The 141,430-nt window shown below is 37.8% G+C and overlaps 11 protein-coding genes across 20 annotated transcripts; 4 read left to right on the top strand and 7 right to left on the bottom strand.

Moving 5' to 3' along the window:
* Positions 1-2,289: 2,289 nt before the first annotated feature.
* On the bottom strand, positions 2,290-12,932 carry LOC129365345 (circadian-associated transcriptional repressor). Of its 2 annotated transcripts, none has more exons than XM_055038512.1 (6): positions 12,763-12,932; positions 10,004-10,409; positions 9,608-9,683; positions 8,461-8,539; positions 5,853-5,979; positions 2,290-3,960 (listed from the first exon to the last, which is right to left on the bottom strand). In XM_055038512.1, the coding sequence occupies exons 2-6, from the start codon at positions 10,367-10,369 to the stop codon at positions 3,568-3,570; spliced, it is 1,041 nt and encodes a 346-aa protein (XP_054894487.1). In that variant the 5' UTR covers positions 10,370-10,409; positions 12,763-12,932; the 3' UTR covers positions 2,290-3,567. The 2 variants fall into 2 exon arrangements, with proteins under 2 accessions (XP_054894487.1, XP_054894493.1); XM_055038518.1 differs by having other exon boundaries at positions 10,004-10,404.
* Positions 12,933-39,228: 26,296 nt separating this feature from the next.
* On the bottom strand, positions 39,229-44,554 carry fbxl22 (F-box and leucine-rich repeat protein 22). The gene is made up of 2 exons (XM_055034411.1): positions 44,120-44,554; positions 39,229-40,072 (listed from the first exon to the last, which is right to left on the bottom strand). Exons 1-2 carry the CDS (start codon positions 44,476-44,478, stop codon positions 39,727-39,729), a joined length of 705 nt encoding a protein of 234 aa, XP_054890386.1. The 5' UTR covers positions 44,479-44,554; the 3' UTR covers positions 39,229-39,726.
* Positions 44,555-47,619: 3,065 nt separating this feature from the next.
* Positions 47,620-55,015, bottom strand: usp3 (ubiquitin specific peptidase 3). Its single transcript, XM_055040121.1, has 15 exons — positions 54,591-55,015; positions 54,270-54,330; positions 53,247-53,384; positions 52,994-53,077; positions 52,719-52,800; positions 52,557-52,636; positions 51,921-52,034; positions 51,551-51,664; positions 51,289-51,438; positions 50,979-51,085; positions 50,708-50,788; positions 50,493-50,611; positions 50,273-50,386; positions 49,225-49,292; positions 47,620-48,726 (listed from the first exon to the last, which is right to left on the bottom strand). Exons 1-15 carry the CDS (start codon positions 54,679-54,681, stop codon positions 48,306-48,308), a joined length of 1,824 nt encoding a protein of 607 aa, XP_054896096.1. The 5' UTR covers positions 54,682-55,015; the 3' UTR covers positions 47,620-48,305.
* A 1,449-nt stretch (positions 55,016-56,464) lies between these two features.
* On the bottom strand, positions 56,465-60,482 carry si:dkeyp-73b11.8 (BPTI/Kunitz domain-containing protein). The gene is made up of 6 exons (XM_055033402.1): positions 60,380-60,482; positions 59,220-59,411; positions 58,584-58,760; positions 58,433-58,477; positions 58,199-58,277; positions 56,465-57,300 (listed from the first exon to the last, which is right to left on the bottom strand). The coding sequence occupies exons 1-6, from the start codon at positions 60,444-60,446 to the stop codon at positions 57,222-57,224; spliced, it is 639 nt and encodes a 212-aa protein (XP_054889377.1). The 5' UTR covers positions 60,447-60,482; the 3' UTR covers positions 56,465-57,221.
* Positions 60,483-64,096: 3,614 nt separating this feature from the next.
* On the top strand, positions 64,097-81,898 carry ca12 (carbonic anhydrase XII). 5 transcript variants are annotated; one of them, XM_055042289.1, is made up of 12 exons: positions 64,097-64,347; positions 64,557-64,577; positions 68,711-68,890; positions 69,835-69,977; positions 72,132-72,227; positions 72,309-72,372; positions 73,245-73,402; positions 73,519-73,645; positions 76,560-76,583; positions 76,845-76,932; positions 78,961-79,009; positions 80,708-80,790. In XM_055042289.1, the coding sequence occupies exons 1-11, from the start codon at positions 64,284-64,286 to the stop codon at positions 78,980-78,982; spliced, it is 987 nt and encodes a 328-aa protein (XP_054898264.1). In that variant the 5' UTR covers positions 64,097-64,283; the 3' UTR covers positions 78,983-79,009; positions 80,708-80,790. The 5 variants fall into 5 exon arrangements, with proteins under 5 accessions (XP_054898264.1, XP_054898255.1, XP_054898248.1 ...); XM_055042280.1 differs by lacking the exon at positions 78,961-79,009 and having other exon boundaries at positions 80,708-81,898; XM_055042273.1 differs by lacking the exons at positions 76,560-76,583; positions 76,845-76,932; positions 78,961-79,009; positions 80,708-80,790 and adding an exon at positions 74,980-76,117.
* Positions 81,899-82,199: 301 nt separating this feature from the next.
* On the top strand, positions 82,200-90,516 carry man2c1 (mannosidase, alpha, class 2C, member 1). The gene is given in 27 exon segments (XM_055021378.1): positions 82,200-82,233; positions 82,236-82,371; positions 83,114-83,239; positions 83,338-83,461; positions 83,545-83,615; positions 83,701-83,878; positions 83,963-84,152; positions 84,567-84,673; positions 84,759-84,869; positions 85,077-85,169; positions 85,276-85,392; positions 85,474-85,569; positions 85,672-85,817; positions 86,125-86,248; positions 87,134-87,255; positions 87,343-87,428; positions 87,507-87,653; positions 87,725-87,804; positions 87,881-87,975; positions 88,050-88,154; positions 88,245-88,401; positions 88,486-88,629; positions 88,708-88,817; positions 88,902-88,981; positions 89,051-89,193; positions 89,891-89,994; positions 90,079-90,516. Coding segments are annotated over 27 exon segments (3,138 nt in total). The 3' UTR covers positions 90,191-90,516.
* neil1 (nei-like DNA glycosylase 1) lies at positions 90,324-94,971 on the bottom strand. Of its 2 annotated transcripts, XM_055021495.1 has the most exons (9): positions 94,490-94,971; positions 94,288-94,407; positions 93,234-93,342; positions 93,063-93,156; positions 92,854-92,979; positions 92,745-92,768; positions 90,780-90,847; positions 90,511-90,709; positions 90,324-90,424 (listed from the first exon to the last, which is right to left on the bottom strand). In XM_055021495.1, the coding sequence occupies exons 1-9, from the start codon at positions 94,945-94,947 to the stop codon at positions 90,378-90,380; spliced, it is 1,245 nt and encodes a 414-aa protein (XP_054877470.1). In that variant the 5' UTR covers positions 94,948-94,971; the 3' UTR covers positions 90,324-90,377. The 2 variants fall into 2 exon arrangements, with proteins under 2 accessions (XP_054877470.1, XP_054877547.1); XM_055021572.1 differs by lacking the exon at positions 90,511-90,709 and having other exon boundaries at positions 90,369-90,424.
* A 1,576-nt stretch (positions 94,972-96,547) lies between these two features.
* Positions 96,548-98,625, bottom strand: commd4 (COMM domain containing 4). 2 transcript variants are annotated; one of them, XM_055021190.1, is made up of 8 exons: positions 98,531-98,625; positions 98,189-98,260; positions 98,044-98,109; positions 97,914-97,953; positions 97,616-97,735; positions 97,352-97,432; positions 97,049-97,225; positions 96,548-96,950 (listed from the first exon to the last, which is right to left on the bottom strand). In XM_055021190.1, the coding sequence occupies exons 1-8, from the start codon at positions 98,531-98,533 to the stop codon at positions 96,910-96,912; spliced, it is 600 nt and encodes a 199-aa protein (XP_054877165.1). In that variant the 5' UTR covers positions 98,534-98,625; the 3' UTR covers positions 96,548-96,909. The 2 variants fall into 2 exon arrangements, with proteins under 2 accessions (XP_054877165.1, XP_054877247.1); XM_055021272.1 differs by lacking the exon at positions 96,548-96,950 and having other exon boundaries at positions 97,176-97,278.
* Positions 98,626-101,647: 3,022 nt separating this feature from the next.
* Positions 101,648-114,402, top strand: sema7a (semaphorin 7A). The gene is made up of 14 exons (XM_055021070.1): positions 101,648-101,892; positions 102,081-102,220; positions 103,727-103,768; positions 103,858-103,953; positions 104,165-104,258; positions 104,437-104,547; positions 105,584-105,726; positions 107,881-108,059; positions 108,312-108,420; positions 108,979-109,174; positions 109,311-109,423; positions 109,952-110,097; positions 110,588-110,652; positions 110,734-114,402. The coding sequence occupies exons 1-14, from the start codon at positions 101,781-101,783 to the stop codon at positions 111,138-111,140; spliced, it is 1,953 nt and encodes a 650-aa protein (XP_054877045.1). The 5' UTR covers positions 101,648-101,780; the 3' UTR covers positions 111,141-114,402.
* A 3,260-nt stretch (positions 114,403-117,662) lies between these two features.
* Positions 117,663-121,894, top strand: islr2 (immunoglobulin superfamily containing leucine-rich repeat 2). The gene is made up of 2 exons (XM_055030859.1): positions 117,663-117,963; positions 118,495-121,894. Exon 2 carries the CDS (start codon positions 118,503-118,505, stop codon positions 120,672-120,674), a length of 2,172 nt encoding a protein of 723 aa, XP_054886834.1. The 5' UTR covers positions 117,663-117,963; positions 118,495-118,502; the 3' UTR covers positions 120,675-121,894.
* Positions 121,895-122,178: 284 nt separating this feature from the next.
* stra6 (signaling receptor and transporter of retinol STRA6) lies at positions 122,179-141,105 on the bottom strand. Of its 3 annotated transcripts, none has more exons than XM_055030831.1 (18): positions 140,947-141,105; positions 136,204-136,617; positions 135,208-135,274; positions 134,485-134,567; positions 132,605-132,738; positions 132,053-132,219; positions 131,185-131,310; positions 129,733-129,803; positions 129,580-129,659; positions 129,427-129,491; positions 128,954-129,116; positions 128,779-128,854; positions 128,265-128,398; positions 128,035-128,152; positions 127,625-127,726; positions 127,371-127,534; positions 126,204-126,341; positions 122,179-124,034 (listed from the first exon to the last, which is right to left on the bottom strand). In XM_055030831.1, exons 2-18 carry the CDS (start codon positions 136,272-136,274, stop codon positions 123,787-123,789), a joined length of 2,007 nt encoding a protein of 668 aa, XP_054886806.1. In that variant the 5' UTR covers positions 136,275-136,617; positions 140,947-141,105; the 3' UTR covers positions 122,179-123,786. The 3 variants fall into 3 exon arrangements, with proteins under 3 accessions (XP_054886806.1, XP_054886822.1, XP_054886813.1); XM_055030847.1 differs by having other exon boundaries at positions 129,427-129,488; XM_055030838.1 differs by lacking the exon at positions 140,947-141,105 and adding an exon at positions 140,517-140,733.
* Positions 141,106-141,430: the final 325 nt, after the last annotated feature.

Here is a 141,430-nt window from a genome sequence, read left to right as displayed (position 1 = left end):
ATTCCATCTACCCTTTTGCACCTGGAACCTTGAACCAGTCCTCATACCCTTTTTTTTTCTCTCTCTCTCTCTCTCCCACTCTCCTTTTGAATGCTTTAAACAAAAGGCTCTCACTTGCACTGCTCTAGTAATGATCAGTCTTTGTAGTTCTGCCCATAAAATGTGGCCTGGACAAAAGAAACTCAGACATCAATTGGTTTTCTGAAGGGAAAATAACATGCTGCAGCTTTACAATGGAAAGCAATACAATTTTTCATCCTGGATGAGACTATTACATATTAAAATCTTTGCAGTATACACAAGAAGATTGAAATATACACTACATTCTGTATAACATCTAAAGCTGTGTCCCTTCATATTTCTTATGTTTTATTTCTGGAAGGCATCGCAAGATGTCTGTTGGCATTCCCCCTTTTCTGCCACACAGTTAGAAAGGTGCCCTTTCTGTTGATGCAGCGCCTCTGGTTATTAATTAAATACTTCAGTTTTTCCAGACAGTCCTTGCCCACTGTGGTTGGCCATGGACACTATCAGGTCATCTATGCACGTGAGCCTGGACCATTAGCCTTGCCCTGGTTGATGGGATCTGGGACAGTGTCGCTGAAAACAATGCAGTGTGGTTAATCGATCCAATCACCCCCATTTCAGTGTAGAAAAAGTGGCACGTGACTCTGCGGAGCTCAAAGGGATGTGAGTGCAGTACTTGTATAAAAAAAAAAAAAAAACGTTTTGAAACTTTGTAAATACACCATGTTTTTATGTGATTAAGCCGAGGTGAGAATAAGCAGATGTAGCACAAAGTGCCAAGGTTGGAGGACTCAGCTGAATTTCTATCTGTTTTTCAAGAGATTAGAAATGTTATTCAGATTTACAATCATTGCTTTCTTTTTTTATTTTTGTCTTTGTAATAATCATTGCTAATATTTAGCATTCCTTTCTTTATAGTCAGGTACAGTCTGTAGTCTAGTTCAAGTCTGAAAACAAACACACGCACACACACACACACCATTTCTTCCTTCAGATATTGTTATAAGATTGAGGCTTTTGGTGGAAGCTTCCCTAAAAAATAATCAGTGAACTGGATACTGTTTTATATGAAAATGTGTACTTGTATAACATAGAGTCTTGCAAAAGCATTAATATCCCTTAACTTTTTCACATTCTCATGATACAACCTGTTTTAAACTTCTCCACAACATTATCCCTGACATACCTGTGGTGTCCTTGGTCTTCGTCATGCTGGGTGGTCACTTCTGTTTTCCATAGCAAATCGCTGAAGTCATCATGGAGCAGTTGCATTTATTATCTATTATATACTGATAATAAATTACACACCAGTTCATTTTCTAATCAAGTGATGTCTGACGGCTGTGCACTAAGGCTTGATTTTATCTGATTGAATTTAAAAAAGATCCACATTTACATCATTTTTAAGACGTAAGTAGAGTTTTTTGAAATGAATTAAATATCTGAAAGCGATTTAAAAGGCCATACTTCTTTAACATAGCCAAAAGTAATTAAAAATTGAATAGTGTATGGTTTTTTTTTTATTATAATTTAGCTCGGTAATTTAAAACATGAAATAACTTTATGACATTGTTTCATCTCTGTCTTATCAAATACAATTGGAGACATGCATTCTTACATGTATTGCTAAAAGTGGGTACATATCTCATTAATTAGATGAGATATGTAAAATTAATTGTTTAGTAATCCAACAACTCGAATTGCAGTTAGGATGCTCGAACCTTAGGTATCATGTCGTTCCCGTCAACTCAAATGTAAACAAGTCGTTTACCCAATAAGTAATGTGCTACTAGCTAAATTAAACTTTCTCACTTTGAGCAACCAATTTTTTGTAAAATCAAGATGAGTAATATTCCATATGATGTTAAACACGCAGCATTGGATTTTGATATCTGACTTTCTTTCTTTCTCAGTAAAAGTGTTATCGTCAGACATTATGTTGTCCATCTTTCATTGCAGAATTTCAGTGAAACTATACATATTTTTTAATTTTAAAATTAGTTGTTTAGTAATCCATAATGTGAGTTATGTTTTCCCATCCCCTCTTTGGTATCTTCCCTATTAAGAGATTATTCATATTGAACCAGTTTCAGGTGGATGAAACCCACAACTCAACCCTGTTGTGTCAAACCAGCCCACTGGGTCCATCCATAACTCTGGAACTGAGTAAGTGGATTTAAGGTAATTTAGGCCAAAGCAGGAGGCTTTGTTTTAAAATCTGAGACAAGTATTTAAGGACAACTGAACAAAACGAAAAAAGTGAAAAATTGTAAAGCTTCTTCAATTAAATCAAACAGTAAAAATCCAACAATGTATTCACAGGGGAAATTAATCTCAAACAGTTTGCATCAAACAAATATAACCACATTTATTTAGAAAGTATAAAATTTCACACTATAAAGGCCACTTTTCAGGGTAAATCGACAACCTTCGCAGTAAGATTTACACAGACACATCCCTTGTCCCTCTTAGGTGATCTAACACACCATCTAGTTCTGTGGCAAAACAAAATGATAGTTGTTCTACTCCACCACAGCTAGTAGTTGGCAATAATTTACTCGTACAGGAAAATGGCAGGAGAGTGACAATTCCTGATTCCATACATCCCACAGAGGTGCAGGTAATATAAACGCTTCTCTTTTTTTTTTCTTTTTCTTTTTTAGTCAAACCAGCCCACAGGCACAGCTTGACTTTGCAGGCACTGTCTGCCTTCTTCTGGGAGACTCATAAAAAACAACTCTTCAGTTGACATTCTTTACAATGGCACCAGTCAGGCAACAGGGAGAGAAAGAGCGAGAGAGAGCATCCTCTGTTTGTACTGCACAGCCTCGCCATCGGAGGCCGTTTGGCTCACCGCAGATCTGATCGGGGGTCCAGACTCTGAGCAAAGTGGTCACATCCCAACTCACTAACCGTGACGTGGTGCTCGATGAGGTAGAACAGTTGTACCAAAAAGGATTTATCGATGAAGAGTAGAAATGAGTAACAGTCACATCAATAAACCTAAGAGTGGAGTCACTGGGAAGGGAGGCGGGGGGCTAAGAGGGGTCTCTACCATCACATTTCAGCCACATTTTCAGCACAACAATATGTAGACCATGTATGAATATCTGAAAATCCTTCCTACCAGCTAAAACATATCTTCCCTTCCAAGCAAAACAGCAGATTGGTGTAAACCTGTATCAGTGAACCTGGGAGCCAACAGGAAGACTCCAGTGCTGACAATACTTGCTTCGGTTATCAGCGCACTTGTCAAGTAGCCTTTGGACGCTCACACACACACGCAACTCGAGAATGCAAGCTAGAGAAACGAGGATAAGTCAACAGAAAACGGGAAATGAAGGCGGACGCTCGTCATGTCAGAGACAGCAGCGTGTTCGTCGACATCCCCTCCGTGCTGAAGAGGAATCCGCGACGTCCATCTTTTGTTTTTTGAACGCGATCCTGAAGGCTGGAATGAGCGAAGCTGGCTGACTGGCTCTGAGCAGGATGGGGCAAGGCGAGGCTGGGTCGAACACCCCAGCCCCCCTTATGTTTGGACTAGGACCAGCTGCTGCCCATCAAACCCCCAGTCTCCTTGCGTGTGATGATGCTGTCTGTGGATTTAAGGAGCCGCTCCAGGCAGGGCGCGTTGATTTTGCCTGGCGGTGGACCTTGGGGCACAAAGTCTGTCTTAGCGTGGCCGTCTGTGCTGGAGGAAACAGCACTGTCTTGCGTAAGGTCTTTGTCTCTGGGCAACAGCGGGTGCCTGGGACCAGCCTGGGCCTCCTCGGCTGTGGGGGAGCAGATAGGCGACGTGTGGAGCCACTTCAGGTTGTTGGCGGAGTAGGCTTCGGGCGGAGTCAGGTCTGTGACCCTCAGAGCTTTGGTGCTGGTTGGAGGGTCGCCGCGAAAGACGGAGCTCCCGGCTGCAGACGTTGTCATTGGAGATAACTGTAAGGGAACATGGAGACCTTCAGTTCTTCAACTACATAATCAAAGACCATTCAAATTAATACAAATGTCTTTTAATAGTTTATATTATCGTTTGTTTGCTGTATTTTAAAAAAAGGGAGATTAACATTTTAAGTAAAGTTGTTCTACAAATTGTTACTTTATTCCTCTAAAAGTAAGATGTGTAAAAACTCCAATAAAAATAATTTTTTAAAATAAACTATAATTATTGCATGGCTTTAACAGCTGTGCCAATAAATCCGGCAGGTAGTCTAACTGGAAATACAAATCACCTGACACAACTTCTGAAGAAACTTGTTTGATACAAGTTAGCTGGCATCAGTTGCCGAGAATGAGATTTAAGCTTTTTTTTGCAAACAGGTAACATAGGGAAGGTTTCTTCTGTTTCTGCGGATGACACTCAGAAACTGCATGTGAGATGCAGCGGTCGGTAATTATACGATGCTGTAAAAGAGAGCTTTGCCCAAACATGGGAAAAATTAGAATTGGTTTTCAGATCGCATCTTTAAAAATGAAAGAGAAATATGACAGGGAATGTTTCTTTCCTGACATTTGAATGTTAAGGCAGCAAAATATATTATTTTGTATCTGTGTACCAAAAAACAACATATGAGTTATTTTTCTAACTAGGCAAGTATTTCAAGGAATAATGTTCTCAAATCTCATGTGTAATCTAGTTTAACCGTTTTGTTACTTTCAGAAGGTTTTCTATTGTACAACATTTCCTCTGACTGTGGGTTTTGAATCCTGTTTAGGCCAGTTAGCTCTTATGAAACAGGACACAATACAATCTGAGATCAAAGAAAATAACTCTAATTGGTCTCCTGTTGGAAACATGTAAATTATGGACAATTAGAAGATAAAAGATGATCAGATGATTACAGTCTAGTTCAGTCTTATCATTTGTGGGACGGTTTGATATTAATAGCAACACCTTTAGGGAAGGAATGATCGGGAAAGGGGCGAACACATTTATCACTGGGGCATTTTGGTAATAACACTATCTCGGCCAGCCTGTGGTGATAAATGACAGTAGATTTAAATTAATGCAGGACATTTTGCAAAATACATATAAACCTCTGTGGCTTGTGCTACTTTGACCTTGTAAACAGGTCATTACCTATAATTATGTAAATTAAAAAAAAAATCATCCATTTACAAATGAGTCACTCAACTTTCCATAATTACATGCTTCATGGTTTTACTTTTGAAGGTAGGATTAGCACTTTATTGCCTGATGAAAAAGAAAAACAAATTAAAGGACAGGCTCGGCCACACGCTTTAAGGTTCAAACCAGAAGTGTGCAGGATCCACATGTACCAGATCAGTACTGCATTATTGTGACCGTACTGTGACTGTACTATCTATATGCTGGAAGGTGAATCTCTGTTCCAGTTAGAAGATTCTCTTCTTCTTTTTTCAATGTTGTTTCAGTAGTAACTGAAACAACAACGCTGACAGCTTGTGAAGAGAACTTATAATAACATGTCATCTTTACAATGACAAAAAAAGAAACCCTTCAACATAATACCTCCTTATTTTGGGGGGGAGGATTAGATTAACGTCAATGGCTTTTACAAACACTTAAATGCAAAGGAATCTTCCAGGTACATTCAGACCTTTCTAAGCCCGAGAGGGCAACTCCTCCGGTTTTATCTTTGTTCTTGTGTCATTGTTCTAAGTGAACCTGAAACTCAGTACAAAAAAAAAATAGCTTTAAATCCTTCTTTTCTTGTCACAGAGCTGTGATTAAATAACAATGGGTATTTTTGTCTCCCCCATCGCAACGCTGTCACTTTTGGCAGCGGCTCATGTTGTCTTGAGGAGCTCTTACACAACAAGGTTGCTTGTTTTTTTTTTTTAACCTTTACCTTAAGTCTTTTACTGGGCACAAGTCCCTCTGTCTGTGTGGTGGCGAGTTGTTCTTGGAGTTTCACATGAGGGAACCAACTCTTTAGCATCGCCTCCATTTTCAGAATGATATCAACATATTTCTCTCTGGGGAAAAAAGGAAGAGAACGGAAGCAGAAGTGAAGGAGAGAAAACAGAGAAAGAAACACAGTGTTTACTTTTGCTAGCGTGCATGAATCTTGATCTACAAACAATCTTGCCAACTTCTTCGGTGAACTGTTATCTCCCAATCAGACGTACCTAGGAAATATGCAGCCTTGAAGAGTTAGCGTGCACGTGTGTGTGAGTGTGTGCTTGTGCGGGGAATAGTCTTGAGTACATTTCTCACATGTTTGGAGCTCACACGTGGCTTGACGTGTAATAGCTCTGCTTGTGTCTAAATATAAACACCAAAGCCACAACGGTGTCCAACAGCGTCATTGTGGAAATAAACTAGATGATGTCGTGGGAGGAGGAAGGAGGGCAGCGCGCTCAGAAGAGTCCTGACAAAAACAAATGGTAGGCAGGGGATTAACCGCCGTCACACGATCAGAACCTTCTTGTTATATTCATTCTCGAAACATGTAAAATTCATGTGGAAGATTATCCGCTAGCGAAACAAAAAAAAAACTTGAAAAAAAAAAGTCACTTTGATCCTATCTGCTTTTGTGGAGCTGGAGGGGCCACCAGCTGGTAGCACAGAGCAGAAAGCAGGGGTGGACAAACTGAAGGAAAGTGGGAGGGGCTAAGCCCACCTTCTAGGCTGAGCCCTGGCTGTCTGAGGGAGGCGGCCACACCCACTCTTTGTCTCAAATATGAAGGCAGCAGCTGCTGGGAGGTCTCTTCAATTAGTCTGTGCCAGACTCAGCAGCATACCTTGATACACCCAATAGAAACTGTGCTTAAATATCACGGGTGCATTTATTATTAATCCACTTTTGTTTTCAGTGAACAGCCAGAAAAAAATAGGTCGCTTTTAAAACTGAGAGCGCAAAAAAAAAATTATATTTTTATTTTTATCAACAACAAAGCTTCAGTTTCATTAGATGAAAGATGATCATATTACAAGGACTCAGACTTTCTCTTTTCTACAGAGGAGATGGGGGTAATATCATACTCCATTACACTGTATGGTCGATGGAGAGCTAATCAAGCAGACACAAGCGTCCCTCTCCCACCGAGGAGCATGATACATTTTTAACGAGATGGCCGGCTAAAGAGCGACTCAGCCGTCTCTGCAGTAAATTTATCCTGAATGCGTGTGGGGGTAGCAGCGACCTGCTGTGAGCCATGTGTCACAGACATAATGGAGACCACTTAGAAAGCAAACAGTATTTCCATGCAGCCGGATGTGCTTCACTTCAGATCCTCCAACAGATTTAAGCTACAGCGAAAAAACACATTTAGGCAGTGCAGATTTCCAGGCTGCAGTGTGTAAAAAAAAAAAAAGATAAAATGCAGGAGGGTACATACAGTGCTCTGTAAAAGTATTCATACAGCCAAGAGCATTTAAAATTACAACATGCTGAAAGCAACAAAGTCCATTGTGTTACATTGGGGTTTTATTTGATTTGTTGTAAAGTGGTGCAAGACTTATGGGTTTATTCATTTATTTGTAAATCTTTTAAAGAGTATTTCTACAGTTATCACAGTTGCAAATAATTTGGTCTACGTCTCTAACCGCTCTGAACATCTAGAAAGAGAAAAGTTGACAAGTTTCTGTTTCACAAAATACTGCAGCTCAGTTTCAGATGGTTTGGTTGGTTAGCGTCTGTACAAAGCAACTTTGAATTTAGAATTTGAATTTGGATTTAGGTCTGGACTTTTGACTGGGCAATTTGAAAACAATCCATTGTAGCTCTGGCTGTATGTTCAGGGTTGCTGCCCTGCTGTAAGAGGAATCTCTGCCCAAGTCTTAAGTTTTTGAGAGTTTCTAAAAGGTTCTCATCCAGATTGTCATTATTTTTAGCTCCATCCATCTTCCCATCATCTCTGACCAGCTTTTCAGCCCCCAGCTGATGATAGCCATCTCCACAGCATGTTTTAATGTAGGGATGGTGTGTTCAGGGTGTTATGCGGCGCAAGTTTAACACTAGACTCTGTCTTTGATCTCATCTGAGCAGAGGCTAGTGACAAAGTTTAAACAAGCCATTCTTTTAGACATTTTTAAAAGAACGGCTAGCATTTCTTTTAAAAATATCTAACCTTCCCACTCTCCCATCAAAGCCAGATTTGATGGGTGTTGGATAATATCATCCAACACCACATGCCGACTAAGATGTAGATCTCTGTGGGCGTGGGGGTGGGTTATTTTAAGCTAAAGATTTATTGTTTGTAATGATTGGTATCAGAGTAAGGGAGGTTGAATACCACCGGTTAGTTTCAGGGGTTGCTTTTACAATCCCTGAAAATGACCATTTCTCTTCTACTTCACAACTAAGTGTTCTGTTGTGTCGACGCAGAACACAAAATCAAAACACAAAGTAATGTGACAAAATCTGAAGCAGTCAAGAGGTTTCCATACTTTTCAAGGCACTTTAAACAACATTTAGAGGAAAACAAATATAGAGGTATGTAGGTCAAACTCACCCCATGAAGGGGTTCTGCAGAACACCCATGATCCTTTGAATCCTGTCCATAGCCACACTCTCCTGGAAACTGCTGAGCCCTGGAAAAGAACGAAAAGCTGCAGCGTGAAGCACGTCAACAGAAGGCCCCAAGTCTGTCCAGCAGATGGGCTCAGTGAAATGTTTGGACAAGGGAACAGTCTCCCCTGCTTCTGTGAGCAGCAGGCACTGGGTCACATAAGGTTCGGGTCTGACCAAGATCCCAAAATCTAAGCTTGTCTGGACACGGCCATTATCTGCAGTAAAGCACATGTAATGCTGCTAGGACCAAACACAAACAGCAGCTGCTTCTCTGGTAAAGCTATGGTACAATATGTTCCCACTCACTTCTGCCAAGTTTGCAAAGAAGTGTAGAAAGTTTCTTACTGTTGGTAGGCTAAATAATATCACTGAGTGCTTTCTTTATCTGTTGAAATAGCATAGTCCCAAAGCGAGCCTTCACCCGAAATGGTCTGCGTTACATAACACACGGAGATGGGTTCATGAATATTTGTGGTTATTGGATAGTCCAATAACAATACATGTTTCAGGCATCACACTCTCAGATCTCAGGGACACGTTTTTTCCACAAAGGTCTGCGTGTTGTCTGTTCCCTCCATTGTTTTTCTGGGAGAAATGTTGACAGACCCAAATGCTCCTTTTCACCAGCAGTCAGTTAGTTTCCACAAAAACAAACCCTGCTTCAATTTTCTGCTGAGACCATAGAAAACGCAGAGTTTTGAGATTATAGATGTACCAACCACATGGCAGCTTTTTTCCTTTATCAGCACTGATTGGTGATTGGTAGGTCTATACTGAAAAAACACTGAAAAACCACTTGTATTAATTATAAAAGTCATTAAAAGTCAAACTTATTAATGCATCAATAAGTTTTCATCCTCACTGATGCATCCCCTTGGTGACACTTTCAAGTCATTGATAATTGCCTCATTGTACTGTATTCATTTGTCACTGTTCTCAGAATAAAACAATAAAAATAACAGGACCTGTCATAGTCAGCTTAAACCAGGAAAAGCCTGACTGGTGCATCTCCAGTTGCAACATCAGAGGTCGTCTTATTCAAGTTAATTACACAAACATGTTGAGGACAAATGCGCAGGCTGACTTACTTTCTTTGTATCTCCCTGAACGAAGGCCATTCAAGATTGACGACAGCGGATGGATGTAGCATTGTAGCTCCATGCACTGGAAATGATAACAGATTGATTTACAGTCAGGTGATTAAACATGAGCTAAAACCTCTGAAATACAAGTCAAATAACTCACTCACAGTGTTTGCTTTCTTATCAAATGACACAGTTCTCTGAGACCAAAATGACAAACTCTATTTATGCAGTTACAGAGGAGGGACACCCTTACTGGAAACATCAGCAAAAGCAGCAGTGGGGGGTGAGGGGGGTGTTTGTGTGGGGATGGATCTGGGTGATAGAGCATGTCCTCGTTTTGTTGACGCTGTCAACCACCTCCAGTGAGAAACAAATCACAACAGTTGCAGAGGTACTCACCTTGTTGATAAAAACTTGATCTTTCTCCAATGCGTTGGATATTAGCTGCCGTTCCTTGCACTGCTCTCCTGTGGAACAATGAGGTCTTTTCACCGGTTGAGTGTTCTTGCCGTTCGCCTTTTCTCCGCGCTGTGATTTACACAGTCCATTCCCGGATTCTCTGTCCGATCTCGCAGTGCCGCCGGGAGATTCCCTGCTACCAGAGACCCCGCACCAGTTGTCCTCGCTCGGCTCGCTGCTGCTCTCAGACGGAGGAGGCTCTCTCTGGCTGCGCTTGGCGGTGCAGTCCGGCTCTTGCTCGCTCTCAGTTTCTTCTGTGTCGCTGGCCAGCCAGTCGATGGAGTTGTCCGAATCTGTAGCAGACATCCTCAACTGCAGGCTCTAACCAGCACTGACCATCACTGACCTCGAGTGAGACAGAGATTTATGAAACAAACGCATTAAGGACAGCCATGGGTGGAGATGAAACACATGACCAAAATATCAACAAATCAAGGCTGGAGTCTAAATAACTACTGAGGCGTCCTTGTCTGAGAACCGAGGATTTGGTGGAATAATAACAGTAATAAACGGTCTTCTAAAAACACAGCATCTCCAAGTAAGTAGACATGAGTAAGGACAAAGCGGCGCCAGAGCAGACGGTGGCAGTGAGACCACAATGACCTGTTTGTTTTGCAGATGCAACACCTGAGCTGGTAAACACAGACCAAGCACCATCAAACACGAAAACACCCCTCCAGGCCTCAGATCTACACGTGTCCAAACTCTTGTCACTGTAAACCCTGACAGAAGTAAGTTTTCACACATGCCAGGCTGTGCACAGATTAGTCATGGGCCAGGTACCAGTTTTGTCAAATTGTTCCTACGGCTGAAAATCTTATTTTTATGTACTCCCTGAGAAAGCGAGACTGATCTGTTGCATAGATGATCAAGCTATTTACCCACATTTCCCACCAGTTAGCTGAGAAAAGGCTTAAGGGCTAACACTTTTCCCTCTCTGTTTGGTAATACTTCAGGTCTCAAAAACGCATAAGGTCATTGTGTTAAAAACGAAGAAGCATCCCTCAATCTCTCTTATAGAGATAAAACTGTTTTAAAAAGTTGGCAGTCTGTAAAGCAGCAGACTGCCTACTGGTCACAAGACAGACAGCCCAACTAATGACCTGCTAACATTAGCATGTCACATCCGTGTGTCTCTAGACAGAGGCAAGCAGTATAAAGGCAAAACATTCAGAGCAATAAACATACTCATTTCTGCTATCCTAAAATTAAAAATATACTGCTGGCTTTAAATTTCCTTTAAATAAGATTGATTATATAACATCATCACTTTTTGTTTAATTATCCTCATAATTTTATGATATTGTGTAAAATCTGATTATGGCCCCCAACCGTTGCTACATTCATCCATGGACATTGTTAGCTTCCTTCAAAAAGTGGGACCAGGGCCGGGACTGGAGGGTTGACGTCTTGAAGAAGCAATAAAAGACGTAGTGAAACATCAGCTCTATGCTGGTTCGCTATTGAAAAATGTGTCGTGGACAAAAAAACTCAAAACGCCTAATTGCTCGCAGGGGCTTCAGTGCCTTTCCTTGGCGATAAAAGGAAGTGAGAACAGCGCAGGGTTATCTTTAGTGGTTGGATTGTTAACGCCTGGCATGTCTCGGGTTTCCTGTGAAATTTGAGGGTTAGAAGGAGCAAAGGCTCACTCGTTCTTTGTTTTAGGATTCTGGTCTGATAGTCATAGAGCGAGGGTGGAGCAGAGGGGGTTCACCCATTCACACAACCCGAAACAGGCCAAGAAGAAATGCTGCATGCATCTGTTTTACGGATTGAAATAGGAGCATCAAAGATCACAGGAACCAGACTATTTATAAAATTATAATAGCAAGCAATTGACATATAGTAACCCATAAGGCAGTTCAAACAGATTAGTATGCATCTTTTATCTAATCTTTTTACAGTCCGTTATAAAAATCCTCTGTTTTATAACATGGGATGACTAAGAGATCCCATACTCCCTGTGATATGAAGTCTCATCAGGCAATTACACTTTACTTTCATAAAACAAATGACTTGAGCATTTGATACACCTAAAAAAAAAAAAGAAAAAAAAACCTAGCATCAAGCTGGACTTGCTTAACCTTGATTTACTTGATTTACTTATGTAATGAAACAACATGCAGGGCTTTTAACGAAGATCGATTAACCCAGGGCCTTTGAAAACACTTCAACACAACCCAGGCCTGTAATTCCTTTATTTTGATTAAGAAACGATATAATGTGTACGGTAATTTGTCAAAGATGCAGACGGCCATTTAGGTGCACACCTGGGCAGGTAGGGGCCCCTACATGTGCAGACAGTGCTCATCAGTTACAGTCGCATTATGTAAGAATATCACCCGAGAGGAGATAAAACATTGTAATCATTGACCATAAGGGGAGAAAAATCAGATAAAGTGAATGATCAGGGCTGTCCGCCTGTCAGAGCAGGAGACACAATAGACTTCCTCATCGATCATAGTAAATTTGGCAGCTCCCAGTTAAATTACATAAAGGCATAATCAGAAAAGAACATTAGAAACCTATTAACAAAAATCCACTTTCAGCTCGAATAAGTGGATCTCTTTTTTTTTTCTTGTGATTATATCAGTTAAATTCCTCCAGACGGTCGTTTTAAAATAGGAAACAGGAGCGATCCGCCGGCTCACATGGAGATAGTCTGACCGCTGAGGCGTGAGATGTGTTGGTCTCCCTACCTTCCTTTCCCGGGATGCGGCGGCCGGTCGTGTCCTCTCCTCCTTTGTTCAGCTGTGAATCCCGTCGGCAGGAGCGTCGGGCGGAGAGGAGCAGCTGATGTGAGGGACGTGTGCGGCGTGTGAGCGGTGAGGCAGCAGCCACAGCCAGTGATCAACCCCGTGTTGCTTCTGCCGAAGCAACGTGTCTGAGAGGGCGGGACCGGCGCGCCGCGGCTCTCCCATTCGCTGCTGCGCCTGGCCCCTGCCGACGAATCGCCTCGTCCATTCGGTGCAGCCGCGGAGCAATAGGCGAGGCCAGTTTACATATGCAAATTGCATGGAAATGACACAAACACGTGGACACGCGGATCGGTTTCCATTTCAGCAGCTGTGCGAAAAGTCAAGCCGGGGCTGGGCTCTGGTCACTACACGCTTCACAGGCATTCGGCGTCATGATCGTCTGGATGATGATGATGATGATGAGGATGATGATGATGATGATGATGCATGGCTCGAAGCATGTCGGTAAGTTGAGGGGACATGGCTATGAAAAGCCCGCGGTTTCAGGAAGCAGCTGGACTGAGCAAATCTTTTCCCCACATCTTCAAAATTTGTTCTCATGGTGTGAAAATAAATAAATAAACTAATTTGAGTAGCTTTTTAAACTCAACTCGACATGTGCCAATCCATTACTCTCTGTAAGGGCAGCACAAAGTCGCACACCGCAACCATGCACTTCCCAAAACTATGCCTAAGGGCGAGTTAGTTAACCTAAGAGTTATATTTCTGGGCAGTGGGTGGAAGCCAGAGTACCCAGAGAGAACCCACCCACACACACACACACACACACACACACCCCCCACCCACACACACACGCACACACACACACACACACACAAGAAGAAACAACCTCCATGCAGAGGGACCAGGATTCAAACACAGGCCCATCCTTGCTGCAATGTTCTCTTCCAAATTAAAAAGTAATAATAGCAAGGTCCCTTAAAGTGGGAAAGTTAGTTGCGCCTCACCAACCTAAACTTTCAAATCCCAGTTGGAAATCTTGCTTCTACTTAGCCGCTGGAAATTCAGCTGGATTTACCGAGTCGAAACAGAAACATGGTTAAGTTGGTTTTGAAGTTATTCCCTGATGTATTATCAGATTTTATAGAATAATTAAAAAAAGTATGCTTAACTATCATTCCTTGTTTACTTTCACAAGCATGACAATTTTGTTAGATTTCTGTACATCGAAAGCCCTGTGAGTGTCATTTCATTTGCTGTTGTAAGTCATTTAAACCGGTTAATGTAATAGTTTAAGGTGTTTTCTGGTGGCATCTGCTGAACTCTGAACAAAAGTCTGTTGAAATCCTGAGTTATAAGTCATCATACCAGAAAACTCTTTTATTGTAACAACACTGGTACGATCTGAGTTTCATTAGGTGGATGATAAAGTGAAATTAAAACCTTTTTAACTCAGATCTCTGACGATATTTTAGAGCACAAAGTTAATACCTAAATCTAACAAGTCATTGTTTTGATACACAGGCACTTTTAAAATTGTTTAAGGCATATTTGTGATATTCATGACTCATGGGACCTGTTTGGCTGAGAGGGTGGGATAAGGAGGAGCGATCTCCGTTGGAAGCCAGTCAAGTGTCGATGCCAGTGAGTCACGAACCCTCTCACTGCAAACGGGATCACGTTTGCTTTGAGAACACCCACTCCAGCAGCAAAAGAACCAGCCTCCTTTTTTCCTGTCCTTCTCGATTGACAGTGAAGATGAGTGGGATTTAAAACGACGTCGCCCTTTTCACTCCACCTCCAGTGTAATGAGTGCGATGTAAAAAAAGCTCTGTTAGATGATTAGCAAGCCAAGGACGCCGCTGCCCAGATGGTTGCAACAACCGGCTGCAGAATTGCCTGACTTAAAATGCGTAGAATGACCTCTTGCTTGTCTTCAGTGCTTTGCACAAGCAGATTGTGCCACAGTAGTTAAATTCAGAGAGTCATTTGTGGCCAAGTGATCACAGGGGAGCCTAGCCTTTGTGAATACTTCAAGTTTTATGAGCTTCTGTCACAATGAGGAACACCCAGCAGCCCTGGAACCAGACAGAGAGGTTGCTCTGCACTGCTGTGCCTTCAATCACATCCTGCTGTGAAGAATACACTCCACACACACACGCCCACGTGCGCACATACACACCAGAGTACACATAAAGCAGGTCGGGATGACACAGCTGCCAGATTCTGATTGCCCTGCAATCTTTTAAAGACCCTATAAAAAAAAAAATAAATAAAAAAGGTCTCCAGTCGTGCTCCCCAGACTCAGATCCTCCACTGACCCCAGACTTTGTGACGACAGAGAGCTTCCTGCAGTTTTCCCAGCTCACTGTTATTTCCCTTTGTTGTCTTCAAGCCATCCATGTCACAGTGGAGTATATCACATTCCCTTCAAAGCACAGGAACTGTGTGTTTAAGGATCAAAGAGGTATTCTAAATTATACACATGGCATTAAACATACAGTAATCCAGATACTTAATCTTTCATGCTTGAAAGTGTTTTTTATGCATTAACCGCATATTGTCCTGAATGCTTAAGCAAATCGTCTGTGTGATCTCCTTGAATCTTTAAGCATTAACATTAATCCAGCTCCATTCAGCCGTCTGACAATTTCACCAATTTGTCATCTCCATAAGAAACAACAGCAAATAATTTGCAGTCTCCTTGCTAAGGAGGCAGCTCTTTTGTCCGCGCGTTTTCTTCTCCTATCAGGATCCGAGATGAGTCACGCGACATGAGCAGTGTGTACCCCGCAGAGACAGGATGTCTCCTGCTCTCATTCATGGAAAAAAAGAAAAATTGAAATCTCAATCAGACTCACACCCACTTTATTACAGGTCAGGCTCTGCACATCTGTCCTCATCTAAACTTTTCCTTAGAAGAAAAAAGAAAAAGCAGCACGTGTCATTGAAGAACTCACAGTGCCACACTTTACAACATATGGACAGAGAAACAACTTTTAAAAGGCCTTTTTTTATTCCATTAGGTTGGGGGCAATTCACACTAGCCTTCTGATTTTTGTCTCCAAAGTTTGCTGTTCATGACATTCTCCCAGACATAGACCTTTGTGTGATGACCTCAGTCAACCTCTGTTTTTCCTCCATGTCATGTGAAGAGTGCTTTTAGGATTAAGTGCAAAAGGATGCAGGGGAGTGTTTGGGTGCAGCTTGAAGTGGAGCATGTTTATGTGTGTCTTATCTTATGAGCAGCTGTCCTCTGCTGTGAGACGTGCATATGACTTGGCTTCGGGCCATCTGCTCCTCCGCTTACGGACTCGAAATACTTTTTGGTTAAAATGTATTTGGTCAAGATGTGACCAGGTTTGCTGTTTCTGTCGACTGCATGACCCAGGGGCACATTTGTGAGCAATTTCCGTTTGGATCCGTTTCTTGGCTGACTAAAATTATTGGTTCAAATTATTCTGTCCTGGCAGCAATTCATATCCAGGCAATAACAGGATTACACAATTTTGTTTGGCAAGTTTCTTTTCTGACCAGCTGCTTCAAGGCACCTTTAATTGTTTGACTAACTAAAACCTATGAAGGGCATTAATCTGTGGGTGAAATAAAGTGTTGACACTTGCATGCAAAATAATCCTTTCAACTTAGTCACATTTGAATATATTTAAATTAAATTGTTATGAACCAACAAAAAGTGGTACATTATTGTACAATGAAAGTAAAATTCTCCCTTTGTCATGATGTTTCACAAATTAAAAAATCTAAATGTTTTTTTAGTCTTCATTTCTCTGATGCCCCGAAGTAGAAACCAATGCAAGAAACTGCTATAAGAAGTCACCTCATTAGTGAATCGGAGTCGATCTGGGTGTATCTTGATCTCACCACATCTGTTCTATCAAGACCTCGAAGATTTGTTAGAGCATGTTTAACACACTGGCCCACTGTGAAACATGGTAGTGGCAGCACCATGCTGTGGGAATGTGTTCCCTCTGGAGGGATAGTCAAAACATCAGAGCTGATGTGATTGAACCTATATGAAATTAAATGCAAGGAAATCCTAACAGAAAGTTTGTTAGAGACTGCAAAAGGCATGAGACTGATTTAGAGATTCACCCTTAAAGATGCAGCCACAGCTAATATGGAATGGCTTAGAGAAAATCATTATATTTTGGAATGGCCCAGTCCAGATCTAAATCCAATTAACAAATTTGTAGCAGGGCTTAAAAGAAATTATTTTACCCGAAGCCGTCAAATAAATCAGATTGAGTCTGAACTGCGTTGCAAAGAAGAAGAGGCAAAAATATTTTAATTAATAATGAATCATTTACAAGAATACAGCTTTATTCTTACATTTATGTAGTGCTTCATGTTTGTCCTAAGCAAAAAATCTTGGTAAAATACATTGAAATCTGCAGCTGCAAAATGTAAAACATTCCAGGGATTCAACTATCTTCACAAGCCACTCTTCATATTTAAAATGTTTAAATCATTCACTGCAGTTGTTTTTGTTTTCTTAATCATATCCTCAGATGTTGCTCATGAAAAATACCTGACATAGCTCTGGACCGGCTCATGCTTCAGGCGAAGCTTCACATCTGGAATCCCTTATACTTTTTAAGCCTGGCTTCCCCCATCTCACCAGCTTACTCCTCCTGATTTGTCATCCCGATGAAGTAAATGCTAGCTCTGCAACTTAACCCCACCTACACAGATATGTGACCACATGTAGTGTAGGCACAGTGCCGCAGCAATGTGTATATGTGCCCCCAGTCAATTGCACTTGGATTTAGCATTAATATTCAAACTTTTGCAGTCAGAGGAGAAGCATTACTGGGGGTTTGTGCCTCCAGCGTCCTGCTGTGCGTCCTCCCTCTCCTTTGTCCCTTCCTGGTCCGGCTTCACTCAGTCACATGTTCTTCATCCAGAGAGAAAAGCTTCCAGACCATTTTTTTTTTCCAGACTCTTCACATGCAAGCTGTGGAGAATATCTGGCAGCTAATCACTGTCAAGTCTCCGAGTCTGCGAGTGTGTGTTTGCGTTCATATTCTTTCTAATATCTGAATGGCAGCCAGAGCAGCTCAAGCGACAGTGGGATATCTGTCTGCAGGGCTGAATCTTACATGTGACCGGGATATATTTTAACTAGATTATGTAAGCGCTCCAGCCTGCGCTCTCCATGCACAGATGAGGAGGACTACGCATGATGCAGAGGGCTGGGAGCTTACCACAAGCATTGCCTTCGCAGCACATTGAATAATTCCTGCACTCGGCTGGAATTTGAGCCAGCACACACACACACAGGAACACGCACACACATGCAGGCACACAGAGTTCACAGGAACTGGCTTCTTAAAAGTTGTCTTCCACTTCAAAAAGACATTTAATGACAGTCTAAGATGAGCCAGAGCTACCACAGCTTATCTTTCCCATCAGCTAATGTGCTCCTATTGATTCCAGATGATGTAACGCTTTGAGTTAGCAGCTCCACTGCAATATAATCTTAATGTGAAGGTTAGAGGGGCTACATAACAGGATTTATGAAAGGTGGAAAAACGGCACTGACAGCTCTTTTTATGGCTGTTAGGAGGAGATTCATCTCCCAGCATGTGGCTGGAAATAAGCAGGTAATTGTGAAGTTATCGCGTGACACGGGACATTTCGACAGGTCGACCGGCCTTCATGTGAGGTTCCCCACCGAGAGCTGATGAGATGGTTGACGACAGGATAGCAGCCAAATTTGTGTCCAATGAAGAGCAGCCCACGCTCCCTCTGCTACCACTTTTTATGGGTTCGTCACGTGGGCGGTTCAGTGTGAGATTCTATCTAAAAGTGATGTAATAGAGCCTGATAATTTCTCCGTAGGCAAACGTCCAGCCACTTTGGAGAGGAACTGTGGACCACGGCTCTTTTATGCTGTCCTGTAGCAACAAGTTCACTCCGGGCCTTTACTTACATCAGTTGCAGTGTGCACAGCCCAGCTGAGACACAAGATTTCTTACAGGGTAAAGAAAAAAAAAAAGATAAATTATTTACACACTTTATCCATCTCACATATAGGCTGTGCAATTCAACTGAAAAGAAAATAAACTTGTTAATAGTGATAAAAACCAAAATGAAAAAGTTGTAAAAACGTGGTTAATGTTTTCATGCTAACACATCAACTAACAAATGCGATGAAGTTTGATTCCAGCATTCAGTTTTATATTTCTGTTAAATATTTGATCATTCTGTATTGTAATAGTTTTTATACATAACATTTTTCTGCATTTTGACATATACATTCCCAAACTGGAATTTTCTCTGTTGTTTTGTTGTTTTAGATGTGAACTTTTTTTTTTTTTTTTTTTTTTTTACTTTTTGCAGAGCAACACAAATACACTGAACCACATAAAATGTGATCAAATAAAACAGCTGAGCATGGTTGCTTGCCATCAGTTATTAGCACTCATGGCTCTGGCATGTGCTCTGGGCTCTGGCTTTCTCCCACAATACAAAATCATGCATAATAACTTAATTGGTCTCTCTAAATTGTCCTGAAGTATGGGTGTGTGCGTGTGTGTAGTTGTTTGTCCTGTATGTCTTGATATTAGGTCATGATGGAGTGTGTCTCACCCACCCATCTCTTAAGGTGATCATACACACCTACTTTGTCATGTAGAGACAGACTGGTGTAGACGGTGCATGGAAGGTTTATTAATATATGAATAAATACATTTCTAAGGAGAATTTTTTTTATCAATAATAAGATTATTTCTCAAGATATTCCTTAAAAACCAGAAATGAAGCATTTTTTTTGACTGATGTGAAAGGTTGAACAGGTTTTTCCTCTATTCAGCACCTTCATGTTCACGCAACTACTACGACAAAATAACTATAAAACAGATTTAAAACATTGAGCACAGTGTCCACAAATCTCATGCTTAGTCAGGTTCTTGTTGCTAATATTACCCAATAACCAGTTAGCTTCACTGATAATCAATTGATTTATGTTTTTATCTTCTTGTGCAAACTCCCTGTGCTCATGACGGAAAAAGAGGTAACTTTTCTTGTCCAGTGAGTGTTCAGGCAGTCTGTTTGTATTGTCTGAAGAAAGAACATCCTTGCTTATTTCACTTTAAGAGTTAATCTTCAGTTTAAGTCTGATATCTCTTGGATTCCAAAGTCTACCTGGAGTTGCTTCCCAGAGGTAGTTGTATTTTTCCAGGCAAACCTTGGTAAACGAAAGCATTTTAGGGAACTGGAAGCTTTAAACAACATCTTGACATGCTGAAGTAGTTCCCACCAAAAGTGAACTATTTCCAAGAAATGTATCTTTTTAGCAAAACAAATTCACCCAAAAGGTTTTGGAAGAGTTTAGCAAGGACATGTAGAACTTGTGAGGCTTTTTTAGCACTGTTGTTTCTATTTTATCTTTTCATTAATTTGATAAAACATCCAGTTTCTATTATGTAGGATTTTTCTAATATTTTCTTTTGTTGTCATTTACTTTTTACTGCAGCATCGAATACGTATTGGCTCCTGACTGATCCTTTCGTTTTATTAAATCATTTTGATTCTCTGTAACCTCTCTCCATTAGATTTAACTTCATTTCTGTTCATTTCTATGAATCACTGGAATCCAGAACGTTTGGTTAGTAACCAAGAGGATTGAATGTTAAAACTGAATTATAATGTAGTTTAATGTGATATTAGTTCGTTTTCACACATATGCGAACAAATTGATGCATATTTTTACATTTTACTGTATTTTCCCTTAAGATGCTATTGTTCTTTAGTTTATTTTCCTCATTTCAATCTCTTAAAAAATCCAGAAACCTGGCTTCTTAAAAAGCATGGTGGCACATTTAAGATCAACAATACCAAGTTCTCTCTACATTTTATACGATATTATAAAATTTGTTAGGATCCATCTGTTTTTATTTATGTTCAGTTTCCTTCAAGACAAACTCTACAATCTGACCAGTGAAAACTAAAGTGTTTTCTTATACAGCTCACTGCAGCACAGTTCAGCCCTGTGGACGGCATAATTTCAGGTTTCTAGAAACCGCAGGATACATATTATCTAAATGTTTTTCATTCTAAAAAAAAAACGTTGTCCGTCGCACCTCAGAGTTCTATTTTTGCAAATAAAAAAACAAAAGTATCTGAAAGAGTGTCAGAAACTCTATGTATTGATTTTAATACTGCAGATGTTTACCAGAGAATAAGCATGTTGTTCATCAATACATACCTTGTTTTTGATTGTAGCTATTATTTGGTGTTATAGAGAAGCTTTTTTATCATGTTTAATCAAAAGCAAAGCGTTAACCTGTTGGTATGTTTCAGAAACTTACGATGTTCTCTCCATCTCATTCTAATCAGTTGTGATGTCTTAAGCCTTGGATGAGCAAGAATGGGAGATTAATTGGAAACAGTAGGGAACATAGCAACATAATGTAGAATACAGATAAAGGAGAGGCTGTACCTCAACCGAAAGTTCAAAATTAAACAGTTGTTGAACAGTAGGGCAAAACATTTATTTCTCAATGTGCTGTCCTTGAAGAAAGTCTGTGGTCTTGCTCACACTGAGAGAACTTTTGCAAGACAAACTTTTCCTGTTTCATTTGCACCTTTAATCCTAATGCAAATAGTTTTTCTGAGGAAAAGAGATGTGACTTTCAAAATGTTTGAATGCGCCGAAAACACTTTACTAGACTAAAATATTAAATACATGTCCAATAGTAAGTGCATTTTCACTTTGTAACGTAATCCAGCAAATCACAACTTGTCACTTAAGCCAATTCCTCATCATTAGCAAACATGTGGCGATAGTGGAGTGTATGAAGTCAGTTTAATCATCAAAAACAACCAGCAGAACCAGGTTCCGTATGACTGACTGCCTGTTCTGTCCTTGGACTCCAGATTCCTGTCAAAAAGTAGATTTGTTTTGATGCTGCTTGACTGTAATGGAGATATACTTAAACAAAGTGAAGCGCTGACCATTGCAATTTATTTCACAAAGCTTATTAAGTGCAAACAGTTTAGCAAGTTCTGCAAAAAGCATGACTGATGAATATTTGGCTAATTAATTGCTGTGCAGAAATTAAACAGCTACTTTAGATTTTAAGAAGTCAATAGAAGTAAATGAAAAAGCCGAGTTAAATAAGACGCAGCACTGGGGTCACTTTGAAGAAAACACATTGTTTATTTTACAATTGAAAAACTAAAAGAATAGATCAAATTAAAAATAGTATGCCAACAATTTCAATGCTGAAAATCACATTTCATCATCTGATATTAAACCGAACCAACACTCAGGTGAAGAAATGCCCCAGCAACACCGTGTGAGAGAGCTCATAACCTAATATGTTAGAACAGGACAACAGGAAATTCTTTCTCTTTAGGATATGAACATCCTGTGGTTGTACGCTCTTAGTCAGCATGTTTGGTATGCGTTGGGATAGTCTGTGTGCAGTTTCAGTGTTGCACCTTTTCTTCAAGATATCATCTTCACTTCTTTCGCAATATTTTGACTTTAGTGTGAAATGGTAAAACAAGAAAAATTTAACGAGGTCCTCCATCTTCTTCTTTCCTGTAGCGAACCTTATGCTTCTCCGCAGTTACAAGTTGTTTATTATATATGGCAGCTGCACTGGTTCGATAAGACCTGTGTGTCTGTTTAGCAACAGTGCACATATTTTACACTACCTGTCATTATGAAATTCATGACTGTGTACACAAACTAAATTCATGAGTGGGCTGACTTATCAAATAGCAAATGGATCATCTGCCATTCACAGGTTGTTTTTTTTTTCAACCTGCAGAAGATGTTATGTTTGAGCACTTTAAAAGCTGAAGCAGAATTACACTGCCTTAAAACAGGTGGCAGAATGTCATCATCCATTCTTCACTGCCTTTAATGGTCACCTTTGCAGCAGACAAGCATTAGTCGCCCATTTAGTGTTACTTTACAGTGCGGTCATGGAGTCTGACCTCAGAAATTTCCAAACAGAACAAATCTTTAATAACAGGGTTGTTTGTGGCCAACACGTGTCCTTGGCCCTGCCCCAGCTGTGAGGTTTCAGCTTACTTCTCCATAGGAAAAGTAAAACATCAACGTGGGCTATCTCTATTTCTTCTTTTATATTATATATATATATATATATATATATATATATATATATATATATATATATATATATATATATATATATATATATATATATATATATATATATATATATATATATATATATAATTTGAGCTTTATTGCAGCTGAACTTTTGCGTAATATTCTAAGGGCCATGTTTGGATTCCAGCTCTTTTGCTTGAATGTCATTTCAACCTTTAAAGTGAAAAAAAAAGCACCTGGCTTCCTACCAATACCGTTTTTTTTCCCTGTAAGGGGAGGAGAATCAGTGTGAGTCAGACGGTTTGGGGGAGCAGACATCTTTTGTCCTCCATCACCTGCTTCGACTCAGAAACAGCAGGATGGCACATTAGGAGACATGGGGGTGAACCTCCTAAGTAGCTTTAGGGTGCCTGCTGGACTTGCCTGAGTAGATATAATCCTGCGAGTAATGGCTGTCAGATGTTGATGCACATTTACAGTTGAGTTGGTCTCTATTAGCAGCATGTGTACTGAGGAGATAAAAATCATTCAAAACAAGCTGATATGAGGGAAAATATGTATTGCATCATGAACACTCTTTGGAAGAATAAGGTTTGTGGCAGAGGGGAGTGATTAAAGGAAAACCTGAAAGAGGGTGGAGTTAGATATCAGGTGTTAAAGTGTTGTTGCTACAAAACGTACATGTGGAAGGAGCATGAGGGACTGAGGGGTCTGACTTATTGCTGCTGCTGCTGCTGCTCTGTCCAGAGATTTCCCTGCTGCAGCTCTGAGCTTATTCTGGCATACACGTGACACTCTCCCACTCCCCTCTGCCGGATCTCTCTCTCTCTCTTTTTGGCTCACACATACCTCCCATCACTGCATACAGTACACTAATCCTGGTTCTGCCCCCTCACTGCCCTGTCTCACATTTTACACCCCCCCATTTCTAATTCCTTCAGACATTTGACAGTAAGCTTTTATTTTTATTTTTTTGTCAAACGCTGTGTCTGTCTTGTGTCATCACGACAAGCCCACAAGAAAACACACATTTTCTGTAGAATTTCTCTCCCACGTGAACTTTAACGTGATGACTTTATATATATATATATATATATATATATATATATATATATATATATATATATATATATATATATATATATATATATATATATATATATATATATATATATATATATATATATATAGGTTGTTGGTTTTGCAGTTTTTCAGCCATCTTGTCCCATACATGAGCTGTTTAATAATAACACACTGAAGAGGGTGAATTTTCTATTCCACTTTTACACCGATGGGAACATATTATTTTTGCGGCAAAGTTTCCCAGTGATATATGTTTTTTTTTTTTTTACTGTCAGTACAAGATGTGCCCGAGAAAGCACTTCCAGTAATGGAGAAAAAAGAGACTGAACGCTTCAGCAAGTTTAAAGCCTCTTTCTGACTTTCTGTGAACTAAACTTCTCCAAAAATGGTTCAAATTGATCTCTTAACCCCAGGACTTCTATGTGACGGTGCCCCTGCAAGCTCTCCCACATGTTCCAACCACAAATATCATTGCATTTTGAATTTGGTAAATTAAACTAAGTCCAAGATTATTCATCTTGTCGATACAGGATTAAAGTCATCTTTAAATTATTCTGGCAAGTTTCTTGTGACTGAAAGTAATACTATTTTTTTCCAGGTGGTCCAGCAACAGACTTTAACCTGTGGCCTACATCAGAAAATACTTTAGCTAATATGTTGTTGGAAATTGTTGCTGAGATAACATTTGATGAGTCAAAATGTATTTTCTTATAACATACTGCTACCATTGTTTATATTCTTGTTCTAAATGCTGTGATTGTTTATTTTGTGTTTTAATTCTTGCTTAAAATTGGAGCTTTTGTGCCAGTAAAAGTATGCATCTTTTTGCCCAAGGTACAAATATTGATTACACGTTAAGAGTGATTGCGGAAAATAACAGTTCCAGCCTGTGGAGGTTGGGCAACAACACTGACGCTTCCTTCCTTGTTGTCTGTTAGGTTTTATCTAACAGAAAACACGCCACACCTATTTTTGGATCCAATGAGGCCTGGAAAATGGCTGTGTTTGTTTCCATTATCTATAAAGGATAATCTCACATGCACACAGCTTCATGAATGTGACAAAAGTATTGTTGTATGCATGTGCCATTGGATAAATGAAAGGTTCATAAATGTAGCAAGAAGCCTTTTAAAAATGTACATTTAAAAAAATCATTGTGTTTGTCCTAATTTCAAAGACACAACGCAGGAATGAGGGATTACACATGTTACACAAACACAGAAAATGTATCTCATAGTTTTATTTGTTGAATCATTTTTCTTTACTTTGTCACTCATATCTCTACAAGTCTGAATATAAACAGATCTTAAAATTTTAACAAAGATTACATGATGCAACTGAACTAAAGAAGAGAGTCAGTTGTCCACCTGAGGCTCGCCTGAGTAGAAGAAAGGATGCTGAAATATTTTCTATCATTGCACAATAGTACTTGTCCAACAATAACATGCTTAAAAATATACTTCTGCAGCAGTATGAGTGGTTGGTCTATTAATGGCTAAGACATATCAATATCTTTTTAGTTTGAACATTTTGTTCTTTTTTTTTTATTTACACTAGACATTTTTGTAAATTAATTTGGATCTAGAATATCATAAAATGGCACATCTGAATAAAAAGATGCCACTTAGCAGTTTTATTCCAGTTCAAGACCTGCTAAAACAACCTTTCACATCTGTTACACTTTGCAATTATCACCTTTGATAGCATCAGTTGAGGTGCGTATCTCACAGTTGAAGTCACACATCTATTCAAACAAGGTTGTGCTGTGGGGGCTGCAAAAAGTGATCTGAGTTCTCTTTCCTTAATGTGAGCCTCCATAGTTTTTATTTTTATAGTTCAAAACTAAAAATAAGAACTTACAGAGACAAATGTATTCAGTTTATCCTGTTGACAATAGACGTCACACTTTTCATAATGACCATGCAGTGCAAGTCAAAAAGGAACCACTTTAACAATATTATGAAATTTCATTAGCAAACTCAAATAATTTAAATCTACTTACATTTTATACAAAATAACCTGCAGACACAAAGAAATATCAGTCAGTTATTTTTGTCACAATCAGTATTTCTTAATTTATTCAAATGTCAAAGAATTCAGACATAAATTCATTGTCTTATAACAAAATAAACTTCTTTTAAAAATCTTTCACACCATGTCACACTTTATCACCAAACTAGTTACTTCAAAAAACAGCTCACTACACACCAAATGAAATTACTGTTCTTCACATCTTCTGTCATAATCAGTCTGACTGCAATACAGTCAGGAATAAGACAGAAGCTTCAGTATTACAGAATTGTAATATTCTGTGGAATAACATGTTGAAAATCAATGTCTGAAAAACAATAGGTTTAACTTGAATTTAAATGTAACAGACAACATTATTAGAAAAATGGTGATTTTGTTAGTAGCAGCAGAAATTTTAGTTTATGTAATAAATAAACATTAGACTATTTTAATTACTTTTGTCTACATTTTTAGTTTCACAATCATAAAACCATGGTTTTTCCTCTTAACTTTTTCATATAAGTTGTGAGACTCCTATGCTATCTCATACTCAATCCTCAGCTTTGGATTTATCACATCTTTTTTCTTACCTATTCTAACCTATTTGTACCCCATATTTATGTTTAACACCCAAACTTTGATCTTTATAGTCAGCAATTTATAGTCAGCACTGTGGAGACATGAATATTGTTCCAAGTCACATCAGGATTTCTTTCTAAAATGAAAATTAAAGTCATATATCAGCCATTTACAATTGGAAAAGCAATCAAAAAGTCTGATTAAATGATATATATATATAATATATATATATATATATATATATATATATATATATATATATATATATATATATATTATATATTATATATATATATATATATATATATATGCACAACACTCAATAATTAGCAGCAACCTTTCAACAAAGTTAGATATGATGACAGTGTGTGCTGTCAAGTTAAGTCTTGGGATCCTCTTCATACAGAGAGGGTTACATTTCCAACACATTCCTCTTTCCTCTTCTTTTGAGAACTGGGTGTGTGTCTGTAAAGTACGGAAAATTCCAGGTTTTCCTCAGAGGGGCAGTTGTGTGCATGTTTACTCCTGGATATCGCCGGAGACGTTTGCTGGGTCAAGCTGAAATGAATGTGCCAACAGCAAAAGGAGTACTGCTGACATGGTGGGAGGGGATTGTTGCTGGTGGATGCCTTATTCTGCGGACACTGTACACAAATCTCATGGCCAGGATTAAATGCGGTCATGTAATTTTACTCCCAGCCTTTTTACCCCTGTGGCCCATCGACTTCTGAAGCAGGTCTGAAGTCATGCTGTATTGTCTGAAGCTCGGCTCAGCAAGAGACAAGATTAACAGCTTAATGACCATTCAGCTAATTATGGATATAACCACAACCGAATCCAGTCCTGTTATATCCATTTACCCAGTAATAAATCTTATTCCCTATCATAGGAATTTTAAATTATATGCCTTGCGTTCCCTCAGAGCATTAAAATTTTTTATGCCATACTTAATGTTCTTCTGCTTAGGACGTCATGCCAGATTTCAGCCTATCCTCTCTTTGGTATTTTCATTTGATCAATAAAACGTGACCAAGCAGTGAGAGTGGCTTATGTTTTCCAGAGACACCTACTGTACATTCTCTGTGATAAACATCTTTTCCTTCACATATGGTTGTGGTTTTCTCTTGTAAATTCAAAAGGCTGTAAAACATGAAAATGTATTTTTAACTGTACAAAAAAACATATTTAAACTGTTCAATTTTAGCAAGACCAGCCCAGGGTTTGAACACAATGTTCTAACACAGAGGCAGGAGACAGAAGGAAGTAAGTAATTATGTATGAGGGAATTATGATGTCATGGAAACTCCCGCGTATGTAAGGTTTTTGCTTATCCCTACACACACTTGCATGGTGGTAAAGGAGAGGAAGTTGCTTCAGAAAACGGGTGGGAACAACTGCTGCTCGGGTAAAGTCTCCATTAAACATTTTAGCTTAATTTACTGAACCTGAAGGTCGGGAGGTTCAGAGTGTTACAGGTGGCTGGGCCCGACAATGAGTCGTACTCTTTAGCAAAGAGAAACAGGCAGAGGAAGATGGGCTCTGAGCAGGTCAGTGGGTTTGTATACTTTTCCATCTACTAACAAATGTATGGAAAACCACATGGTCTACTGGGTTTATATTTCTATCCACACTTTCTGTGTCTCTTTTGCATAGAGCCACCGGTTTAACCAGTCTGCACTGTAAAGGGAAGAAAGTTAAATTTGAAACTGCCTCTTTTAATCACACCAATTCCCACATATTTAAATTTATTACATTGTTATGCCTTACAGCATCTACTTTGATGAACCTTGCTTGTAAATATGCCTTCACCTGAACGGCATATTCCATATTTTTTCCAAATATGGAAACACTTGGAAAGAAAGTGACTCAATGCACTCTGCATGCAGTGACCTTTGACTGTCTCTGGTCTCAGTGGGGCCCTTCTATTCATCCTTTATGAAAATATTTATCTTGATCCAAGCAAACATGAAGTACTTCACTTATCCTGCGACTGAACTCACCATTTGTGACTCCATAAAGATTAATATATTACAATTACAGATAAATAACAAAAATAATACCAAAATATTAACTGTGATGTGACTAATATTCTGTTCATTAGATTCAAGAAGCACAGATTCACAACAAATGTCATCTCTGCATGCTTTAGAAAAAACAGACCTAAATTATATACTGCTCTATAATTCAATTTGAAGTCAGCTATATATATAAACGTGCAAGTGTGTGTGTGTGTGTGTGTGTGGGTGTGTGTGTGTGTGTGCGTGTGTGTGTGTGTGTGTGTGGGGGGGGGGGGTGTGTGTGTGTGTGCGTGTGTGTGGGGGTGTGTGTGTTGGTGTGTGTGCGTGTGTGTGTGTGTGTGTGTGTGTGTGGATATGTGTGTGTGGGTGTGTGTGTGTGAGTGTGTGTGTGTATATGTTCCTATTTGATCTAAGTAATTAAATAAATCTGTTAAACTCAGCACACTCTTTGGTTCTTCACTTTTCTAGCAGATAATAAATGCATTGAGTCATTTGTACAGAACTCAGATTCTGTATTTGTGAATAATTGTGAAGGAAAAATGTTGAATGATTTTCTTATATATAGAAGAGATTTAGTTTGAAGGTTTGTGAACTTTTAAATATTTCTGTATTTCCCTTCAGTTTTAAGCTGAGAATGATTAAATAATTCTGATTTAGTTTTTAAACATACAGTATATAAGTTAAATGGATATCAGTAGAAAACTATTCTGCTGTTTTTTTTGTTTTTGTTTTTTATATTAAATGGATTATTGACCACATTCAGATTCACATGTATTCAAACACATTTGGCAGATTTCTCCACCAAAAATATAGTGTGAAAGTAAAAACAGAAAACAATAAAATGTAATTTATGTACACAGTGGAACACAATAAAAACAGAATGACATAAATCTAGAACCACAAAACTATTTAAATAATGGTGTTCATTGCAATTGGACTGAATGAGTCTCCTGTTACTTCTGCGACTGATCATTCTTCTCTTTAATGGCCTTGGAGATCGGCTTGTTGTGTCTGTTGGCGCTTCATCTCTGTCACCACCTGCCTGATAACCTCATAATGCTGTCTACCTCCAAATCTCCAGAAGTTTATTTTGTAAAAAAGTGAAGTGGAAGAATAACAGAACAGCAAACTAGCCAGGACCCCACTCCTCCTGCTGACCCTGACAGACGGTGCCACAGGCAGACATGCTGTGTCTTTCCAGTCAGGTGATCAACAATTCAGGACACAAGACGTGTCTCCAGCAGCTTTAATGTGAAGGTGATTCTTGGATTCATGCGAAGCTGATCTGGTGTTTTGAATGTACCAGATAAGGTAAGATTACATGGCCCACACACTGATTTCCACCTGGTCCTGGTGAGCGTAGATGTGATTGAATCGGAACATTTATTTTCGTCTCCCTGTCTGTATTCATCCAAGCTACAATGACCTCAGCAACTGCTTAGATAAATGATCTAAATATTCACACCAAAATAATTCATCTTGACTCATTCAATGAACTGGTGGATGGCTTGGTGTGTAAAGTTTTTTTTTAATTATTAACTGGGACAATTTGTCCAGAACATTAAAAAAGTCTCACCTAAGCAATGAGTCAACAAGTTGGTGTTTTAGTAAGAAACTCTTTGCTTTTGACTTGAGCCACAAAAGGGCGTATAGTAGTAGGAAGGAGATTTTGCCCTGCAACTCCTCTGCTGATAATCATGAAAGAAATGAAAGTTAATCTAATTCTTTTATTGGATTTGTTCTATCCTATCTGTATTTAATAGTTTTTTGAGTCTGTAGAAAGAAAGCAAATAAGAAGAACCTTATTCCCTTCCCACATGTGAGAATGATTGTTAACTTTAGAAACAAATGTGAAAAGAACTGTTGTGAAACTGGATGTATTGTCTGACGGGAACTTCCAAAGACATGCCATTAACCAGGAAACTTGTGCAATTAGGTGAAAGGTCAGAAAGTACACTCTGCTAAATATCTGATAATACTATCGTGCAATAATAAAAAACAGTCAGCATAAGACTAATTAGTAATAATGTTGGAAGAACAGAAAAAAAGTTCAGCTTCAAATGATAACTATTTTTAAAACATGGTCCATAAAACAAAACATTGTTTCTGCAATGCAGCCTAATGGATAATAGAAGGACATAATCCTAAAGTTAAAAAGATAATTTTGGTAAAAGGCAACGTTAATAAAATTCAATAGATAAGAAAGTTTTCTCATTTTTGAAAGGATGGTGAAGTGCCAAGGGAAAATCTGAGCATGCACACAGAGACTGAGATTAGTAAGTGGCAGTGAGTGTTTAGTTAATGATAATATATTTGTTCTTTCTTCCATGTATTGTGAGTTGTTGGAAACTTAAAGGGTGGATAACCAGATGAGTAATAGTCGATTGTCGGAGAAAGATCCTTGGAGTGCAAACCAGGGGAGCAGTCAGAGAACTGTTGAGGAGATTCACAGAAGGACTCTTGGAGTGAGTTGTAAATTAACTCTGAATGAGAGGAGGAAGAGAAATGGAAAAAGAAAAGGAATCTGAACTGGGAATCTGTTTTCCTGTGGGAAATGCAACCAGAAGGCAGACATTGGAACGTCTAGACAACATGGAAGCTGAGAGAGGTAGGGGTTAAAGTAAATCTGACAACAGATCGTGTGAGCAAAACAATCAGGAACCTGCCCTCCTAAGCTCCTCCTGATTGGACTTGACAAGCTCCAGCAGTGAAGACACCTGTGGGTAACATCTTGCAATCAAAGGCGATAGAGACATGCACACAGCCCTGTGGATATGACGATCATATTAAATCCACCATGTCCATAAAGAACAGAGCTTGATTGCTCAGAAAGTTAAACAACAACAAACCTTCAGCCTTCCTGTTTGCCGACTGACAGCATACAAGTGTTGATGTGTTATAAAAAGCAAAGTCTTTTCAACTTGCTGAACTTTCTTTGACTTAATTTTTTTGACACATCACTGATACTAAAAAGGGCTAATGTTGAGTTTTCTTACTGCAGTAACAACATCTACACCGAAGAGTGTAGAGTACAACAGAATGATCTACGTGCTTATAAAGTGCATGATAAGTGTACAGTTTCATGTTTGTAGAGTGACACTATAAGGCAGAATGATTGCTCAAAAATTGCTCAAGGTTTTCTCTTTTGAGATATTGGAGATGATCGGCATCTGCTTGTAAATGTTCAAATCTGATTGCCGTACAATAGGGAAAAGGCTGTGCTGTCCTTTGAGTCAGATTTTTTAGACTGGAATTCGCCAAGAGTACAGATACATAATTGGTCTTTCTTTCTAATCCTTTCCATCCATGTTTTCTTCAGCAACGATAGCACTGACAACAAAAGAGTGAATGCATTATGAGCTCAAGCTGAAAGCCTGTCATTATAAGTAGCTTTCTTGTGTCCACACTCTGACTCATGAGTGTGCTTCATTCAGCCTCCCACTCCCTTTTGCACATGTCATGTGCAGCTCAGTCCTCGTCTACTTTGACGTCAGGAGGCAGGCTGCCTTCCTACATCGCCTGTCGAGGGCAACCGGTTGGACAGATCATTCCATGCAGGAAGCCTCTTCGCAGAGGCTGTGATCAATAGCAGACACATGAGGCTCTCTGTCTAATCACCAGTCCAAAGAGGAAACAATGCTCAGTGTGCAACATCAGCACAGCGTGTTCCCTCACTTCTGGCTCTGCTTTTTATTCTGTCTTTGCCTGGAGCTCAGTGAAAAGAGCCTCACCAGAGTCCCCTCCGTCTTCCTCTGTGATGCTCCAGTTACAACCTCACATGCACTCTGGCCAGAGCTCACCCGCCTGTGTGGATGCTGCAGACAGAAGGAGAAATAATTCCACAAATAGACCCGTCCTCTGACTCACAGGGGAGCACGAGCCCCACTTCTGAGTGCTCTTGCCTCAAATTTTCAAATGTGTGCCCCAGGCCAAAATAAGTTAAGGAGGAACCACAGGGAAATCAAATTTGGAGTTATTAGATCATACTGGAGGTATCTGGGGAGGAAGACAAATGTGTGCATAAATACATATTGTTATGAAAATAGGTTGATTTTTGGTGCTTGAGGCTGTCTGTCAATAAAAGAGCACGGCTAATCCAGAACAGGATGATTGGCCAGAATGTGGATGATGTTTCCCTTCAGTTATCGACAGTGGTTTTATCTGTACTTTTTTTGGGACTTCATTAAACAAAAGTCAAACTAGTAGACTATTTCTTCTAATTGAACCTGTAAGTTTAGTTTCACTAGCAAGGACCATGCCACAAAGACTAAAGATTTATTGATGAATGGATGAGGGATGAAGGGGAGAGAAATGAAGAGATGAAGGGATGAAGGTCTGAATGATCTTGATTCGCTCATCTGGGAAGAATGATGGAGGGCTTGTGTGGGACCTGAGTGGTAGATTTTATAAATAAAACTGCAGGAACTGTGGGCAGTAGGATTTTACAAATGAGCCAACAAGTGTTGCACTGAATGCAAATTCACTCTGCAGTTTCATGATTTTTATTTGTCAAAGAAAGGAAAACTATGAACAGATCTCCTTCCCTTCACAGTTTGCAAGTCTCATAAAATCCCACTTAAAATTAAACCTGTGATTGTGACATGACACCATATGAACTATTACAAAGGTCATAAAAACTTTTGCAAGGTCCCGTAGCTCTTTCTGTAGACAGAGATAAACTAAAGGAAGCCATTTATTTCCTGGAAGCCATTAGTGAGGTGATTGGGTTATTCGAGACCTCCTATTTTAGGGAAACATGTTACGTGATGCTCTGTATGTGATAAGAATGGAGCAGCAATTCCCCGTCGAAAACCAACTCTGCACAGAGACAGCTTGATGTAGTAAAAAATGTATTTGGATTATGCTCAGAAGTAAATTTCAGTTTTATATGAAAGTGAAGCATAAACATGTTTAAAAAAATTGCTATAAGCTTCTGAATTTCCCTCCAGAAATTCAGAAGAAAGCCTTGATGAGGTTTCACAGCACATGAAAGTGGGAGGTGAGAGACTGCTAATGATTGAGTCAAACCTCCATCTGTGTTGCTGCAGCTCCCGTGTTCTTCTTTTCATTTTTTTTTCTCTTTGAGTTGACATGTTTTCACACCTATAAATGCAATTTTTTTTTTACGGAGCTCACTTGTCCTTGAGTTAATTTACTGTTTCTCTGTGCTAGGATACACTGCTCACCAGCCATCTTCCTCCTCTGCTGCCTGCTCTTCCCATTTCAATAGCACCTTACAATGTAAGCCCAACTGGTGAAAAGAAAATATTTCTATGTAAAAGTTAAATTAGTCCAATATATATTTTTTTCATTTTACATGTATATATTTTCTGTTGTAGTATTCATATTATTTCACCCTAAACTGAATCAGACATTCCTCTCCTGGATGCATGAATCACCACTGGAATAAGTATGACGAGATCGAACTAAATAATTCAAGAGCTAGGCCTGTGCTACAAGATAGGCTCAAGAGAGCTACTTAAGGACTGAGGCCTGAGGCACGAAGCCTTTGAGTTACTCCTGGAGGAAATGTGGAGAATATAGTATCCCGGGACAGAAGAGGGGCTTCAAAGCTCTCCTACATTATTAAACTGCTGCCTCCATCTGCAGCAGACGGGAGCCTGAGGACAAACTCACACCTGCTTAAGAAGGTGCAACAATAACACAAACACGCACCAACGTACACACATGAAATACAATGCTAAGAGGGCTGTAACTCATATCAGACTCTCAACACAATTTCTGAACAGACATCTGAGGCTCAGAGACTTAAATAACTGTCACTTGATTTGTCTCTAGCCTTGATGAGATTTATCTTCTTGTCATTTCATTTTATTGTGGACAAACAAGAACGGTTTTCTTCTCCAGAGCAGCTGCATGTGCACAACAACCACAGTTGTGATTGCTCATGCTGCTCCTACTTGTTTTATGTAACATATAAAAAAGCCACAATGTCAAAGCAATCGTATTTTTTTGTTGTTGTTTTTGTTTTTGTTTTTTGAAGTGGGCTTCTGTGAAGGTATGAGAAATGGGCCGGTCTCATGTAGCAGAAAGTAAATAAATCCTCAGAGTAGCAGAAGGCCAGGAGGTATGTACTACTACAGCTGCAGCGACGGAGTTTCATCATTTCCTGCCACTGCAACAAATCAATCGAAGACTCGCCTTAAATGCAAATAGATGCAGCAGCCTCTACCATTATTGATTGGCACCCACAGCAGAAATGTGTACATTTAATTTTGATGTGTTGGAACAAGGATGTGTCTAAAATTTGCAGCATAATTCACGAGGGCTGAAGCTGCTATAGATTAAACAGGAGTTAGCAGTAAAACCTGACTTCTGAAAAAATGGGTTGATAATTGTAGGAAATATTTTTGGGAAATAATAGTAATCATAATCAACATTGACATAGCAAGTTGTAGCAATAGTATTGCCAGTATTGTTCAAGGCAGCTACGATATAGCTGCCTTGAACAAAATGTATTATTTCATAATAAAGCAAGTGAAAAACCCAAATATAGTTTTTTTTTCATTGAAATCTATACATACATATCTTAATGGTGACACAATTAATATTGCTACCGTACAATTTATTTAATAGTAAAGTATTTATTCAGAATAATAACATGAAGAACAAAACCTGATGAAGATGGGGTTAAACCTAAATGAGGCTGTAATATTTTAAACACAACAAGTTAGAAACTTTTCTCTATGTCTAAATATCAATGTGGCATTTCAGGTTCACATGATCAGAGGACGACAGCAGACTGCTGTACAGTTTGACGAGAACAGATGAAACAAGTCCCTTTACATATGAAAGGAAGAGATGGAAGGATGTCAGGGCTGTTTCTTTTGTCCCAGTCCACCCCCATCTTTGGGTCACCAGTTCTCCATAACAGTAGTTTTTTTAGGGTTATTTGTATGAGTCTTTACTAGAGGGAGCAATGATTGTGCAGGGTATTGTATCTTTTTATTTTTTCTCTGTGACGAGAACTAAGCCTCTTTTTTTTTTCCCTCACAAGAAAGCGGCACACACATCAACTGTCTAGACTGTCGTTTCGAAGTAAAGAGCATGCAATCTGAAGAGAAGTGTCAGGTTACAGCCCCAGCTCTGACAACACAAAGCTTTGACTTGTTCAAAGTAGCACAGATGCTGATTAATGTATTTCTCTCTGCTGTCATTCTGAGAAAAAAAAAATCTTCTTCAGTAGCCACGGAAAGCACTAGTTCAGTCACAAATGACTGAAAATTTTCCAGCTTGTTTACTTCTCTCTTGGTTGCAGTAAATCATCCCACTCTTCTTAACTTCCAACATGAGTAGGTATTTAGGGGGTTAAGTTGTGAAAATGCCTCCCATGGCTGACCTCATGAGCATGCCAGGAAACCAGTGATTTCAGCTTTTGAGACTCAAATGCCTACCCATATCCCTGTTACGTTCTCTGCGTAGGTACCTCCTCCTGTTATTATTGCCAACATCCTGTCTTTATCAGCTCAAATTTCACCAAGGGAGCAGGCCAACGCCACTAACAGCACAGAACTCCCTCTCTTTGTGTGGCAGACTCGATTTTCTGCTCTTTCTTATTTTGTTTTTTGGTCCTCTTAAGAGCATTCACATTCTGTACGACCAAAATGAAAAAAAAAGATGTAAAAATGCCTTACACTGTCTTTAGAAAGAGTGTGGCTCAGTTGACAGAGTAGTCGTCTTGTATTTTGAAAGTTGTGAGTCCAATTCCAGCTTCTTCCTGCCCGGTATAAGAATTGAGTTGAAGGACTTTAAAAAAGTTTCAAAATCCCCAACAAGGAATAAAAACGGTGCATCGTAAGATAATTTTACACAAAAATAGATTAAGACAGATGTTACATTTATCTGAAAGTTTGAAAAGGGCCATTTGGGCAGTTTTCACATGACTTTACTGTTTTCTCTAAAACTTGCAATTGTTCCATTTAGTAAAATATCTGTTCCCATTTGTACACACTAATAATTTCAAACTATTAGGCCCTGTCTGCGTGGAATAACAGATTAGTTTGACTTGTTTGTTGTCCAGTGAGAACATTTTGAAGGGACTTGGAGAAAAGCAGTTTTATGTAGGTTGAAAGGAAGATTTTACTTTGAAATAATTCAGTGCAGTCAAATCTAAACAATGTGTGTCTGTGAAAGATAAGACAAACTCCTTTATGTGAAAAGTAAAGGATGTTTGCGATGTTGAAATGTAAAATTTTACTGTTTTAATTACGTAATACATGCTTCTGACACCTTTGTTTAGAAAAAGCAAAACAAAGCACAATACATTATTAAAAATGCTGCCAATGTTTTTTTTAAAGCTGTTTAAATTTGCATTGTGTTGCTTCCTTGCAAAGAGGAAAAGCCTCTCCTCGCTCCACATGACACTGTTTGGTTGGTGTGAAGCTGCTAATTAAAATGATTAGAGTGAACTGTTTGATCCATTTGATTTTTTTAATTAAATTTGCTATTCTAATAGAACAAGAGTAGCAAAATCAATTCTTTTGCAATTTGCAATGTATTAAATTTTTTTGAGGAGCATTGTGCCTGAATAACAGCAGTTTTGCTGAGCAGCAGAGGGTACAGCGTTGGTCAGAAATATGCATAAACTTGTCTTTGACATGAATGTCATATTTGTTTTTCAGGGTTTTATCATAGAATATAAACGCTTTTTTTTTTCAACATGGAACGATAATACAACAAATAACTTCGATTATTTTTAAAAATAAACATTGGACATACATGTTTTAATATATGCAGGCTCACATTTGTCATACATTCCCAATTTTATTTAGACAAATCTTGTAGGAGGTTGCAGAGAGCACACATGTTTTGAAGTCATTAACAATTACTACCAATTTACCAGTATTCCTGGCATCGATTTTAGCTTTAAGAATAGTCCATAAATGTTCAACATAGTTGCATCCACGATCTTCATTTTCACTCCAATGTAACAGGTAGATTGAAATACAGTTCCAAAAGTGGCTTCAGACCAAGAAGAGGAAATAACCCCTCCCATTTGTGAAAAGAGTAGATGCTAAAAATCTTAGCAGAAATATCAGAAGCTTGATATATTGGTCACAAAAAATTTTCTTTTGCAACTTGCAAATAGCATTTTTTTTTTCATATTAAAATTTGGAGTTGTTGTATAAATTTGAGTCTATATTTATAATTTTGAATGTGTGCAAAGAACTATTACAAGACTATAGCAGTTTAAATATTTATGATGCTCATATTAATGTACTTAAACTATTGACCTACAGCAACCAGTTTGAAATCAAACTAATATATTATGCTCTTGATTTTGAGATGAATCCCAAAGCATTGTGGATTTTCTCTAAACTGAGCTCAAGCAGCAACGTTAAACTGTAGCTTGAAGACTGACGCATCAGTAATAGTTCCAAAAACAAAATTGATCAACATCCTGTTGCTCCAAAACAACTGCTTGTGTCTGCAATTTTTTGAATGTTTGTGGGGGGATGGTTTAGCTTCACATTCTTTATTTCTAATTCATTATAGTCCCTCACTTTTAATTTACAGAGATTTTACTTTGAAATGCTTCTTTGGCTAGAGTATAGAAAATGTGTCATAAATTCAACTAAACTATCATTCATCAGCACAAGCAGAGAGACATTCCACAGAATTAGATGAAATATCCCTCGGGACACCCAGATAAATCTCTTCTTTATCACATTGTCTGGATCAGTGCCATGAAAATACAACTCTTCATCTTGATGAAAGTTTCAGCTACAAAACTGTTTCTGCAATATTTAGTCTACCACACAGAAATGTGAACATATATTTTCCATCTGACTCTGGGAATAAAACCAACTGAACCGGAGATGTGATCGCGATGTTGTTTTTGTGACATTTTTGATGTCACATAAACAAGAACAGCCAAGTAATTTCATTGAAATGTATTTACTTACAGTAACATTCAGTAGATCAGAATGTGCATTCAGGTGAGGACAGTTTGTCAAATTAAAAGTACTTTTTGCCAATAAATCTTAAGCTGGTCCTAAACTTACTTTCCAATAAGCCAACATTTCTGTATTAAATGTTCTTATGGGCTGATTTAATATTCTAGTTTTAAATGTCATATTTTCATTGCTGGCAGGTAATGAAAAGCAAATCAGTCCATTCATACACTGACTTACTTTGATTTCTTTGTATTTGAGAATTACCTGGTTTGTTGACATTTTTGTGAGAATGGCTTCATTAAAATTATTTAAACTGAAAAAAAAATAAAAATAATGTACTTGCTACTTGTTTACCTGCTGCATGTCATGACGAATTAAAACAGTTCGGCAAAATAAGGTTTAACATTGTTCCAGCATCACATAATAAACTGGATGGAAAGTATATATGCAATTTTATGAGTCATTGTTTTCAGTAAGCATATTTTTCCAACACATATAAAAGGGTCATATTGGAGAAGTCACACCCTGCATGTATGCATCTTCATTGAGAGCATTTGTATAGAAACCTTGTCTATGAAAGGCTTTCAAGAAGTCTGAATACTTGAGCAGCTTTGCATTTGTTGTGTTGATAAACTGTCAGCACATAATAATTGAACATATCTTAGATTGGAAAACAAATGTTCCAGGAATCCTCCAGGAAATCACTAGTACCAAGAAATATATTGCCAAGAACTTGTCTGACTCATACTTCCTCATAAATGGCAAACTTTAATTTGACATTTCTTTGTACATAAAAAAAAAGATAACACAGTCTGTGTGTCACTGAAACAGAAAGGCACTGAGAGTTTTTGTAATCATTTGTGTAGGAACAAAATGAACCTTTTCTTTTCTTTTATGGTTTTATGTCTTAGCAGCCATCCAGGTCCTTATAGTCTTCATAAACATGTATAGATGGTATAATTTACAAAAGCAAACTACAAACCAGTTGCTCAATCATCCAAGTTAAATAGTTACAGAATTAAAGTGTGAGTTTAAGAATCAGAGCTAAGGCCACATCTATATAAGACTTTGAAGAAACTGCATTGGTCTTTATAAGAAACACAATCTATAAAAGGGGGGATATAAAATGTACAAAATGTTATTAAAATTTATAACCAAAATAATAATTTATCAAAAAGAGCATAATTATCACTGTCAAGTCCTCATATAAAAGTGTAAGAGGTGTTTTATCCATTAGGAGCTTTCTTCAGGAGTACTGGAGGAATTTCTGCAGTGCTTTGCTAAGTGGCTGCTCTTCAGGTTTGCTATCAGGAATCATATCAGCGCTCCTCTCCGCGCTCAGCTGGATGACCGGTCTCATTTCCTTACAGCTCTGCAGACCCGCTTTTGTGATGTTCCTGCAGAAATCCACTCTTACTTCCTCCAAGTTGTCCCCGTGCTCTGCTACACCTTGCAGGCTTCGGTCTGTGATGCGCACGCAGTTTTCTAATTGTAGGCTGCGCAGCTTCTTGCACCTCTGCAGTACAGAGACCACATCTTGATCGGTGATGTGTGCGCAGCCGGACAACGTCAGGGTGAGAAGGTTGGGACACCTGCATCACAGACAGCAGTCACAGTTTTTGTTTTTCTACACTTGAGAGTGGTGAGTCACTTCCATACAACACAAAAAGGAGGGATTGATATCTCTGGATTAAGTCAAGTCTTAAGCAAATGTTTGTTTGCTTTTTACTGATGAATATTGCTAAGGTCAAAATTAGTCTCAGGAAACATAGGTGGATGTAAATGGAGAAGAAACATGACCTGTGTAACACTAGACCAGGTGAATCCTACACCAATCTATCTTCTGTGTATGCTCTGTTCCACTGAGGCTCTATGTGTCTCCACTCTCCAACAGTATTTAATTAATACTCAACAAAACAGTCACGGGATGTTTAGTGTGAAACAAAGAGCAACTCCTCTGCTCTACCTACAAAAAAGGACTCTGAGCAAATAAAAAAACAAGTATCGGTGGAGTGCAGCCCACTTGCAGGCTATCTCCACAGAGGATGCAGGCAGACACTTGGACCAGGGGTGTCATTCATGTTAGCTGATGCAGATTATATAAAGACTTACATAATGTTACTGCTTTCCCTACATGTGAGCCAAACATATTCCAACACCGCAAGAACGCTGCCCCAGTAACCTTTGGACATGCAGAAGCTCAGTCATGTGCCTGATCGTGCCATTAGAAGACGGTTCTCACTTTATTAGGTGTCAGTGCTGACAGTAAAACATGACGAGGATGTGAAAGAGGGATTGAAAGCGCTAAAGAGGGTTAGCGCTTTGAAGCAAAGTTCATAAACAAACTGGGTATTTATGACAGAAGGAGTTATAAAGAAATGATCAAAAATTGTGACATAACCCACTCTTTTAAAATGCTCACCGTTTATGCAGATTACTTTATCCCACCACACATTTCTGCATGCAACATTGAAATTTTCTCACACAGATATACCTCTTGAACTTTTTGACAAATTTCATTGTTTTAAATTTGGAGCACTGTATGCGTGAGCAAGCGTGTGTGCGTGTGCGTAAGGGAGAGCAACATCAAGAAGAACGGACAAAAAATATTTCTCTGGATATGTTTGAACCACTTTCCTTTTACTTCAGCATATGCTTGACTTTGTGTTGTGCTTGACTTTGGGTGCATAAACATGGCAGCTATTTGACATAAAAAATAGAATCACCATGGATACATTTGCAAGACATATTTTATGAAATGATATTTAACCTTATTCACATCAATGAGTCTGATTCCTTTCTCAACCTTTTTGTTTCTTCACTGCAGGTTTGTGAGTAGATACTGATTTCAGTGATAGATGCATTATTAATTAAATAACTTGTGAGAAGTAACTGAATTCAACCAAGCAGTTACATTACACTAAAGAAAAACAAGCAAAATATGATTTGGTAGATTAACGATTTAACTTAAATTATTTAAGGGTTTGACACCATTGTGTATGAATATGTATTTTTTGTTTTGTTTTCTGATGTCAGATTCTACTTTCAGTTTTCTCTTTTAAAAGAAAATAACGATAGGTGAATGCTGTGTTGTATACCTAAAGTTTTATTAACCAATTTGCATCAAAAGAATTCTGTTTTGATCTTAAAGCTTAGGGAAGTCATAACCCTTTTCTCAAATGTTAGCTTCAGTATTCCAATAGTGTCAGCAACATTTCCATCAAGGTTTGGTTTCGACATGATCTGTTCCTAATTAAAACAAAACAGCTTAGTGAGCTGTATGGTCCACGTTGAACACCAACAGAATGCCAAAATGTAATCACGTCTCTAATGAACCGTTTGTTTACTTAAGTCTGTTTTCCCTGGTCGAATTATTCCATCAGCCTGTTTGGGAAACTAATATGAACATTTTTGCTTCGTTGTCTTCTGAATTAAAAGCTTCTTTTCAAACAGGGTTTGGGAAATTTGTAGCCTTTTAGATCCAGGTGAAGAATATGCGAAGCTTAAACTTTGTCTATGTTGGCAGCAGAAAGTATAATTAAAATAGAAGCACAGGACATGCTTTTGATTTTGTAACAGTAAGCATCAATTTAGCCAAATGGTGCAGATCAAAGCTTGGAAAAATCCAAATAACAACTGCAAAGGTTGAGGCAAATCTTCGAGTACCACCCACTGTGAAACCGACCTAGCATAGTACATCAAGCATGTTTTCTCATGTTGTGGAATTAATACTACAACCTCAGTAAAATGAGAAATGAGTTATTGATAAATCATTTACAATACTCATCCGTTCAGAAGGAGCATTAGATTTTAAGACAATATAAAAGAGCCTGTAGATGTGTTGGCCTCTATTGGTTTTCCCAGGAAGATAAAGATAGACACAAATGTGGCGTCAGAGTTGAGGAGGCAGGCAGAGACAGACGCACATGTTCGCTCCTCAAACAGCAACAAAGAGCCAATTGTAGGCTCCACCTGCCTGCATAAATCTCCAGTTTGCAGCTGACTGGGAGTGTCTGTGGCCAAATAACTCTTTTATCACTCCCACAGCTCTTCTGTGCCCCCTCCCACTTTGTCACGTGTGCTCTGTTTCCTCTCCCTTTTCAGACAGTTTAGGAGGGTTTATCAGCATGCAGAGAGCATAGGCCTGAAAGACACCGAAATACAAGGCCCCCGACAAAGGAGGTGGTTCCAGTTTTGAGTCATCTAACAGCTCTTGTGTCGTGCTTCTCAAATTTCACAATGCAGGACGTGCAGCCTCCTCTCTCCCTTCTGTCCTGGCCTGCCACAGCGGTTCAGCTCCCCTTACATCAGCAGTTATTACTGGCTGCCTTGAAGAAATTATCCAGAGACCTCATTACGCCTCTGTGGGCTGATTCCTGGCCTCTGCGGGGCCGGCCACACACAAGGCCAGGAGCCAAAAGAGCCAGGTTTCAATGACCTATCGCTTACAAATTTTACGTCACTCAGTAAATATAATTATACATGTGCCAGCAGTTGTGTTTGGCAACAGAATTAGTCTCATATCCTGCAGATGTTGTTTTGCTTTTACAAGCAACTTTGGATACGGCATCTGTTTCTAATGATTTTGTTCCCTGGTGCCTTCAGCGAAACATGACAGTTTGACTAAAACCAGTGCTCACAATTTTGAACTCTAGAGACCTTAAAACATACTAACGCTGTTAACATGACTGCCACTTTGTTTACATCCAAAACCAAGAAAAGAGCCACAGTTTTAGAAGGCTGCTGCCTGGCCAACAGGTGGCACTCTATTTCATTCATTTAAGTTTATTTGGTAGGGACAGACACACATTGACATAGACAAACTGAACAAAACAGCAGTCCCATGTTTGCGTCATAGTGCAATAGCAACAGCTAATTCACAGCACTTGTCCCTACACGGGCTTTTAAAAAGTACCTCTAAAAATTGAAGTGATAGGACAAAATAATGTTGATAACATCTACAAACAAACAGTGAAACATAAAACATCAGATATAGATACAGTTTTGTTTTTGACATAACCAGAGTTTTATCTCTCTAGCACTTTCCGAAATGTTAAAATTTATAGTTATGTAAGACCGAGTTCTGGGCTCTCTTATTGGAGTTCTGGGCTCTCTTAAAGTTAGAATTAGAAATTCTCCAGAGCTGCTGCTTCTACACATCAAGAGAAAATTTGTTCTATTTTTAAGACAAATATTAGCATTTTATGTGAAAAGTGAAGTTTACTATTAAAGCTAAACATCATTTAAATTTATTTAGGATACAAATGAACTGATAAATTTATAAATTGCATTTATACAGGGGGAAAAAGCTGTTCTTTAACAGGTGGATGAACAATCATGATTTATTGCCACACCTACTTGTGAAAGTGCTCAGTTTTTATTATTTTTTGCAAATAAGTAAAATAATAACCAGCCCCTCCTTTCTAATTCTACTGATTCTACTCTAAAATGTCCACTGCATCACTGCAAAACCACATTAAAGACTTAAAACCTAAATCCTTGGATGAAATCTGACAAATAATTTTTTATCCACAAATTTACAGGATCCCCAAATGAAATAATCCATGATTGCTAATTTCTTTTCCATACTTTGTTGTGCTTCTTTACTAAACAAAGAGTAAATGCACATTGACACTCACATTTGGCACACATGGGCCAGGAAAGTGCTGACCAGGCTGTCATGTTTGCTGCAGATGTCCTTCTGGAACGAGCTCTTCAACCAGTCCTCGATGTTGCACACCAGCTGGACTCTGCTGGAGTACCAGCATATAGTTAAGTAACGCAACGATGGTCCCAGCACATAGTTGTCCCATCTAAGCTGACAAGGGGAGCTGAAGTGGAGTAGGTTCCATAGGCAGGGGTCAAGGTAGACTTCACGGAGCTGACGACAGGTGAGGGACAAACTCCTCCGGCTGTCCTTGTCCAGGAAGGAGAAAAGGTGGAGGAGGCACTCGCGGTTGAGTTGAGTAAGATGCATGGTTAAAAAGTCCCGTAACATGTAGAGAGGCCTCGTCTCTGGGGCAGAGACAGACCTGCTGGTAGGCAGCAACAATGAACCCACAGCCAGTATTGTGTGGCCTAGATACATGATGCCCCCTCAGGCGCACGCTGAAGGGCCTGCACATATAAGGCGGTAAGGAGACAGCTATTTTGGGAAGACAACTGTGATACGTTCAAAGATAGAAATGTTTGAGTCGTGCGCTCCCTTCCCATCTGTCATGGCTCTCAACAGGCAGCAAGCTCTGGATGGGGCCAGATGTTTACACTATCCTGGCCTACTTCACGCAAACGTCGGAGTTACACACCCGCATCAACACATGTAAAAAGTACATGTGAATGTATCTATGCACAGTTAAAACCTTTATCCTGTGAGGAATATTTGTTGTATCATTGTTTCTTTTCAAGCAAACTAAGCATAAGCATTGTGTAGTTTCATCCCATAAAGTTATATATATGTAATTGAATAGATAATTCTGCCCTTTGTACTTATTCATTCTAAGACAATTTTATTATTTGTTGTCCTCAGTGTGCACTAAAACACGGTCCTTTCCAGATTTTTTGTCATTTCCAGTAAAGATGTGTAAAAAGTTTTAAAACAAAGTAACCTCTAATTTCACATTTCAAAATTTTGAAAAGTCCACCTTATTACTGAGTATATTAATTCAGTGGCGGCAATATGTCACCTTTAAGAAAATGTTTCAAGAAAATCACAAATGCTGCTGTTATTAGCATGCTTATTTTCTGTAAAATAAATGCAGCCCAAGTACTTTATGTTTATCAGATAAGTGATGGCTAACAGTGGGCCACAGAAAATAATTTCCAAGACTCATTCATGTCTTTGTTAAATAACCATGTTAACAATTTTAAGGACTTGGGGAAAAAAACAAATCATATACTTCTGAATTTGACCAATGGCTACAGAGCGTAATCATTGTTCCATATGAAATACATTTAAAATTCATATATTTATGGACAACCGGCCTTTTACATAAATAAAACTGTGCCTCATTAATTGATGCGGATGTTTGACTTCATACATATGTCACTGAAGGGTTAAACTTTACAAGCAAACACTGAATTCGTTTTACATAGAACAAAATATACATCCACAGTTATCTGTTAATGGATTTGATTAGACATATATTGATTTAATCTAAACATTTAAGTGCGTTTGATCATCCTGATGTAGTTATGTGACATACAAATTATGTAAATGAATCTTTCAAATAACAAAGATCAAACAACAACTACATCTTCAACATCTTGATGAAATCACCCTAATTGAAGTCTTTTTTTTTTTCCAGCAGTTACTGCAGAGGTTATACGACATCATAATTACAGGAGTAAACAGCAGCAGCACTGGATGGTTTACACAAACTCTTCTGAGACTGTCGCATTGGAGATAATCACAAAGACAAATAACTTCCCAGCACCAAGCTAGACTGTTGGACATGTGAGTTAGAGACACAAGCACACGCAGTGCTATGTAGGACTTGCCTAAGGCAGCCTGGTAAACTGTGAGTCAGTGTATTTGCTCAACTGGAGAGCAGAGAATGTTCTGATGCCAGAATACTATTAGTCCACATGTATGTCATCACTCTACTTTCCAACTATGTCCAGTTAAACTTGTTATCAGCAGGCTGGAGGGAAAAAAAAACTCTCAACAATAGAAAATGCTGTTTTTGGAGTCATCACATGATGTACCTTGACATAATGTTCCTAACAACTATTGAAGCGAACAGAACAACATAGTGCAAGCAAATTATTAGTACACAAAATGTAAGCTGTACATGGAAGAGTAGAAAAAGCCCACTTGTTCCATGGATGGAGAAGGAACCACGCAGACACCTGTGTGAAGGCAACTAAGAGCAGCTGTTCCTGTGCATACTGAAGTACTTGTTCCTGCCACAGCGAAAGGGTTTACTGGTTGGCACGTGTGCAGAGGGGAACTCTGTGTGTGTGTGTGGGGGGGGGGGGGGGGGGGGGGTGTGCCTGGGCGTGGGCGGAGATCTTTGCTGAAGGCTAAAGACAAGCCGCATATAAAGCCCTGCAAAAAAAGACATGCTCAGCATACTATAGAGCCTCACTCGACCACAACATGGGCTGTTTAGCATCAGAAAATGTGATAGGAGCATCGGGACTTTTGTAAAGGAGAAAAATACAGAATTCACAATGAATGGTAAGATTTTACTATCATTCAAGTTTTGAATGGCATAAATTAGGATTTGAAACCAATAATTGCATGTTTTACTTACTTAAAACAAAAAATATATATGCCTATGACAGTAAACAGTGGTAGAATACAGAATATGTCTCTTTTATTTCAGTCATTGGATTCAAAAAGTGAAACTCAATTCTCATGTCAATGATTTGTTCATTTTGATAATTATGGCTGATAACTATTGATAATGCAATTGATAATGCAAACTGAGGTCAACAAAAAAAATAATCATGAAAACAATGGCCAAGTGTCCATCAGGCATTAACTTTCACCTGGATAAGTCACATATAAAACATTGTTAAATAAGCTTACCGTTCACAGAACTGGATCTTCTTCATAATATGAAGGAAATTGTGGACAACCCTGACCATTCTCTTCATGAGTCTGGTTTGGGAAAATAGTATCTTCAGTCAGAGGCATCTTCAAATTAGCTGTAACGCAGATCACTACAGGGGAGCTTTTCTGCCAACAGTCATCACTATCTACAATAACTCTTTGAATAATTCCAATTAATGAGTTACACTTAATTTCACCTTTGGGATATATAACGTATTTCTGAATTTGAATCAAAGCATATTGATGGAACATTTAGTGGAAGGAAAAAGTGTAGGAGGACAAGATACACACGCAACAGTGAAAACAGCAGCCTTGAGAGGAAAACGAATATCTGCAATCGCGAGCCTTTTTCTATTGATCTTTTATATTTCTGAATACAAGAGAACATTAAGTTGTAAGTTTTAATAATGAAGCTATACACATATTACTTTTTTGAGTTACTGAAAGAAATTTTGAATGACTTTCCCACTAAGATGCTCATAAAATGTATTTGAATATCTGTCTTTAACAGATATATAGAAGCCTAACAGACAGGAGAAAGCAGAAATAGAGTTCAGGTCCAAGGAAAAACATCACAACATATTGTATGAATGAAAGAGTTTTCATTGCATTCAGTCAAGGTAGCAATAGCTGATACACACTCAACTGTGAATTTCATTAGGTCCCGTGACTGATCATTTAGGGAAACATAAACGTTAAATGATAATCCACCACCAATACAGACAAAACAAAATGATCACATCTTTTTTTATGTTTGGTGGTAAAGAAGGAAATACAAATTAAAAGCCCAAATAAACACTGAAATTCAAATACAATGCAGTATAAACACTAAATATTCACTAAAAACTGGAAAAGAGAGCTACACACTTTGAAATTTTGGGAAATAAACAAAAAATAACATTTAAAGAAAATAACAGAACAGTAATATATTCACAAAGACTCTGGTGATACAGTCTCCATCTACTGACCTTTGGACCATCTGAGGTTTCCCAAAGCTCCAGCTTTACTTCATTATTATAAACAATAAACCTTTGGAATCTATTACATACACAAATGTCTGACAAAATTACAAAAAAAAAGAAAAGCAAAAAACAATTAAAAATACAAAAAAAAGCAGCAAGTCAAACATGATTATTTCACACAACTCAAGAAACACATACAATGAATATGAAAATAAGCTACAATAATAATAAATCAAGCCCTGTGACACATCTGAGGAGAAACCAAAAGGAAGCAAAGCTAAAGTGAGGCAGTGAACTGTGACTGAATCACGGTGCAGCAGTTTGGAGAGCTTCCTCTGAGGTATCTCTGTCTGCTGCAGCCTCCTGCGACGCCATCTTCGCCTCTTTTAATGGAGCCATATTTATGCTTACATCTTCTTCAGCTTTCTCATCCAGGATATTTGCTTGTGTGGTGTCAGTCAAACACGTCTGTGCGTCTGACACAACCTCGTCCTGAGAAACTATTTCTGTCGAAAAGCAGTCCGTGGCTGCCATGTCCACGCCGTGCTGAGTTGTGGGAGTGCTGTCAGTGTCTAAAGCCTCTTGAACAGTCCTCTCAACATAAAAGAGAATGTAGGCCTTGGCTTTCTTCACTGTGTCCTCATTGGTCAGAGTCACTGTGCTGTCGTTGAAGTGGTACCAGTGGCCCTCATGGCTGCCATATGCTGTATAATGCCCTGATCCAACCCTGTGAACACACACACGCAATCACGTTTTACCTTCTGAATTTTTACAGATTCATCTATTGCTGGTGGAGCACACAGCAACACAGCCAACCTGAATGTACAGCAGTGGCACAACATTGCCACTTAGTGGCCATATCTGGCATAGCAACAATTATCTAAATGTACTTTCAAGGACTCTCTCTAAATCCTGTCTCTGAAACTGCAGCTGTCGATAAAACTTGTTGCTCTGTAATTCAGTGATTGAAATCTTTGGTTAAATAAGGCTTTCATGAAGACAATTCACTTTTAAAGACCAGCTGACAAGCCCTACGACTTGTCAAGCTTATTAGGCTGCTGGAACATGAAATCTCCTACAAATGCTTTTGAAATAAGTACATTAAGTAGGCATAAGCCCAGAAACAATGAATATCACTGTACTTTTTTTTTATAGTTACCTTAAAACAAAATGACTTGCGTAAACCATGACAGTAAAACCTGAATGATGCAAGACCTTGACTCACCCAGATCCATGGTGCACCACAACAGCAGCAAGGTCATACAAACAACTCCCTGGTAACGTGTTCTCTGGCTGCAGATGGAAAAGAAAGATTTCTATCATGTAAATGTTTTGTTTGTTTTTTTTTTTTTTTCCAAGAGCAACATGTTTGGAAAATCACATTCTAACAGTTGCTTTTACACTTCAAGTTTGTTGTGCACAAAATTTGCACCAGAATGCTATTGCCGAACAACTAATGAAATAATTTATAGTTTACAATCTAAACTATAGTAAGCATGTTTGGTTCTTAAAACTTGAGACAATGACTAAGGGATTTTGCCAATACAAATACAGCATGCAATGTATCCAATTACAGGCTTAAATTTGTAATAGGTAGGGTGAGCCAACTGTTTATGTGATGTAGGGAGAGCTGAAAAGGAAAAGACTTCCAAGAGCTTTTCCTCATGAATTAAACTGTTAAGACCTGAAACACCAAATTTACTTACAAATGTAACTTTTTACTTTACGACTAGACAGTATTCACTCATCTACCATCAAAACATAACTTGAGTGAGATCCAAGATTCAGCTTTTCTGGAAAGGTTTTCCATATTGTTTAGGAAGTGTGTTTCGTGAACATTTTTTAACTTTCTTCCAACAGTGAATTTGTGAGGTCAGACATTGATGTTGGATGAGAAAGTCTTGTTCATAGTGTTTGCTGTTTTATCAAGCTGAGGTCAGGAATCTCAAAATCTTCTATACCAAGCTCACTCATGCATGAGCGTGTGGTGTGTACTGGTGCACAGTCATAGAAAGGGGATATTCAAACAGTTCTCACAAAGTTGGAAGCATGAAATTGTTTCGAAATGACTCTGTATGTTGCAGCAACAAATGTTTCTTTCACTAGACCTAAAGGGCTAGGCTAGCTTGTATTTTTAATTTTTTTTTATCATTTCTTAGTAAAAAAAAAAAAAAAAACACTTTCCAGGTATCCAAATGTACCTCGAAAGTGCAGGTACATATATGATACAAAACTACTTGAAATAATAATGGCTATTAATGTTTCCAGCTCACCTCAAGTAAGAAGCCCCTCATGTCCAGGCCCTTCAGCGGAAACTCCACATAAGTATCCACCTTGTTTCTCAGGAAGGCAGTCCAGTGGAACCGTTTGAGGTGCAGGCACAAGACCTGCATTTCCAAACCAAAACAAAACTTTTTATGCCTCTTGAGCCTCAAAGAATTAGCAAAAAATAAATAAAACAGTTATTAAGTCATAAATATGTCTCCCTCACACCTTTGGCAGCTTTTGGATCCAGAACTTCTTGGTTGATTTCTGTCGTTTCTTACACTTGTGGCAATAATATAGTTCTGTTTCATCAAGTTCCTCCAGATCAGTGAAGCTACGCAAGCAGTCTACAATAAATTAAACAAATACAAACCTGTTTTAAAGATAACTTTAAAAAAAACAATGGCCAACAAATTGGTTATCTTCAACAGTATTAGACTTGCCACGTAAAGTGCATATAGGTCCTGGCTCCTGGTCCTTACTTCTCTTTTGTCTAAACTGACTAGGAATGTCCAAAGAAAGGTCTGAAGCAACACAAATGGTGAAGAAAAGAATCCTTAGTTGGAGGGATAAAAGTTTTATTTTGCCTTTATCAAAGCCATAGGAAGAAACAAAAACATAGACAATACTTTTATTTGTTCTTTAACAAAAACAAAGTAAATAAAAAAAAAACGAAAAAGAAATTTTGAGGGAGAAAAAAAAAGTTCGACTTACCAAGAAATGGATCAAACTTTCGAGATTCTGTTCCACATATCAGGCAGTTAACTTCGTTTTGAAGTATACCACCAAAAATAGACGTGACAACACTGGAAGTCCCATTTCTGCACAGAATCAAGACAGGAAGACATTGATATTAGTTAATAAAAAGGGATACTTCTATTTCTATTTTCAATAAACATAATTAGGTCACATTGTACTTTTTTTTATACCATGGTTTTTGTTCATGATCACGTAATACCTTGAGGCTCTCATATTTTCAGCACCACAAACATAAACGAAGGAAAAAAACTAAACTTAGACTCACGTGCAGCATTTACTGTCTGTGGTGGAGAGTCTGACTCCGTCCTGAGGTGAGACAGGATAAGATGCCCCATTGCGGCTGTACTGGAGCTCCCTGTGGAGATGGTCTAACAGGTAGCGCATGAATTCATGAGCATCCTGCTGCTGATAGCCCCTGTACAAACACATGCAGTCTTCTATTTCAGCTGTGTATAAACACTCATTGCAAAGGAGGTGAGAAGAGAACAAATTAAGTAGCAACATTTTTTTTCTTTGTGTGTTTTTACCTGAAACTGGGCATGATTTTCCATATGGCATAAAATAAGGAGTCTGGACTGAAGGCAGTCTGGTTTCCTTGCCAAAGGGAACAAAGAGTTTTCCTGAACTCCTCCACCAAGGAACTATTTCACAGAAAATAACAGTTTTACAATGCAATGTAATCTTGAACAATAATACAAAATCTAATACTCTTCTTCTTAAAGCTTACTTCAAATAATCTGACATCTTCCACCATAGCACTGTGAGATTTATTGTACTCCTCAAAATACCTCATGATTGTTTTTACATGACTGGCAACAAATAATTTGCCTTTGATACTTTGAAATGAATGGGAAATTTATGCCCATGAATTCTCCTTCCTGCACAAGAGGACCTTACACACTGTTGTTCCCCTGGCTGCGGGTGTGGTACATCCTCCTTCCTGCCGTCTTACCGCTGCGCAGGGCAACAGCAGGCAGCTCCTTGAAATAACAGCTGAACTGCTCGATGTTGCTGTCAAAGGAAGAATATTCAAAACAGAAACTGATGTGAAATACGGAAGCAGACAACATCCAAAAAATATGCCAGGATTCTCAGCTTCAACTTTACTCTGCAGTCACATAGTAAGATGCAACAGAATCAGAGCTGGAGAATTTTATTCATCTTACTAATTCTCAATTAAGTTGAAGGGGAATGCTAAGGAATTTAAACAGGAGTTTACTAAAACAAAACAAAGAACAAAACATTCAAATATTAAACAGCTTCAAATGTTCCAAAACAATAAATAGATTTTTTATTTAACAAGCTTTGATACTATCAGATAATCCTGTTGCATGAGGTAAAGACGTATCAGTGGAGAAACCTGGTCTCGGCTGCTTCTTGTTTCTAAGCAGCCTGTGTAATATCCTTCAATGTGCAACAGACTGTATTAATAAAGGCTGACTGGTCATGGGGCCCTGGCTCCACTGGGAATGGACTGCTGATTTGTGCTGTAAATCCAGTGGGCCACCCTCATTCCTCAGAGCAAACCCTTACCTGAGAGACTGCAGGATGGCGTTCATGAAGCATGTGTTGCCCAAGTTTCGAAGACCAGTGGCACCCACAGCCACCTCGACCTGAAAGAAGTGAAGCTGAGGATTAAATCTGTCAAGTCTTATGGAAAGCCATTCTTGATTTTTAAAGTGGAGTAACACTTACATTGTCTTTTAACAGCTTTCCATCTGAAGCTGAACTTTCTAGAAGTTTCCTCTTCCTCTGTCTGTCTCCCAAAAGCAATGAACTGCAAAGGATGAGGTTTTGTTTTTAATTTTCAATATATATCAGAAATTGTTTTAAAGTCAAATACCATTAAAATTTTACATAATCTTTGAGGCATATTGTTTAAGCAAAATATTTTAGGAACTGCAGAGATGACAGAATAAATAATCAATTAAATGCATTTTAAGGCTCTATTAGTGAATATTTTTACTTACTTTTCTAAACTCTGGAGATGCTCTCTCACCTTCTGTGTATGCCCAAGTTTGGTGTCATTGACAACAAAGTCATCACATCTGTAACTACATGTAAATAAACAGTTACAACACACATTTATAAACAATTTGAATTTCTAATAAATCTCTGCAGTGTCACACATTAAAGCTTTAGTGTCGCCATAAAAAAGGAAGGTTAACTGTTTGAGTTTTAAAGAAATGTAGCAAAACTGCATTTATTCTTGGGAAAACTCACCAAAATACACTGAAGTTGCTGCAGTCCATGCAGACAGAATGATAGGTTTTATCTTTCTCCTGTTTTTCCCCCTTCCTTTGACAAATGCTGGGGCCTTGGTTCTCTTCAAAGTGTTTCTTGGCATGCCCATTGACATATCTATATAGTAATTGGTAATTTAATAATGTAAAAACATCAATAATTACCAGAAAAATATATTAAGAATAAAAAAAAAATCAAGAATTCTGATTTTCATAATATCTTCACAGGATTATTCTGTTTAACTATGCATTCAGACTAGGCAAATTGAGGACTATGCCCTCTATCCAAAACGCATCATTTTAAATTGAAGTTTAATAATTCAATTAGATATACCATGGAATACATGTCTCAGGTTTTCCCATTCTACACTTCACTGTAAATAAGTTGAGTGGGACAGGTTTCCAAATTTTGTATAAATTACAGCATCAATGATAAAGAGTGTAAAAACATTACATCCAGGCTGCATCTTAACAATGTTGAAAAAAATAAAAATCATGTATTATCCAGTAGACTAAGCAGAAAAGTTCAGACTTATGTAATTGTGAATAAATAATGAAATGGTTAAAATTGTGCAAGGTTGACAAGACTTCATAATAATCGTAGTAATACTATGTGTTATTGGAATACATTACATTATTTAATATCAAATATAGGCCTAATTTAAACAGTTTTTAACAAGGTAGCTTCAAAAGTCCATAATAACATATATTCAAGACCTTCCTGGTTTAAAAAAACTCACTTACCTGATAAGTTTATATCTACCTTAACTTTAGCAAGTTAAAGATAATTATGCCAAACTGTCCTGTAGACAGGCCTTCCTTGATTAGACATTTTAACCTATGTCCTGTAATCTATTTTTGCTTTATCATTGTTTCCTTTTATGTACCAGAAATTCGTTTCAAATGTAAATAGCTTAATAAAAAATGCATTATCAGTAGTATCACAAGGGAAAGCTAAATGTTAGTTGTGGGTTCTTGTTAATAGCAAAAATCAACTACTTACCGCCCACAGTGAACCATCAGACAGGTAAGGCAAATCCATGGACTTTTATTCGACCTGCAAACTAAACATAAAACATGACAACGTAATGGAGCAAAATGGTGCGTTCGATTGAACCATTTTTTATTATAACAACTGAATTTTGATTTGCCCTTGTGGCTGTTTACAAGTAGCCACAGAGTGGCTAGCAAACTCACACATACGACTGACTGCATGAGAAGTCTGACTCGGGGATAAGGTTAAAAAATATACCCCGGACTACTCCAACTAAACTATCGTCATATTAGTTTTATAAACGGAACCGAGACAAAATGCCGCTCTTACCATTACAGCACCAGGAGGACGGTGTACCGTTAGGGAACCTGGGGGAGTCGGTGGCACAGCTTACGTTAGAGCCGAGATGAGGGCACTCCATCAGCTTCACAACTCTATGGCAGAACAACACCAGCAGTACCAGGACAAGGACTCCACAAGAAACCCTCAACAATACCAATGGTATCCGGCCAGCTAACAATAGTTAGCCAATTAACCTAAAGCAGCTAGCGAGTACACGTTTTCCTGTCTTCGCTAACGCCAACGCGTTAGTTAACTAAAAGAGCTTGCACTTTTCTGACTAAAAGTTCAAATAAAATCAACCCTCGGTGGTTTCCACCCACACATATTGTAAGATAAAACAGTAACGATATCTTTGATGTTTACGCAGTAGGTAACTGCTGGCCACAAACAAATGGATATAACTCAAGGAAGTGACGTACATTCCGCCGGCTCGCGCTGGTTTTCGTCATAAAGATGAAAAGCCTCAGAGAAAAACGCTTCATCGCTTCCGCCCTTGTGCATAAAATATAGAAATGGCTGCGTAGGTAGTCTCATTGTATGTGAGATAGCACTTTTTCTTTTTAATGCATGATTTCTTACCTTTGCAAGTTCTATATTTAAATTATATTGTGCTAGTTTTCGTAAAAACTTCCTTTCCGACAATATATGGCAACCTGTTGTGACATATAATCGACCTTTCGCTCCCATCTTTATAATATTTTTAAAAATCCATCATGATTTTTTACTAACTTATGTTCTTATGTGTCGAAACACTCCTCAAAGTTACACTAGGTAGTAGTGGTCAGAAGGGCCAATAGCACAATAAAGTCTTGCCTTTGTCAGACTCCCTCAGAGCAGCTGCTACAATCCAGCAGTTTACCATCAACAAAATATGAATGTGTGCATGAATGGGAATAACTGATTTTATTGTGATGCATTTTTAAGGGTCCTGGAAAGCAGTAGATAAATGTTATTTAATGTCACGAGTAAGTATAATAAAACTGTGTTGTTGTTGTTGCTGTTTTTTTTTTTACATATTTGTTAAAACTGCCTCTATTCCACAGCCGAGAGAGATAACGTGGGGGAAAAAATAAAAAAATAAACCTCCTCTGAATCCCTCCAATGGTCTGCAGAAACACAGCACTCCTGGGTCAGAAACAACCAGAGCCAAACTCAAAAGCTGACCTACCAGAGGGTTTGTGGAAGGAAGCCGGAAAGGTCTGACCCAAATAATAGAGTTAAAAAGACAAATATCCCTGACACTGGCCAAATGCACGTAAACTTCTGAATTCAAAGAAAGTGCCACAAAACATTTCTTAAAAATGTTCTCACTAAGTTTGTCCGACATTTAACAAATGGAAATAATTTTGGTATTTCTAACTAATGTAAAACTATAGAAATTTGGTCTGATTTAAGTTCAAACAGTGAGAATTTTTTTTTTTTTTATATTTGGTTTCAATTCTGACTTTTTCTCGGAGGCTGTTTAAGACCATATGGCTCCAACAGCCTAAAAGAAAAACCTGATATTAAAATGACTCATTAAATTTTGTGTTATGTTCTACAGCTCTAACACAACTTCAACCCCAATGAAGTGTTTTGTCTTAAGAAAACTGTTTTATTCCTGAATGTGCTTTTTTTGAAATCAACATAAATTTTGAAAATATTTATAATAAACTAGATTAAGTGATAATAAACTATCTAAACAAGTGCCCAATTTTAGAATGAACAATTCAGAACATTACACAAAAAAGATTCACATTTGCCTTTCTTCTGGTCATAATGTCATGGTTAGTAAATGCATTGCAGAACTTTGTTGCTTTGTATTTTAATAGTCACAAAAGAAGATTTTTAACAGTAATGCTGAAGAAACTGATAAAAACACAAACATAAAAATTACATTTATTGAAGATTAAAACTTTACCTTATTAAATCCCACTACAATGTAAAAAGTATATAAAGCACCCAAAAATATCCAGAATGGAATTTAGTAAATAAAATGAATATTGATTTGAACAAAATAATAATGACATTTGTTGAATGTTCACAGCTATAGACTTAAAAATTAAGAGTTTAACTGAGTTCTCATCCAGACATTTTGGTGGAACATACAGCACATTCTGCAAAATCACAATGCATTTTTATATCCAAACACCTGCAAACATATGAGTAAAATGTAGTATTTTAGAGGATGTCGTCCTTATCTGTAGGGTTGCTTTTATTTCTATGTTTTACAGTTGCTAACTGTAAAAGGGGCTTTATTTTAGACAAAAATAAAACAAGATATCTTAAAAAGTGAGGTTTTCAAACAACATATTTTTTTTAAATATGTAGATGATTTCTAATTATTTATTTGTGATTTTAAACTTACAAATATTTTAATTTAATTACATTTTAAATCTCTAGATTCAAAAGTTGAAAACATTGGTTAAATCTTTGAAAAGTAAAAAAAAAAAATCTCTTAGCATGTAACCTAAATTAAACGGTTCTAATGTAAAAAAAAAAAAAAATGCTTCATTTTAATGGAATGTAGAGTGTAGTTCTCAGGGACAGAAAAAAAATATGCATCTGGATTTAGGACACAAAACTTAGTTCTTAATGGCAACCAGGTGAAAAGAAAGTGTTTGGAGAAGAGGAGCATTCCTATGTCATTTCTATCCCACTTCCCTGAAGAGGTGTATCGGTCTGCGCCTCCTTGGCTTTCTTCTTTTGGTGTTTTTTCCTACAAAAGTGCAATAAATAATGAAATCCAGGCAAAAAATTGACTATCAAATATTTTCATAACACAAACATTAACCTATTTTGTAAAAAATTTCTAAATTAGAAACAGAAGCACATCATTGTGAAAAGGAAGGAAAATTGCATATGTTTTATTGAATGAATTATATATTATATATATAAAGGTGAAAAAAGCATGGTATGCATATCTAGCCCCTTTTGAATAAGCGTTCTGAATCAAGCCTTTCTGCAGAGATTAATATTTTTACCCAGTTCTCTATGCGAAATAGCTCAACCTCAGTCAAAATTAGACAGTGTCCTTGCAAAAGAATTTTCAATTATTCCTGCAGATTCTCAGATTTCGGCCATGCGTGTTCTATGGCTGTACCATATGTTAAGGTTTTTCCTTTACTGCACCTCTACTAGACCTCCTCTTCCATCTCAAGATTTTGCAGGATTGGTGTATATTTAAATCCATCCTTCTCCCCATCAGGTTATTTTTCCCTAATAAATACATTTCCACACCAGGACACTGCTACGTATCAAAGTGGGGATGCTAAGTCAAGGAGAATGTGCAATTTTGTTTTCCCGCTACACAAGGTGTGCTTCTTGATCTTTACAGGTTCCCTGTGTTCACAGCTATGTTAAATAAACACAGGTGGGTTCACATTGACTAATCATGAGGACTTCTTTGGGCAATTTACTGCAAAGAGAGTTTTAGAGGTATCAGATTAATTAGGACTGATAGAAAACCACACCTCAGTTTTCAGATTTGATTTGGAAAAAAAATAATTTCAAAATAGTTATTATTTTACATTCAATTCTCAAGTATGCCATACTTTTTGTCAGACCATCAGAAAATGTACCAGAATATGAAAGAGGAGAACAAAAAGCAGACTTACTTTGACTTCACCACGAGAAGAATCACAGTTAATAAGACAGCAAAAATGACAATGGAAAGCAGAACCGCAAAGATGATGGCTGTTGGAAAAGGCAGCTGTTAAACTAGTCTGTAAAATGTAAATTACTGAAAATATTGATAGAATCTTCAATTTGGCAATCAATAAAATTTTTTGAATAAGGGCAAATAAGCATTTATTCAGTCACTAAAGACATTTGTCCCCTTCTCCACTTACTAATAGGAGTGTCCGGTTCATCCTCCTCAGGCTCATCCCCTTCATCTAAGAATCAGATGGATCAACATTAGCATGTTGCTGAAAATAAAAAAATAAAAAAAGAAAGAAAGAAAACACACAAATAAACATCTTGAGATAGTTTTTAGCTCACCATGAATGCCAACACAGGTCCTATTGCAGCTGTAGAAGTCAAAGAATCTGTTTCCATTTCCAAAGCATCCACTCCAAAGGAACTTTTTGCATTTGTCATGAATGGAGTCATAGTAGTATCTGACGAGTTTACTATTACACCCTCCAGTTGCGTATTTAAAATGACAAGCTTCAGTTTCTGTTAAGAGAAGACACAGCTCATTTCAAGATAATCTGTCTGTCTGACTGCCTGCCTGTCTGTCCAATGTGTATCTTTCTGTCTTAGATTTTCACCACTTGGTGGCGCATAAATGCTACAAATTGTAGAGAACAGTGGCCTCCTGGTATTACATTTAAAAAACTCCCTAATTTTTTCTGTTAACAGGAAAAATAATTGTCCTCTGGAATATTGTTGAGAGGCATTTCTTTTGTATTTTCCATTCAAAAAGGCTGAGTTTTTTTTTTTTTTGTCATGGTTCTTTAGGCCATTAAACTGTTATCAGTGAGTTCTTACTCCAAAGTCCACCAACGGCATGAAGGATGTTCAGCAGTTATATTTTCCATGATTCATATTTACAGCTGAGAAGTGGTGAAAATAAAATAAACTTTTTAATCAAGTTATTTTTATTTTGCTTTTCAAAAAAATATATATTCTCACCGTCCATTGGGTACAACTTCTCTGAATTGACTGAACAATTTCTCATGCACTCTCTTTCACTTTGGAAACGGTTGGCATTTCCTCCCTGGCCTTGGTAGAAGAAAGGCAAGCACTTGTCTTCTTCAGGTTTGTAAAACACAGAAAACGTGAAAGTTAAGCCTTGACCTGGATCACTGGGCAGGCTGCAGAATTCTGTTGAATGACAAAAAGATAAGTTTAAGGATAATTTTATTTTCAAAACAGTCATGTCCTTTTTTTTCAGAATAATCCATGCTTAAACAGGACCTTTTTGTAAATCTATAATTAATGTTTAACTAACATGATCACCAGAGTCCCCCTCCCTGTTTTACAACAGCAATAAAAAGTGTCATTTATTTTTCAGCCATGTTGCTCTTTATGGGCTTCACAGAAAAGAAGTGAGTTTCAAGCAGTTCCTTTTTACAGAAGTAATTTTAATTTGGGCACAGTATCTATGCCATTGACACTTTTACTTCAACAAAAATGAAAATCAATGCTTAAATTCTGGAAAATTGAGACAAATTGGGTTCTAATTTGAAGATGCAGGTTAGTTTCAGCTCAGCTTAGATTCAGGTGCAGGAGAAAGGTGATTCATGTGTAAAGGTTTTGAATTACAACGGTAGGAAACGTCTGGTCAGCTAAACACAAGCAGGAGAATATATATATAACATTTTCAGCAAAATAAACAATCATAAAATACTATAATTTGAGCTTCAAGTAATAACATGAACATGACACAAAGGTACAATGATAATGTAGTAATAGCTATTTAAAGGGTAATGTTTAGTTTTTACCTGTAAATTCAACAGATTTTTGCTGAACTGACTTGTTTTGTTCTGTTAGTCCATGTCTACCGTTTCAGTCTTCCCATGTGTCAGAAAAATTAACACCTAAGTTGCAAGGTGAAGTCGTACCTCAGAGATTACAGTGTCGTTGAAATTAGCTTATTCAACTCAAGCAAACAACATAAATCAGACTGAATTTAGAAACCAGTTCCAAACTCTTTCAAAAACACATACGCCTACGTGGTGGCCCAGATTATAGAAAGCTAGCTTTAACTCTACGACATGTATTGTTGATTATCTTTAAATTAACTTTCACTTTAAGAAAAAAAAAACTAAAAAGAAAAAATGCAGCCATACCTTGTTTTTGTGAGTTGCTGGTGTGAAGTGCTGACAAAACAATTCCTAAAAGCAGAAGTTTCTTCATTTTGCTGCTGTCTTTGTGCTGTCTTTCCTGGAGTGACTGAGGGATATAAACTACGATGGTAATGGGTGCTCATTATTGACCTTTGGACATGTATTGTGCTAATGATAATCAAAACGGAAGTTGCCGGGGAGTTTCTGTCTGAAACTGTTGTACTGTCATAAAAAAGTTTGTAGATTGTGATATTTGGGCATAGATAGACGTGCTAAGATTCATATTGCAATAAAAGTGAACTGAGGCCTTGTTACTGTATGTCAGTTCATATTTATGCATTTCTCAGGATGAACATGGAGATCTACCCATCCTGAATTTTAGTCCTTTTTGAATTTAGTAACTCACTAAATTGTCCATAATTACTGCAAAGAAGGAAATAAAATCGGTACACACAGCTAAGTACTTCCACGTACATACAACTAGAAATACAATTCAAACTTTAAAAGGTAGTTATGTTCATTAACTACTTCTGTCAGCTTTTTCATATCTTCTAGAGATTTAGTAAAGTCTCTCTTCAAGTTTTTACTTGTGTTAGGAAAGATTAGAAGTTTACCTCTTTAATTTTTGAATTAGTAATCAATGACTTTCTGTTTCCCTTAGGCATGAATTAATATATTAAAAGTTGTGAAAACAATGAGATGACAAATGAACATGTCATGTTCACTTGCCTCTTCTAACTAACTTTTCTGCCTTTTATAACTTCTCAGAGAGAAGTTAGAGCCAGTAGTCCATGATGTTATTTTATTTTATTTTTTGTATATTGTTGATGCCTGAATAAATTAAAAATCCATCCACCTCCAAAAATGAACTGTGCCATGGTAAATCAATAATTTCCCACAAATATGCATGTATGTGTAAATATTCTCATCATGGCTGGAGTAGAGATTCCTCTGTATTTGTTGAACAGGTTCTCATGCATTCTTTCTCATTGAAAAAAAAACAATTCACATTTCCTCCCTAACTTCTGTAGATGAAAGAGTTTGCAGTGATTGTGTTTGGCATAGAATTACAGATCATTTGTGAAGTTTTTTCCATGGCCTACTTCCCAGGACAAGTTTTCAAAAGTGTGTATGATGACAAAGTGAACTGCAAATGAGATTAATTTGAGTTAAATCCTACTTAGCAATTCTGGAGAGTTTTTGTGTGAAAAAGTTTCTGCAGGGGTAATAAAACATAATCAATGTTTAACCCACCTCAGTACCAGAGACCTACTCCCTTTTATAATGATAATAACAAAAAAAGCCAGAAATTTGTATGCCACTTGTTTTTTGTCAATTTCCACCAAGGGAAGTTTATTTAAACATTTTCTTTCCAAAACTGACATGTACAGATTGTAACAGTCAGACTCAGACAGAATAATCTCATTGTTTAATGTAATGGTGTCTTAAGGGGACAGTAATAAATCAATGCACAGGTGTATAACTCAACAGTCTGTTTTTTTTCTTTGTTTTTTGGGGGTGTTTGTGGGATGTGCTCTATCTACATCTGAACTTATCTGCCCTGAAGAAATGTTAGCTTCTAGTGTCCTTTTGTGGTTTGACACAGTGAAAGATGACATGATGAAGAATATTGTACATTCAAGTTCCTTGTCCTTGATTTACCACAGTTTCAAGACTGAATCACATAGGGTTGTGATGTGGGCCTTTAGCTAGGATAAAAATAAATTAAAGAACAGACTTTACCAACTGTGGTGGCAAAGATACTGAATCAAGAGTAAGTCCACAAATCAAAATCTTAGTTATATCACATCCACAAAAGATAGCAGAGACTGACTTTGACAAGGAAAATCAAAACCTCAGAAAACACAAAATCATGAAAAGCAAAAACAAATAAAGACAAATTAAAAAGTATTCAGATGTGCACACATCTGAATACTTACTTTGCGTAAGTAGTAATTTCTCTTCATTTTTTTATACTTTTTTGTTGCATTAACACCTCGAAGTGCAAAGCTTTTTATTTTGATTTTATGTGACTAATGCAAAAGGACTGCTATAAAGTTGTTGTAAAAGGACTTGTGGTTTTACAACAACTGTCTGATAAATAACAATTTGGAAAGTGAAGCTTGCATTTGTATAAACCCTCGTGAATCAATACTTCCTTCACTAAGTTTTTAATGTAGTTACAATCCTTTGGTGTATATTTCTATACCAACTTATTTAATTTCCCTTTGGGATCAATAAAGTATTTTTGAATTAAGCTTTGCACATCTGAAGACTGAAGTCTTTGTTAATTTGTCCAAAAACAGCTCCTGCTTAATCAGGTTGGCAAGCATGTGACTATTGGTTTCCAAGTCTTGCTTTGATCCTCCCTTGAATTAAAGTGTAGAATATTGGCCATTCTAACACATAAATCTACTTTACTCTAAACACTTTATCCTCGCTCCAGTTGCATGAGGTTGTCCAACTACAATTTCAGGTGCCATTCCTTTAATCTTTGCTGATTGGCTACCTAGATGAACTTTTATAGACTTTTATTGGTCCAAGATCCTAATGATTAAGATGCAAAAAATCTCAAGGAGAGGTTTAGATCTCGTGTGATGGTAGAAAAGAAAGAACAGAGGAAAATTACACAATTATTGCAATGTACAACAATAATTATCATTTAATGTGTTCCAACTATCATGCAGCAGTTGAGTTAAGAAGAAAAACTCAGTGTGTTTGTTTAATATGAGGATATAAGACTACAAAAACTATTTCTCTCCATTGGCAATTTATTCAAAACTGTTTTTGAATAAACAGTTGAATAAACAGAAGAACTGATCTCTTTTCCAGTTCTGTTCGCTGCACGTCCCTTATATCTGTACCCAACGTCACAAAGATACGTTTCATAAAACAGAATAACGTCTGTGGTAAAGAAAATATGGTGATCCAACATCTTACTCTGTTCTCCAAAACAGCTTTGTTATTTGAAGTCAGATAATATTTGACACATTAATATTATCAGTGAAGATAGTTGTTGACAAACAAGTGTTGAGAAAATAGCTCAATCTGTGCCTGATAAGTTGTCTAAACTTTTTCTCAGATCAATGTGAATGGCCTTGTAGCCATGCACCAGGTGTCAAAATGTTGATTCAGTAACAAGTAGTATCTTCGCAATTTTTTTTCTCCTAATTTATCTCTACATAACAATTATGCTCTGCTTTAATGTTAATTTATGACAGAAAATGTGTAGTTTTAACAAGACAAAAATGTAAAAGGTTCAAAGAATAAAATCACAAGCTACACTTCATGATCTTTCTTGCAGCAAAATGTAAGCGGGGATGTTACTGAACGTCACTTTATGCTTGAATGACATATCAAAACCAACATCATAAAAGTTCCAATAATCCAACATTTACTGTTAATTTTGTCCAAATGTCTAGACATCCACAAGTCTAGACATTACTTTTTATCATAAAATAGAAAGTGCCACAGAATGCATCATCGATATTTATTTATTGTATCATACAATCTGTATTCAATATCTATGTAGAACAAATTAGCAATCTGCAAGAAAATGTTGCAGTCCAAAGAAGAGACATTGGTGCACTCTTTAAAATTAAAATAAACTTTAATACTCTGAATGTAAACATGTGTCTGGACGTAATAACGCCAACAGGTTGCTGCAGCGTGGAGCGCTCGCGCTTCACTTGACAGGACTCAGCGCGCGGCGCTCAGCGTTCCTGCCGCGCGACTTCAGATCCAGAATGAAGTGGAGACCTAAAGGAGCCGCTGCATGGCTGTCACCCTCCGGTGCCCTAGATGACTCTTACCACCGAGCTGGTTGATGCTCTGACGTCAGTTTATGTCAACAGCATGGGTATAAAAGAGCGTTTTGGAGACGAGTGCTCCGGAGCTGTGTGTCAAGATGCGCATTTTGAGTTTCATCGCCTGCATCCTCCTGCTGCTGACGTCCCTCAGCTTCCTTCGCGGTAAGGTCTGGGCTACAAAAACTGAGCATTTCCAGTGTCCTTATACATACACATTGATACATCTGCTTCACGTATGAGATGACACATGGTTGCTTTTTTCTGTCAAACATTGTTATTATTGACATTCCTATCAGTTATCAGTGTTAAAAGTTACCGCTTCTAAGTATTTTTAACAACAATTTTATTCGTTTATTTTCTGTCCATTTCAGGTGCTGAATGGACGTATAGTGGTAAGTCTGTATTTTCTAGGATTTTTTTTTTTTTACAATAAATTGCATGAACTACAATACTGTAGTGTTTTTATATATAAAAATGAGACATTTTAGGAACTATTTATTTTTAGTCTACATCCAAAATGAATTATGTATTGCTATATTGAAAACTGATAATGGCACACCAAGTCCCTCATTTCTCAAAAATAGAAACAGAGGCATAAATATGTAGCCCGTTCCTTTTTTTCTGGAGAAATACATGACTATTATTCATTTTCTTTCCACTTGGTTCTACATTCAATTTTAAAATAAATTTGTCCAAAATATTTTCTTACTGATATTATTTTTGGAAGTGAATATCAACATAAGATAAATAATATTATCACAAGTTTATAACACAAAGAAATAATATTAAAATATTTTTGATTCTGTGGATTTAAGCCACAAAGTAAATTAGAATTCATTCATCCATCCATCCATCCATTTTCTTACACCCTTGTCCCCAGTGGGGTCGAGAGGTGCTGGTGCCTATCTTCAGCTAACGTCCAGGGCGAGAGTTGGGGTCACCCTGGACAGGTCGTCCGTCTGCTGCATAAATTAGTACTAAAATGCAAATAAAATAGCTTTAACTTTTGCAACGCTTTTGTTTTAAGCATGAAGATGATTGAGCTGAGTATCAGAATATGGTTTCACGTGGCATATTATTTGAAAAGGGTGTTCCTGTTTTGGTTGAACCACTGGAAGTATTAAATGCAGTGTCGTATGGTAAGAAAAATAAAACCTTCTGTGGTCCTCTGGCACTGGCCAAGACAACTACCTCAATAACATGAGTTGTCACCTCATGTTATTGTAGGGTTCTTTTACAAACTCTGCATTCACAACATTGCATTAGTGGTTGACTTGCCTTTGTGTCATGCCCTAAGGTCTGAAAACTTCTTGACCCATGACGCTCTGTTACATAAACTGTGGTCACGTCATGACCTTGTCTCTATATCACTGCACATAAACAATCTTTTGCAATCAGGGAGTGGATTTTACAGAAAACCAAATTACAAGCATCCAAATCCTTCACTGAATACAGTTTCGCTCAGTGAGCCAAATCGTTTCTTTTTTGAGGCAAAGTTTAAGTTTTCATTTGTACTTAAAAGACATTGCAAAACCCATTGTTAGCAAACACTTTGTTTTCTATTTTATCTGGTGTTTATTAAAATAAAAAAATACAGTTTAAATAAATTCAAGTAGTTTTAAAAATGTCTGGTAATATCTTATGGAACTAGTTCATTAAATCACATTAACATAAAAAAAAAAAAATCCCACATTTTCAGACTGCTGCTACTACATTTCATCTCCACTTCACATCCAGAGCCCTGAGAGGCTTCTTGTCATGGTAGTCGAGTCATTTGTTAAGGCTGGTAGAACTTTCTGTTGTCATGTCCCCTGCTGAGTCATGCAATTTATCCCAACTTCAAGACATCACCCTCTAGCAAAGGACAAACAGTATATTTCAATTTGTGACATTAATCATGGCTGTTCTGAATAGATTACTCCAAAAAAATTTCTAACCCTTTTAATTTATGGCTCCGTCTGCACAGAAAAGACTGTATTCAGGAAATTACCCACTAGCACATATGATCAAGCAGACACTGCCACAGGACCATCAGATTGAGCTAAAGGACAGTCTGTCTCAAATTAAAGCACAAATGAGGTGAAGAGTGAATAATTATAGACATAAGTCTGCATTTTTTCACTTAGTGTTGGTGGATTTTCCTCAGTTGAACTTTGGGCATTGAACGAAACTCTTTGGCATTCATGATGCACATTTATCTGAATGTCTCATAGGCAGCAGCTTAATGCTGCGGCATTCATTATTCACCATGGTTGCCTGGCATCTGCTCAATGCTAAAATATCAAATTAATTCCTGATGGGCAATGATTTAATGCCAAACATTCAGCGGGGGTGTTTTCAGTGCTTTTCATATCACTGATCAAATTCATCCCAAACTGTCGTCTTTTATCATGATTGGTGCTTTAACTTGAATAGCTACAGGATTGTTTTGAAAAATGTAAGCTTTATTTTGAAGGTCAATGTTACTGTGACTAATTTATTTTGCAGACACATCGCAAAGAGACATGACCATGCAGCTGAGGTCACTTTGTAAAAGTGCAAGACTAGAAAAATGTGGTTATGTTTGGGATCTTGTGGTTAATGGAAACCACTTATTAGATGAAGACAGAGTTGTCCCCTGTGTTTCAGTACTTAATAGAACCACCATTTACTGCAATTACAGCTTCAGGTCTGTTGGGATATGTCTATCAGCTTTGTACAGCTATTGACTTTTGTGAGTCTCTTTTGCTTCCAAAGAGCTCAAACGTCATCAGTGTGAATGGAAAGCATCTGAGCAGCAGCTGTCTGAGAACCATTACCTTAAGAATATGTGTTGATTTAAATCATTCCAGTGGAGCTCTGGCTGATTGTTTCCTTCTTGAAGGAGAACTTCTGCCTCTGCATTAACCTTTTATGCAGCCAATTTAAGGTTTTCTTCCAGGATTGCCTTGTATTTGGCTGCATCGGGATTCCCATCAACTTTGACCACTTTTACTGTTTGTGCAGAAAAACAATGGAACACAACTGTGTATCACTATGGGAATGGCACTTATAAATGTTTTTTTTTTTTTTTTTTTTACCACTTTGTCTGCAAAGGAGCGGCTGTGGTAGGAATGTATTCAGTAGCTGGTGGGTTGCCAGTTCAAACCCCTGCTCTGTCTGTCTTAGTAGCAGATGAAGCAACACACTTCATCTGCCTTGCCTGCTGGTGGTGCATGGCAGCCAAGGCTACACTCCACCACGCTATCTGAATGTGTGTATATGCCTGAATGTAAAGCGCTTTGGAGTCCTTTGGACTAGATAAACCAATTAACAAGTACACCCTATTTATCATTTATTTATCATATAGCTCTGAAATTTCCATACTGTGCTCTCTACACAGCTTGTGGCAAACTGAAAACAGAGCTGATTTAGGCTTTCATCCATCAATAGCTCATTTTGCCTTCCTTCTATAAATTCCAGTTTTGTGCCATAGGAACATAAAGAGTCGTTCTCAAGATAGTCTTGCACCTAAGCTCTAGATCTCTGCAGCTCTTCCAGAGAAACCATGGGCCTCTTTGATGCATCTGTGATTAATGTGCTCCTCACCTGGTCAGTCAGTATAAGAGTATTTTTTTGGAGCTCAACATTTTTTTAACCTATAACTTGTTTTAAAATTCTCCATATCTTTATCTCTGCCCCATCTTATTTTCTTTTCATGGTGATGTTTGTTTACTAATGTTCTCCTCCAAATCTGTGAAGTCTTCATAAAGCTGCATGATTCATTCCTGTGTGATTTCTTCTTGAAAACACACAATGTTGGCTCAATTTACAAACAAGATGGTTTCTGTTGGCAATTTACACAAGAGTTTTTTTTTTTCTTTTCTTTTCTTAGGGAAAAAGGGATCCGAGTAACAGGGACTTGAATACAAATGCATGCTACACATTTCTGTCTTTAATAGAAAAAAAGGAAACCACATTACAACTATGTTTTTTTCTTCAAATTCATTTGAGCAGGCACAAGACATAAAACAATGTTATAATTAATAGAAACCATCGTCCTGTCTGCAGGCTCTCCAGCTGAAGCCTAATTTGCAGTTCCAGGCCCCTGTCAGGGTTCTAGGATTTAGACCCATGCATTACTTTGTTTTGGTTTGTCAGATAAAATCCTAATAAAGTACACTGACGATTATGTAATGTGGCAAAAGATGAAAAAGTTCAACGTACTCTTGTAAATCCTGCACACACCAGCAGAGTTTTTCTAGAATACCTCTAACACCTATAACAACTCACTCAATGGTTTATGAAACCTTGAACATTAAACAAACGTACTTATTTTGATTTACACAGTCTTTTTTCCCCACACATTTAAAATCTTTAAACTGAAAATGTATTAAAAACATACAAAAACTGATAAGAGGAATTAAAGTCACAGTGAAAACGTCATATGGAATACAAAGCTTAGTACCGGTCCTTTAAATATGTGCTGATATGTGCTTTTTTTGTCATGTGTGATTTGCAAGCTGCAGATGAATACCTTCATCGTGTTTTACTGGTGTCGTTACAGGACAGACAGGACAGGATTACTGGAGTAACAAATACCCTTACTGTGCCAGTCCTTTCCAGTCACCAATAGACATCACGTCAGACCTACTGAGGTTCAGTCCTGCTCTACGTCCGATTGAGGTGCGAAACTACAAACTGTCATCGACGGAACAACTCTCTCTTAGAAACGATGGACACTCCTGTAAGTATAAATCTGCAGAAAGCACAAAAAAGTAGGTGACAGGAACAACTTTGAATGAAGATAGACAAATATTTTTGTTTGGTTTGAGATGCAGAATCTCTTTAAATCAAAAGTGATTAAGTAAACAAGGTATTTATTAGACATGGTCACATATAAATGTGGAGAGCTAATTTCTGGGTCAACACAAAGAAAACGAAGGGAGGATCATCCTTCCAAATCTGCCTCAGCAATTTTCTGTAATCACTGTCTTATTATCTGAGCTGTCATTTTGTCCATAGAAAGACAGGCCAAGAAAATTCATGCCAAGGGTGTTCCTCAGTTATGACTTTTATTTTAGACCACAGAACTTGCATAAGTTTTATGTGCGGTCTCTATTTTTAACAGTATCTCAAATGTAATTGCTTACAATCAGGACACACTGCAGTCACACAGTTATTCTTGTGTGGTGGATTAGGCAGGTTTTTGTAGGTCTGGTTTAATAGATGTTTGACATAATCCGTCAGGAATTTCATTGGGAATTTTAGTGACAGTTGGGCTTAACCTGCATGCAACGTCTTCTGGGTCACAGTGATGATTCAACATGAGAAATCTCTGTAAGAGTACTTTAAAAAAAAAAAAAAAACAGGTTACAAAATGCAAAGAGCAGACAAATGCTTGTGTTTGCATATATGATGGACCTTCACACCACCAGCTGAGTGGCATGCTGGTGTGACGTGTGTTTGAAAAGAGCTGACGAAGGTTCGTCATGCGTAAGCAGTCATGACACACGCGTGAACGTGTTGAATCACTTCAACATTAACTGTGTTCGATGCAGTGTCCTTGACCTTGAGGTCTCAGATCAAGGCCGACCTAACTTCCTCACTTTAGATGAGGTTCAAATGAATGCTTCCAAATTGTTGTAATTCAAAAGTGAATCTTTGTTGTTGATTTTAATTGATTTGCAGTGCAACTGTCGTTGCCCCCGACAATGTATGTCTCTGGCTTGCCAAATCAATTCACTGCAGCCCAGCTGCATTTCCACTGGGGCTCCTCCCATAGGCCTACAGGATCTGAACACTTGGTGGACAGCAAGCAGTTTGCAGCAGAGGTAAATTGACCACAGTTCCTCTTTCTCTGTGTTCTTTTACAAGATGGAATATAAAAGGATCTCAGTTCTACTAATCTATTTACATTTCCAGGAAGGTTCTATTAATGTCATTCTTTTAATCAAATCAACTTGATGGAATTGTAATAACAAAAGTCAGGTGTGGAAGTTTGAATTTAGTGCAAATTTTCTCTAATTCACAAAACGTTATTAATTCCTCACACAAGCTACATACACATACAATTAATTATTTCAGTCTCTCGCAGTTGGTTGTGCCTTGAATATGCTCTTTTTTAGTTTTTTTACTTTTTTGTAGCCAACAAGTTTCAGGTATAATTCAGAGAAGATGTTTGACATCTCCTCTTAGCAGAAGTGGTAGAGCTCAATGTACAGTGGCGTGAGAAAGTGTTTTCAATCTTATAGATTTATTCAGTTTTTTGCTTTGTCATTGCACTTGGATACTTAGAATAATCAAACAAAATGTACCATTGTATAAAGGCAACCTGAGTAGATAAATAAAGCAATTTTCAAATTATTTTATTCACTCAGAGACAAAAATGACTGCGTGATCCAACAAGGCCATTACATTTCTTGATTATAGCATCAACCACTGTACCATTTTTTACATTCTTTTTCTTTGCTGACTAGAGTCCCTTCAACTTAAAAAAAGTACAAATCTTAGGACATGTATGACTTTCATTTGTAGAGTTTACATGTCAAACAGCGAACTAGTTTATACATTTGTAACACAATGTAAATATTAACTACACTTACAGGGAGATCTCAAACAGAACAGGGATAACTAAGACATGTCAGTGTAATAAAACCATACATAATGTTCACATAAATGACCCTCATTTATCTGCTACTTGAGATGACATCTCTCTTCTGATTTGATGCTTCATGACAAAAATGAAGGAAGTCCTTTTGATTGGCACTGACATCAAAAATGATGACACAATATATTGTTGATGCAGCTCATTCTGAAGAAACTCTGTTTTGCATATGTTGCAGTTTCCTGACAGTAAGAGTCGCATATTGTGGTCCATTGCGTCTTTTGCTCTAAAACCAGATAGAAGTCCATTTACAGCCCATTTGTGCTGCCCAGTGTCCCACTGGTGCTGAGGTTTGACTTTAGCTTAATGACATATATTTCTTTGAAGACTCTCCAAGCTTCAGGACCACAATTCCATGATGAAAGGTCCTTTTTATGGGGTGAAATGAGGAGAAAAGAATCATTTCCCAGAAACAGTGAAAATGCATACCTTAGTCTGCAAACACATTATCATTAAATTTGCCCTCAATGGCGAGGTATACTTTGTGTTCAAACTGCCCGGAAATCATTACAACCGTGACTTCTTTCTGACTGGCATTTGCTTATGCTCCATATGAGAATGGAATCTACATTTTCATTGTCAGTACCACAAACATGACAAAATTTTGGAAAAGGAAAAACTATGTTCTAGTTGCATTCCTAGTTGATTTGGTTGACTGAACACTAGTGTCAAGTGCTAAATCTGTTCTCTTTTGTCAGTTTTAAACAGAACCGTCCAAAAGCACAAACAAATTAAGCATCTGTTTATTGCCTTTGACCTTCAAATTTTTAATTTTAACATTTGATTAATAAAATGAGCACGTTAATAAACATTTAATGGTTTCACAGTGGATAATTTTAAATATTTTAAATTGCTTACCATTAAAATTAAGATTTTAAAGAAACTGGCAAGCCTACTTTGTATAAGTGTGAATGATAATCTTCATAGTCTGGTTGTTGTGTCGTAATATGCTATGAATGTAGTCTTTGTATTTGAGCTCGATTTGTTCACAGATATGCCTCAGCAAATGACCAATTATCAGGGTCTGCTTTTAAGCCTGGCCAATTAAACTTGGCCCCCTCTTGCAGATTCAACCAAATCTATAATGAAAGGTAATTAGTGGCAGGGATGTTCTTAACAGAAAAAGGGGCCTGTAATATTTGCCTTATAAAGCATACATTTACAATGAAAAGGCTTTTTTTAATTGCACTTTACATAGATTAAGCATGAAGTTCCTCTATATAGTGAAAAGCAACAACGCATGCTTCGCTTTCTTTGTATTGTTTTGTCGCTTCTTTTGAAAATGTTGACATTTTCTTTTATCATCTTCTTATTCCCACAGCTGCATATAGTACATTACAATTCGGACAAGTACCCTGACATTAAGACTGCTATGGACAAATCTGATGGTTTGGCGGTGCTGGGTGTCCTCATTAAGGTGAGACTTTGTGGATTTTTTAAAAAGTGAAGCTGATTTTTATTTGCAGAGTTTAATCATCTAATAACTTTTTCTCCATAGATTGGAGATTTCAATCCTGCCTATGAACATATTATGAGGTTTATCAATGGTGCCAAAAACAAAAGTGAGTAGTAGCTTTTTTTTTTAAAAGAAACAAGATTAACTATTTTTCTAGCCTTTAATATTGCTTAATATTATTATTAATATTACACATTAAATAATTTAACCATATCAGAATCCTGTATCAATGCCCACCCTTAGTTTATCGGTGCAGTGCATTCGTGTCAGTATTTTTCTGTTACGCTAACATGACAAATCCACAGGAAAAGTGTACATTGACATGGAGTCAAGCATTTATGATTAAATAAAGTGTTCTGTACTCAATTATCCTTAAGCTATTCAGCATCTTTGTACATAACAATAAAGAGCTCATTTGACTTATATATTCAGTAAAATACTGTTTGCAGCTCTTTATGTTAATGGATCCTGTGAATAAACAGGCAAGCTCCTGGTACTAAAACTTTCATATTGTAAGGTATATCTAGCTGTATGTTTGAAACTTTGTCCTTTTTCTTCAGAATTGTATTAATTCTTCCTTAAGCCAGTGCAACTGCCAGAAACAATCCTCAGAGATTTCTGAAAATGCCAATCCAGTAGTTTCAACAGATTTGTTGGCAGCTTATCCATGAATGGCAACTCTCACTACAGCACATGCAAAAATGCCCTGATTGATATTTGGTGGCTGTGGATTGCAGTGAATTTATTGTCATTGCCTCATTGGCATGTTCAAGCAAACAGTTCAAGATTTGTTACATGCTAGACAAAGGAATCAGATGAATGGAGGTGGTTGACAATGCCAAGTTCTTTGCAAAAAAAAAACCACAAAACAAGCATAAACAGTAACATAAATATGAAAACAAAAAGGGAAAAAATTAGAAATCGTCAAGCAAAGTTTTTACTAGATTTTACTTTATATCTGTTCTTCCTTGTTCTCAGATTTCAAAGTGCAGGTTCCTGGTTTTAACATTAGAGAACTGCTCCCTGCTCGGTTGGATGAATTTTACCGATACGACGGGTCACTGACGACTCCTCCATGTTTTCCAAGCGTGCTTTGGACAGTTTTTCGAAATCATGTCACCATTTCTCACCAACAGGTACTTTTGCAGTTAATCCATTTTTTTAAAGATACATTTTTGAAGTGTTAATGCTGCATGTTCATAACTTTTACGTTTGACCCATTTCTTTTTTCTTTTTTTTTTTTTTTTTTAAGTATCTGGCTCTAGCAACGTCCCTATTTGCCTCCAGTGTCCAGGACCCAGAGGTTATCCCACTGAATAACAACTTCAGGAAGCCACAGCCCATCGACAGCCGTGTTGTCCTGGTCTCTTTCAAGGAAGGTTAATATGAGCTTTTATGGGTTTTGCTTAAAAAAAGAGAGAAAAAACAAATTTTACTGCTTTTAGAATGCTTTAAAAACTGCTTTTGAATGTGTTTTGTGCTCTGACTTTGAGTCATGCGGCAGTACTTGCTTGTGGCTGTGTTTTGCGCTTCCAATGTTACCTATTATTTTTGTGCTTTTAACGAAGGCAGACTGTGTCTTGTTATTGACATTTGAAAAAGTCATCAGTGGCACTCTGAGAAACATCCATGTGGTTGCCTGCACTGTAAAATCTAATTAGTTCACCTGGCTTAAAAAAAAAAATTCAAACTCATTGCCTTTAAAATTAGTAAGAAAACCTCATTTGTTTTAAGTAAGCAGCACTAAATCAAGTAGTGCAACTAACAAAAAACAATTTATTTGTCATGCGTTAACTTGATTTTTTGACTTGATTAACATAAATTTAGTCCCCATTATAATGACACCTAACAACTTACTACTTTCTTGTTCAAGTTCACTTCAACCAAATTTCTTAAATGAGTCCTTGACCTTCTTCTTTCCCATTTCGTTTTACTAAGATTTTATTCACTATAGTGGCCTGCATTTAGAGAAAATGGACAGGAAAGTGGATAATGAGAGAGGGGGAAATCACATGGCAAAGGTCATCAGGTCGGGATTCGAGCCTATAAGAGCCACGTCGAGGACTAAGGCCTCCATACATGGGTTGTGCTTTACTACTGCGCCACTGCAGCACTCCGCTCTCCCGCTTCACAGAATTATCAATAGCAGTGTCAATGTTGTGCTATGAGAATGCAACACTATTCATGGAAATGCCAGGCTTAGTCTCTTTTCATGAGTCAGATTAGATAAATTACTGGCTCCAGACCAGAAAAAAAAACTCAACTTGGATGAATAGTATTGAGTCAAAGCACAATTATCAAAAATGTACAAAAATGTATCCAGATCAAGTAGAATGAGTTGGAGACTTTTCCACCACAAATTCCCAGAAACTTACTAAAAGTGACAGTTGATAGCAAATTTCAATTGAATACCATGTTTGCATTTACAGTGTGGTTTACCACATTTTATGGTAATTGGCTTCATATTGTGGGGTATGCATGTGCGTGTTTTTCTCATTTTCGGTGTTTCTCTCTCAGCAGAACTTTTTGTGGCAGTTTTGCTGGCACTTTTTAAAAGCCTTTGCTAACAACATTCCTGAGAAGCCCTTTAAGAACTGATGGCCCTCACTCTACTCTGAGCTGTTGCATGGCAGAGTTGAAAAGGCAAGATCATTGCGAGGAATACCCAATATTCTGGGATGTGTTAATAATACTGGCTCTGTGTCTGATGCAGGAAGAGGACTGCATGGTATTCTTACAGTTTCACCTCCATTCATGAGGAAGCGTGTTGTTCAGCAGCTGCTGGCTGGCGACCTTGCAGACTTGGCAGATGAAGGGCTGTATCAGCTCCTACCGAGTGGTTCACAGACACTCCAAGCTGGCAAGAAAAAAGATCCCATGACCCAACAGAGTGTGACACTGGCCAAACCAAAACAACAAACTAAGAATCCATCTCTATGGAAGAAGAGTCAAACCAATTGCTATGTGGGAAAGCTGGGAATGGCTGAAAACACGCTTTGCTACACTTCACTGGAGCAGAGCGTTTCGCATCAGCTCAAACAGTCCCACACGGGGAATGAGTTGATTGAAGCTCTCAAAGACACAATTTACCCAGAGCTCAACCTCAAGAGCTATCTGGACTGTAAGTCAGATTTAGCTCTCTCTACCATTAGACGCATTCTCTGCAGACGTCCAACGGATGAGGCTTTGGAATTGGACCGGTCCCTGACAAAAGCCTTTATGAATCATAAGAAGACTTCCGTGGCACCTAAACATGAAGGGCCAAGGACAAAGCATGGTGGCCTTTCCTCTGCTGTTCCACAGAAACCTCTCAGGCAGCACCATCCACATCCTTGGCTTTTGCCAATGGAGTGGGAAGACTAGAGAGATTCCAGACATAGCTCACAAAATCAGTTTTGTAGTTGACAACAATGAAAGACTATTTTTGATGCTTTCTTTTCTCCAAACCTGCCTTCACATGGTGTATTTAATAAATGTTAATTATGCACTCTCAGATATGTACGTGGTTATATGCAAATGAACTCAGGACTATAATTGATTTGTAGATAATGTCATTTTGTTTTTTTTAGATGTGGTTTACAGCATATTTCTGGCTGACTTTTGGATCATTGGTAGCTCCTCAAAGTAGATGAGGACATATTTTACATAGGATGTGTAGAGAAATTGTGAAGCTGAAATGTTTCCCCAGTTTGATGACTTTGCAGCTATCTTTGTAAAGACGGTATGTAGAAGTGTTGTCTTCTTTGTGTTCTCTAACACACTCTAAAGCAGTAAAAAGGCCAAAGAGTGAAATGCTACTATGAATAAAAGCAAAATGCTACTATCAATAAAAGCACCTCACTTGAATGAAACATGGCAAATATGTGCCCTCATTTCACACTTTATCTCTAAATCAGAGAATTTATATTTTAAAAAGCAGAATGAACACAATCTGAGTTTAAAAAGAAGGAGATATTTTGTGTACAAATAATTAAACAAATGTTGCACATACAGAATCCATAGTAAATCACTTTTATAGTTGTGAAATATCTTGCTCAAAATCCAGTGCCTTAACAAAATATTTTTTTAACTTTCCCAAATTTTGTCATATTGACATGTAGTAACATGCATCCATGTGCAGTGAAGCTTGATTGGAAGATTGTGCAGCAACATTTTTTTTTGTCTTATACAAACACATAAATATGGCACCTCAATGGTTATAAATGATAGTATTTTCAAATTTTCTGTGATATTTATGCGTCTGTTCTTTTGTATTTTACCATTGCTTCTTTTCTCTTTCTTTCTGGCACTCAGATGACTCTTTTTGGATAAACACTGGTATGTTGATTTTATATGTTTGGTTTTTAAATGATGTTTTGAATGAAATATCCTATTATTGTGACTAACAGAAAATCCTGTACTTGTAACACATTGGTTCTCGTGTAGACTGTGAATACATCATGAAAGACAGAACTCACCCCTGACCCCGTCAATGCAGTAATTGTCCATGTTAACCTGTAGACAGAAAGTAAACACATAAAGAATAATCTATAACACCATGATTTAGATAAACCACTCTGCTTCCTCTCTACTCTGCAGGTTTACTGGTTCCCATATTGGTGAGCTGTTCCATTCTGGGAGTTGTTCTTATTGCCGCACTAATATGCTGCCGCTTAAGGCAAAAACGGTAAGTCAAGAGAAAAAAACAAAGCTGCAAAGGTAACATTTTTCATGTTCACTTAAAAACAATTACAAACATAAGCCTTTGCAAAGTCGTTCAGAGCTGGTGTATCTTGAGCTCTGAAGAAATCTGCAAATCTAAATTTAACATCAAAGAGCCGTTTTAGAGATGAGTCACATGGACCACGTATAAAAACAGCTTATAAAACGTAGGACTGAGGAGTCCTTCAATAAAATAGGTAATTTATCAACACATAAGCAGTTTAAACTGTATGTGTCTTCACAAAGTAGACGTTCTAACAATTAATTTGTGACACTAGTCCCACGACAGATAGACGCCACTTAAATAAGAAGGACAATATTTGTAATTGTGGGACTGGTCATTGAACCGTATTTGCATTTAGTAACAATTTGAAGTTTCAGGAAATTACATTTTTGTCTTTCTCACAGCTCAAAACACACCCGTTCAAGCTGGCTATTTTTAACTATTTAACTTTTTTTCTTCTCTCTAAGGTCACTTTAGATTTTAGAAATTTCCCTTCAAATAAAATTGATTATTAAATTATTGTTGTTGTTTATACCAACAACTAAAAATATATTTAAAAGAGAAGTTTCAGAACAACACAAATATGACCAGAATACATCATTTGCAATCTGTAGATTGTAAATGATGTATCTTTTTTCAAAGATAAAAAAGTATGATGCTATATCTTTCTAGTATAACAGAAGAAAAATGAACATTGTAGAAATTTTGACTAGGTTTGAGGCAGCAGAAGCTAAGATTTAAAGGGGCGAGGAGGAATAATGTATTTTCCATGCACACAGTGCCATTTTATAGCAGATTCAACAGGTTTTCCAGTTTCCCAGGGTATTATAAGCCTGCCGAGGCACCATGCTCTGTGTCATTTTCTTATTTTAAGTAAAGGGTTTTTTATACACCGGTAACAGCAACAGTAAAGACAGATTAAGCTAGGTTTATAGTCGATACATTAAACTGGGCCCTGAGTGGGTGCACACTAATTACGTCATCCCTGCGTCTGGCCGTTTACATCACACGCTTTTGTTTTCAAATTATGATGCTTGCTCATTCACCACAGAACTTTTGTAACTTTTGTAACTTTTGACATTTTTTTAACGCAAAACACAGTGGAAAAAAAAAAAAAAATAAATAAATATATATATATAATATATATATATAATATATATAATATATATATATATATATATATATATATTATATATATATATATGTTGAATGCATTTAGGATTATTACATATTTCTTTTACCAATTTCACATCCTTGAACACAGGTTGTTTCAAGACAGAAATATTCATTAGACAATAGAATGTTTTTCAAATTCAAAGATGTACTGTGTCTGAGCTATACAGCTGTTTCTACTAAAAGCTTTGTATGTTACATTACATTTTCTGACACAACAATGTAACTCCAAATATAAAAGAGGGTCAAGTCCTGATTAGAAAAAGTCTACACTCTGAAAGGAAAATGTACCTAAAAGGGTGGTCAGAGAAACTTTTCAGAATTTGTCAGGTCTACAGAGTCAATGTGATGTTAGTATTGTATTTGAAAAATACCAGGTTTACACTAAATTATACGACCCTTCATAATCAGTGCCCACAGAGTGCAACAGCATGCATTTCTGTGCATCTTGAACTCTGATATTATTATTAGGCGTGTACAGTAAAGTCACAGATTAGCCATCATAAGTTGTGATATTCCTGATCCTGACTATATTGAGGTCACTTATGAAAGCTTATTATAATGAAGAGGTGGCAGAAATATTAAAAACTGTTTTGAACTCCCTCCTCGATCCAACACAGAACTTGAAAACAGAATATTTAGGCCTTACTTCATTAAATAATTTCTGGTGCTGTGATTATATCATTATGTAGGTACCTAGTAACGCAGACTAGATAAAAATTAATTTTTGATAAAAATTGCAGAGTTTTGATAGTTTCTCAGAAACTAGCATGGGTTTGCTCTTCTGGATCCCTAACAGGATTTTCTGTTCCTCAGACCTGACTGCTTCAGGAACTGAATATGGAGCCTAAAAGTAACTTTGCTGGTTAGTAACTTGGCCTAACAATAATGTTTAAACTAGATTTGTTTTTCCCCCATGAATTGTTCCTCAAAACATTTTTATAAACCTTCTGTACTAAACAAACAAGCCCCTTTCTAAGCTGCCACTTACATTGCCAATCAAGCCTCCAATGGTTTGGTTGACTTATAAACATTTGAAAAGAAGCCATTATCTGCATTTCCCCTTCTCAAGGCTTCAATACGTCACAGGTTTATGACCCATTCTCAGTTTTGTTCTACTTTCAAGCATCACCTACAAAAGGTATTAACTTTGGTTGAAGTCCACTGATTTGTTCTGTCTTAATGCACTAATGTGTGCCGTAATGGTAAAAAAAGAAAATAATAAATGAAGTTTTACACTGCAAAAGTCCCAGTGTGTTTTCACCTTAAATCTGCCAGACAGCTGGTCGCACAAACCATCTGTCATTGCCACATCACACCCTCAAGCCATCCAGCCTGTTAAATCTCGCATGAGTTGACGACGCTGTCACTACCTCGGATAATGGCTCAGCTGTGGAAAGGGTGCCTTGACTTCAGCCCCTGTTATCATCTTTTCCAACAAGAAGACACACATAAATGTCCTGAAGCAATCATAGTCCCAAATTGTAGTGTTTCATTTTTTTTTTTTTTTTTGTAAAGGGGCCATAAATTAGTCAAACTTGGAAAGTTGGTGAAACATGTTGCAGAAAGACAAGTTAATAGGCACGTTGTTGTTGGGACACTGTAGTATAGTGCAACTTATCAGTCGTACCTTAATTAATTGAGAGTATACCTCCCTTTACAACCATATCAATCCTCACTGACTTGTATGCACATCGTAATGTCTGGCTTGATAAGCAAAGTGCCAACAAAAACATCCTGAAGTGAGGACGTGAAGTGAGACACACCAAAACTGATTGGATGCTTTTTTCATGAAACATTGTCAAAGTAGTCGCTCATGCACAATGCTCATAAAACGCATAGGCTCTTTCTGGTGGCAACCCTTTCTTTTAAAAAAAAAAAGTTTTTCCACAAGCAGAAAAATGATATTGACATGAAATGTTTAAATAAAAATGTCTCCTTGAGACATAGTTATCTTGCAGACTCAGATAATCCTTTAGAATTTGACAATATTTCTACATTGAGAGATTTTTGTCTCACCAGTCATAAAAACCTTGACCTTGGACTCTCAAACATTCTTTTCAATTCAGTGAATTACTGTTATGAACTTTTCTTTACCAGTTTGCAGTCTTACCAACCTGAGTGATGAAAACGTTTCAGTCTTTCAAAGTTGCAAGTCTCTTGGTGGCTTTTCTCACCTCTCTTCTATTTGAACATCCACTCTGAGGATAGTCAACCAGTTAGATTTATAGAGATATTCCTTACCCTTAAGCAAAATAAGATTATTTATTTTGCTTAAGGGTAAGACCATCTAACATAAATATTTTTTTTGACATTTTTAAGTATTTTATTTCAAAAGTAAAATCAAATGACATTGAACAAAATTTACAAACCGACAAAATGGAAATACATCCTCGAGGATTCAATGCATGTTACAGGCATTCTATAAAACATTATCTTGATGGGTAAAATAACCAGAACCACAGATGACTATCAAAGACAGTCCAAGTGAGAACTAAAATTTTAATGTATTTATGCAGATTAACATATCTTCTTTTTATCTCTCTTTCATTTTATTTTAAAGATCTGACCAGAATAAAAGCAAGAGTGTTGTGTACAACATCGGAGACAGAGACGAGTACGGCTCGAGAGTATAGGACCTCCCATCAAAGGTCCTCATTGTCTCCTTTTGTCATCCATTTTGTTTTAGTAAAGTTGTCCTTTGGCTCATTTTAGACATTCATGCCTGCATGCAACTTCATATAATAAAGTCTTCATGGAGATTCAGGATTGTGGGAAGCTCCTTTCTTCTCCTTCAAGACCCAGTGAGGCTTTGCTTAGCAGTAACGTGGCAGAAAGATTGTGATTGGCCTCCATGCTGAATTTTTTTTAGACTGCATGACTTCCCCCCTAAAGGAAGATGTAGAACTGTCCGAGCAAATCCCACTACATTTTTGTGACATTGTAGGGCTGGTTTTTGAAGGAAGGTGCCACGCAGAGGCTTGAGGCAAGTGGAGAGGGGCCAGACCTGAACTGGTGAGGATCTCAGGTCAAGTCAGATCAAAACATATTCCACAGGGCTGTCCCAACATGGTGGAAAACCTAACCACAGCACAAACAGGGGACAGGATTCGGCAGACATGGTCTGAGAGGGAAGGGCTGCACTACATTTCCACCAACCCTGTACTTAGAATTGCTCTCCAGATTTTATAATAAAAGGGTGCTCAGCTCCGTACAAACACAGATCCTTCCCTGTGAAAAATGCTGTGGGTGAAAAAAGGCTTTTGTGTTTTCAGGCTTCATGTGGGTTGACTTTTAACCCCTGTTCGATCACGAGACTAACTTGTTAGCTCATTAAAGAGCTTCTCTGTAGCTTGTATAGTCTGAGCCCTGGTAACATGTTAAACGCCTGCATTCATTTTACAAGACCATATGTCCCACAGTTTAATATAACTGTATTTCTCAAAATTACAGGATGATGTAACATAAAGGAATAAGTTTATAAAATAAGCATTGTTCACTGATATGTTCGGTAAAATATCATTCAGCGGTGATACAGCGGCATTTTTCTCTGCATGCTGCTGCTTTTCCCTACATATCATTGCTAATATCCTGTTGCCATATATGTATTTTCATGATGTGCCATGACATGTGTCAAGATGTATTTGTTACTTGCAAAATTTGTGTGGTTGTTGTCTAAAGTGGAATTTTTCTGTGAGTCTGCACCAAGTGTAAATAACTCGTCTAAATCAAATAAAAATAAATAAATATTAAACGTGTTTTCAAATAATTTTATTAGAGAATTTGTTTTCCAAATCAAAATTCCTGCTCTGTTATTAAAGTTACCATTGAATACCCGGAGTTATTTCAGTAATACTCTTAATCTTTTGGTGATTCAAACTGAAATATATATATTTTTAATAACACAATTCACATTGAAAAGAGGAAATTGTACTCATGTGACTCAAGCGTGACAAAACGCTGCATTATTTTGTCATCGAGCAACGCTGACATCTAGCGGCCAATACATTTAAATGCAAGAAGAAAAGAAAAATCTCTTTACTTCCGGGTTCTGCATGCGTAAATCCTTTGAGCTGTTCACGTCCAGCCACGTTTAGCTTTGTGGGTCTTTTATTTTTCATTCGTGATGTATCATTTGCCTGTGCTGAAGAACAGACGCACGCTCCTGGAGAGAGCGGAGAAGTTTATATCTGATATTTACTTTACAGACTGCAACCTGAGAGGACGGTAAGGCTTTGTTCGTTCAGCTATACTGACCAAATGTCAATGCACAATCACAAAGGAGACCGAACACTTTGAGTTTGTTTACATACAGTGACTTGCAAAATTATTCATTACCCTCAACAGTCCAGCGTAAGAAAAATACTGCCTTTTATTTGTTACAAAAAAATTGTCACGTGACTAAATGTCTTGACCATTTGAGAACAGCACTTTCTAGGATCACCATTCGTTGAAGCTGCAACTGCAAGTTTTTTGTGTTACGACTAATTACAGGTTTATGCATCTAGACAGACATCTGTTTTTCTTTTCAAAATCTGGTCCTGTGATCAAAGCACCAACAACAGTTTTTTTCCCTTAAAGTAATTATATTACTTCAATTATATTACTATATTTACTTATTGGAGTAAATATAGCTGCAGAGTCTCTTAAATACAAGTACCTACAGACATGACCTGGTGACCTCTGTCAGTCTGTCTCCTTTAATGGCACCTTAAAAGGGGACAGTGGCTGATATTTAGACCTTTGCAGAAGTAAATAAGATTGATGGATAATGTTTCTTTATCATAAGTCCTGGCCAATCACCCATCTCCTACATTTAAGATAATCTGTGCCACTTTATTGCATGAAAGTTTATGCTTTTCACACCACAAATATTAAATTCTGAAAATGTGAATGATTGCTATTGCATGCTGCTGTAGCTCTGTCTAAATAACCTTACTTTTGCTTAATAAATCCTTCATCTTTGCAGTCTTTATGGGGAGTCTCATCCACTGGAAACCATCAGCTTCTTCCTGTCTCAGACCAGAATCCTGTTTACTGAAGCCTCCAAGCAAAACTTTGCACCTTATAAAATAGGAGATACCTTTGGACCAACGTAAGTGAGGCATTGTCTGATTTCCTTTTGTTTTTATCAGCTTCAAATCTTACACATTCAAAATCCAGGAAGTAACTCAATCATGATTGTTGTTCAAGATGGTGGACTTGCTGGTTTAAAGTGTCCCTGAAGATCCCCGAGTCCTGGAGAGGAAAAGAGGTCCATCTCCTCTGGGAAAGTGATGGGGAAGGAATGGTTTGGAGAAATGGACAACCAGTTCAGGTAGTGTTGCAGCAACTTTTATTAAACTTGAAAAATGCACCTGGACCAAATGTAATCTGTCAGATATATGTATTTTCTTGCAGGGATTAACTAAAGAAGGTGAAAAGACAAGTTATATCTTGTCTGACTGTCTGAAAGATGAAGAGCCTCACAGGTCAGTGAAGGACTGAAACCTGATTTAAATACTATTTCTCAAATTTTTAAAATCTTTCTTTCCATGTTGCCATCTTTCTATAAAGCGTCACCCTATATGTGGAAGTAGCCTGTAATGGGCTTTTTGGCGCTGGTCAAGGATCCATGATCGCAGCTCCAGACCCAAGCAGGATGTTTTCAGTTCAGAAGGCAGAATTGGTCATTTTCAACAGAGATGTGCAGAAGCTGCTGACTGAGTTTGAGATGCTTGTTGACATTGTTAAGGTACACTTGATTAAACCAGAGCATGATAATACAGGAGTAAGATATTATGAGGGGGAACCATGACTTTCTGCACGTTTTGAACAGGAGCTCGGAGAGGCGGAGCAACGGGGCTACCAGGCGCTCTTCACTGCCAATGAGATGGTGAACCTTTGCGACCCCTTTGATCCCAGCTCCTTTTCCAAAGCTCACAGTCTGGCCCACAGGTTCTTTAACCAGCGGAATGGAGACAGCCAGCATACTGTCCATGCAATGGGTCACTGCCACATTGATTCAGGTCTCCTTCTTTTACTTATTTAATCTCAACTATAACTATAGCAGACCAACAAACAAGCACTGCAATACTTACTACTTTGAATATTTCTTTTTAAAACTCATTCTTGAAAAAACAAATTCCTACAATATTAATTCATACAAAGAAGTAGAGATACTTTTTAAATGGACGTCAAAACAAAATACAATCACTGGTGGCTTTAAACAACCTATTTGACAAAATGCATTACCAAGAATGATACTGTCTTCAATGTTTTACTTAATGTGGTGCTATTAAACTGGTTGTCCTTGAATTATGAAACATTGTTGTTTCCAAACTTCTGTGTTGTCAAGAAAAAAAGGTGTCGACACCTGTACAACAGCAGAAAACATATATTTTCAGCAAGTACACTTATCGTTTCTGCTGCTTCGTCCACAGCCTGGCTTTGGCCGTATGAGGAGACGATTCGCAAATGTGGCCGAAGCTGGGTGACGGTCATCAATTTAATGGAGAAGAACCCGGAGTTTGTCTTCACTTGTTCTCAGGTTGTTGCACACTAACGAGGATTTTTAAGAAATTTTCCATATATCTGTTAATATATTCCATTTTTACCCTTTTTGTTTGTCACAGGCACAGCAGTTTGAGTGGGTAAAGAGCTGGTATCCGGGACTTTTCTCCAAGATTCATGATTACGTGAACAAAGGCCAATTCATTCCAGTGGGAGGAACATGGGTGGAAATGGTAAGCCTATTTAGATAAATGAATAATAGCAGTAAATACTTCTATTATTACATTGCTTTACCCTTACATAAAAACATACAATAAAAATAGTATTTGTCCTTTTTTCAGCTGTGTTCTGGCTTGTATAGTTATGCCATCTACATACCATATATTATGTGTAACTTTTTTATATTAAGCCATAGTGACCACTACATATCTGCCATAAAGGATGGCAATCTGCCCTCAGGTGAGTCCATGGTTCGACAGTTCCTGGAGGGCCAGCGCTTCTTTAATCAGGAGTTTGGCATATATTGCAAAGAGGTAGGATTCTTTATAAAAACCAACAAAACTTTACATCATCTTTTGTTAACTAATGGCTGTTATTATTGTTATTATTATAACATTATTATGTCTAATTATTCTAAAGTTTTGGCTTCCAGACACATTTGGCTACTCTGCCCAGCTTCCACAAATCATGCAGGGATGTGGCATTTCCAATTTTCTGACCCAGAAACTGAGCTGGAATTTGGTCAACACCTTTCCTGTAAGTATTTTGCATGCGTTTTCTGTGAAAACTTTTTTTTTTAAAGTAACTTAAAAAAATTTTTATATCTATTTTTCAAAGCACAACACATTTTACTGGGAAGGTCTTGATGGCTCCAAAGTTTTGACTCACTTCCCACCAGGGAATTCCTATGAAATGAAAGGAAAGATTGAAGATGTGAGTGTGCAGTGTTACACCCTGATACATTTATTGCATATAGGTACAATAAATGTTGAGGAAATATGTCAAACTTTCCTCTGTGCTTTACTCCACCCAAAGCTGGTGAAAACTGTAAAGAATAACAAAGACAAAGGGCGAGCCAATCACAGTGCAGCATTGTTTGGCTTTGGCGACGGCGGCGGTGGCCCTACGCAGCTGATGGTTGATAGGCTCGGCCTGGTCGGGGACACAGACGGACTTCCCAAGTAAGTTCCGGTCTTTCACTTTAAATCATCAGTCCGTAACAACAACTGAGCCCAGTTTAAGCAGGAAACACTTCCCACCCATTGTTGTTATTGTAGAATTGTTATGCAGTACTGTGTCACTTTGCTTTGTGTTTTAAAAGGGTGGTTCAGATATGGAGAGGTTTACCGGAAAATGAAACAGATCTGCTGTCATTGTGCAATGCTTTAGTTTTCAAGTGCCAATAAATGTTATGTTTAATCAGAAGAAATAATATTTAATGTTGAAACTTTATACTCACTTTCATTCTCTGTTATGGGCTTTTCTCAGGGTCCAGATGTCCAGTCCTTCAAAGCTTTTCTCACAGCTGCAGGCTGACTCAAGGCTACTGTGCACTTGGACTGGAGAACTCTTCCTGGAGCTGCATAATGGCACTTACACCACTCAGGCACAGGTAAAGTCAAAACAGAGGCTGCAGTCAAGGCTGGGTTGTTTGTTTTTAATTGAAATTAAAGCTTCTAACAAGAAGAAAAAATATGTTGAGCAACACAAGTGTGGAGTTTTTATTTCTTGCCACACATTCTCAGCTGAATTTAGGTCTTCCAACATTTTGTTTTTACAAATTTTTACTCAAAACAATTGTATCAAGGTTCATGGACTTGGATTTAAAGTATCAGGATTTAATGTACGACACTCTTGTCAAGATAGTATTATAGACTTGAAAATGGAGCTGTCTAAGTTAGGCCAGTTGCGATAAACAATAAATTAATTAATCACACGATGAAAATAAATTACTAACCTCATTTTAAAATACTGACCTGTCCAGGGTGTATCCCGCCTCTCGCCCGAAACGTTCACTGGAGATACCATGTCATTACCATTGCATCAGTTTAAAATGGTTTTCTACCAATATTTATTTATTGCAATAATTTTTGAGACAGAAAAATTTGTCAATATAACAGTTGCTCAGATCAAAAAAATCTGGACAGGGTTACTGTGATAAAAATCCATGATCACAATTATGAATTGAAAACTGAGTTTTCTGTTCAGTTTAACAAATTTTGGAGTACACTGACAAAGTCCAGTGAGGTGCAAGATTTCTTACTCAAAACTCAGAATTTGAGTTTGGAAAAGTATTGGATTATGAAATCAAAAAGTTGTCGGTTCTCTAATGAACATCTTGAATGTTTTGCCTGTCAAATTTAAAATTAACTTAGATAAAGCTTTTACACATTGATGCGTCACAAGAAGACAGTTTTGAGTTTCTAGACACTGAACTATTGTTTCTTGCGTCTCTGCGTTCAGATAGTTTTTTTTTTCTTTCTTTCTTTCCCTGCAGATTAAACGTGAGAACCGTCAGTGTGAGACTTTGCTCCATGATGTCGAGGCAGCCAGCAGCTTGGCACTCTGCCGAAACGAGATGTTTCTTTATCCTGCAGAAAAACTGCAGCGCCTCTGGAGGTTCAAATATAACTTCAGATTCAATCAGAAGTATTATAAAACACAATTATTATTTTAATATTTATGGGGTTTTTCTCTCTCTGAAAGGCTTCTTCTTCTAAACCAGTTCCACGATGTGATTCCTGGCAGCTGCATCGGGATGGTTGTGGAAGATGCTCTTAATTATTATAAAGGTACAATGTTTAAGATAGGAGTTTTGTTTTTACATTTCAGACATATCATAGGTACAATATTTCTCCATCCTATTGAAGATATCAGAAATGACGGTGGGGTCCTTCTGCGGGAGGCATTGGAAGCCTTAGAGCCAAAGAGCAGCTCTCCTGGTGTGTTTAACTCTCTTGCCTGGGAGCGATGTGAAGTCGTTCGGATTCCAGATGGACCAGACAGTTCCAAGCTAGGTAAGCTTCATATCCAGAATATTTAGGTTCTTCAGGTTTAAAGTTAAAACCACTGCTCTGTGGTCCTGCAGCTCTGGTTACAGCTCCCAGCGTCGGCGTGGCTCCTGTCAAAGAAACACAGCCTGCGACTCCAGTCTCTGTCACTCCTCAGGTATTCGCTACAAAGAAATCTACATCAGCACTATTCACATTTTATATTTCTAACCGAGTCCTGTGCATGTTTCCAGGCAGATGGCAGTGTCCTTATGGAGAATGGGATTTTACAAGCAGTCATCAGCAAAGATGGCACACTGGCATCACTGAGTTTAATCAGTGCTAACAGGTAAATTTAGACCATATGTTTACTCTTGTATGTAATCTGTTGGCACATCGAATAATGACCGCTGACGCTTTCAGAGAAACTATTTCTGATGGCTCTTCTGGAAATCAGTTTGTCATATTCGATGACATCCCCCTGTACTGGGACGCATGGGATGTGATGGACTACCATCTTCAGACAAGGTCTCATCACTGTCACTTTTACAAACATCACAGAGTTAAGAGGAATGTGTTTTGAAAGATTGTGAAATCTCAAAAAAAAAAACTCTTTAGGAAGCCAGTAGTGGAAGTAATACAGCCTGTCCAGGTAGCGTTCCAAGGAGGAATCAGAGGCAGTGTCAGCTTCACCCTTCAGATCAGCAACAAAAGCACCATCGCGCAAGAGATCATCATGGATGCCATGTGTCCCTACATCAAGTTCAACACAAAGGCACCCTGATTTCTGATACAGCTTTTGTTTCTCTCTACGATCCCTTCATTTGTTCAACTGAAGAATACATCTGTGTAATTCCAGGTGCAGTGGGCAGAGTCGCACAAGTTTCTCAAAGTTGAGTTTCCTGTGCGAGTACGAAGCCCGAATGCAACATATGAGATTCAGTTTGGTCATCTGCAGAGGCCAACACATTGGAACACATCGTGGGACTGGGCTAGGTTTGAGGTACGGCAGTAAAAAGTCACTCATCATTTCCTGTTAGTCATGACCACATTATTGTTTTTAATGCGTTTTCTTGCCAAGGTTTGGGGTCACAAATGGGCCGACCTATCAGAGCACAACTTTGGGGTGGCACTTCTGAATGACTCCAAATATGGTTATTCCATCCACAAGAACACAATGACTCTTTCCCTGTGAGGCTTCCTGTTTTTGTTTTCCATCATAATGCCAGTTGAGCCAAATTTAGTGTTTAATTGTTGTAATTACTTTTTTTTTAGACTAAGAGCACCAAAGGCACCGGATGCTACTGCAGACATAGGGAATCACCAGTTCACATACGCCATCATGCCCCACTCAGGTAGGTCTGGTTTGTTTCTGATGTGAGCTGTTATAAAACACACTCGTTGAACATGTGTGTCTTTTACAGGATCCTTCCAGGATGCTTCAGTCATTCAGAGTGCTTACAGCCTCAACTACCCTCTGAGGCCAATCCAGTGCCGCCCTGACTCGGCACCCTGGAGTGCCTTCTCCCTCAGTCCATTAGCAGTCATCCTGGAGGCCATTAAACAGGTATTACATTACAAGCCAAGCTCCATAACAGAAAGTGATTCATGAAACAGTATCTTGTGAAAATGTTCAGGTCTCATGAACCTTTCCAGTTTTGAACTTGTTACAAACCTTGATGTACCTTATTGGAATTTTATGTGACACAGCTACTTTGAAAATTATGCAAAGTAGTGCATCATTTTCAAGTGGAAAGAACAGAAAATATGATTTTCAAATTGTTTTTTTAAATTATCACTCCGACTTTCCTCAATACAATTTAGCACAACCACTAAAACTATCACAGTAAGTCACCCTGATCACCCTGTCCCTAGAGTAAAACAAGGTGGTGGCAGCATCATGATGAGGAGATGGTCATCCTCGGATGGGTGGAGTTAATTAGAGTAATCCTGGAAGAGAAGCAGTAAGGCTTGAAAAGGTTCACCTGCCAGTAACATAAAATATACAGCCACATCTACATTGGTAGAGATTTGTTTATTTCAAATTATGCTGCATAGATTACCTTTTGTAGTATCCAGAATAAATGTTTTACACTATTTTAAACGTGAAGACAAATTGCTGTGTTGTAGAGCAGTAAAAAAACTGTAATTTTTTTTTTTTTTTTTTTTAACTCCCGGCATCTTTTAACATAGTCCCATTCAAAGCTTGAAAATTTCAGTGAAAGTTTGTTTACAAGGCTCTGAAGTGTTGTTTGCCTTAACAGGCAGAGGATGGAAACGGGAACCTTGTCGTGCGTCTCTACGAGTCCCATGGGAGCAGTATTACTGCAACTCTGCGCAGCAACCTTCCAGTTAAGGAAGCATGGCAGTAAGTGCTTCTAATTTCAGTTTTTATTCTGGTCCTCTATGCTGATTTGGAATGATTTTCTAAGAACAATGCCATTTCTTTCAGCTGTGATTTGTTGGAGAGGCGAGACCCCACCCAGCCAGCTCACATCACATCAGGGGGAATCTCTCTGAACTTCAAACCCTTTCAAATTGTGACACTTCTGCTCTGCTTTTGATTTATTCCCATATATTTCAAAACTTAGAGGACTTGAAAGAGGGAATATTTGGTGTAATTCTGCTAAAACAATGTGATCACTTTACAATGACTCAATAACCAAATTTTTCTAGCATTTTTTTAAAGAGTTTTTATTTTTTAAAAATTATAAGTATAAAATTCTTTTACAGAAAGATTTGGCTCCACATTCATTTGCTGTTTTTTCTGGTTACTCTCTCACTTCGTCTCGCTCTTCCTGCAATAACAAGTATGGAGAAGAATTTTCAAACTTTACATCGTTTTATAAAAAAATAAAGCATTTTAAATATCCAAGGTGTTTACCTGCAGCAGGTTCTACACTGCTGCTTTTCTTTCTACATGCACTTGACTTGGTTTCACTCTGCGGTGTTTCTTCCTGAGTCTTTTCAGCTTTTGCTTTCTTTGAAAGGATTTCCTTCGGATGTGGAGGTTTTTGTTTTTTGGGGGTTTCCTGTTTGACCACCCCTTTCTTTGTTGTGCTCTCTTTCACATTTTTGGCCACCTGAATGAAGGAAACTAGTGTTACCAACAGTTCACACAGACTAAGGCTTTGAGCAGTTAGTGATTTTTACCTTTTTCTTGCCTGGATAGTCATGATCATCTTTCTTTGCCCTCTTTCTTGTCTTGGGTGATTTTGAATCTTCAGAGAGAGGGGGGGAGATGCGAGTTATGTATGATTCAAATGTTGCACTTACTCAGCCACTTTGGTAGAAATTACAGAATCATTATTCTTGGGGAATATCCAGCTACTTTGCAACAAATATATAATTAGAAATAATGCCCTTAAGTAGTTCATTTTCATAACTGCAAATTCTGGCATTGTAAAATAGAGCACAACAACTGCAAGTTGTCCTTTATGGTAAAAATTTGAGGCTGGCTTTCCTATTAAGCATGGATTTTTACTAAAGTAAAGGGATTTCCTGCGATTTCACCCTCTTGAGCTGCAGATAACAGATACGCTTTGCAGGACGGAGCCTCATTATGTACCTTTTTTGCTTGTTTTCTTACACTTTAGCCCATATTTCAATTAGACCACAATCATGTTTATTGTTGAAGCTTGAGTTCATTTGAATTTCCTGAGACAAAAGTTAATGCTATTCACTCAGCGGTAGGATAATCCTGAATTTGGTTTTGTTGCACCTTTCTACTGATGGCGGGAGCAAAGTGTCAAAACTGTCAGTGTCCAACTCCTGCATGCAGATCTGTATCATCAATAATGACATTTTTAGGAGAATTTTAAAATTGAAAGAATCTGAAGTAAATTTATTTCAGTAAGTCAATAAAGAAATTGCTCATATTTCAAGTGTTTATCCATTTGATTTATGATTACACCGTAGTTTATGGCTAAAAAGAAACTCAAAGTCTACTTTTTTCAGAAAAGATTAGTATAAAAAAATACTGAAATAATGTAGCTTGTAAAATCTGAAGTCATTTATAGGGTTGACTTCGACAGTTGTCCAGCTGACAGTCACAAACACTCAATTACAAAACAAATTGGCTTCTTATGGAGTGCTGGGAAAGAATGTGGGAGGAAAAGTGCTAAAATGGGCGTAAGCAAACACGGAAAACTGCAACCTTGAAAGAATTCAGCAGAAAAGCAAATTCAGGAATTTGAGAAAGGTTCATGTTTAGACTGCAGATCTCTGGGGATAAAACACACAAAGTCCAGAACAAAATCTACACCTGCACATTCCTTGTGTTCAGAGGCAGACGATGTGAACAAGGACTGCTCTGCTGCAGTAAAGTGCCCAGATTCCACAGGAAAAGTGAACAAGACTGAAATCTGAGGCTTCGTCACTCCTACAGTCAACTAAGGGTGTGAAGCTTCCATAACTGCCTGCCATCTGCTGATGTTGGTCCACTTTATTTGATCAAGTCCCAAGTCAGCACAGTGCTTTGAAACACTTCATCAGTGTCGCAGAGACTGACTCCATTCCACACTGCAGTGATGCAGAACTTCATGCCAAAAACCAGCTACCACCAAGTACCAACTGTATAGTACATATACTATACAGTTTATTGATATACTTTTAAACAGGCTGACATATCTATTTTACAAATGTCTTTGTGGTTTTAGTCGTATATAATATACTAGTAAGTGAAACTGAACTTAGGAATTTATTTAGCTGTAATTATCAATAAAAATCAAAAAGCCCAAAAATGAACACTTGAACCACACTTGAGTATTTTTCACTGTTTGACATAAATGACTTAAATAAATTAACTTCATAGTATTATTCTAATTTACCGAGATATACCTGTAGCTAGATTTTTTTTCTGTTTTACAATGTGAACGTAAATTTCAGACACAGGTGATTGTGGATTTTCCTTCAATCATTTCTATTGTTGAGGCTCTGTCTCCAGTCAGTCAGTACTCGTGTGTTTTAGAATGCAATTTAAAGGGATTTCCATATTTTCATTCAGATATTGCAATGTTTTCCCCTCTATCTGATCTGATCAAAATAACATCATTTAGTTATTTTTAGGTAAGTTTTTAAAAATCACAATGTTCTGAGTGTTGAGCATTTAATATTTACCTTTGGGTACCATGGGCCCTGGGTCTCCCTGAAACAGATCAGAATCTTTCATTTTTACAATAAGTTAAAATTTAATTCTAAAAAAAAAACACTTCATTGTCCCATTTACTCGCCTTAAACCACATTGTTCTCCCATTGTGGTCCCGAACTGATTTCATTCCATCAACATAATAACACTGCAGCCATGCCTCAAAGGCAGAGTAGTCCATCTTCTCAGGGTCGTAGCCCTTACCACCTATTGCAGAAAATTTGTGATAAGTAGAGATTTATCTTAAGAATGTAAGGGAGGAACTGGACAGGAAATGAATCAGAGCCCACCTAATTTGATGACCTCCAGAGGAACTGTATGACAAAGTCTGAGAACATCCCCTCCCTCCTGTTTCATTGCTTTCTTTTTAGCCCTCTCTGGAGTCTTTTAGGAATATTAACAGTAATTCATGTTAGAAAAACAATGCTGAAAACAAAAGTGAGCCCGTTTCTCTTTTTCACCTTTGTGTCTGTGATCTCATTTTTCACTGGCTTCCCGTTCTCAAATTCATCCTCTAACTCAAGGCCTTCCAGTGCGTCCCTCGCACACACAAACGGTGGGATATTCAACCTGGAACAGAAGCAAATACAGTGTTGCAATTGTTCGAGAAAACAAAAACTTTTTTGCTCTGAAAATCTGAAGACGTGCCCTTCCCATACAAAGACAAAAAGCCATTCATAGAGTGTCAAGGAAACCACCTTGTGAAAAAATGAGAATGTATGCTTGATTCAGTCTGTTTTTCAATGAACAAGGCCACTCTGTTTCTTCCAGTAAGAAGCTCGGAAGAAAGAAACCTTTCCAAATACAAAAAGATATTTAGTCTGCCACAAACTGGATTCATTGATTTTAATTTAATTTGTTTTAAGAAATATTTTTGAATATATATAAATGTTACAAAGCAGCCTGATGTGATAATTACCCGAACAACAAATGAAGGGAAAGTTAATCTTACTTTAACTTACTTAAGTTTACTAAATCTTCCTAATTTAATGAAAAAAATTAAACATGTTGGATAAATTGATTAAATGTTTATATTTTAATCTCTGATTTTAGATGATTGTAGGTCAAAACTTAGAACTATTACTCCACTTGCTTCAGAAATGTTATTACAAAAGACCAACATCATAATGGGCTTTTTAGTACAACATCACTGATCTTCTACAGCATGTGCCAACTCAATAATTGTTTGGCCTTCTTGCACATCAAAACAGTGTGAAATGGAGGTGATCGTAACAGTATATAAGTTGAGTTTACTTTGTAACTTGACTTTCTGAAGTGTCACAAATGCATTTTTTTATGATAATGTTTCAAAGATGGACAATGGACCTGCAGATTGTTAATCAGGAACAAATTATTTGAAGATTTAATAGCTAAAAGTTGGTAAATATGGCAGGATTGTTGTCAGAGTGATGTTTCTTATAATCTGGATTTCGGAGCACGCTGCCTTAGTGTTTAAAAACGTTCTGAGCTTACACATGTGGAATATGTCATGTTATTTTCATGAATGTTCATCACCTGTACAGAATTTCAGCTCTCAAATAGTTCCCAATTCCATTGAAGTACTTTTGGTTCAGCAGGACCTCACAAATTGGGCGATCAAAAGCCCGATCGCTCAGATGAGACAAGACATTCTCCCTGCAAAGACGATTGCAAAGATCAATCTGAAAGCAGAATTTGGGATAAATTGGTGACCGGTGACATTCTCAGCATTACAAACCTGAAACTCTTGTACTCAAACATGATGCAGGGCCCTCTGTCAGGCTGCCAGGTTCCATTGGGTTGCCAGCTGCCAAACCTTCGTGTGTCTACAAAACTCAGCACTCGGCGAGGCTTCTCCTTAGTGTAGAAACGTAGATGGGCATGTTTAGGAACTTCTTCCTCTGATGTGAAGCGGAAATAACCTGACATCCCGAAGCGAAAGACTACGTCCATATGTTGATCTGCTTGTCCACTTTTTGACCGCCGCTTCCCATCATCGTCACTCTTCATGGGCATCAAAGTCAGCTTCACTTCCTTCCCTCTGGAAATGGCTGTGATGCGGTACGAATCACAGGTGAAGGCCACTTCTGGACTTTTGCTGACTTCAGATTTTATAACCGGTCCACTAAACACCACTCCATCGCACATTTTGTTGACATACAAGCTGGCCAAGTGGAGTTCAGGTCCCTCAGGCATTTTAATGGAACAAGTGAAGATGTGCTGCTGAGGAAGAGAGTCAGATAATGGTCAATAGAGTACCTAGCAAAACTATCTGCTGAACATTTAACTTCAGGGCTTCCTATGTCAAACTCAAATTGGTGAATCATTATAAAATGAAAATTGTTAACCTATTTTGAAGGGTTTTTTTTAAACAAATAAAAAACATTTTGTTTTGCATTAATTTGTATCAGATCCCTAATTCAATACATTCTAGAATCATATTTTGCTCCAAATACATCTGTGTTTTGAGTTCTTTCTCAACCAAATTGTGTTTACCTATTCAAGACACAACACAGTTAGCCATTTCCCACACATATTTATATGTAGTCCAAAAGCTTGATTATGGTTTTATGGTTTTCTTTTATGACTGCACAGTGGAAGTTTTGATTTGCATCAAGGCCTTGGCCTCCATTTATGCATGGAGTTTGCATATTCTCCTTGTGCATGTATGGGTTCTCACCAGATACACTGGATACACTGATATTCTTGACACTCCCATAACGGACAGATTTGTGGAGTTTATTTTGTTTCTTTTTTGGTTTGTTTGTTTAAGTTGTCCTATCAGCACATTCACATGCAGGTGCCATGAGTATTAGATGCTTCTATAATTAATGCTCTCCAACTAAGTAGTGTTTTTCTTCCAATTGTGTTAGTCTATCAGACAGATTGTCAATAAAATACATTGGGGCTTTTGTCCAATGTATTTGGACAAAAATACATTGGACATACATAGTTATGAGTATGGATATTATGAAAACTCTTCATAAGTGCTTTATAAATAAAATTTGCAGCACATTTCAGCAGCAAGGAAGTTCCCAGTGCTTTACATCATAAAAAACATGCACACACACAAAAGCAAACGTTAATGTCGTAAGGCACTGAATGTCATCTGTCACAATACAACAAAACACAGTCCACTGATAAAAAAACAAACTTTATGCTACAGTCCCCCTCCTTGTGCTGGATAAAGTGATTATGTGGACTAGCAAATTATGCAGCAACCCTCCAAAAGCTAATTGAGCTGATTTATAAATATTTTCACAAACCATCTGAAATTCAGATGCACACTAAACTTTTTTATTATTTATTTATTTAACCCGAGCAATGCTTTCAACATTGAAAGACAACAATGCATTTATTGTGGAATTTGACGTACGCGTGCAGCACTCACCCAAACCAGGAAGTCGCTTCCGTGTAAAAACGGGGATTGTTTAGAGCAGGCTCAACTGCTGCCACATATATTTCAACGAATATATGCTTTCTTGTCTCTAATTTGTATAACATACACCCTAAGACCTCTGCAGCATGCGTTTGTTACCAAACAAGTTGTGCAATCACTGTTGCTCCGAGATGATAGATCTCGCGAGATGTTACTTGTTTTGATAAAGAAAAAAATAATTCTTCATATGCAACATTCTTTATCTTTTCAACAAATTGAAATAGCTTTAAAATAAATTAAGTTTGTATTTTTAAGCAGTTTTCCCTTTCTTTTTTTTTTTTTGTTTTTTTGCAGAAACGGCAAATTATGGTTGCATCTAAATCAGATGCATTATGGGATATGTAGGAAATGAATGCGCAAAGTTAACTTTTTTAATTTGCTTTCTTTACAACGATGCATTCAAACCAACAAAACAAATCATACAGGATTCAAACAAAATCATGTAAAAAATTATAATTATTACAAAAAAAGAAAAAAATGCCTTTGTGTATTTTTAGTTAAGGTATAAATTATGACCGGAAAAATATTTCCACCACATACTAGCAAGTTAGGTGAAATACACAACTAAATATCAGTATATTCAAGTAAGAAATTAAACTTTATTTTAACATGAACAAATTCAAGCAAATAATACTGTACAAGATAAAAATATGGTACTTTTGGCAGTTCATCAGCATCATTTGTATCTCGCTCCTGATCACAAGTTTGTTCTTCATTCTTCACTGTAGTGCATTCATCATGGCCTGCGCTTGTTTGAGCTCTGTGAAGCAGACACCACATTATTATGGCAATCAATAAAGAAAATTTAAAAGAAAGAAAAAATGACCAGCAAAAAAAAGGGATAAAAAAAATACTAACCAGTAAGCAAAACTCTGAACTTATCCGGAGAAACTGAGACTACGGTTGTGTCAGAGGAGCCTGCCTCTGCTCCTTGTGTCTGCAGCTTAAGATGTACCAGGGGTTCATTTACTTCTCTCAGTTCACTGGAGCTGAGAGTGTAATCTACACGCCAGGAAACTGAGTCGAGTCTTCTCACTGCAGTTCATTACAGGGCAAATTGCACACCTCAGTGAATGCTCAGTCAGCATCTTCAAAGCAGACAGCAGTCGTCATCAAAAACCTTCTATTTAATTAAGAAGGGAGGCTGACATAAAGACTTACATCTCAAGCTGGTGTCTCTTAGTTTATCTTGAAGAGCAGAATGCTTGTCTTCATAGGACTTACAAAGCCCTGTGGCATGTTCTATTGAAATGAAAAAAATTAATAAATAGATTTAAGAAACAGATGCATTTTTATGACACAAATCTAAAAACCCTAATGACCTTAGCAATTGAGGAAAAACAAGAATATTGAATCATAAAATAACGTCTTAATGGACCACAAAAACTGATGCAGTCCAACAGAAAATCAATGCCAAGCACAAACCTTTAGGCAAGCCAAGTTGCTGCAGCTCACTGGACAAAGACTCACTATCAACATCATGTTTTGCAGCACTGGACAAAATAAAGCTGAGCACTGCCACAGTCGCTTTGATGTCTCCACTTTCTAAAACAACAAAAAACAAAAAGCAAGATCATAAATGCTAAATGATCATTCAACATTAAATGAACATAATCCAGAGCAAAAGTTTTGCATTCATTACATCAAGCATGTTACAGAGCAATAACAGGAGAAATAACATGCAACCTGATAACAGTTTTAAATGTATCGAGGGGACACATACCAAACTTTGCATCTGCAGTCAGCTTTCCAACTTTGTCATACTGCAATAAGACAGACGACACATAGAACTGTTAAGTCCGATGTATATTATATATTTAAATGATTCTGAGTGAGCGTGTCTAACATCTTACATCTATCCCCTCGCCCAGTAAATCCTTCAACACTTGAGCACAAAGGAGTTTCATCTTCACACTCGACTGTATAAAAGTGGAGTAGAAAATTAGCATTTTATGTTACATTTTCTGAGGAGTCCTGAGCAACTACTTAGCTACTTACAATCTTTGCTAATGTGCTTATTTCGGCCAGAACCCAATCTGGGCAGTCCAAATCCCCACAGAATCGGAACCGCTGCAGAACACAGACAGCCGAATGAGTTGTTCAGCAACAAACAAGATTTACTTACTGTGACAACAGCAGGTTTGTGTCACGGGATGCTATTGTTATTAGCTTAGCATGCTAGCTACATGAACGCTATCTTAAATGGCGACTCTGCTCAGTTGACTTGATTAGCATTAAAACAGCTGAAAGACATGCAGCGCCATGTTTTCTGCTAATTTTACTAAATCATAGATAGAAACCTTTGTGTAAAAATAACAATTATCATGAATGGGTTATTACCATTTGAGTAGCTCACTGGACGGAAGTTCGTTTCTGGTCGGACAGTGACGTTTCAATATGTGACAGTTTGATTCTTCCACCGGACGTTTTGGCACCACCCCATATACTCTAACGTGAGGAAATAAAGTAAATAAATAAAATAAAAAAGGTTGAAATAATTTTTTGGTGACTGTCATTGTATTACGGTGAAGTGTGACGTGTAAGAAGATGTCTAATGAAGTTTAGATATCTGAATAAGTTAAAATGATTGGCTGATTTACCTTTTGCGTTAACAAGGTAGACATTTAAAATGGTTTTAGAATGTTTTCATTCTTTTCTCAAAAATACTCTTGGGCATGCGTATAATCAACTTTATGGCATAATACCAAAAAAACAACAACAACAACAAAAAAAAAAAAAACAGTTTTTAGTTTTGCCAATGTTCTGTTTGTTAGGAGGGGTTGAATCTCAAACCAGTGCTGGAGCAACTAACTCCATTTGGTTGTCCAGTAGGAATGTTTCATGGTTCTTAATCATCTGCTTTCAGGAAGCTCTCTTATAATATTATATTCATTGATCGCAAACCAAATGGAATGTGGAAAACTGTGCAGCACAGCATTCTGTCAAATGTATTACAGCGATAATATGAAATTTAAAAAAAATGCATACAAAAACAAACAGTTTATGAAATTATTCCAAAATTTAGAATCACAAAGACCAGAAAAGGCATTTTAAACAGCAAGAAACCCTAAGTGTAATTTGATACTTTTACAGGCTTCAAGATGAGTTTCCTTTGGTAATGGATCTTTGACCACTTCATTGCAGGAAATATTTTAATAACTCATTATTTTTTTAAAGAGCAAGTCTTTTAAAATTCTTTGTTTTCCAGAAAGCATTTTGAAGAGCTATGCCAAAAGGTCTATGGCATGCCATGATTTAATGAAGTAATTTTGAAGTAATTTATTTAATAGGGCTAGGATTTACCTGCGCATTAAAGTTGAAGGGTGGGGCAGTGGGCGGGGCTAACTCTGAGCGCTTCTGACCCTGTTGCTGAGAATCCAAGATATAAACAGACAAAATGGCGGTCTACCTGGTTGTTGCTCCCCTCCGCAAGAACGTGATGATAAGGAGCTTTGTCATCAAGAGGATGCTTTGAGCAGAGATGCTGCTCTTCTGCATCAAAATAAATCACATGAGGTAGTTTGGATATGCTTTCCACTAGAGATTTTAATGGCTGGCTGGCTGGCTGGCTGGCTGGCTGGCTGGATGGCTGGATGGATGGATGGAAAGACTGACTGACTCTTTGATTTTTTCACCTGTAGGTCAACTCTGGAACTCTGACCTTCAATTGTATCCTTCTCTGAATGGATAAATATTTCGTTCCTTACTTACGTTGTAAATTATCAGCTTTTAACAATGGCTTAACTGTAAATGAATCAATGTTGACAAAAGTTTAAAAAAAAATTTTAAATCCTGATAAACTGTAACCGCCTTACTTCCAGACACGTTGTTTGTTATTCTCATTGATCTTTATAATGTATATTTATTTTATGCTTTCCTTTAAGTTAACCTCATTATAGAATTAAGAATGTTTCTTGTATTGTTAATTTACTCTGATTCCTTTCTCAGAAGGCCTCACTGACAGAGAGCAGAAAAACAAAATCTTCCTGCAGGTTTACCTCTTGGTGAAGAGCTCTGCTTTCGGTTGAGTTGCTGGCCTCCAATAAAACCATCATTGATCACTACATATTATTAATCTTTGTGCCTGGAAGGAGATTATCTAGTGCAGAATGATTGTGTGTTAGTTAGTAAATAACATTTGACGCTGTAGTTGTTTGATGAGTTGTTCCCCCTCCCTTTAGAGCTGCAGCATCCTTGTGATTAGGGATCCTAGAAACAATAAAATAGAGGAGCAGACAAAATATGCTTCAGAGCGGTAGGAGATTGTAACTGAAGCACATCTCTGTCCGTTCTCCTCGCGAGTGAAAAAGAATCTAACTCTTTTGTCTTTTCTGTCTTTGTTAATGTATGTTTAACAGGTGTTAACCCTAACACACGTTACAAGCATTGAGCTTAGTCCTGCTGACTTGACTGTCAGATTTCATGTATCACATTAGCTGAAAATGTCTCACACTTTTTAATTATATTTTTAACATGAAACTCACATTTAAAATAATTTAGATTCTAACTTCGACCTGAATTGTAAGTTGTTTATTACAACCACTGTTTCAGTTCAATTTCTGAGAGCCTTATTTCTTCAAAACACGAGAAATAAACTATAGTTTACACATGCAATTCCTCCACTATCACAGCATGTTCATTTTCTCACCACATACACATAAATTCCCAGAAAACAGAAAAAAAAACGTTTATAATTTCTTTTCTTTTTTTTAAATAGTCACGAATTAAATAGGTTATTACTGTACCAATCTGAACATTTCACAATAGAGTCATACTCAATATCTTAACATCCATATCTTTGTTTGATTCAATATTTTATGAACAATTCATAAAGAATTTGCCTCTGAATATCTCATATCTCTTCTTGTGTAAATATTCTTGTGTGGCTCAAGGTCAGTAGAGTAGTCCGACGAAGACGGCGTGATGCATGATTCAGATGGTTCCTTAAATGAAATCTCAAAGTACTTCAACCTTTTTTTAGTGACAAATCACAAGACTGGATACAAAAGTCTGTCGAAATGTAGATGTGTTCAAACCTGGAAGGATGTAATAACAGATCTTTTACTGTTCTTTTTGCCATTATATTTTTAAGTAAAAGAAAAAAGATGATAAACTGATATGAGAAATACCACAAGTTCATAAAACGAATAGGAAAAATGGATCTTAGCTCCCTTTACTCCAAAAAAAATATTGTTGAAATGATTTTACACAACTTTAAAAATTATGCAGCTTCATGTTATTAAAGCTAAAGTTTAATCAGTAATACTTTCATAAAAAAAAATTATAGATCATGACTTCGTTATGACAACTAGACATTCACCAAGGAATCATGATACTATCAGATGAATATTTTGATGTTTTTGTTTGCCCCTCTTTTCAGAGGCCCGCCGCCCAATCACAGCCCGTTAAAAGGATGACAGCGTAACGTGCCAATAACTGAGACATCCTCTCCTGCTTCTCCCTGCTGTTTACAAGCGCTTGCGGTGGCGGGACGGAGGCTGTGTAATTTGAAAACACAAAAAATGGTTGTAAATTCAAAGACTGGCGAGCTTAACCATTTCTGTCCTCACCCATAGCTGAACTGGGCGAAATGAAGCATTGCGTTCATATTTATCTTTGTTTCGCGGTGCATTTCAAGATGGTTTTGTCGAAGGACGCGCCGGCTCTTGGTTCTAAAAATAGTCCTCGGCTTTTGAAACCAGGTAAGATATTTCCAAACCATCATTTACGCTTTTAAAACCCTGAATTTTTCGACGGAAAAAATTCAATTTGTGCGCCTCCAGTGAACCAGTGCAGTATTTAGGACACCGCTCATCTTGCTCATGTTTCCTGCGTTATGGTCTATTCCTGCGCATTGTGAATAAAGAGGTTTCTTGTCTGTTTCCCGCAGGTATTTTCAGTGATCAGTACAAATATGATGTTAATCAGAACCATAGTGTCTTCTCGTACCGAGAGGAAGAACAGGAGCTTTACGTGGGAGGCACAGATTTTATTATAAAATTTAATGCAAGTAACTATCGCGTCATAGAGGTGAGTTATTTTTATTTGTGTGTGTGCTTAACGTTTTTAATTTTTACTTAATCACCTGCCGTCTTAATATGCATTAGCGCCACCAAAGGGCGATCAAGGAGGTCAACCCTTTGTTTGCCACCCTGCTCTGGGGCCAGAGTCTGATCTAAAATATTTAATCATGAATTAAAGACAGGACAAAGTTTCAATGGATTGCAACGTTTTGGCAAAATTCTATCAATACCTTTAAATACTTTTTTGTGTTCTATTTAATGGCTGTTTTAATGCCCTGGCCTCACCCATAGTCATGTCTTTGCCAGCTTTGCCAGACCTATTTTATTTTATGTATGACAAAAATCCAGTTTAAAAGATTACAAGAAAGTTTGACTGCTTTGAAAGGAAACATATAGGAATTAGAAAAAAGTAGATGAGGATGGGGGGCTGCACAGTGGCGCAGTTGGTAGCACTGTTGCAAGGTCCTGGGTTCGATTCCCGGCCTGGTGTCTTTCTGCACGGAGTTTGCATGTTCTCCCTGTGGGTGGGTTGTCCGGCTTCCTCCCACAGTCCAAAAACGTGACTGTTAGATTAATTGTGTGTTTGTGTGTGCGTGGTTGTTTGTCTCTGTGTTGCCCTGCGACAGACTGGCAACCTGTCCAGGGTGACCCCGCCTCTCATCCAGATCACAGCTGGAGATAGGCACCAGCAACTCTCGACCCCGTTGGGGAGAAGGGTGATCAGTCATCTTCATGGATAGATGACTTAAAAACTGCTTCGAATCCTTTTACTGTTCCATATTTGTGTGCCACACATTTATTTAGACCGGCATGATGTGAAATATATTTTCCGGTTAATAATGTAATGCGCAGCAGTGTTCAGTCTATCCGCCACCAGGCAGCAGCTCCGGAAGGAAGAATAGCTCCCGAACCCCATGCATCTCGCCAGTCATTTTAAGGATGTTTATTGATTACCCGGACATTATCACCAAGCAATAAAATCCTCAGGCTGAACTTGAAAGCTTCGGCTTCATGCTATTAACTCTTAGCTTTCGTCAACAACTCAGGGGGAAGTGAGAGCTCTGTGCAACGCAAGTAATAACCTGGTCGTTACATGGAGCATTAAATAATACAATATAAGTTAAAGCATGGAGGCAGATACATTTTTCTTGAGGAATTTTAATAATCGAGGTACTCGAATCACTCGAGTAATCGTTTCATCCCTACTCTCAGGGGCAGGATTTATGTCTGCACTGTTTCTTAAAAGAGGAAGATTCTCATTCTTGACACATTTTAGGTGCTATAATAAGAAATAGCCTGCTCAGATGGCGTGTGTGTGTTTTTTTTTATCACTTCCTCATCAATTTTCGCACTTTTATGATGAATAGGTTTTGACCTCATATACATTCTTTTTAGCTTGTGTTGCATTTTGAGTGACAAGTTATTGAATAGAACTTGGAATGTTTTTGATTTTTTTGCAGACATACAAAACACAACAAAACACCTTTCTACCTGTTTTTTATGTTCTTGGCAGAAATTTCCAATAACAACAACTGGACAGCATAAGTGCTCTGACGTGAGTTACTCCTACAGAAATATAAATAAGCTAAATTCAAACAAAACACACCATCTCAGTTTTGTTTAACATAGTCCTGTGTGTTTTAGGGTCAGTGTAAAAATGTAATCACCATCATTGAGAAGTTTGGGGGCTACACGTTTGCGTGTGGAACAAACGGACACAAACCAAAGTGCTGGAAACTCGTAAGTGTCTACATCCACATGTAAACAACAAGGCAAAGCTGATTACAGTGGGGGAGCTGCTCTTGTTGTTTAACTTTATCTCCTTGATGTATAATTAAGTGGGGCATTGGGTGTCTGGTGTCCCATTTTTTGCTAACGAAGTTTCCACCACAGCTCTCTTGAAGTGTTTTTTTTTTTTGTGTGTGTGTGTGTGTGTTTTTTTTCTGTGCAGTCTCCTTCTGTGAAGAATCAGACCTATGAGAGTTATGAGGGAGCAGGCATCTCCCCATTAGTCTACACACACAACTGTTTGTCGCTCACAGTTGGTATGTTGTGCTATGGACAGATTTTAAAGGTTTTAAACAAGATTCATTGCTGCATGCCATCTTATGTAACCTCATCAAGTTGTGTTTTAAAATAGCCTTAACAAGGTTGCCTTCTCATTGAGCTCTTCTGAATTATTCAGCATTTCTGAATAATGCTGAACATGCGCTGCTGTTTCAGATGGGGATTTATACGCAGCAGCGCCTTTGGACATTGAGGGAAGCTCTTTGCAGTTCAGGAGAAAAGCTGGCAACCGGACTAATGTCTGGATGTACGACAGCTGGTTATCAGGTGAGAATGATAGGGTCTGATGTCAAAGAGGAGCTCACCACTGTGACGTGCAAATAAATAATTTATACACAGCCTTGCAAAACTTAAAATCTATGTCAAATGTGTAAAGTTTAATGATTACTGATGACATGAAAGGATATATTTGCTGAGCTGTGTAATTAGAACAGTCCCAAATCTAATTCTGTTCAACGCTGGAAGTCAAACAGTAATTATCCACTTGTGTGTTATGAAGTAAAATGATTACATAAAAAAAAAGTCTGTGCATATTTAGATTTTTGGTGTACTGTGTTAAGGAAATAAATAAGTCTTACCTAAGGTGAAACACTGAGTCAATCAAGAATGAATCAAAATACATTTTAATTACTATTTTAATAAGAAATTAATAAGATATTAAAAGCAATGCCTTATTGCTCATATTCAATGAGTCATTGCTCATCCAGGGAAGTGAAGAAAAGATGAAGGCTCATTGCTTTTAATATCCACCAGCCTTTTTCCAGAGATGGAAGCAAAAAGGAGTATCCCACCAGTTTGAATTTACTTAACAGTTCTGGTATTTGAACCTGCAGACTGTGACCCTGGGCAGTTCAAACCCAGGTCAGAAATACCCTTTATTATCTGTTTCCACTGATCTGCCTCCAACATGAAGAATGCTTTATGGATACAACTGATTGATTGAAATAGAACAAAGTTTTGTTACTCAAGCATTTAAAAAAATGCAACAGGTGTGCATGAGAAAAGGTCAAAGAGGATTGACTTTTGTACACAAACATCATTAATCTTGGGTTAGAGTCTTTAAGTGAAACTGACCGCATTTGTACAAAATTAGGGACATTCTATGCTGAACTGTTCGCATTAAAGAAAAGGAATTTGAAAATGGTAAATTGGTAATATTTTCCTTTTGCTTTGGTTAACTTAGCTTTATCTTGTGCTTCCCACATATGTTTGGCTTTGCTTTGCTGTGGTATGTCTTGTTTTTGTGGCTGTTATGCCAATAAAAACGTTATCTGGTTTCTTTAAACAAAACATCGTCTTGCAGAGCCTACATTCATATCGGCATCCTGGGTGAAGCGTTGGGAAGATCCAGACAATGAGAAAATCTACATCTTCTTCCGTGAAAAGAACTCCGACCACAGCCCAGATGCCGATCCCTGGATTTCTAGGGTAGCCAGAGTTTGCAAGGTACAATGCACACTGCATACAGCTGAACTTACAAATATGACTTCTACCTAGCCAGTTGAAAGCTTCTGTTTCAGTGCCATGTTGTCCTTGCAGTTCAAACACAACCAAATAATGTCAACACTGTGACAACTATAGAATTGACACTTTTCAAACTGTTCATGAGCTGTGTGAAAATGACTGTTATTATTTCAGAGAGCAGAAAGTTTTTTAAAACTGACAGATTTTAATGTACTGACTGAACACAGCCTGAACACAAAAAGCTAATTGCTCAAAGTTTTGCATTGATGCTTTAAAATGGTGGAGAAGGTGAGCCATGAATGAAGTCCTACTGTTTCCAATGAAGCAGCAGATTGTGAATGTTGACCTTCTATCAGCTGCTAAAGGTTAGTTTGCATTTCAGTGAAAGAAATGTTCACTTTGGTCAGATTAACTCAATTTTTGCGACAAATAAATTGCAGACACATTAACAAAGATCAAAGATACAGTTGTAGCATGACTTGCCAGTAACAAAAAACAAAAACATGCCCAGTACACTAAAGTATTCATCTGTGCAAATGTATAAAGTGGCATGAAATATTGTTTTCAGTTTGTTTTTTCTAAAGAAGTTTGTGTATATGTAATGAGTCCCATTTATTCTGATGGATTCTTCTTTTCACTATAACTCCTTCTGTCCTGTAATGTTTGTTTGAGAACATTAAATGATTAAAAAGCATCTTCATATCCAAGGATCACAGCAAGCAAGTGCAAAGAAACTGAAAGTAGGGTTAGGTTATGAAATAATATCGTACCAAAATGGAAACAGCATAGCATTACTGCAAGCCTGGCATGTTCTTCCATCAAACTGACAGAGAAAGTAAATCAGAGAAGCTAATTTGTTGAAAACTGTGCATTGGTTGGCCAAATGAGATCAAAACTCAACTTTTAGGGTTACATGGAAAATACTTAGTGCAGAGAAAAAATACTCCAAAACACTTGAGACTGGGTTATGGTTCACCTTAACGCAATTGAAAATCTGTGGCAGGGTTTGAAAAATCCATTTTACATCTAATCTGACTTGGCAGAAATAGCGTTTCGCTCTATAGATGTACAAAGCTCGTCGAGACATAACCCAAAAGAGTTGCAGAAAGTCAATCTGACTTCATGTTGATGCAAAACTTAAGTTTTTATTTTGTAAGCAAAAAATGAAAACAGTGTTTAATGTGTTTCTGGTCTATTTTAGGTATTGTATACTTTGCATTGGTCTATCATAAAAAACATATTAAGTTGAGGGGTGTGAATACTTTTGCGAGACACTATGTTACATTTTCAATAACATTTATATTGTACTTTCCAAATTGTATTGTATATTTTCACTTCAGTCTTTCTGAGCGTTGTGAACAGTTTGAGTAAAACAGAACCTGCATGTTAAATGACAACGGTCAGCATGTTTGCTGTTGATATTACCCTTCAACAGGGAACAGTGGAAACACAGCTTCTGTTTGCTGGGTAATAAGTAGTGCTGATAGTTTCTGTCCTGGATTGGATCTTAAGCTAAAATAAAAACAGAAAGGGAACTAAAACACTGGTGCTAAGGTTTTCTGAGCAAGATGTTAAGACTACCAAGAACATTTTATAAACAAAAAAAAAGTATTCCATAATTGGAACACTTTTTTTGCAGGATGTGTTTATTTGTTAGAAAACAAGTGATCAGGTCCGAAATCTTGGTGTTCCATAAAACTTCAAAGCAGGTGAAACGCTGAAATCCTTTAATTCTAGATTTAAAACTCACTGCAGAGATGCTTCTGAACCATAAAATATGAGACACTGACCAATATTTTGATGTTGACTGCGTGTTCAATGACTTGGTATTGTGTTTTTATTACATAAAGTAGTTTGAACTGCTTTGTTGCTGAAATGTGCTCTATAAAGAAACTTGGCTGATTGTTTTATTGATTTTTACTTTCTTTGCCATAAGCCAAATTGCAGCTTCCTAAATGAATTTACTTGATCGAATGTTACTGCTGTGTGCAAGTAATAACATCCATGCTAAGAAAAACCTTGAAGAGTTCTTGCTCTTTATTTCATCTCTAAAGTTGGTGTAGCCTCAGATATTTAACTCTAAAAAGAAAACTGATTCTCTTCCTAAAAAAAGTCTTTTGACATGATTTTTTTTAGACCGATGAAGGTGGATCAAAAAGATTCTTCCAGAACATGTGGACGTCCTTCCTAAAGGCTCGCCTCGTCTGTGGATTTTCTGATGAGTCGTTGTATTTCAATCGCCTCCAGGACATCTATGTGATGCACGCCGATGACTGGCACCAAACCAGAGTCTACGCACTTTTCACAAGCAGCTGGTGCAACACTTTTTCTTCCTTTTTTAATGTTAGAAACTAAGCAACATACTGTAAGCATAAGAAGCAGTATCGAAACATAAGAGGTTGCATCTTATTTTTATTTATTGCTTGAACATCAAATTTGATATTACCAAAGCTCTAATAACAATGGAACAATGGAACTACCTTCGCCACAGCAGGAAACATTTGATTAACTGCTGAAACTGTGATGGCATGAATGTATTATGACCTCTATTATCATTTCTGTTTCAGGAACTCAACTGCGGTTTGCATCTATTCAATAGAAATGATAGAGAAGATATTTGAAAACTCAACTTTCAAAGGCTATGCTAATGAAATCCCTACACCACGGCCTGGAACTGTAAGAATCTATTTTCTTATTTCCTCTAAGGGTTTTATTTTTGCCTGTGCAAGTTTGAGTTTAGGCATTCTCAAAAGACTATTTAAAAAAGGCATGTTGCACAAATGGGTGTCGCTATAACCCATTTGTGGAAGCTATGTCAGATTTTCCTCACCATGTTCATGTTTTCCATGTATTTGTTGTGGATATTGTGGGTTACATCATGATCTCCACTTGCTGTGGAGACCAAGTGATGTACATGGGGAAAATTTCTTGCCTTTGTAGCCAGAGTATACTCCCCATGTCTTATGTTTCTCAACAACTTCACCCACCCAAGGAAAGTTTATAGCAGACAAGTCTGTTTGTCTTCCTATTCTATGCCAATAAGGTTTCCAACTCAAGTGATATTGTTGCTAAAACTTTGAAGTGGTTGGCGTGTTATGTCTATGTACATTAGGTGAGAGAATTTTCTCCACTTTTCCTCTCATTTGGTTTTGCTTTTTGTGATCCAAGTAATTTTGTTGCCTTTTTGTAAATGTTGTCTTTTTGAGTAAACTTTTACATGATTGTGTTTTGTAGTGCGTGTCAAACAGCAAAAACCTGCCGCGGGCCACAGTGAACGTAGTGAAGGATCATCCTGAAATGGTTGATTGGGTGCATTCCTTTCAATCAAAAGCTCCTTTTTATGTAAGCAATTATAATTACACCAAAATAGTTGTCGACCGGGTTCAAGGAGCAGACCAGCAAGTGTACAACGTTTTGCTCCTTGCTACTGGTAAGCCATGATTGCTTTGTGTTGATTTGTCTTTTCTTGACCAGGAATTACGCATTGTTTACAGTCTTTGCTGGGAAACAATGGGCTAAAATGTATCAGTCCTAGAATGACAACACTGTAATGGTTGTTCCAACAGATACTGGCAAAATCCATAAAGTCCTAGAGGCTGGTTCAGAGCCTTTTATCATATTGGAAACACAGATCTCCAAGAATTCATCTATACAAGCAATGACGCTCAACTCTCAAAAGGTACAGTTAGGTTGCATTTTACTCAGTATTCTTTGTAATGTGTTTAATTGTTTAACATTTTGAAAAGAAAGGGCAATGTGTAAAATACAACTTGAAATGTGTTTCTTCATGGAGCTTTTGTTGGTTGTACAGAAATGACCCATTTTCATCTGCGATGGTGGGTTTTTTATAGTCCTTGACCTCTGTTTTTGATTAGTCCCAGCTCTCTTATCTGCTACACCTGGCAGCTGTTTCCAAAGAACCCCTATGAGGCCTTTGTTATCCACTGATACACAAAGACACAAACAAAGCTTTGCTTTGAGAATTGTGAACAGTTGCTTTGTTGTTAGACAAAAGTTCATTTCTTGCCTTTTGTTTATTCATTAAAGCAGTTTCAGATATTATGAAACTGAGAAGAGAGAAACAATAGAGCTACACTCGGAAGACAATTCCAAGGCTTTGTGAGCCTAAACAAAACTCAAAGGCAACCAGACTATGAGTCGACTGTGTGACACATTTATAAGAAATACCTTTTTTTATATTTCTCAGAAAAAGTTAGTGGTGGGATTCTCTGATAAAATATCTACAGTGGACCTTCAAAAGTGCGAAGAGTACAACACGTCTTGTGCTGACTGTGTCCTGGCACGGGACCCCTACTGTGCATGGACCACATCTGGATGCTCCCCTTCTAGCCTGTAAGTATGAGCCTTATTCCTCACTACTCACATATCCAATAATAGTCCAAAATGTCCAATCAGTTCTAATCAGACAGGTCTACAAGAGCCAATGTTTGGATTGATGGGGTCTTGTTTCCCACAGACTTCATTAAGTTTAATCAAAAGTACTCATCAGAGTTGTTTGAAGTCTTAGTAAACACCTTGGACTCTGTATCTGTGATCAAAAATCAAGTGAAACAAAACAAAACATTGCTTCATTCCTTTGGTAAAGAAAAGAAGTATTGATGTACATGATCTTATATTTACATAAAAGATATGTATTATGGTACACTAATTGTAATGATTAGTGTATCATTAACATTAATGATCACTAATTTTAGAACTCAGAAAAATTAAACTGTTGAAGTACCTTTTTAATAACATCCCCCTTTAAAAGAAACTTGCTTAATTGATGCAATGTATGGAAATAGAAACAACCTTTTAAAGCCTTTTGTAATTTTTTTTACAGTGGGGGCATTCAGAATATAAAGGATGGACATACAAGTGTTTGCTCACAAAACAAAGCAGCAAATGGTACGTTACAAAATGCTGCATGCTGTACCTTAGCAACTTTGTCATATCTTTACTGAGCTGCCTTTTCTTTTGTTTTTTCAGTGTTAGGGGTACTGACCAGGTCCAAAAGGCAGATATATTCACCAAAGATTTCAGGGACAGTCCATTCAGTCCCTGAAGGTGTCCCTTTCTATCTGTCCTGTCCTATAGAGTCTTATCACGCAAAGTACACCTGGAAACATGGAAGTAACAACAGACCTTGCCTGCAAATGCTTTCTAACTGTCTGCACCTTATTCCTTCAATGGGACCAGAGAACTATGGGGAATATGAATGCATCTCCACAGAAAAGGACTACAACAAAACTTTGAAAAAATACCATCTTAAGCAGCAGCATGAAAATCAAGACAGTAGGTTTGCTGACTCTAAACTGAATGATGCACCAATCCTTGCTCCTCAGCTGTTGTTTATTCTACTCCAGACTTCAGTGCTTTGGGAAATTCTAAGATAGTGTTTGCTAACTGACTTGGATTTAATAACAGTGTTCCCCAAACATATAACTGAACTGAAATTAGGGACTGTCAAGATACATTGGCGGTGTAACTTAAACATAATGTCTTTTGACAGTTGTAACATCAAATTAATCTAAACTAACTATCAATCACTGTTATGGGACTCTGCTGTGCCAGGCATATCATTCTATCTTCCATCTTGGCAGTGTTTACTAAACAGTTCTCACAGGATAAAGAGAGGGTTTCTTTGTGTCTTAATACTAGGAGAATGGAAAGCTTGATAAGTAGATGGAGAAGGGTTTAATTTGAAGTAATGTGCTGATGGAAGAGCATAGTTAAAAGGCAAAGGAAATGCTTTTCTGGCCCACCTATCCTTTGTACACGCAGTCGTGCGCATGCGGACTAGCCACGCTAAACTCTAAAATTAGTCAACTTTTGTCGCTATCAGGTATAGGGAAAACTGATGCTTTTAGCTCCCTGTGTGTTTAGCCTGTACGAAGGAAACAAGAGTGGAGGAGGAGTGAAACAACAAAAAACAAACGAGCAATATTATCACCCTTATTTTATTGTCAAGCTCATTTTAATTCATCATCCGATTAATTAAGCTGTCACCATTGGTCTCATATGGATCCTGACAAAAATAATTAGATTTCTGATCAAGTGTCTGACATTAGCTTCCTCTGAAGTGTGGATTGACTCAACCTTAGAGACAAGGACTTCTCCCAACATCTGGGAGAACTCAGGGTTTGGACTCGCCTCCTCCGCCTCAGAATGAATCAGCTTAGGACGGTGATTCAGACGTCTGGGCAGGAGAGGCCTTGGCCTCTCCTTGGAGGTTTTCCATGCACAGACGTAGCTATGAGGCAGAACCAGAACTCTTTGAAGGAACTAAATATCCCTGGAATGCCTGGGGATTCTACCTGGATTTGCTACCTCTTTGACACAAAGGGCAGTAGATGAATGGATGATGTTACACATTTGCTTAAACACGTAAAATGTTTTTGTTTTCTTCAAAAAAGGCAAATACTAATTAATAGGTTTTCTTTCTTTCGCACATTGTAAGGTCAAAGCCTTAGAATAACCTTTAATAATGAAAAACCCACACCCATTCTTGTAAATCTGATTTGGGTCAATGCTCGAATAGCAAATGAAGAATATCTTGAGTTGGGTATCCGTTGTAAGGTCTTTGAGAATTAACTGCTAACCAAAGTACACACAGGCAAAATTGGACAAGTAATAGTCTTGGGTCAAACAGGATGAAAGTTGGCAACATTACTGCTTGGCAATGAGACAAAATTGGATAGAAAATACTGAAATGGCTTTAGTATGTACATGTAAAGGATATTTGATCTTTTAGGCTAATCATTGATCAGAGTTGCAAGGTAGGAGGAAAAGAACCCAGCACAGATGAATCATGGATGTTGTGAATGTGGAAAAGCTTGAGATAGCGGGAGCTGCTGAAAGAAAAACATACCTTACAGCGTTTTATGTTTAAATTGTCAGCCATTTTGTTGGTTCTGCACTTGTTTTGTGGGTGAGGTTGGAAAATAATATGTACATTTCAGACCCTACAAAGCAGCGAAACAAGTAAGCCATTCTCCTTCCTGCTGAGGTGTTTCCACCCTTATTGACTCAGACAGTGCTGAGCTCAGTAGAACTGGAGCCCCCGCAGCAAAGGCTTTTTTTTTTTGCTTACTTTGAGCTGGAACATGTGGTGATGGAAGAAGAATACAGCACACCCAGTCATTATTTTATTGAAGTGAGAGAAATGAAAGGAAGTTCCAGAACAGAATCTTTTCACTGTGAGCATTAGCTGTAGAAACAACACAAGTTGGAATAGTTCTTTTGCACTTTTAGGTCATTTGTACCATTAAAGCAAATAAAATATGAAGTTCCCATGCTAACAAAGGCAGAGCTCTTCCTGAGCAAGGCTCTTTCCTTGGTACGGAGAGGAGTATATCTGCATTAGATAGTTTGGGTGGATTAAGTGAAGTAAAGTTACTTAACTTCCTTTCATAATTCCTTTCAGTGGTCAGTGAGAAATATGCAGTCAGGAGAGAAAATAAAATAAGCTGTAGGTCACATGAAGTGCATCTTTAACTGAAAGTCGCTTTTCCATAGCAATAACCTAAAATTGCACTACATTAGTGTCATTTAAAATTATATTCTATATTTTTCTTACATTTTCCATTTAAAAAATGCAATACAATGTTAAACAACTGAAGCTCTGGGAAAACTATAAATTTGTAAACAAAATCTTCAGAGCAAATGCATGCTCAGGATAACACCGGAAAAAGAAGTTGTACAACAGATAATGACTGGAAAAAACAAAGGAAATGATCATTGACATGAAGAGGTTGTCTTCCTGTCAATTGTGGACCTGAGTCCACAATTCTTGGCATCATCTCCTCCGGCAGCAATATGGCAGATGAGAATCCTCTGTCGAAAAAAGTGAAGGAAGCTAAAAAGATTGCTTTAGTGTCTACGATCGTTTTGCAGCAACAATATTTTATGGCATACTGAAAGTGTGAAAAATGCTTTTGTCTTTTACTCAGGAATGTGATTAAAAAAGCAGATAAAACGTAACAGCATGTTTGACTTCCACAGGTCAAAATCATAGAGATTCCTCCCACCATCTCTGATTTTTTTTAAACTGCTGCCAGACAAACGGTAGCACAGCATCAAAAACAGAAACCCCCTGACTGCTGCATAGTTTTTTTGCCTCTAGTTGTTAAAAGTCTGGACTTTCGTTTTGATTAAGCACTTTACGATTCCATTTATTTTAATCTCTTCTATCTGCTTTGTTTCTATCTTTGTTCTGTTTGTATTTGATTATTTTCATAGTGTTCCTTGATAATTTATCACAATTGTCATCTAAGCTAACCTCAGTGAGAAATATGTTGGTGTGAACTCCCTCAGCCAGAGAAATGTATGCATGGGAACACTGGTCACATCTGGCTGACCGTCCAGACTTGGGTCAGCATGAAAATTATAGACCAAGTTTACCATAGAAATAAACTGACTTGATTTTGGTTCCTCAAACATTCAAGAATGCATTAACCTGTTTGAAAATGTCACATTCCAAAGAGAATATTGTTAACTTGTAGATCATTGGTGACCCAAAAAACATTCATAAATTGGCATCATGAATGGCTCTCTCAGCAGAATATTAATATATTTTTGTCCGAGCTAGGTTGTTGATGTATGTGGCCTTAAAAAAAATCTTTACTAACCAGGTTTAATAAAACATAACTTATGAAATGTGGCCGTCTGGTGCTTTCAATGTGTTCATTTTCTGTAGATTCACATCTTTTTAATTTGTGAGATTCATTCCTCTTTCCCCAGGTCCCCAATATTAACCATTCATTCTGGTTTATGTCTTCAAACCACTCAAGATCAAGAGAATCTTAAAAGTGTTGCACTTTTAGAGATCCATGACAGCTGTCTCGTCATCACAAATTGTATATCATATCCTTCCTTCTGGACTTTTTTTCTGCTTTCTAGAGCAGAGAAAATGCTTTCTTTCTTGTTGCCTAATATCTCCCATAAACTGCAAGACGCTGGTCAGTTCTGTTTCAGTCCAGGTATCTTATGGCATATTAAAAGTGTGAAAAATGCTTTTGTCTTTTACTCAGGAACGTGATTAAAAAGGCAGATAAAACATAACATAGTATGTTTGACTTCCACTGGTCAAAATCACAATTTATGCCAAAAATCACAAGTGTGTGATGCAACATGGGTATTATTCTAGTGCACCCTTTTTGTTGCAACAATTTGATGCCAAAAGCTGTTCTACACCAATTACAACAGCAATATGTCTGTACTAACAGTCCATGTAGCCTTCATCACCAGGCATGACATGCAATGGAGATATCTGCTGCATTTTTATAGAGCCTGGGCTACAAAATAATACCCTTATTTTACTTTCTTTTATGCTAGATATATATATTTTTTAGTTGTTTTTGAGATATAAAATTTTGCCATTGACATGTGTAAAACCATTTCTTATTAAAAAAAATTAAATGCCTTTCAAAAATAACTTATTTCTAGACTTTTCTAAGGCAGGAATGACACTAAAAGTTAATCTGGCTTTCCTGCATCTCTAGGCTAAACACTCTTAATGACAATTAGAAAAATACTTCCTGTTTGCACAGATAACAGCTACAGCTTTCATCTCTGAGAAGTTCCACAAAAGTATCTTAGTGGAACAATTTAAATCCATTCAATTTAAATGGAACCATGAACTACATGCTGATTTTTTTTTTTTTATGAAATCATCACCACCCAAACAAAATCTTGTGCCAACAGATAGCACTCGTTCAAAATAGTAAAGCTATAACTCACCATAAAAGATTCCGGAGGTTTTCAGAAAGGCTTGATACAAAACGCTGTTGATATGTCTGCAGTCATATCAGATGTTTTTATTTTTTCAGGTGGAAATCAGGCATCAGTGCAGACCATTGGGTGTTGTCAGACTTGGGTAACTTTAACAGATGGTGTTTGGCTTTGGTCTTCTAGTAGACATTACAGGGAGGTTGGGATTTCATTTTCTGTGCTGTGGTTTTTGTGAGCAACCAAATCATGAGTCATCCTCTTAAGTCACCCAGAGCAGTTAAAATCACCCCATGTTCTCATTTCATTGACAGTAAAATAACAACCTTGTTAAGATGTCTTCTGCAAGCTTGTGTCTGGCCTTTGTACTGTGCACCTAAGCAGTGCTGATTGGATTTTCCTTTGGCCTATTTAAAGACGCGTTCTCTTTATCTCTGAAGCTCTGAGACGGATCAGTGACACTGTCGTCTATTTTGACAGAAACGGCCAGTATGACCTTCTTTTACCTCCGGTGTTTTCTGATTAGAAGAAAACCTTGAACCTTCTCCAGTTCCATTGTTTTCTGATTAGCATGTGGGATGCAGAAATATCCAGGGTGGAGGCCAAAAACTAAACTTTATATAAAACATGCACAGTGTTTCTTAAAAGCACACACACCCCTGTTGCAAGGCCATGTTTTTGTGAAGTGAGAAAATGAGATCATCATCAAATCATTTTTCAAATTTGTCCTCATATGTTACATTCTAATTATCCTGTACAAAACAAGCCAATTAGTCAGAAGAGGGGAAAAAAGCACAATAAGCCATTACATGAACAGTCGCTTAAACTAACACTGTTGAACCACCTATGCACAATGATACTTGCTTCTTATGGTTTTTCTTAGAAATGTAAAAGAAACGGAATGAAAATAAATAAATAATATTTACAAATGAATAAGTAATACTTAAAATTATATTTAATGGATGCTCATGTAAAAGTTACTTTCAGGACACGTAAATTAATGAGGAAAAATTTTGTTTTAGGTCATCTGTAATTTCTTTTTAACAGGAGAGGGCGCTGTTTGCATGCAAAACTGGCCTTTGTTTTGTTTCCTTTTTCAGGCGCCTCTGATAAAATAGAATCTAACCAAAACGGAGGAATGGATGGATGGAACGAACTGTGTTTGGCCAAAAGACATTTACCAAAATGTATACAAAAATCATGTAAATAAGTTTTCAACATTCACAAACTTATCAAATTTTACCTATCAAAAACCTATTCACCATCTTGCTATTGAATTTATCAAAGAGCAATCTGACCATTGAAGTCTGGTCAGATGGTTATTTACTTTGAAGATTGTGGAGGCTCCTGCTTTAACTCAACAAACTGGGTCAAAGTGTCATGCTTGGAGACATGAGACATGTTAAGAGATGAATCTGAGATTTCAGCAACTCATTATACTATGAAGTGCTGACTCGGGGGACTGGGTAAGAATACACCCTCCTGTTTTCAGATTTTTATTTCAAAATTTTGAAAACTATGAATAATTTTCTTCCACTTTATGATCATATTTTCTGTTTTGGGTTGGTATACAACACCAAAAAAAAAAAAAAAAATACTTTAATGTGACAAAATATGAAGATCAAGGGGAAGAATAAGTTTTTTTTAAGAGAGTGAGAATGTTTAACATTTCTTTATGGTTAAACCTGAGGCGAATCTGCCTTTTCAGTTGTTTGGACTCAATGAAAAAGTTCAGACTGAACACCAGAAGGCGGCAGCATTTAACCAGGAACCAGAGTTGTGTGTACTAATATCTGATTATGTTCATAAAAATAATAATAAAAAAATAAGATCCTAAAATAAAGTGGTATGCTTCGTGGGAAATTGAAAATCTCCCTTTTCAAGAGATCTGCTTGTCCGATTTTTTTTATTGTTTGTTTTTCTCTGCATTTTTTAAGCACAAAATCTATAATACTGCAGCCTTCAACCGTGTCTCCACTTGCAGAACAACTATGGCAAATCATAAAGTGTGTTTACAACGCATTTGACAGACGGAAGGCTGCATCCAGACCGAAAGAGGTCAAAGACTGAGCTGGAGTGCTGGCCATAAATTAAACATACATTTTTAAATGATGAATTCTCTTTGAGGGCGGAGGAGCCCGGAGCTTCTGTGTCTTTAACAGCGGACAGAGCAGAGAGATGGGAGAGGCTGCGCGTTCATGTCCCCATTTCTCGCTCCGCAGCGACGGGAGCGCGCATCGGATTCTTCACTCGCACTGAGAAAGAAAAAAAGCGCCCGACCGACCGCAACAGCGACTGTCCGGGGGTAGAGGAAAAAAAATGTCCCTGCCACCACCCTCCTTCCTCCGCGCTGTCCAGTTCGGCAGAAAATATGTGAAAGGATCTACCACGCGTGCGGATGCCACTTTTTTCCACATTTAAACTTGTAAAATCTAGAGGATTGCGAAACTCCGTATAAAAATAACAGGAATTGAAGTTAACTCTGAGAAGGTAAGACGATTCGATAAATCATCAAGCCAGTTGCTGTAAGTGTTCAGGACGCAAACTGGAGCAGCTTCCATGCATCACAAATTACGTTAACCCGAAAGTTCAAAACGTTTTGCATGCCGATTTAAAAGATAATAATTTGATGAACACTGCTAAGAATAAAATATCTTTGGATCAAAGTAAAAGGGCAAAAGTGGTCTAATCACCAGGGACAGCGCCTTTTCGCCGAGTGCGCAATCAAAAGCGCGCCCAAAGGAGAAAAGACAATTTGACAACGGAGTGTCTGCATGCAACATCGCAGCCTGTAACACAGTTTTGTTCTGCCGTTATTTACTTCAATCAACTAAATTACTGCACTTTGAAAAGATAGAATGCAAAGCAGGACACTTCTTTTCAGATCAAGTCATGCTGTAACATCCGCTGTGTTTTTGTTTGCAGTTGTTAGTAAATACATAATTTTGAAACATGCATTTAAATTATATGAGTAACAAAACTGTAAGTTATTTTATGACGTTTGTCCATTGGTGCCTGCAGGTACAGAAATGGCTCGAAGGCTCCTGCAGCTTCTTGCTTTGTGGACCACTTTGATGGGCATTGTGCAGAGCTGTCCGGAGCTCTGCAGCTGCCAGGATAAATTTGTCCACCAGGTAGCTGACTGTGCCTACAAAGACCTGCTAAAGGTGCCTGTCGGCTTCCCCTTCAACGTTACCACCGTCAGCCTCTCAGCCAACAAGATCACATCGCTGGACAGTAAAAGCTTTATTGGCATCGCTCAGGTCACCTCTCTCTGGCTGTCACACAATGAGATCGTCAGCATACAGACAGGCACCTTGGCCCCCCTGATTCAGCTCCGCAATCTGGACATCAGCAACAATAAGATTGTGAACTTCCCCTGGGGTGATTTGCGGAACCTCACAGCTCTGCAGCTATTGAAAATGAACAACAACGAGATGGTCAACCTTCCAAAGGACGCCTTCTCCACACTCACAGACCTCAGATCCCTGCGCATCAACCATAATAGGTTCACTACCATTGCGGAGGGTACCTTCAGTGCCCTCTCCTCTATGTCCCACCTGCAGATTTACAACAACCCGTTCACTTGCTCCTGCAGCCTAGAGTGGCTGAGAGATTGGATTGAAGCCACAAAGATTTCTGTGCCGGAGCCTAATCAAATCCTGTGCGAGGCCCCTGAACACCTGAAGGGTGTGCAGGTTTCAAAGTTTCCTAAATTGCAATGTGAAATCCCCAATGTCACCATAACCTACCAACCAAACATAGAGAACACTGTTCTTCATGAAGGTGTTTCGGTCTTCTTAAACTGCGAGACAAAAGGAAGTCCCATGCCTCAGGTCAGTTGGGAGGTGATTGCTGGAAATCAATATTACCTCTTCCCCCTGCCATCCACCACAGACGCAAGTGATGCGCCAATAAATGACAAAACAACCAACAATAGATTTCTCATATTCAGGAATGGGACTCTTGCTATCCCTCGCATGACTAAAAAGGAGGATGGTAATTATAGTTGCTCTGCTGTGAACGAGTTAGGTAAAGCACAGAGAAGCGTCAAACTGGCTCTGGCTCCCAGCCTGAAGCAAGGGAGCAATTCAGTCCCTGATTCAACTCTGGATAAGAGCCGTTCATCTGGTAAAAAGCTTTCAGACTCCAAGGTGGCCAAGAACAATGTGATCAACAAGGCTAAGCATGAGGAAAAGACAAAGGAACGCCCAGACGACGGTTCAAATCACAAAACTGGCGGCTCGGAGCAAGCTGGAGGTGTTTACAAGGACCCCAGCTTTGGGAGCAAATGTGGTGTGAGAGAAGGCAGCGAATACATCTCCAATCATGCCTTCAACATGACCCTGGATGACCTCAAGCAGTACACCTTTGATTTTGGTGTCATTGCATTGGAAGTTTCGGAGACAGAGGCCAAAGTACAGCTAAACCCTTTGCAGCTCCCCAGCAGCAAGTCTAACCTCCACCTGAGTCAGGCTGAGAACCAGGAAATGGTCGTCAAAGAGCCCTTTGGTCAGCGGCAGTCTTCTTCCAGCAAGGACACACTGGACATGCTCTACCTCTGTGTAAAAACAGGAAACGGACACTCCCTGGTGCAGTGGTCCAACATAGAGGAGGGGGTAAATGCATATCGTTTCCACGGCTTACAGCCCGGCACCAATTACACTCTCTGCCTCACTTATGGGGGGCAGGACTGCCAGGTCCAAGTAGTCTTCACGACAAGAAAAAAGATCCCCTCCCTGTTAATTATTGTGGTTGTCAGCATTTTCCTATTGGGTCTGGCCACTGTTCCCTTGCTGGGAGCCACCTGCTGCCATTTGATGTACAAGTATCAGGGAAAGACCTACAAGCTGATCATGAAGGCACACAATCCGGATCAGTTGGAGAAGCAGATGACAAGAGATTTTGATCCGAGGGCGTCATTTGTTGAGTCAGAGAAAACCTTCAACCCGAGTGAGGTGGGAGAGGGAGAAGATGAGGAGGAGGCCGAGGGGGACCGAGAGGGAGAGGAAGGAGACGGCGACAGGGATGGTGATGCTGAGGGGAGCGTGGTGACGGAGTCCATCCCCGGATCCTCATCGAAAACCAACCCGGAGGAGTTCGAGGTCGGCTCCGAGTACAGCGACAGGTTACCGCTCGGAGCGGAGGCCGTCACGATCTCGGAGGAAATTAACGGAAACTACAAGCAGCCCAGCCGCTGAGCTCCTCGGATGCCTGCGAGTGTCGTGTAAAATAGTTTACTTTAAAGTAGCCCACATTCGAGCAGGTGACCCACGCCTCATCGAAAACACGTGATTTTAAAAGAAAGCGGATTTTAATTATTTATTTTTTACCTCAGAGTCCTTCAGTCACCGAGATTGTGAGTTAATTGGTGTTGCATTTGTAGTCTGTCGTGTTTACAGGACAAGCACAGATAGAGACAGTTTATCGGACCGCACAAAAAGAAAGCCGCAAAATGTTCTCTTTCTGCGGGACAAGCACACGCGCAGGCACAAATTAGACAGAGGTGCGGCGAGTGCGTTAATTAAAAGCCAAATGAAACCTTAATCGCCGTTTGGGACCGCAAAAAAAAAAAAAAAAAAAAAAACCTCAACCAAGCAAAGTGCCATAATGTTTTTTAAAGTCGTTTTGATAAGCAGACGTCAGGGACGCTTCTCTTGTTAACCTGTGTGCGTCTTTGTGCTCTGCTTTAAGGCCGCCGTTTAACATCCTAACATCCTCTCAGGTGTCACTGACTCACTTAAAGGTTGGATTCTGTGTGATGTTTGATCAGGTGAACAGGTTGCTATTAAGAGTCGGGAAGAGCGCACAACTGCGCCTTGTTCGCTGTCCTGTCCGTCCAAAAAGGGAAATTGCGCTTTCAGCTGTGTGTGCTTGATGGTAAAAAAAAAAAAAAAAAAAAAAGGAAGGAAGGAAGAAAAAAAAAATTCCAGGATATTTACTGATAAAATGTTGTTTCACGTGACGTATAAAAGGCTTTAGAAATTATTCAAAGGGTGCTTGCGGTACCTATACTCTTTCTTTCCTTTTTTCTTTATTTTTCCAATTTTTTTTTACTAAACGCGTCCATGGCATGCCACGCGTAATTTCCCTGTGTGGTTTTTGATTAGTGTAGTCTGTAGGGCTTTAGATGTTGCTGTCTAACTGTGATGTAAATCCCAGCAAATTGCAGTTATTTTCTTTTATTTTCTTTCTTTCTTTTCTATTTTTACGGGTTTTTCTTTATTCTCAGTTACAGCGAAGCGGGAAGAAAATAAAAAGGCACTCGGAGCGCCTCGCGGCTTCACTGTCCTGTACTTTTGTTACATATGGTGAGTTTTTTGTGAACAATGTTGTAAAACGAAAACATAAAAACGTGACCTTTTACGATTTTTTGATATAAATTTATGTAAGTGGAATTAATAAAACCCATAAAACTAAACGGATGCTCTGTTCTGTCTTGATTTAACCTTACATTTTTAATTTTTTTTTTTTTACTAAATATAATAAATGGCAGATTTTTTATTCGAATTCTAGGATAAAAGAAACAATACTAGTTAAATATGAACCGAATAAAAAGGGTGAAATTTAGAATTACTAAAACATCAAATAGAAATCTCAGGATTTGTATTTGATGTTTGCGACATTGAGACCAAATCCTCTTATATCCCCAGATTCTATACATTTTTGGAACTGAAATAAGAAAAGACATAAAGACGTGTCACATAAATTCAAATGACTTGTTTAAGTTTTATTTTCACATTAATCAGAAAAGGGAAGCATGTTTAGACAATGGAAACCACAATAGAGCTGTGACAACAATAGAAAGGGCTTTTAGCAGCAAGTGGTTTTGGACTAAAAGGGACAAGACACGATTTCTATGGCAGCTCCTATTCCACAGATTAATGATAATTAAAAAAGAAAAAACACATTTTTTTTATAAATAGTTCTGTCAATATTCTCTATCTCTATATACATACCTTCTGTTGAAAGATGGTTTATTGGACGTAGTCCTGTGTTCAGTGTGGGGAACTAAACATTTGTAAGTTCAGCATTTCACAAAAGAAAACATGATTATTTTAGAGGTTTCAAACTCTAGTGAAGCTAAGGTCTAACCCAAGGTGAACACATTCATTTATTGCAAATTACATTTAATGCATTTGTAGGAAAAACCAGTCAGGCAAGCTTTTGGATCAGACTGAGCAAAAATGCTCCAGTCACATGATCAAATCTTTCACAGACTTGATAAATATTTCAAAACACTATTTATAGTCTGTGGACATCTTGCCTCATTGGGGATTTTTGTGATAGATCAATAAAAAGCAATGCATAATCTTAGAAATGGATAATTCATGGATTTTTGTATGGACTTGGACTTTAGCTCACGTTTACGAACCATACCTCTGGCACCGATTGCTGTAATTTTATTGATGTTCTTCTGATGAAGGGGGGAGTGGAGCCATGTCCCAGACTAAAGTCTTATGTTCCAGGACTGTCCTGTATTTAGTTCATTCCAACTTCTAGTCATATCTGGCCTGCTTAAGTGTTCCTACTGAAGGAAACTATCCTCACCATGGTGTTACTGTGAGGACTTTTTGTTCAGGATGATGTGCAGTGTTAAGTTTACCACCACACATTTTACACTATTTTACATGCAGGCTGAAGAGTTCTAATATTTTCCTGTTTGTCCAGAGAACCTTCTTTGTTGTGTCCTCCTCATAGACTGTTGGGCATGACTGTTTTACAAAGGCCAGATTTTGTAAAGTGCACTCCATTACTTTAGTTGTCCTGAAAAACAAAATCTTGCTCTCCACAGCTTCTCCAGAAGTACAGTGGTCTTTCATTTGGAGATGGGCTTAAAAGTGAGATACGAGATGTTCCAAACGTGATACATCACTTTATAACCCAACTCTGATTTTAACTTTTCCACAATTGTATTTAAGTTAATTACATAAAATTGGAATAATTGTGTGACCTCTGAAGCCGACTCATTGTACTGCATTTTATTTCGCGATACCAGTCTTAAATGGGCTGACAACAAATGCATGTCAAATGTTAAAGGTTTTATTTATCATAACTATGAAAGACCATGCATCTTATTCATTGCATTTCAGAAATATTTACTACTTTATGTTATGTGCTGTCACATAAACCCCAATAAGATCCTCAGAGGTTTGTGATTAAAATGTGTAAACCTGACGCTATTCCAGGGACAGGAATTCTTATACAAGACACTGTATAATACAAGTTGCAGGCATCTATTGCAGGTTTGGAGAAATCTCATAAATTATTGCAGCTTCTGAAGCCAATACATTATGAGGGTTAAACATTGGTTCAATTGCTGACTGCTGCTGCTGCTCCCTCCACCTCTTTGGGTATTGCTTCCTTTTTGCTACCCTGCTTGCTGTTCCGGTTGAGGCTTCCATTTAGAAAGTTATCTGGCGTCTGATGCTGGAAGTGCTTTCTGGTGCCCACCAGGGAGGGGTTGTTAACCAGAGTGTACAGGAGTTGCCAGTGCATCCGAGCCCGCTTGGTGCTGGAGACTTTGTGCAGCTTTTTCTCCTTCTGCACCAGTTGGATCCCTGAGGAGAGGCAGACAATATGACGGTCCCAACATGACACTGATACACACAAAAACTAATCTTTTAGATTCAAAGATGAAATGAGGTCCTCTTGTATGGGCCACCAAAGGCTTGAAAGATACAATGGAAAGAGTAATAATAGAAAGCAATCTTGTTTTTTTATCCTCCAAGTGTTGTGGGAGCTTACTGACTGAAAGCTTGAATCCCTCGGGTAGCATGAATATGTAGCAGGCAATTAGTGTAGCTCATCTGTTTAATCAGCTGCTGAAGATGTAATCTCTACAATACAATAGATTATTCCTCATAGATGCATTGTTTCCTGGATGCAAACAAGCAACATGTCCACAGCATGTCTGTAATTAGACTCAACTGGACCTACATTCCTCAACAGCTGATGAGTCCTGATGAGTTTTCTCTGCTTCTCTCTGACTATCTGCGTGGGTGACTGTCACTCACCACCCATTTGCAGCTATGATTATAGTTCAGCAGCAGAGCCTCCAAACAGCCCTACTTGCTGTGAGTAATTAAAAGTATAAAATTGGTTTCATCTGAATGAGAAAAAATAACAATTTTAGCAGTGATGATATTGTCTTTCAGGTGATAGAAGCTCACCAGAGCAATGAGGGATGATGATTTATTTATGGCGGATTTGATTGGGACCAGCAGGAGAGCTGTAAATTATTCCTCAGTGAGACTCAATTTGTTCCAGGCAAATTAAATCAGAACTGAAAATCTCCCATCTTGAGCGTGCGTGCAAAGCAGCTTTGAGATCTGATTATGTGCTACCATGTCTCCATTTCAAATAAAATTAAATATCTTACAGTCTTGCTTTCAATGCCAATATAAGGCCGGCATTCATCTTTAACATGCGAGTTATTTTCTGGTGTAAAATCCACCAATTAAAATGCTAGCGGCAACTTCATGGTATGAAAGACACATCTGTTTCCTCAGGATCATTAAGGTTATTTAGTATCCATCTCATCAATAACTCTATTAGTTATCACTACAATCAGCAGTGCAGTTTATCAGTACAATCAGCGACAGTGCAGTTAAATGCATCATATTCTGCTGTCAGGCTCATGCACCTCAAGTTTCTTCCCAAGCTCTAATTGAATGAACTAAATAAAATAAACTGGAAACAAGTAGCATAAAGAATATGTCAGATCTGACTTTTCACATAAAAGAACTGCTTAACTGCAAGACCCATTGAAATGTCCCTGTAGATGCATCCACCCAAAATCAATTATTCTTCACTGATGAAGTTGGTAATTTCCAAAACATTAAAGTTTTTATTAGCTTGAAGCTTTGTGCTATAAAAACTTTTTATATCTGTGTCAAAATGAGCTAAATATCTATTAATTGTCTACATCTGCAATAATAGTTTAAAAGGTTTGCTCTCTCTCTTGTCTAATAGAATCCATCTTACCTATTGGCTGTCTAAAGGAAGATGCATCTTTCACATTATCCAAATTCTCTGTTTGTTTAGTAGATTAACCTGTTGTGATGCCTCTTCCCTTGCTGTTATTGGCTCAGACATGAAAAAAATTCAGAACTAGCCTAAATTTTTGCAGGACAAATTTAAGGAGCAGTCTGATCAAAGTATACAAGTTCACGTGTGATGAATTAGCGAAACAAGCCGAGCGAAATAATCCAAAATGCCAAAATGCAGTGACTGCCTGCTGCCAGTGAAACACAGAAAGATGCAATTTTACATTTTGTAGATTTGTTCTAACGAAGTATGTTTTTATTGTATGCTCACTTTGCATCATTTTTCTAGTTTGGCCAAAGATTAAAAAGTGGAATCAAAAGTAGTGAGCGTATACCAAAGAGATAGCACATGAAGAGGACAGTACAGCTTCTCTTGAGTCAAAAGAGAGAGTGGGATGTGTTTCAACTGCACTACAGAAACCCTAGTGGTACAAAGACAGCACAGAAAATATGCTATCATAAACTATCATGTTTGTAGAGAGGCAGATAGATAGAATTATTTTCTGAAACTTTAAATGATTTTTTTTGTCTCCAAAATGTTCATTCTGAAAGTGCACCTAACTTGAGGTTTTTGTGGCCTCAAGTTAGGCCATAAAACATCAAGTGTATTGTGCAAAATCCAACAGAGAAAGCCTTATGAAGGAATTCTTGTTGATGTGAATTTAACTTGGTACTACAGACCCTCTTCAGCATCCCGCGATTTCTGTGCAGCTTTACTCTCCTGGTCCAAGGACTGCAGCAGTATCCCACAGAAGGCCTTCATCACAGGGTGGGACTGGCTCACCTCAATCTTCAGATAATGAGCATAGCAGCGGTAGGCTGCAGACAGACATAGGAGAGAGAGGGGGGGGGTATTACTCTGACAGGGCAAAAGCAATAAAAAGCCAAGGCCACACCTCATGTTGGCTTTGAGGCAATCACACATAATAGCTGCACAATCACACTTCCCTCTTTTTTTTCCCCAGCACCTGCTTTTCCTGACAACAGATGTCTTAAATCTGAGCCCATTTCAGAGATTGGTGTCCAATTAGTCTGCACACTGCACAGAATACAGATATGATGCAAGCTGCAGAGCTGAGAGGACAGGAAAATGGACAGGATGCTAATTTCTAGCCTCTAAGTGGGATAACAGAAGCTCTTTCTTGTTGGTTAAAAGGCCACGTTTGAAACCTAAGTGAGAAAAATAACAATGCATTTACAAAGTGTACAAGCATGCTGCAGCTACTCTCTGATATGTAAACACAATCATTTAAATTCTGAAAGCTATTTGTGCATTCTTATTGCTTGCTTGCACATTTAGCTTTAATGCACTCCAGCACATGCTGTCTCTCTACCCAGATGTAATGGGTATAAATAAAAATAACAATTATGCATGCATTTATTCTAAAATCCACTCGTATTCATGTACTTTTATGGAAATAACAGCCATTACAAAATGCATCCAATACTCAAAGACCGACACATTTTGTGAAACGCAAAGTGCCTGAAATGATTTGAACAAAAAAAAAAGCAACCTGCAGGACCAAAGGAATAATTTATCATCATGCACATGCATGAGTCAAGAACAGACCTCAAACTGAATATTTAACTCTGCAGTGTAAACACATCCCTTATTGCGCAAAAGAGTTAAGGCACACAAAGGAAACTCTGCTTTGCTCATGCATTGGGGGATAATTAGAGATTTTATGTGGCGAAGGAATTCAACATCAATCAAGCAGCCGTATTCTGCAAAGAACCAAGAGAGCCATGGTGGAAAGCTATGCATAGAATGTTACATACATCTTTATAAACTGACAGTCACAGCACGGTCAATGCCTCTGAACACCATGCAGAATATATCTGGCCCACCTGGGTCAAATGCTTCCACGTTGCGGTTAAGAAGACTGATATCCATGCGTCCCATGTGCACTATATTGAACAGGGCTGTGATGATCATGCGCCAGATAGCAAGCAACACTCCAATCAAAACATTGACGGGAAACAGCAGATATGTCAGCAGGAACAGATTACCCCTGTAAGATAGGTCAGAGCACGTCAAATGTACAAAAAGCCATGCAGCTATGAAACAGGGAGACAGATAAATGATGAATAAAGAGAATTACCTGTTGGTTAGGTCTCGAGTTCCTGCTGTTTTTTTGATGAAGCAAAACCTGGCAGTGATGTGTTGAAGCACCACAGCTAGGAGAATCATCAACCAGAAAGGCCTGAAATGCCAAATTTGACAGTCAGACATTTTCTGTTTTCAGACAGGACACAAAAAACCTATTTGTAGGAGACAGGAAACGTGGCCAAGCCAAATTATTCCTATGAATTGCACATGGACGATATTGTAAAATGAAAATGGTTTCTGGGTGTCAAGATAAAAACAAAGAAAGAGAGAGATTGCTTCAACAGATATATATGCATTGCAAAAAAATGTAATATAAAATGAGTGTCTCATATGACAGAAATGTCAAAAACATGTAAAAGAACAACAGTGAGTATAAATTGCAAGCAATGCAATGTTGCTCACCACATGCTCAATGCAATCTGAAAGAGAATCAGATTCTGCCTGTGCAAAATGGGTATGATTATGAGGAAGACAGCGACCATAAGGCAGAGGAAGAACACCAACGTCTGGATGATCATGCCTGCATAAGAAACATAAAATATTTCAGACTCACTTTTCCCTCCGTTTTACGACAATGAATTATAGATACATTTCTACAAGCTTAATTCTGATTGGATAGGTAATTTTAGTACCAATACAGATGTGAGCTGCTGTGAAGCTGGTGTAGCCCATCCAGCAGACCAGAGCTGGCCTGGATGCCCTGATGCTTCGCTGGCAGTTGTAGACATTATAAATATCTCCTCTGTACAGCCCCTTTAGATTGGACCTGGAAGAAAACAGATTCAAGACAATGCAGCACTGTGTGAAACACAAAGCTTAATATAAAACTCATATTGCAAAGGTAGAATATTACTGAAAATGCAAGACTATGCTTTACCTATGAAGCCATTTCATTTAATATTAAGTCAATTTTGGTAATTACACATTATTTAAATTTTCCATCTAAACTGCTGTTTTCAACTTAAATAGCAGCAAACAGAAAACTGACTGCTCTTCTTTGTGGATAATTACCTCTCTATTTTGTTGTAATAACCTTCAAATTATTATGATGAAGCACAATGGAATGCAAAAGCAATTTTTGGACACTGACTGGAGACCAAAAATATCGAAAAGGACACAATTATTCAGTTATATTTTCTGACTTACCGATGCAAAACCATCGACCGCATGAGCAGCACCAAGTTGACCAGACCAGACAGAGTCATCGCAGAGATGTAGCACACTGCAGGTACATCAGCATGTGGTAAGTTCAAAACGCTGTCACATCGAGTTCAAAAAATTAAAAAATAAAGATATCTGCTGAGGTTGATAATTCACTCACCTTCCACACACCACATGTAGTAAACAACGATTCTGACGACTTCCTTTTTGTCTGGAGACAGGATAATCTGGAAGCCAGCTAAAACATTTGCAATATCTTCATCGACGCCAAACCGGGCTTTCTGCATTGTTGGCACCACAGCAGAGATCAATACAAGTCCCATCTGATGGAGAGAAAAAAATGAAAAACAGAATTAATTTGGTAATTTCTCTGCAAGCAAACTAAAAGGTTTAAAAACGTGATGCGAAAATAGAAATCTATATTAATTCTGGCATTCAGCAAAAGGAAAATTTGCCTGAAACAGGAAAAGTTGATTTAATGTCCGAGGGATATTTCTTCATATATAGTGTATGTAAATGTCTTGGTGAGTGATACTGATACAGTCAACAGTGTTGGTTTATTTTGTGTTAAATGGAACACATTGATAGGGGATATACAACTGCTAAATATATGTATAGAAGAAAGGTAATTACCTGATACAGAGTTATGAAAGAGACAACACAAGATATTGCCAACTTCAATGGGAAACGGAAAGCTGCTTGAAAAGAAAATATTAATGTTCAGAAAAAAAAGTGAAAAATATTTGAATATTTCTATAAAATTAGTTTACATGAACACATTCTTACCTTCCTCTGGAGTGTAAATATAAGATCTCACAGCATCAGTCACTCTCTGTGGGAGTTTTGGTTTGTCTGTGCTTGATGTGCTAAAGGTGAAAAGCAAATAGTTATGCACTTGAACTGCACTAAATACTACAATGGACAATATATTATTCTTACCTGACTTTGCTGGACGTCTTCTCATAAAGAATTGCCTTCACATAGTCTCTATAATAGCTGCTACTAAGATCCTGAAGGAACAGAAAATGGCAACATGCTTTATATCGGAAAAAGGAATGAAGTCACAAGCTGCGTAATGTTTGTGAATATTCAACCCTGACTTTATTTTATGGATGTTAATAAAACATAAAAATGCTTTATTCTAAATGTGGCATTTAAAATTTAAGCTCATCCAGTTGTTACCCTGCACAACTGGGCGGGGGCAGGGGGTGACCAAAAAGACCCCCGTAATAGTTAAGTTAGAAACAGAGAAAGCCTCCATATCCACTGAGCTGAGCTATCATATTTTCCATGAGATCCATGGAAAATATGATATGTGATATGTTCAAGTGGATCTCATGGACATATCACAACATCTAAGTGATGGATGCCTCATGGAGATAAGTGTGCCGTTAGCCAAGTGCACCAAAACCAAGACACTTAATGAAATGAAATACAAACTGTATGCTTCATCAATTCAAGAACAGCAAAACAAGACTTTGTTTGGAAAACATATTCAAAACTTAGTTTTTAGTGAAATAAGGGAAGTGAAATCTACATGGATATATGGTGTCAGCTAAGCTCAAGCCAAATCCTGTTCGGACAATTTTTAAACAATTCAGACATAATAATAACAATAAAATAAACAGCTTAAAAGCAAAATGAAAGCAATGTTAAAGGGTATTTTAATGATAAAAGAAGTAGTTGATTTTCTAATATTTCAGTCAATCATAGGACATCAACCTCATCGACTTGCATTTCACATTTTAAGAGAAAAGATTAGAAAGAAACTCACAAACAGAACTGTCTTCACTGCCAGTTAGAAGTTTACAACCCTGGCAATGAATGTCACATTTATTTTGTGCTTTAATACTTTGTTCACATCTATAAAGTCCTGAAGCATTTAGCAATTCAGATTTTGCCATTTGCAAACATTATGAAAAAATAAATCTCTTCCTGATAAGGTTAATGAGATTCATTTCTGTGCAAAAATTCAGCAGAGGTGGGATGGAGGTGATTCAAAATCCAGGCAATCGCCTCACCAAACTGTGTTTGGTGATGCTAATCTTTCTCCCAAGATTAGCATGGAAGAAAAAAAGCTTTGTGTTTCCCCTTCAACAAAAAAACCTGGAAACCTTTTCATAATCTGATCAAGAGCATATTGTAAACCAATTACGTCAAACCTGCTTAAAATGATTATGCGACTGGTGTACTGTGAGGGGCCGATATTTTTATTAAGCCTTGACTGAATGAGCACAGTAAGCTTTTTGTTTAACAGGCAGTACTTAAACCCTACTCACGTGCACAGACTTAGAGTAAATGTGCATTTTGTGAAAATTATTTGAAAAGAATAAGTTGAATCATTGCAACCATCCTGAACCAGGCCTAAGATGCTCCCTGGTGAAAGCTCACCTCTGTGGCATTGGTCCTTTCTGAACCCTTGAAGCCCTTGAATAGAAGCAGAGGATACTGGAAACTGAGGAATGCTAAGCAAGCTATCTGAGGCAGGCTGGAAAACAAGGAGTAGTGCTTGTGTATCTGCAGAGGAATGAAAAAAACAAAACATTTTAGATCACATGTGGTTGTGGATCTTTATAATAACGCATTTGGAAAACATTTTGCATGGAACAAAAGAAGATAGACATGTCTTGAGTTGAGATGGGATTTAGCCAATTTTAACTATTCAATTGTCATTTTTGTTTCATTTTGGATTAAATTAAATGAAAAATAATTAAAACTGTGTCCTGCTTTTTTGGTCAGTAAAGATGCTCAACACCTCACAAGGCTTCACAGAAGCAGACTATCACAAAATAATCAATTCAACATGTTTTTTTCTTTAACTGACACACTCTAAAGTGATTAATACCAACAAAACATCTTAGTTTAGACCAGAAGATAGTGCAGCTAATCGTTTGGACAGAACATTATTTAGTGCACAAAAAGTCCTAAAATCTTTGCACAAAATCTGTCTTTGTGCAACATTCAAAGCCTCAGAGTAAAGGTCTGTTAATCTTCCAGGGTAGCTCAGTCTTCATCTTTTCTAATTGTGTCACACTGCAGACCAATTCTGTTCGGTACTCAGTGGGCTTCCACTGCAGGACAGAGCTGCTTTGTTTTTGAAATAATCCATTTTACACTGATGGAGACGCCACACAGACTGACTGTCAGAAATAATGCACGAACAGCTTCTTTTTCCTTCTCTCACATAAATCAAGATTTTAATGAATGAAGACTATTTCTGAGTTATTTTCAAAGAAAACAGAAGTTATAAATTACTCACCAGGGGTGTCTTGGGGCAGTCGACTTTTTGCCACACCAGAACACCAAAGTGTGTCCATGATAAGAGGCTACCGAGTACGTATCCAACTTTATTATGTAAAGTGCCACATGCCAGGAGAGGGTAGTATAGAGCGGGGTAGTAGAAGACTCCCAGAATCACCCAGTTCTCTGCAAATACAACACCAGTGTGTGAACATCTGAAGGTGTGACAACATTTTGGATTAACAGCTGTCAATTATTTAGCATTTGTGGGCGTTTTTCTGATTTGTGAAGCTTTTACAGTTTTTTGGTTTGGCATAAAGATACAACACCATGACTCTTTGAAACTATTGATGTTTCTTCTCTAGTTTCAGACAAAAACAATTTTCAAAATGTCAGAGTCAAAAGAGAGCAGGAGTGCAACAAGACACAATAATCCAGTTTTATAATGTATTTAACAAATGTAGAGTTTTAAGAGTGGTTATCCTTCCAATGTTTTCCTGAGAACAATTAATATCACAAAATATGGAAATAATACATTAAGCCATTGCAGACAAGATGAGGTTGAGCTCACGTTTGTGTGTGGAATCTTTGGTGAAAGGTAAGGGATTGGGGGATATGAGGAGCCCCCAGAGTTTGCACAACAGCACTCCAAACACTGCCACTGCCAGACCCTTGTGCTGCGTATGATCCAGGAAGTTGACTGGACTGAGAGAGCAAATCAGCAGGTATTTAGTACCAGACCAAAATAGAGACTGGTTAGTTAATACATTTTAAAAGCTACAATCTTTATTGTTCATTTTCTCTAATTCAAAATAGGTGGGAAAATAAGTGGGGATGCATTATTGTAGTAGAATAGGATAGCAGCAGTTTGGTCTCAAACAATTTGAGACCAAAGACACATATTCACAAACAGAGTCATAGAGTGGTATGTGTGCCACTGGTTAGAGTAGAAGCAAACCCTCAGAACTGGTCATAGTTAGATTATAGCTGAAATTTGTATTACTTTTTTATAAGCACGGCAGTCATATTGTATGCTTATGTCTTATGAACCTTATGTCTGTTCAACGAGTCCTCAGATTTCCCAGTGTGAATTCCAACTTTGTTCTTTATGTTGTTGTTTTTTACTCTCCAACTGGTAACTTGGAAAATTCGCTCTGAGTGAAAATGGAATGTGGCGTAATTGCAAGATGGACCACAAAGTTACGATTTACATATGGGGCCCTCATGGATGGAAAAATGGGTTAAAAATTTCTTTCAGATGGGATTATTATGTGTTAACTGCCTGTAAAAGTTTGACGCTGGACAATTATGGATAAGAAGCAGGGCCCATGGTGGTGCATGTTCAGCTGATTTTCCAGATTTTTATTTGGGATTCATCTGAGCTCATTAGAACTTATTCAACCAGCTCAAAGTTCACATGGTACTTGTGTTCAGATGTTAGCTCGAATATTGGATTTTCTAATTGTTGAAATGCTAGCCAGTGTTTGTAATACAAACAAAAAATGTATTTCTAAAATCCTGATGTGGTCAAACATTAAAGTAATATGTTCACAACTATAGGCACGAAGTATAGACCTATGTGTTCAAACTCTATAAAGGAAGATTTTCACAAGGAATCGCTGAATGGTTTGTGCCATTTGTGTAGAAACACAATTTGAAAAATGGACTAACAGTTTTGTTTGCATGGCACTCATATTAAATATTGAACTTTAATGCTGTGCTCTGTTAAATGTTAAGAGTTCTTCTGTAAACACAAATATTACGCATGCTAAAGTTAAAATCCCAACTTGAACATCTCGGAGGAGTCAACAAATGTAACTGTTTCTATTACTTACAACTAAAGAACTTTGTCCTCATGCAATTTCAACTTTAGGGGCAATAAATGTTTTCCCTCATATATTTATTTTTAATTGTCTTCATTAAAAGCAAAATGGAACCAAAGTCAAATTTCTTGCTTGTGTGCTCACACTTAGCAAATGAAGCCGATTCTAACTAAGCTTCTTAGTACTAATAAAACTAATGCTGTTCCAATTGATCCATCAATTGTTCACTGATGGAATATTAAACTATATGATCAGTGCTTTAGAGGTAAACAAACTTGCCAACCTTTTCAAGTTTCCTGGTTAGTTGGCAACCATATTAAAATGTATTTCCCAAAATGTTTTCGAGAAAAGTGAAAGCACAACTGAAAGCAAAATAAACATACACTTTTACTCCTGATTTATGACATTACAGCTGAACCAATAAACACTTCAGAGATCTTAAAGGCTAAATTTCACCCTTGATAGCAAATGGTCTGTAAGAAGGATTTTCCCTATATAAATGAACTTGTTTACATGTTAAAGCTTAGGTTACACCGAAGGATTTGAGGCCAGTGGAACAGAATGTTACCAAACAACTTGAAAATCACAATAATCCATTCATGTGAGTAAAGAAAAACATAAATGATACCTGAGTAAACCTGGAAGTCCTTTTTGTCTCTTACCGACCTTTGTACGCCCAGCCAGGATGGCTAGAATTAGCATGATGACCAGCTGAAAGAACAGACATGTTGGTTAGCTTCAGCTGCAGAGCACCATGCAGTGACATGTAACAAAAGGCTTAACCTCAGTCTCATTAGTGTTCCCTATATATGCGGTCTGACCAACGTGTCATTAGTCAGGATGACCATTTACTGAGGGGGTTCAATGACCTTTGTGACCTGTGACACATTTAGGAAATACTGAGGTGGGAACAATGTTTTGCTATTAATTGAGGCAGTCTATACCAATTGTCTCTAAAGAGAAGAAACACTGAGTATCATTATAAGGTGGATAAGATAGTGGATACTGTACAATTCTTAATTATTGCACATTTGTTTAGCACCATTAGTGGTCATGAATGAACATCTCAGATGAAGATGTACAATTTTCATGAGTCAAAACATGACAGAAAGGTTTCTTCAGTATACCACAAGAAATACAAATGTCGAAAGTTTGCTTTTTAATGTAATTTCTTCATTACATTAAAAAGGGGTCATGCTAGACTGAGTTGTTTTGTTGGGTTTTTTTTACAAATGAATTATGGAGTAACTTTCATAATCTAGGAAGTGAAAAATGACTGACATTGCATAACCTCATTGAGGATGTCAGTGTAATGCTGTGTAAGAGAAAAGTGAATGGATGTCAGACTTACAGATATCACAGTGATGCATATGTGATAGAGCATGTCATCTGCAGTGGGGTCACATGGAGGGATAGTTCTAAAGAAAAAGACAAATGATTCACATGTTACCAAAGACAGAAGGCAACTCCTCGAGTTTCTGATCTGACCTTCGTTGTACCTCACTAAGCATTTCACGTCAGTGTCAGGATCATTTGTTGCTGGTAGTCAAAGTCTAAGAGCAGAGATCTGGATTTAAACCGATTGGTATGAGTGTGACACAGGCTATGATCATGTTCCTGTGCAACATGGAAGGTAAATATACTAGGTTCACATGGGATGTTAAAAAAAACATCAACATAACATTTTCTGGCATTTAATAACTTTTACGGGCTGCTGCTTATTATTGTATGCAGAATCACTCATGGATTGTTCCACATTTTACTGAATTTTCAATTGAAAATTTCACTATGACTCAGCCATTGTGATACATTAATAAGTTACACCAATCCATTGTCTGTCTGGATGTTTGTTTACTGTTCTCCTGCTTGAAGTTGAACCTTTGACCAAGTCTCATATCTTTTTTTTTTTCTTGAAGAGGTTTGTCTTTATTAAAATTATTTAAACTTCAAATCAATACTGAATGTTGAATTGATGCCTGTTATGGGTAAAATGTGTTAAAGTTTTTAAGCCTTTTTGTTAAAAAGATTCACCCAACAACATTTGCAAACCTAAAAGGTTAAAAATGATACGGTTTAAGAATGACAAAAAAACAAAACAACAACAAAAAAAAAAACTCTCCAATCTGGGTCACCTTCTGTGATACAGTAGAAGTCTGATATGAGTCACCTTATATCTCAGTGAGAGGTGTATCTCAGCACCAACTCCAAACAAAAGATTGGGGAATTACTACTCAACATGAAACAGGATATATTAAGTTGAATTTGTTTTGAGAAACAGCATAATGTTCAAAATTATGGACAAAATACAGATCTTACATGAATTGCAGTTAGAAAGTGCTATACTTACTCTGTTTCAATTTTGGATGGCAGTGGATCCAGATCGGGATACTCATAGTCCACGAGCGCATCCTCATCCATTGTGCTGTCTCTTTATTTAAACAGATCCTGTTACAAAGAAGTTGGAAAACTGTCCACAGTGTCTGGTGACGGAAAGCTGTGATCCCGCTGCCTCTGGGGAGGTGGAGGAATCAACGCAAGTCCTACGTTGGCCTCTGCTGTGCTTGCGGCTGCTGCCCCGGCGTCCTTGTTCCCTGTGTTTGGTCTAGTCTCACTCAGAGTCTTCTACCCTCTCTCACAGTCTGCATTCAGGTGCCCTTGTCCCGCTCTGGTCCTGAGTATAATGTGACAAGTTCCAGCTCCTGCCTGCTACCTCCACCCTGCTTTAAGGCCCTGTTTCAGCTTAGGGTTACTACCAACAAGCCTGGAGAAAAAGAGTGAGAGAGGGGGCAAGAGTGTAAGAGAGGAGGGAGATATGTGGAGATCTGGGGAGCCAATCTGGAAGGCCACCCGTGTCTTACTGGGATTACATCTACTTTTTAAACTCTGCTGTCGGACCTGTTGCTTGCGGCTTAAGAGGTTGGGTGTGCATGGTAATAAAACTCCAGCTTTGACTGTGTGGGTAGCTGGAAGCAATGAGTCTGTCTTATCAGAGCCATTGAAGTTCCACACTGATAAAAGGAAAATTCTACTGTTGTTCCTTTTTGTCATGGTACAAGGTTGTTCTGTACCATGGCAAATCATGTGTGAAAGGTTACCAAAAGCTAATCAAGGCAAGTCAAAAAAAAACCCATGTAGAATTATGCAGCAGAATGTGTTTGGTCTAGCAGGACAGAGAACATTTTCCCAAAAGGTTATATCTCCATCTCTGAGATGGATAAGAATCAAGGAAGGGCTCATTCACTTCAGTACTTTGTCATTTACAGATAAAAAACAGATACAGGGAACAGAATACAGAGTGCGATGATAAAGTTTGTACAACCCTAAACATGTTCTGATTTTATAACATTACAACAAAAACCTCTGGGTATTTTTTTTTTTTTTATATTATGTGATTCACCGATACAAACCTGTGTTTAATTACAGAGTGAAGGATCCCTGAACTTCTGATTAGATGACGAGCATCTTTAACTATATGTTTTCAAGTCTTTCCACAGATTTCGAACTGAAATTTAGATCTGGACACCTAACACACGTGTGTATTTTTAGGGTCACTGTCCTGCTGGAAGGAAGACCTATACCCTACTCCCAAGTTTTTTTGAAGCCTCAAGCAGGATTCTTAAAGTGATCTTATACTGCCACAATGCCAACATTTCTACTTGCATATCTTATTGTCATAGAGACAGAACGCAGGAATGAAGACCCATCTGCTCCATGTTTTTGTACAAATTAAACAGTCACATATTTTTCCATTTTTACAACTAACATATAAATAATTAATCATTAACTTATCAGAATGAGAGCTATCAAAGTGAGGGTGTGACTGTGTTCTCAGCACCTATTTTACTGTCCGGACATTGATAAAACCTACTGATCTTCATCCTGATGATCACAAAGAATTAAGATAATGTCATGTTATCATTTCAGCTGTGCAGAATTTACTGGTTCAGCCTCTTCAACATCTTTTTCAAAACTCCCCTGCTGGAGACAGAACAGTTGTGTCCCTTTATTATCACTTTTAAAACATCCAGGTCTGAAACTGAGAAAAGTTATATCTCATACAGAATTTGTACTTTTTCCCACATTGAGAAATTTAGCTTTTTTTTAAGCATAATTTTTTTAATGTATACTGCTAAAGAGCAAACATTTACTTTGCATATCTACTTATCAAAACAAATTTGTGGGATCTGCGGTTAAAAGTTTCAAAGTAGTAAAATGAACCTTGAGATTATTACAGTGCCTCAGAGACAACACTTTTATCAGACAAGCAACAACAAATAAGTAAGTGAATGATCACATCTAAATGTCACCAATGCATGCAATTTGGATTTCCACAGTCTTACAAAACATAATATTTCAGCAATATGTAAATCTAACCAGCTTTGTATTTTACTAAAACTGATAGCCTCCAAGTGTGTTTAGTCAAAACATATTACTACAGCACAGAGTTCCAGCAGAGATTAATTTACAACTTCTTGTACTGCAATCTAAAAAGAGTAGCGATAAATGTACTGCAAAGTACATCAATGAAATAATTCTTTGCCAACCTTTATTTGTATTCCTGAGTCACTAATCTAAGCAACCATTCTTTGCGAATTTAGCATTTTGTATTTACAAAAAAAATCTTAAAAATGTTGTTTTTCAATAAATGTGAATAATTATATTTATAAGGTCTGTATTTGATAACACACTGTAAATGTCATTGACAGCAATGTTCTCCTTTTGTCTCAGAGTCTGAAATTGTTGTTCATTATTTAAATGTCCCTTCTGATGAGAACACAGCTCACTAAGTCACCAAATCAAATGTGTTCCCAAAGCAAAAGCAGCCCACCAAATAAAGGGGTCACTGAACAAAGAATGCTTTGAACAGTTACATCACAGAGAGGTGGTTTGATTGAATAAGACACTTAACTTTCTTCTATCAGGTTTAGGAAGTTAACTCAAAAGGTTTTTGGGGTTTTTTTTTTTTTGGTAAGAAGCAAGCTATGTTAAGAACGGGCATCAGTCTTGACAAAACAGAGCATAATTGATGTACTGACTGGATAATCCATTTTTAACAATGTAAACATGCAAACCATCACCACAGACAGGCTGTGCATTAACAAAGCAATCAAGGAAAAATTGTCCGCAGGTTTGCAAATGTCATGGAGTTCCGTCATGTTTAAACAAATGCTCTTATGTTTTGTTTGCACACTTATGATCGGATAAAAAAAAATATTTAAAAAGAAAAATATTAAATTGAAATACAACATTGTCTTAACACTCTCAGGCTTAAATTACTTGCAAAGACTGGCTGAGTTGTTGCAAATCTGCAACACCTGCCTGGAGAGGGTTAAAAAAGAACTGAACTTTAATCAGATTTCTGTTAAAAGCTAAAAACCGACAAAAGAAAATAGATATGTCTCAGTTGACTTCGCTCTAAAATTAGTGTGTGAACATGTATGTAATATTCCAGTCCAATGCTACACAGTTTACGGAAAACCGTCGGCGCGTTGAACAATAAACCTTTTCTGCAAAAAGAGAAGTGCCCGAATGGCTGTTAACGTTAATTCAGGCCAACACAGACTGAACAGTTTGTTTCAGTTCATCTGCTACCATTGCTAAAACTCCAGTCAGACAATCCTAAAGCAGCACAGAAAATCAACACCATTGTTCACAACTTCTCCTTCATTGTGCTAATTGAATCAGTATAAATTCCACTGGAGGAATCAACTTCAATGGGAGAAACCCCAGATGGTGAACTGAAGGGAGATTAGAATCAAGTGAAATTAGGAAAGAAGATAATGGACAGGGTTACTCACAGCAGCTATGCATCCCCTTTTCCATACAGTGACTAAAAGGGAGGAGGTTACATCTGACCATCTTTAAAAATCATTTTAATCTAGAAATATTATCTACTGTAGAGTTGAAGGATTTTCTGTTTTTAATGAGCTCCTCCTCAATAATCTTCCTGATTAATCTTCATCAGAAAATAAAACTTTCCATAACTGCATGAGTCAGCTGCTTGGCTTTGCCTTTTAGAGGTTTGCATCAAACAAGAATGTTGTACGTTTTTTCCTCTTCAATTCCACTTGAAGTCTGTTAACTCAGTTAGCCTTAATTTTCTTCTGTTAGTGTTGGTTAGGGGGCGGGGGAACAAAGCATTTGTTCTTATGGCATCCAAATGGCAAGGAAAACAAATGTAGACAGACCAGCAGAAACCAAACAAACAGACTCACTCAGGTGGCTATTTTGACGTCATTGAGTTGAGAAAATGATACAACTGTCATATTCTTTTGTTTCTCTTTGCTGTTCATTTTACTTGTAAATATAAAAAGAAAACAAAATCAAGATTTCTGTTTATCCATCACAAAACGGCCAAAAAAAAAAAAATTCATATTTAAGTGTACAATTTTTGTCCTGTAATAAAAATCAAACAAACCATTATCTATGGGTTTCACACTGATATCTGATTAGAAAACACTACCAGCTGAATCCGTGGACGTTTTAAACATATAACCAGCCGACGTGATTCCAGTTTTGAGTTTCTCAGTTTTAAACAAAAAATCAGGTGCAGACCCGCCATATTTCCCACATTTGTGAAAGCGTCACTTTTTTTTTTTTTTTTTTTTTTTCCGTGACTGACCCGGTCGGGTTCGGCTTCAAACAAACCTCACGACAAACCTCAAGCCTTTGAAGTGGAGCCTGATTTTCCGAACAAAGACACTTTCAGCGCCGCCAGGTAACCGAGTCACCTGCGCCTCTGCTCTGCGCGCAGGAGGCCATCCTGGAACTGCAGCATTGTGCTTAAATAACTGACTCGCATTAAGTGTCAACACCGAATAAACACCGGAACAGATCCTATGAAGCTTTGTGTGCGGCGGCGGAAACCTTCCAGCCTCCGGAAAGATTCACAGGTGGGTGTGCTGCGCTGAGTAGGCTCAAAGACTTAATATCTACTTTAATAGCAATTGATTTTGCGATTATTTTCATTAATTATGCACACGTTTTTATTTTATTTTTTTCATAAAGGCTTTCACGCTATGAATTGTCTAAAATAAAAGATTAGCTCAGAGGTTTTTTGCAAAATTTCAGTCCTAAATCAGGATCTTACCTTTGGTCCGTCTTGTCCAGTTCACTCTTAGTTTGAAGAGGCACCTTACAGCAATCCAGTTATTACATAACCAGCGATCTCAAGGGTAACTTTTTTTTCCCCCTGAACACCCCATGCTACACAAAGGTGGGACTTTGCTCTGTCTCTATCTTGTGATGGTGAAAGCATCATAAAATGTCTGCTCTATGCAAACAGAAAAAAAAAAAAAAAAACAATGTTGTGAAACATTAAGTTGTGACTAATGAGGTCAAGTTCAAGTAGTTTCCACTGATGCTGTTCGTAGTGAAATCTGTGTGTTTTAGTGTCTTGAAGGTGATTTCCAGTGGCAAATCTTGTTTGCTACTAAATGCACAAGAAGACAGCTGGGGAGTAAAGTTCTCAAAAAATATCATGGAAGAATCACCTTTCTGTTTGCATTAATTACATCACCAGAAACATAATCTTAATCTGATCAGTTGGCATTTGTAATCCATGTGGTCAGTGA

Source organism: Poeciliopsis prolifica, unplaced genomic scaffold (assembly GCF_027474105.1).
Source record: "Poeciliopsis prolifica strain line A6 unplaced genomic scaffold, Auburn_PproV2 SCAFFOLD001, whole genome shotgun sequence".
Lineage (NCBI taxonomy): Eukaryota > Metazoa > Chordata > Actinopteri > Cyprinodontiformes > Poeciliidae > Poeciliopsis > Poeciliopsis prolifica.
This window is presented reverse-complemented; position numbering and strand designations above follow the sequence as displayed.

Coding starts and splice junctions, on each gene's coding strand:
- LOC129365345 (XM_055038512.1), bottom strand. CDS start 10,369: ATGTCTGCTACAGATTCGGACAACTCCATCGACTGGCTGGCCAGCGAC. Junction 9,684..10,003: donor ATCAAGTTTTTATCAACAAG/GTGAGTACCTCT, acceptor TATCATTTCCAG/TGCATGGAGCTACAATGCTA. Junction 5,980..8,460: donor CTGCAGAACCCCTTCATGGG/GTGAGTTTGACC, acceptor TTTTTTCCCCAG/AGAGAAATATGTTGATATCA.
- fbxl22 (XM_055034411.1), bottom strand. CDS start 44,478: ATGTTACGGGACTTTTTAACCATGCATCTTACTCAACTCAACCGCGAG. Junction 40,073..44,119: donor CTGGCCCATGTGTGCCAAAT/GTGAGTGTCAAT, acceptor TCTGTGATGCAG/GTGTCCCAACCTTCTCACCC.
- usp3 (XM_055040121.1), bottom strand. CDS start 54,681: ATGGAGTGCCCTCATCTCGGCTCTAACGTAAGCTGTGCCACCGACTCC. Junction 53,385..54,269: donor CTGATGGTTCACTGTGGGCG/GTAAGTAGTTGA, acceptor ATTACTATATAG/ATATGTCAATGGGCATGCCA. Junction 52,035..52,556: donor GCCATCCTGCAGTCTCTCAG/GTAAGGGTTTGC, acceptor TTCCTTTGACAG/CAACATCGAGCAGTTCAGCT.
- si:dkeyp-73b11.8 (XM_055033402.1), bottom strand. CDS start 60,446: ATGAAGAAACTTCTGCTTTTAGGAATTGTTTTGTCAGCACTTCACACC. Junction 58,761..59,219: donor GAAGTTGTACCCAATGGACG/GTGAGAATATAT, acceptor TTCTCTTAACAG/AAACTGAAGCTTGTCATTTT. Junction 57,301..58,198: donor CTTCTCGTGGTGAAGTCAAA/GTAAGTCTGCTT, acceptor GCACTTTTGTAG/GAAAAAACACCAAAAGAAGA.
- ca12 (XM_055042273.1), top strand. CDS start 64,284: ATGCGCATTTTGAGTTTCATCGCCTGCATCCTCCTGCTGCTGACGTCC. Junction 64,348..64,556: donor GTCCCTCAGCTTCCTTCGCG/GTAAGGTCTGGG, acceptor TGTCCATTTCAG/GTGCTGAATGGACGTATAGT. Junction 73,646..74,979: donor CCTGGTCTCTTTCAAGGAAG/GTTAATATGAGC, acceptor TGTCTGATGCAG/GAAGAGGACTGCATGGTATT.
- neil1 (XM_055021495.1), bottom strand. CDS start 94,947: ATGCCTGAGGGACCTGAACTCCACTTGGCCAGCTTGTATGTCAACAAA. Junction 93,157..93,233: donor ATGAGATCACAGACACAAAG/GTGAAAAAGAGA, acceptor TATTCCTAAAAG/ACTCCAGAGAGGGCTAAAAA. Junction 92,769..92,853: donor AACAATGTGGTTTAAGGCGA/GTAAATGGGACA, acceptor TGTTTCAGGGAG/ACCCAGGGCCCATGGTACCC.
- commd4 (XM_055021190.1), bottom strand. Junction 98,110..98,188: donor TAAGCACATTAGCAAAGATT/GTAAGTAGCTAA, acceptor ACTTTTATACAG/TCGAGTGTGAAGATGAAACT. Junction 97,226..97,351: donor AAGAGACACCAGCTTGAGAT/GTAAGTCTTTAT, acceptor AATGAACTGCAG/TGAGAAGACTCGACTCAGTT.
- sema7a (XM_055021070.1), top strand. CDS start 101,781: ATGAAGCATTGCGTTCATATTTATCTTTGTTTCGCGGTGCATTTCAAG. Junction 104,548..105,583: donor GTACGACAGCTGGTTATCAG/GTGAGAATGATA, acceptor ATCGTCTTGCAG/AGCCTACATTCATATCGGCA. Junction 109,175..109,310: donor CGTTTTGCTCCTTGCTACTG/GTAAGCCATGAT, acceptor TTGTTCCAACAG/ATACTGGCAAAATCCATAAA.
- islr2 (XM_055030859.1), top strand. CDS start 118,503: ATGGCTCGAAGGCTCCTGCAGCTTCTTGCTTTGTGGACCACTTTGATG.
- stra6 (XM_055030831.1), bottom strand. CDS start 136,274: ATGGATGAGGATGCGCTCGTGGACTATGAGTATCCCGATCTGGATCCA. Junction 132,739..134,484: donor GGACTTCCAGGTTTACTCAG/GTATCATTTATG, acceptor TTGCTCTCTCAG/TCCAGTCAACTTCCTGGATC. Junction 129,804..131,184: donor AAAGGACCAATGCCACAGAG/GTGAGCTTTCAC, acceptor CTGTTCCTTCAG/GATCTTAGTAGCAGCTATTA.